The following is a 111349-nucleotide window of genomic DNA, read 5'->3' as shown; positions in this document are numbered from 1 at the left end:
ATTGCTTCCTCAAGTGTCCTGGTTTCCCCACGAGCTGGTGTCACAGATCAGCTCCTGCCAGCTGCTGTCACCAAAGGCCTCAAAACTAGTGAGTATCAGGTCAGGTCTGTGTTGCAGCAGAGCTCTTTCCTGGGGGAGCAGGGCTGAGCGTTGGGCCAGGTGACCTCGCGAGGCACAGAGGAAAGAGGCTTTGCAGAGGGAGGCAGAAGCGAGGCAGGAGGTCAGGAAGCACTGCCCCAGCCTGGCACTGCAAGCTGTGGTTGGCAGTGGGCCATTTGCAGAGGGTCTCTTAGAGCAGGGCTGCTCACCCTCCATGTCTAAGAAGCCCCATTTGTGCTACTGTAAGGCTACCTGGGCCTGCCTGAGGGGGAAGGTGCTGCTGTGGGACAGGGCTGGTGGAGAACATCCTCTGCTGCTCCCGTGGGTCCTGCTAGGAACCCCCTGTTGGCTGCATCAGGGGTCCTGTGGTGACAAGTAGCCTTACTCTGCAGCAGCAATGGTTATATCACAAAGCTGTACAAATTATTTTTTCTTATTGATCTCTCAATGTCCAATAAAAAAAACCTCAAAACAACAACTGATACCCTTGGAAGTGTTTGAGAGTTGGTTTGGTTCTTTCTGACCATCCTGGGCCCTGCTGCACTGGATCCCCAAGGCTGAGTATTTCAAAGTGACTGCCTTGATTGCAGCAGCTCTGTGGAAGCACTCACCTGGGCCTGGTGATCATTGCTATGAGGTAAGAGCAGTGAGGGGATCACAGAATCCCAGCTTGGTGGGGGTGGGAAAGGACCTCTAGAGGTCACCCACTCCAACCTCACCCTGCTAGAGCAGGGTCACCCACAGCAGGTTCCCCCAGGATCACAGTGTCCAGGTGGGTTTGGAATCTCTCCAGAGAAGGATGTCCCACAACCTCCCTGGGCAGCCTGCTCCAGGCCTCCAGCACCCTTCCAGCAAAGAAGTTTTTCCTCATGTTGAGGTGGAATTTCCTGTGTTCCAGCTTGTGGCTGTTGCCCCCTGTCTTGTCACAGGGCAGCAGAAAATAGCCTGGCCCCTTCTTCCTGACACCCACCCTTCAGGTAAACATGGACCAGATCCCCTCTCAGGCTGCTCTTCTCCAGGCTAATCAGCCCCAGGTCTCAGCCTTTCCTCATAAGGCAAATGTTCCAATCCCTTCATTATTCTCTCTCCAGTAGTTCCCTGTCTCTCTTGAACTAAGGGGGGCCAGAAGTGGACAAAACACTCAAGATCTGACCTCACCAGGGCAGAGAAGAGGAGGGAGAACCTGCCTTGACCTGCTGGCCACACTCTAGTTCTCCACAGAATACCCATGGCCACAAGGGCACTTTGCCATCCCATAAATTGCTGTCCACCAGCACTCCCAGGTCCTTCTCCACAGATCTGCTTCCCAGCAGGTCATTCCTCACCCTTATTGGTGCAAGTGGTGGTTCCTCCCCAGGTGCAGGACCCTACACTTGCCCTTGTTGGGCCTGATTAGGTTGCCTCTGCCCAGCTCTGCCGCCTGTGCAGAATTCAATTAGCACACCACAAGTAGTATAACTAAAACATCTAAGGGGGAGAAACCTTCCCAGCCTGAGGATGAGCCTTTGAGATTGGGAGCCAGCTGTGCCTGGCAGAGCTGACAGATGTTCAGCCCTCCATTTAAGCCACAGCAAAGGCTTTTCCACCAGCTGCTAATCCCCTGCTAACCCACGGCACAGGCTCCTGCCAGGCCTGGTATTGCAACGGCTGCTGCGGGGAGCAGCCTGCTGCTGGGGCTGCAGATAGTTAACATCTTGGACTTGGAGCAAGCTCACTTTTCACTGCTTTTCCACTGGGGGAGGTGGAAGAGTTAGCAAAGAACTAAAGGAGTTTGCTTAACCACAGCATCCATCACGATTGCACCAGAGCAGACTCACCCTTCGCCTCCTTGCTGCTGTGGTCTGCACTCAGCAGGAGCGTGGGCAAGCCCAAGAGCCAAGGGGGTTAGGGAAAGGGCACCTTCACCAGCTCAAGGGGGTTAAGGAAAGGGCACCTTCACCAGCTCCTGGTGCTCACCTTGCCAGGTGCAGTGCTGTGCAGATGAGCTTCCCTTCTTCACAGGCAAAACAAAAGTTGTGCCAAGAGCTCCTTGGATTAGCCCGAAGAGGAAGTCTCCAGTTTGTTGGCATCACACCTGCAATGGCTTTGGCTACAGGATGTGATGCTTCTGCCACATTAAATGCTGCAGGGGATTAAAGCCCAAACAATTTGCAGTTGTTGCTGGAGTACCAAGTTTCATCTGTGGTGATTTTGTTGGGGTTCCCTTCCTCAACAGCTCAGGGGGAGCTCGCTTGGAGTTCTGTGTCCGGTTCTGGGCACCCCAGCTCAGAAAGGACAAAGAACTACTGGAGAGTGTCCAGTGCAGGGCCACTGAGAGGCTGAGGGGACTGGAACAGCTCTCATCTGAGAGGCTGAGAGCTGGGGCTGATTAGCCTGGAGAAGAGGAGGCTGAGGGGGGGATCTTATCAATGCTTACAAATACCTAAGGAGTGGCTGTCAGGAGGATGGGGCCAGGCTCTGCTCAGTGGTTCCCAGTGACAGGACAAGAGGCAATGAGCATAAAGTGGAACATGGGAAGTTCCATCTAAACATAAGAAGGAACTTCTCTAGGTCAAGGGTGGCATAGCACAGGAGCAGGCTGCCCAGATTGGTGGTGGACTCTCCATCTCTGAAGACTTTCAAGGCTTGCCTGGACATGTTCCTGTGTGACCTACTTTAGATGATCCTGCTCTGGCAGTGGGGTTGGACTCAATCTTCAGAGGTCCCTTCTAACCTCCATCATTCTGTGAGTGAATTTTGTCTGTTTAAAGCTGAGGAGGGCAGGGGTCATTTAGACCCTCACCTGCTGAGGAGATGAGGACCACAGTTTGGGCAGGGGGTTCACCATCGCTGCCCTCTCCATACCAGGGGCTGGGGTGGAAATGCAGCTGGCAGAAATCTTTTCCTGGAGAGCTCAGTGAGGGCTGAAGTGTAGCCCTGCTTGTGAAAATCACTTCTGAGCACACACATCTAACATCTGCAGAGGAGCTCTGTGTCTTTGGGTGGTGGACTCACCATCCCTGGCGGGATTTAAAAGTCTGATGGATGTCGTGCTCAGGGATGTGGTTTAGTGGCAGTGGCAGCACTGTGAGCTCTAGGTGAGTGGCTGGACTTGATGACCTCAAAGGTCTCTTCCAACCTCAGCACTTCTATGATTCTGTGCTTCCCCTCCCAGAATCCAGAGATCCCAGAACCCAGAGATCCTGCTCTGTCAGCAGACAGAGCACGCTGGAGCCATCGCTGCAGTGCAGGACAGCAAAGTGCAGTTGTGAAACCCAGAAATGGGAAGGGTGAGGCCACTGTGCAGAGTGCTGCTCCAGCTGTCTTGGGAAAGCTTTCTTGGCCCCTTCCCAGTGCTCTGGAGCACCAAAGCAGCCCCTTGCCTGGAGAAAGCAGAGGATGGCCATTACCTGCTAACCTGAAAACGGTTTTTGGCTTCCTGGTCACTCCCCACACTGTGAGTTCCCTTGACCTTCACCACTCTGCAGCAGAACTGCCCTTCTCTGTCTCCACCACCTTCAGCCAGCTCATTAGCTATGGGGACATCCTCCAGCTGGACACATCCCCTGCAGCTCCCTGGGAGTGGCATCATTTCTGCTCCTTTTTGGAAGTCACCTGCACCAAAAGGCAGCAATTTTCCACCAGCCAATTTGGAAAGGCTGAGGCTCACCCTGCAGCACCAGGGGCCACAGCCCTCTCCCCTTCCCCCCCTCCCCATCCTGTCCTGTGGCCCCAAGGTTCAGCAGGGCAGGGAAGCTGCAGCTGGCTTTGCAGCTCCCTGCTGTCCCAGTCAGTGCCTTGTGCTGAGCTGGCAGGCTGCCCATGCAGAGGGGAAGGGCAAAGAAAGGCTATTTTGAATGTTAAACAAGCAGGGGGGAAAAAAAAACCAAACCTTTGGTACCAGCTCTCCACAGCCAGCACCAGCAGTGACTCCTCTGATTTGGCCTTGAGGTTCACCTTGAGCAGTAATCACCTGGGGGAGAAGCAGAGTGGAAATAAATCTGGTATTCCAGCAGGTAAAAGGCTTTTTAATCAGCCCCAGGTTGGTCTCAGTGCTACGATGGCATTTCAAAACACTGTGGGCTGCAAGGAAAGCTCCCTCCTTAAAATGGCAGCTAATTAATTTTCCCATCCTGCTAACTTAATCCTTTTTCCAGCCAAGAAAGGCAAATGGGAGTTCATGGAGCAGCGAGGCAGGCAGGAGCCTGGCAGCGTGAGCAGGAACAGAAGCCCCAGGGATCTCTGGCAGGGGCCCAGGCTGTGCAGTGTCAGGGCTCACCAGGCCATTTTAAATGGAAAGGAGTGGGTGGGAAGGGGAGTGGGTGGGAAGGGGCGTGGGTGGGAGGGAGGAACTATGAAAAGGTGACATTTGGATTATCAAACCACTGGGCTCATCCCCTGCTGGTGGTCCTGGGGAACCCACCGACCCCCACGCAGATAGACACAGCTGCTTACTCCAGGTTCCTATCCCTGGCTGCCAGGCTGAGCACCCAGGGCTGGCAGTGCCCTCCATGCCTGGACTGGTCCCGGCTGAACCAGAGGCGTGCTGGGCTGCAGGAGAAATTCACTCTGGGTTTGAAATAAAGGAGGGAAAGGGAAAAAAGAAGTGAAAAAAAAAATGAAGGGAAGAAGAGGGAGAGGGAAAAGGGAAGAAGGAGGAGAGGGAGAAGGGGGAAAAGGGGGAGAGAAAGAAGGGGGGAAAGGGGGAGAAGGGAAGAAGAGGGAGAAGGGAAGAAGAGGGAGAAGGGAAGAAGAGGGAGAAGGGAAGAAGAGGGAGAAGGGAAGAAGAGGGAGAAGGGAAGAAGAGGGAGAAGGGAAGAAGAGGGAGAAGGGAAGAAGAGGGAGAAGGGAAGAAGAGGGAGAAGGGAAGAAGAGGGAGAAGGGAAGAAGAGGGAGAAGGGAAGAAGAGGGAGAGGGAGAAGGGAAGAAGAGGGAGAGGGAGAAGGGAAGAAGAGGGAGAGGGAGAAGGGGAGAAGAGGAAGGAGAGGGAGAAGGGGAGAAGAGGAAGGAGAGGGAGAAGGGGAGAAGAGGAAGGAGAGGGAGAAGGGAAGAAGAGGGAGAAGGGAAGGAGAGGGAAAAGGGAAGAAGAGGAAGAAGGGAAGAAGAAGGAGAAGAGGAAGAGTGGGAAGAAGAGGGAAGAGTGGGAAAAAGGGAAAATAAAAAGAAAATGAGCAAAAGGAAAAGAAAGAAAGAAACCCAAACCAAACCAGAACCCTTCCTCTCCTCCCCAAGGTGTATTTTCGAGCAGTTCAGGGCCAGCCACGCAAGGCCAGTGCTGACGTCCTCCAAGGCCCTCGCTGCTCCAGCATCCATCCCCTGTCCCCAGGAGGTCTGCTGCAGACCCGAGGTGGGAGGAGCTCCTGGTGCACGCAGCAGATGCTGAAGCAGTGATTTGCTTCCTTGTCTGGGACACAGAAGTGCACAAAACAAGACACTTGCATCTAAAACAGCTTCAGAGGAGCCAGTTCAGCAGGTCCTCCTAAGGGCAGGCCCTCCTCAGACCACCATCTTGGTGCAGGTTTCCACCTTCCAAGGAGCTCCTCATCCACACATCTGCCTGAGGGTGACCAGGGCAAGGCTTTCACTGACGCTTTCAGGAGAGACTTTTGACAAGGGATTGTAGCAACAGGACCAGGGGCAATGGCTTTGAGCTGGGAGAGGGGAGATTGAGAATGGAGATTAGGAAGTGAGGGTGGTGAGACACTGGCACAGGTTGCCATGGGGGGTTGTGGATGTCCCCTCCCTGGAGATGTTCAAGGCCAGGCTGGATGAGACCTTGAGCAACCTGGGCTGGTGGGAGGTGTCCCTGCCATGGCAGAGAGGTTGGAAATCAATGATGTCTAAGGTCACTTCATGATTCTGGGGCTTTTTCAAGCTCTTGCAGGTTTTCTGTTGTGAGCAGAGCAGTCCCATTCCTTTCCTTGCTCTTACAGCCCCTCCTTGCCTCAACAGCACAAGTAGACAGGCTATGGGGAAAAGGGAGAGAGGAAGGGAGGCGAGGGAGAAGGGAGGAAGAAGGGAGGGAGGAAGGGAGGGAGGGAGAGAGGAAGGGAGGGAGAAGGGAGGGAGGGAGAGAGGAAGGGAGGGAGAAGGGAGGGAGGAAGGAAGGGAGGCGAGGGAGAAGGGAGGGAGAAGGGAGGGAGAAGGGAGGGAGAAGGGAGAGAGGCGAGGGAGAAAGGAAGCCAGCGCAGGGTGCAAGGCAGACGCTGTCCTTACAGCCTTCTCTGCTGACACCCGCAGGAAGGCAGGACTTGGCCACCTGGAATGCAGACAAAAAGAGAGCTTTCAGTTGCCCCACGAGGTCAGAGCCCCCCCGGGGCCCTGCCGTGTGCGCTTCTGGAAAGCGCCGCCGCTCATCCTTACTACCCAGCACCAGTTTCCCACCGCAGCTCGGGCCGTGACTCAGCAGCAGCCGCCTGTCCTCCGGGAACTCTCTGCCGGTTCCCAGGAGCCCATCTCACCTCGTTTCACCCCCCGAAGCCGCGGGGCTGGCCGCAGCGGCAGCTGTGAGCAGCCTCACCGGCACCTCCCGGCCGCCACGTCCAGCCCCGGCCTGCCCTACCCTGCCCTGCCTGCGGCCAGCCGCCGGCCAGCCCAGCCGGGGCCGCACAGCTGCGCTCCTGCCGGAGCATCTGCTGAGCACCACGCACTCACGCCGGCCTCTGCCAGAGAGCATCGCCCCCCACCCCCACCCCGCCTCCTCTCCCACGAATGAGCATTTCGGAGAGCGGCTTCTAGAGTCTGCTGCTTTGCGCAGAGCCCTGGGTGCAGGGGGTGCCGCTGGAGGCTGAAGCACACCCCCACAAGGCTGGGGAAGGCAGAGAGCTGGAGCAGCTCGGCTCGGAAGCCAGGACATCTGGCTCGGGCAATCCCAAGCACCGATAGAGGCTGGGCAGGGACTGGCTTGAGAGCAGCCCTGAAGAAAAGGCCTTGGGGGTGCTGGGGGAGGAGAAGCTCCACAGGAACCAGCAGTGAGCACTTGCAGCCCAGAGAGCCAACCACAGCCTGGGCTGCAGCAAGAGAAGCAGAGCCAGCAGGGCCAGGGAGGGGATTCTGCCCCTCTGATCCACTCTGCTGAGACCACAGCTGGAGCTCTGGGTCCAGTTCTGGAGCCTCTGTGCCAGGAAGGATCTGGAGGTGCTGGAAGGTGTCCAGAGAAGGGCCACGAGGATGAGCAGAGGGCTGGAGCTGCTCTGCTGTGAGGACAGACTGAGGGAGTTGGGGTTGTGCAGTCTGGAGAAGAGAAGGCTCCGAGGAGACCTGATTGTGGCCTTCCAGTATCTGAAGGGGGCTACTAGAAAGCTGGGGAGGGACTTTTGAGGGTGTCAGGGAGTGATAGGACTGGGGGGAATGGAGCAAAACTAGAAGTGGGTAGATTCAGATTGGATGTTAGGAAGAAGTTGTTCCCCAGGAGGGTGGTGAGAGCCTGGCATAGGTTGCCCAGGGAGGTGTTTGCAGCCAGGCTGGATGTGGCTGTGAGCAATCTGACCTAGTGTGAGGTGTCCCTGGCCATGGCAGTGGGATTAAAACAGGATGATCCTTGAGGTCCCTTCCAACTCTAACAATTCTATGATATTATGACTTGGGCTTTTCACAGGCCACCCAGAGAGGTGGTCAAGGCCCCATCCCTGGAGACATTCAAGGTCAAACTTGATGGGGCCCTGAGCAACCCCGATTTAGCTTTGGATCTCCCTGCTGCCTGCAGGGGGGTTGTACAAGATGACCTCTGAGGATCCCTTCCAAGCTGTGAGGCTGCAATTTGAAGAAGAGGCAGTGACACCACAAGCACCCATGGGATTTGACAACTTCTCTACAGCCTTCCCTCCTCCCTCTTTCCAAGCTCCTGCGTTTTCCCAACCCCAGAACCACCATTCCAGCAATAGGAACCCCACTTCAGCTACCTCTGCGTGGAAGCTGGCCCCAGGGAGTCCATCCCATGCCAGACCCAGGCTGGCAAGCCCGAGAGCACAGGGAGCAGCACACAGAGAGGCACAAGAGCTCAGCAGCCAGGGTGCTGTGCAGGGGTGGGATTTTCAGCAGCAGGAAAAGAATTCTGTGTACAAGGCCAAATGAGGGCATGGACTCTATAATCACCTCTGCTAGTGACACACTATCTGACCTTGGGTAAGTCCCTCCAGCCCTCTTTCAAGGCTCCCTCTGAGGAGCACCACAAGACTTTAATTAGCATCCCTAGAAAGGGCTGGAGATGGTTATTTTGGAAGAGAGACAAACCAAGTGCAGATGAAGTGGAACAACCTTTTTTGTGAGCTCTGCCAGCCAGTGGGATGCAGGCTGCTCCCCCCCCTCCCCCAAGTCAGTCACTTCAGCCACAGAACTGAAGTTCTGTGTGCCAGCTGTGCATCAAGGGGCTTGATATGGACTGGAAAACAGCTCCAAGAGCCAGTCCCAGCTTCCCATGGCTGGGATGGTGGTTGAGTAGCTGCATGATCCTCACCTGCAATCAACAAAATGCCTTCTTTCCCCCCCTCTTTTGTAATCACTCTTTAGTCTGGGGGGAGTGGGCTCAGTTTTATTTGCCCTGCTCATGAAAGCACCCTGGAATCCTGAGGTACCTGCTACCAAGAGATCAGGCAGCTACTGCAGCAGTGGAGACCATTTAAACCACCTTCAACTGTCTGTGGTCAACCCCCAACCACATTGCCAGCTTCTCAGGCTCCAAACGTTGTGCCCAGGCAGGCACTGGTCACAGTACTGCTGGAGTGGGTCCAGAGGAGGCCACAAAGATGAGCAGAGGGCTGGAGCTTCTTCCCTATGGGAACAGGGTGAAGGAGTTTGGGCTAGGAGAAGAAAAGGCTCTACAAGGGCTGGGAGTGACAGGATGAGGGACAAAGGCTTTGAGCTGGAAGAGAGGAGACTGAGACTGGAGATTAGGAAGAATAGAGTGAAGGTGGGGAGACACTGGAACAGGTTGCCCAGGGAGGTTGTGGATGTCCCCTCCATGGAGGTGCTCAAGGCCAGGTGGGATGAGGCCTTGAGCAACCTGGGCTGGTGGCAGGTGTCCCTGCCCATGGCAGAGGGTTGGAACTGGATGATATTTAAGGTCCCTTCCAAAGCAAACCATTCTATCAATCTATGACTACTACCACCCCAAGAAACAATACAGGCACAAGTCCAGCAAAACCCCAGCTCCAGCTGCCTATCACCACACCTCCAACACCTAGGATGGCTCCAGAGCAGAAACCTGGGCACACACCAGCATCCTTCTCTGCAAGGGCCACCTCTGCACAAGCAGCTGGGTCACAGCTGCAAAATCAATCACAGAATTGATTTGGTTGGAAAAGGCCTCTCAGGTCATCAGGCCCAAATGTCAACCCAACACCACCATGGCCACTAAACCATGTCCCAGAGTGCCAATGGCCACACTTCTACCAAACACCTCCAGGGACAGAGGCTCCACCACCTCCCTGGGCAGCCTGCAGTCTTTCAGCTCCATACCCTTGAGCTATTCAGCACACAAAATAGTTGCAAATTAAATGTACCATTGAAAGAGGCACCTACTTTGGAGAGGGTGAACTCAATGGCCTTGGAGCTCTTTTCCAACCCAAACACTTCTGGGATTCTAAAAGGATGAGCAGCAGCCTGACCATGCAGTCAGAGCTTTACCCTGCAGTCAGAGCTTTACCCTACTGACCACCAAAGTGCTTTATAAACCTCTCCTCCTGCTTCACCCTCTTGGGAGGCTGGGAGGGTTTGACAAGGGGCACACACCATGAGGATGCTTCCCAAACAGCCCTATGTCCTTAGCAGCTGCTCAGCAGGAGGGAGAGGAGCTCTGGGACACAGCAAAGTGCCAGAGGTGCCCAATATTTCAAGGGGCATTATGCAAGACTGCTTGCATTAGAGGAGTGACAGTGATGGAGATGACAGCAAGCATATAGGAAAGCCAAGGATCTGGCTACTTCCACTGCTGCTGGAGCTGATCCAGGACTGGAAAATAGCTGTGAAACTCCCATTGCAGCTGCAGATGTGAAGATGAAACTTCCCAAGCTCTCAAAAAAGCCCAAATACATCTCCAGGAAAAAGTCTTGACAGGAAGGTTTCCATTCCACTGCCTTTCACAGGCCAAACCAGTCTTTGGGACTGCACCATAAATTGTTTTAGGAGCTTCAGCCCAAGCTTAAGATACAGGCAGGTTCTTTGATAGCTTCCCAACTCTTGGTTAAAGGGTGGCTCTGGTTTGTGGGCTTTTTAACAGGGGACCAGCAGTCATCACTCCTGGCTGTCCCCTCAGGGAAGGCAGATGCAGCTGTGCTCTTCCACTGTGTGTGAAAATACCCTCTGGTGAGGTTAGCACAAGCCTGTACCAATAGCTCAGCTCCTTCCTTGGCACACTCCTCTGAACAACTCTGAGTAATCAGCTGCTGAAGTTACCAGATTGGCACTAGCAGCCCTCAGAAGCACCTCTCAGACTTCCAAAATGAAGGCTCTGCAGCAGAACAGACAAAGCTGGAGCAGCTTTCACAGCATGCAAATGCAGGCTGCTTTTCCTACCCAGGGTCCCTGCCTGTGCTCCCTGCTCCGTGGACAAGAGGGGTCCCCCTGAACTGCTCTAGCCATTACCAAGACACAAACACTGGCAGTGCAGAACAAGGGAACAAAAAGCAATGCTAAAGCCAAGCCAACAGTCTACTTGCAAAGATGAAACAAGATGCCAGGTTGCAGCTGACCTGGAATGGAGAAAATCAGGCAAGTCCAGTCTGTTTGGTTTAGGCTTCCCTCCCTGAAACAATCACAAGACTCAGATTTAGAAGTACAGCTTAACTATTCCTGCAGGCCACAAGCTTTGCTCAATCCCAAGGCATTCTTCTTCTCCAGTTTCTTCCTTTTCCACTGAAGGCAGAGTTCAGCTTGGTTTTGCAGACCTGAAAGCAGCAGCTCCTTTGAAATCCAGTGACTAACATCCTTCCTTGAGGTCTCTGCCAAACCTCCTTTCTGCCAGATTTGAAGTGTTTCTGGCCTTGCTTTCAACTTCACTAGGTTGCATACTCCTCCAGACAAGTGCTCTAGAGTCCATGTGCTCAAGGTGTGATGGCTGCCATGCTGCTGCTTTAGCTTCACAGGTGGCACTTCAATCACTTGTTTGTTAACCACCTCCTTTCCAGTCCTATTTTCCCCCCATCAGAAGTTTCTTAGTAGGCACTCAAGAACAGAACAAAAGGAAGCAAACTCAACCCCCTAGCCAGTTTACAGGCAGAACCTGGAGGACATAGCCAGAAGCAAAGCAGAAAAAGAAGAAAAGCCTGTGGTTGTTGAGGGTTTCCTTTACAGTTTCCTGTGAAGGGGGGCATGCAATTGCTTGACCACTGCAAAGTCAAGCAGACACTGTGCTAACAGCAGCGGCCCCTGTGGGTTTTGACCAGACCACTGCTTTCTGATGCTGGCTACACCTGGGTAAGAATACACTGGCCCACCTCAAATGCAGCACACACACACAGACTGGGAACAGCAGCACCCAGCAGCCATCAGTGGCTGGGAGCTGCATGGCTCTGGGCTCACTTTAGGAAGGAAGAAGGGTCCTTGGTGTTTACAAGGGGGGCAAAATGATGTAATGAACAACAGAGATGCCCAACTAAAAGAGGATCAGGAAATGGAAGCAGAATACACACAGGCATCCAACCCTTCTATCCCTGGCAGAAGATCAGCACTCAATGGATGAGCAAGCTGGTCCAGTGGAAGGTGTCCCTGCCCGTGGCAGGGGACTTGGAACTAGATGGTCTTGAAGGTCCCTCCCAACTCAAGCCATTCTAGGTGTGTGTGAGTTAGATGAAGCAGTGTTCCTACAGGAAACACAGCAAGCTGCACTTTCTTCTCCACTTTCTAACATTCCAACTTGAGCTTTGCTGCACTGCTTCAACCTTGAACAAGGGCTCAGAAGTCTGAGCAAAGCATGTACAGCTTTCCAGAGTCCATCCACACAGCCACATGTATGTGTGGAGCCACGCTGCCTCCTGAGCCCTTGGTGAGGAAGGCTGGATCCAGAGGCTCACCTCTGACACACACTAGCCATGCTCTCACTCACACAGCTGCTGCTTCTGGGGCTGTGGTCTCCGCCTAGAAAAGGCAAAGCTGGACACTAGCAGAACCACTCCTGACTGCCCCAGCTGCAGGCCAAGTGACTTGAGCCATTCAATGCTTGTAGCTGGACTTGTTCCATGCAGGCTCCACTCACACCCACCATGGCAGTTTGTCTTGCAGCAAGCTCTCTCTGGCAAGGTTCTCCACAGTCAAGGAGCATTCCTGGAGCTGTTCAAGAACCATGAGGACATGGTGGTGTTGGGTTGATGGCTGGACTTGATGATCTTGGAGGTCTTTTCCAACTGACTCTGTGATTTACTGTTTCCCAAGCAAGCAATAGTCATGTGGTGCTCCACTTGGGGCACAGGGGCTGTGCACACACTTGGATGGATGACTCTTACTCCCTGTTCTTCATCATCTCTTCACTGACACAGCCTGGTAGGATGGTACACATCTTCAATTCTTCTTAGGAAGATTAATTTCTAGTCCACTATAAGGCTTCTTCCCCTCTAATATTCTGATCCAAATTCAATTTATTCAGATAACAGATTGGTGAGGAAAGGGAAAATCCTCACTGCTTGAACTTGAAAGGACTATTTTGTCATTCCTGAGGTACAAGACTCCCAAAAAGTGAATGAAAGTCACCAGTGAATGAAAGCTAATTTGGCAGCCAGCTGCTTCACACCACAAGAGCAGGTCTCCATACTGACAAGGTCACTAGTTAAGAACTCAGCCCCTGCTCAGACACAGAAGTGAGTGTCTCTGGAGCCAGAGAAGAAAATTAAACAGCCATTAACCAGACAGAGAAGAGCTGACTCCTCTTAGCCACCTACTGTTTCAGAAACAATCCATTATGTGCAACTCAGTGCATGCAACCAGGCCCTTTCCAAACAAGGTCATGTACAATGGATCTGACCTCCTGCCAGTAAATTCCCATTTAGGAGTCCAATGTGGCAGGTCCCACAGCTTCCACAAGGGTTTGGAAGGAGTGACTGATTCTCCCCTTTGTGTCATTCCAAGGTGTTTCTGGGGAGGGTGGTTAAAAGATGCTCCACTGTAGAGATGAGTAAAGAAGTTACTTCTGGCAGAAGAACTGGGACACACTTATAGTAACATCTTGCCCTGTGTCACTTCATTTGTGTCATGCCGTCACAAGAGGTTTGCTGTTGATGGATTTCATTTCCTTCTGGAATGTCACTGGTGTAATTCCAATGGTCAAACCACATTTTCCACAGAGAGAAAGCCACTGCTTCAGACCAGATGGAAAAGATGCCTCACAAGCTGGCTACTACTAAAAGTCCCAGCAAAGCCAGAAGCACAGGCTTGCCACCCAAACTCTGCTTCCCTGCCTTGTGCTGGCTACTCCACCAGAATCCCTACGACACCAGAGGTAAAGAGCTAGTTGCCATGAGCACAACTTCAAGCTGTCTTTCAAAGCAAGCTGTGAAAGGACCAGAGGAGATTATGCATGAACACCTGAGAACACACCATTATCCCTAGAGCTGCTCACCCCTGCCACATGATGGGTGCACTGCTTTAACCTAACAAAGTAGGACATGCAGGTGCTTCAGTCTTCTTTGTAATGCTTTGTGATCTAGAACACCACTTTTGGACAACACAGGGTCAACAACACATAGATGGAGGTGTTCAGGAGGAGACTTGATGGGGTGCTTGGTGCCATGGGTTAGTTGTTTAGGTGGGTTGGATTGGTTGATGGGTTGGACACGATGATCTTGAAGGTCTCTTCCAACCTGGTTTATTCTATGTAGATATTCTATGTAGATATTCTAAGAGGAAGAAGAGGGCAGGATACCAGCTCAGGTAAAGTCTGGTAAGCTGGAACTTAGAGGCTGGAACTTAGTAGCTTTCATCGGGAGTAAAACCACCTGCCCGGGGCGCACAGAGCTGAGCGCCGGGGCAGGGTACAACCCCCCCATCCTGCAGCTCCCACCACAAGGAGCCTTCGAGGGTAATGCAGATCAGGTTCAGCTGCAGCAGAGCTCCACTAACTCCCCTGGTTTTAAAGAAGAAAACTAAGAAGCAACCTCATCAGGAACAGACGACCGGGGGGAGGAACTCAGCGCTGTCGGCTACAGACTCCTCGGATTGGCACTCCTTTAAAAATTAATAAAAGGGTTTATTTATTTCCTTTTTTTTTTTAATATATATATATATATATTTACACACATATGTTCCAAAAAAAAAAAAAAAGAATTCTTTTTTTTTTTTTTTTTGTCCTTTTTTATACAGTTTAAAATATCAAATTAGTGATCTGGTAACAATCCTGTCGAAAATAAGCTCTTTCGTATGAACATTTCGCTTTAAAATACAAGGGGGGGGGTGGGTGGTGGTGGTGGGGGTTGGGTTTTTGGGTGTGTTTTGTTGGTGGGGTTTTCTTTTTTTTTTGTGTGTGTGTGGTGGTTTGTCTGGTTTGGGGTGGGTTTTTTTTTTTGTTTTTGTTTGTTTTGTTTTTAAAAGCATTTTCCTTTTAGTGCTTCCAAAGCACAGCGTGTGCCAAGGCCACCTGAAGAGTCTCCGTCCTCCTCACAGGATGAAAGAGAACTGAAGTCGGGGACCTGGGAAGCCTCAGGTGCACTTTCATAATGTCTGCAGACAAAACAGAAGAGAGTCTGAGGTAGATTGTTTAGTGACCATCAGGTTGGGTAACAGTCACAGGGCTGCCTTTAGCTCTCATTAACACAATAGCAGTTTCTTTACTCTCAAGCTACCCTCAACCTCAAGTTTACAAAGGCATGGCTAGCAGTTCTCGGGAACAAGACACCCTTGTCTCTGTGGTGGCAACATGCAACTTTACCAAGTGCAGGTGTTTCTGGGAGGGTTTGGTTTGATTTTCTTTAATCATTTTATTGGTTTGGGGCGGGGGGGGGCTGTCTGTCTGTCTCTCTCTCTCTCTCTCTTTCCAGGATGCAGACAGTGTGTGCATTCGACAGTGCCCCCTTTTAGTGCAACCTGCTGCCTACAGCACGCAAACGTCTAAGGACAGCGTTCAAACGAGTAAAACTCTCATCACCTGCAGGAGGGGCAGCAATGCTTATTTCTCTTTTTTTTTTTTTTGCTTTCTCTCTCTCTCTCTCTCTCTTCAGCCTGTTGAGCAAATAGCACCCTCCACAGGAAAAGAGCCACACCTTTCAGAGCCAATCCTTTAGGTTATAGCCCAGCTGCTGCCGATAGAGGTTCTTTAAAGTTAAAGCTCCGTTGCTTCGTCTCAGACTGTGACAGTAAAATCACTTGGCTGCCAAGGTGGTGGGGGAGGCAGCCACATCCTCTTCCACTCTTCTGTGGCACAGCAAACTCATTCCTGGTCCATATTCGTCTGGCTGGTACATCATTATCTGCTGTTGACATGGTTAACTCTGTTGGGTAGGCTGCTGAACTCTAGCTCCTCTAGTATTCTCTCTAAGTGTTGTATTAAGACCCGTTTTTTAAACCTAAGGAGGAAAGAAAGGGAGAGCAGGGTTAGGTTGTTATTTCTCATAGACTCAAATAAGGTTGGAAAAGACCTCAGAGAGCATCAAGTCCCACCTGTCACCCAACACCTCATGACTAACTAAACCATGGCACCAAGTGCCACAGCCAATCCCCTCTTGAACACCTCCAGGGATGGTGGCTCCACCACCTCCCTGGGCAGCACATCCCAGTGGCCAAGCTCTCTCTCTATGGAGAACTTCTTCCTAACATCCAGCCTAAACCTCTCCTGGCACAGCTTGAGACTGTGTCCTCTTGTTCTGGTGCTGCTTGCCTGGGAGAAGAGACCAACCCCCACCTGGCTACAACCTCCCTTCAGGGAGTTGGAGAGAGCAAGAAGGTCTCCCCTGAGCCTCCTCTTCTCCAGGCTAAGCAACCCCAGCTCCCTCAGCCTCTCCTCACAGGGCTGTGCTCCAGACCCCTGCCCAGCCTCATTGCCCTTCTCTGGACACATTCAAGTGTCTCAATATCCTTCTTAATTCAATTTAACAACCCATGACTCTTTGGCCATGACAAGTCACATTACCAGAGGCTCTCTCTTTCCAGTATGGAAGAGCTCTGCTTTGTTTCTGGTACCAGAATGGCTAGAAAATTTGCTACAGCCACTCTCTTCCCATCGACCCAAAATGTGGGTTGGTTTTTAGTAACAATCCATTAAAGACCACCCCAAAATTTGAGTAGTTAGCAATCCACCTCCCCCAAACTTGGGGCTGGGTCTGCAACCAGCCACCCACCTTCCCCAAACTTGGGGCACCCATCTCTTTATTTCACCTTTAAGCTTTAAGCAAAGACCAATGACTCATAGTAGTAGTATCAGTCAGGGTTGGAAGGGACCACAAGGATCATCTAGTTCCAACCCCCCTGCCATGGGCAGGGACACCCCACACTAGATCAGCCTGGCCACAGCCTCAGCCAGCCTGGCCTTAAACACCTCCAGGGACAGGGCCTCAACCACCTCCCTGGACAACCCATTCCAGGGCTTCACCACTCTCATGGGGAAGAACTTCCTCCTCACCTCCAGCCTCAATCTCCCCACCTCCAGCTTCATTCCATTCCCCCTAGTCCTATCACTACCTGAGATCCTGAGCAGTCCCTCCCCAGCCTTCCTGTAGGCCCCTTTCAGATACTGGAAGGCCACAATTAGGGCACCTTGGAGCCCTCTCTTCTCCAGACTGAACAGCCCCAACTCCTTCAGTCTGTCCTCACAGCAGAGCAGCTCCAGCCCTCTGCTCATCCTCCTGGCCCTGCTCTGGACACCTTCCAGCACCTCCACATCCCTCTTCTAATAGGGGCTCCAGAACTGGAGGCAGTACTCCAGGTGGGGTCTCACCAGAGCTGAGCAGAGGGGGAGAATCACCTCCCTTGCCCTGCTGGCCACACTTCTCCTGCTGCAGCCCAGGAGCTGATTGGCTTTGTGGGCTGCAAGTGCACACTGAGAGCTCCTGGTGAGCTTCTCCTCCACCAGCACCCCCAAGTCTCTCTCCTCAGGGCTGCTTTCCAGCCAGTCACTGCCCAGTCTGGATTTGTGCCTGGGATTGCCTCGACCCAGCTGCAGGACCCTGCACTTGGTCTTGTTGAAGCTCATGAGGTTGGCTTGTGCCCACCTCTCCAGCCTGTCCAGGTCCCTCTGGATGGCCTCCCTTCCCTCCACTGTGTCTGCTGCACCACACAGCTTGGTGTCATCAGCAAACCTGCTGAGGGTGCCCTCACTAGAATAGAATAGAGTATCTCCATAAAGAGATAATGGTAGTTTGACCACTAAAGCAACTACACCAATGGAACTGTATCAAAAAGCACAGCAGAAAAATATCAGTACTGGGAAAATTTATGATTTGCTACCATGACCTACATTAAAAGCTAATTTCTGACTCCCAAGCCACTTCCATCTACACAAACCTTGCTGCTTCCTTGATAGCAAATTCAATGAAATACTTCTGAATTTCCATGGGTCCTTGCACCTCCTCAAGGAGAGAGAAAATTTTTTCATAATCTAAAAAAAATAAGGAAAGAAAATAGTGAGATAAGAATTCAGGCACTTCTGAATGAGTAAGTCTTGCAAATGGCATTGTCAGGCAATCTGAACAGCCAACACACCCAGCCCAGTTTCAACACCTGTGTGCAGAGAAAGCAGGTATCACCAGTAATTTCAAGTGGCAGACACTGATGATCTGGTGTTCACATGGCACCGAAGAACTAAGTTCTCTGCAAGACCAGCACAGCCAGAAACATCTCAGGAATTAAAGGCTAGGTGGAGAAGCCTCTTATCTCAGGCTCATAGGTCGTTAGGGGTTGGAAGGGACCTCTGTAGATCATCAAATCCAAGCCCCCTGTCAGAGCAGGGCCATAGAATCCAGCACAAGCCACACAGGAACACATCCAGACAGGGACTGAACATCTCCAGAGAAGGAGACTCCACAACCTCCCTGGGCAGCCTGCTCCAGGGCTCTGTGACCCTTATAGTAAAGAAGTTCTTCCTCATGTTGAGGTGGAACCTCCTGTGCTGGAGTTTCTATCCATTGCCCCTTGTCCTATCCCAGGGTGCAAGTGAGGAGCAGCTGTCCCTGTCCCTTCCTTCCTGACACCCAGCCCTCAGATATGGACAGACATTGATCAGATCCCCACTCTGTCTTCTCCTCTCCAGACTGAACAGCCCCAGGGCTCTCAGCCTCTCCCAGTCAGGCAGTGCTCCAAACCCTTCATCATCCTTGTAGCCCTCCCTTGGACTCTCTCCAGCAGATCCCTGTCCCTCTTGAACTGGGGAGCCCAGAACTGGAGGCAATATCCCAGGTGAGGTCTCACTAGGGCAGAGTAGAGGGGGAGGAGAACCTCCCTCAATCTGCTAGGCACACTCTTTTTAATGCACCCCAGGAGCCCATTGGCCTTCTTGGCCACAAGGGCACATTGCCTAAATGAACACAATGCCCTAACATTCTGTGATTAGCAGTTAATATGCACCCAGGACCAGCAAGCCCTGCTTTAACCCACAGCTGTCATTTCTCCTAGAAAGACAAATTATCAGCACTCAGTGTGAGCACAGTTAAATAGGACTGGCTTATAAAATGGCCTAGGCTGGAAGAGACCTTAGAGATCATCCAACTCAACCCCTCTGCCATGGGCAGGGACACCTCTCAACTGGCCCAGGTTACTCAAGGCCACATCCATCCTGGCCTTGAACATCTCCTGGGAGGGTGCATCCACAACCTCTCTGGACAATCCATTCCAGAGTCTTCCCACCCTGCTACTGAGGGGGATCTTCTTAAGATCCAACATATTCTCCTTCAATTGAAATCCATTTCCCCTTGTCCTATCCATGGACACTCTTGTAAGAAGTCTCACTCCAGCCTTCCTGTATCACAGTATCACCAAGGCTGGAAGAGACCTCGAGGATCATCGAGTCCAACCTGTCACCACAGACCTCATGACTAGACCATGGCTCCAAGTGCCACATCCAATCCCCTCTTGAACACCTCCAGGGATGGGGACTCCACCACCTCCCACACATTCCAATGACCAATGACTCTTTTGGTGAAGAACTTTCTCCTCACCTCCAGCCTAAACTTCCCCTGGCGCAGCTTGAGACTGTGTCCCCTTGTTCTCGTTGCCTGGGAGAAGAGACCAACCCCTTCCTGGCTGCAACCTCCCTTCAGGGAGTTGTAGAGAGCAATGAGGTCAACCTGAGCCTCCTCTTCTCCAGGCTAAGCAACCCCAGCTCCCTCAGCCTCTCCTCGCAGGGCTGTGCTCCAGACCCCTCCCCAGCCTTGTTGCCCTTCTCTGGACACCTTCAAGTCTCTCAATGTCCCTCTTAGACTGAGGACCCCAGAACTGGACACAGGACTCAAGGTGTGGCCTAACCAGTGCTGAGTACAGGGCAGAATGACTTCCCTGCTCCTGCTGGCCACACTATTCCTAATGCAGGCCAGGATGCCATTGGCCTTCTTGGCCACCTGGGCACACTGCTGGCTCATGTTCAGGCAGCTGTCAATCAGCACCCCCAGGTCCCTCTCTGTTTGGCAGCTCTCAGCCACTCTGACCCCAGCCTGTAGCTCTGCATGGGGTTGTTGTGGCCAAAGTGCAGCACCTGGCACTTGGACTTGTTGAATGCCATCCTGTTGGACTCTGTCCATCTGTCCAGTTGGTCGAGGTCCCTCTGCAGAGCCCTTCTACCCTCTAACTGACCAACATCTGCTCCTAACTTGGTGTCATCTGCAAATTTGCTGATGACTGACTCAACCCCCTCATCCAGATCATCAATGAAGATGTTAAAGAGGATGGGGCCCAGCACTGATCCCTGGGGGACGCCACTGGTGCCTGGCTGCCAGCTGGCTGTGGCACCATTCACCACCACTCTCTGGGCTCAGCCCTCCAGCCAATTCCTAGCCCAGCACAGCGTGTTGTGGTCCAAGCCACGAGCCACCTGTAGGTTCCCCTCAGGTGCTGGAAGGCAGCTTTAAGGTCCCCTTGGAGTCTTCTCTTCTCCAGTCTGCCTGAAGGAACTGTTAAGTTTCAGGACAGCAATACAGGACCAGAAGAGTTCAGCACACTCCATTATGCTCACTCCTGGCACTTGATAGTGTGTTAGAAAGACAGGCAGTAGTTTAATATGCAGAAATAATTCACTTGGACACAAACTACATTAGGGCCACTGTGACTTAGGGGGGAAACAATGAAAGATTATGCCCCTGGCAAGCCTTACAGCACAGACAGGAGCTGGAGTTTCTGGTTGGCATTTTGGGTTTGATCCTGTGTACAACAAGCACAGGCAAAACAACAAAAGCTGAGGAGACAAGCTGCTTTTGCTCACAACATCAAGTTTTGGGGGGTTATCAAACCCTACAGGAAAGGAGTTATTTTTCAGTCTTCAGTTCTTCAAGGGTTTCCTGACAGCAGCATTCCATCACTCACAGCAGTGCCTTGTGAAAGTTCAAATAAACAGTAATTCCTTCATAGTGATTATGTTAAGATTCCCTTTCAAACACGTTCCAGGCTGCATCCTTGTAGCTGCACACACCCTTGCCCTCCAAAGGAAGCTTCCATGCACACAGAGCACCCCATGCACATGCAAGGAGCAGTGCAGCACAAGGCAAGACCTGTCCAGTACCATTCAATCATCACACCTTCCTAGGGCTACAAAACCAAAGCCTCTGACAGGTGCTTTCAGAGGCTACCTCTTACAGCAGCTAACCTGTCTTCAAGGGCAAACAATGCCACTTGGCACTCAGCTGAGAGTCACAGAATCACAGAATTGTCAGGGTTGGAAGGGGCATCAAGGAACACCCAGCTCCAGCCCCCTGCCATGGCCAGGGACACCTCACACTACAGCAGGTTGCTCATAGCCACATCCAGCCTGGCCTTAACTTCCAGGGATGAGGCTTTCAACACCTCCCTGGGCAACCTCTTCCAGGGTCTCACCACTCTCATGGGAAAGAGCTTCTTCCTAACATCCAATCTGAATCTACCCATTTCTAGTTTTGTTCCATCCCCCCCAGTCCTATCACTCCCTGACACCCTCAAAAGTCCCTCCCCAGCTTTCTTGGAGCCTCCTTCAGATCCTGGAAGGCCACAATTAGGTCTCCTCAGAGCCTTCTCCTCTCCAGACTGAACAACCCCAACTCCCTCAGTCTGTCCTCATAGCAGAGCAGCTCCAGCACTCTGCTCATCCACATGGCCCTTCTCTGGACACCTTCTAGCACCTCCAGATCCTTCCTGCCCTAGGGGTTCCAGATCTGGATGCCGTACTCCAGGTGGGGTCTGAGCAGAGCGGAGTAGAGGGGCAGAATCACTTCCTAAACACTGTTTAAATTTCAACTCACCTGGCCTTTTTTCTGCCTTTTTTCTTTGTCCCTCCATTGCTCACACTCAAACTACCCCCCAAACCTGCAGGCCTGTTGAACACAGCTCATTTCAAGAAGCCTCCTCTCTAGCACCATCCCTAACACACCACTTCAACCCCCCCCCCAAGCCATGACTTACTTCTTCCAGGCTTGCGAACCTCTTTCATCACTTTAATCTTGATGTCAGCATTGTTCCCTTCCAACATCATGGGTGTGATTTTAAAGGAATTTGGCACAGGCTCCGGGGCTGCCTCCATCCCTCGCTTCGGGTCGTCTCCAGCCGCGCTGTAATTCAGGGCTCCTCGAGGCACCGCGTTGGCAGCAGCTTTGTGATCCAAGCCGTCCTCACTCAAGCAATTGAATTCAACAGGTAGAGAGTCCAAGTCGTTGGGTAAGGTTTCATCCTCTCCCACAGCAGCTGGAACTGAAGGAGCCATCTGCACAGGTAAGCCATCAATTTGTTTTTCCAGTGGCTGGCAGTTCTCTGCTTTCTTCTCCCCGTTGCCGTCTTGGACAATACTGTTGTTGGGATCTACAGATTAGAAGAGTCACAGAATCAACAAGGCTGGAAAAAGACCTCAGAGATCATCAGGTCCAACCTGTCACCCAACACCTCCTGACAACTAAACCATGGCTCCAAGTGCCACAGCCAAGCCCCTCTTGAACACCTCCAGGGATGGGGACTCCACCACCTCCCTGGGCAGCACATTCCAATAGGCAATCTCTCTTTCTGGGAAGAACTTTCTCCTCACCTCCAGCCTAAACCTCCCCTGCCACAGCTTGAGACTGTGTCCTCTTGTTCTGGTGCTGCTTGCCTGGCAGAAGAGACCAACCCCCACCTGGCTACAACCTCCCTTCAGGGAGTTGGAGAGAGCAAGAAGGTCTCCCCTGAGCCTCCTCTTCTCCAGGCTAAGCAACCCCAGCTCCCTCAGCCTCTCCTCACAGGGCTGTGCTCCAGACCCCTCCCCAGCTTTGTTGCCCTTCTCTGGACACCTTCCAGCATCTCAACATCTTTCCTAACCTGAGGAGCCCAGAACTGGACACAGGACTCAAGGTGTGGCCTCAGCAGTGCTGAGCACAGGGCACAATGACTTCCCTGCTCCTGCTGGTTACACTATTCTTGATGCAGGCCAGGATGCCATTGGCCTTCTTGGCCCCCTGGGCACACTGCTGGCTCATGTTCAACTGCTGTCAACCAGTACCCCCAGGTCCCTTTCTGCCTGGCTGCTTTCCAGGCACTCCAACCTCAGCCTGTAGAAGAGACCAACCCCCACCTGGCTACAACCTTCCTTCAGGCAGTTGTAGAGAGCAATAATGTCTCCCCTGAGCCTCCTCTTCTCCAGGCTCAAGTGTATCTTGCTAGTGCATGGCTGCAGCATGAAAACCCCAAAAGGCAACAGTTCTGTATCCTTCCATGTTCAAAGCATTGTGTAGTGACCTGACACTGCTGGACAACTCTCCAGGGCATTTCTTCAATCTCTGAGGAGACCAAGGAAAGACTTCCCCCTCTGGACTGTTCTCATTTCACAGCACTATCATGAGGCCACCATTTTCTACCTTCCTGTTGCACTGTTATGACCTCTAAAGTAAACTGACATTCCCCTTCCTTCCCCAAAGCCCAGCTAACAGAGTTTGCTTCTGACTCCATTGGCTGCAATAGGGCTACAAGGATGCTGAAAATACCCCAAGCAGGTTCACTTTCCCCTGTACTGTGTCACAGTATCACAGTGTAACTAAGGTTGGAAAAGACCTCGAGGATCATCGAGTCCAACCTGTCACCAGACACCTCATGACTAGACCATGGCACCAAGTGCCACATCCAATCCCCTCTTGAACACCTCCAGGGATGGGGACTCCAACACCTCCCTGGGCAGCACATTCCAATGACTAACAACTCTCTCTGGGAAGAACTTTCTCCTCACCTCAAGCCTAAACTTCCCCTGGCACAGCTTGAGACTGTGTCCTCTTGTTCTGGTGCTGCTTGCCTGGAAGAAGAGACCAACCCCCACTTGGCTACAACCACCTTTCAGGTAGTTGTAGAGGGCAATGAGGTCACCCCTGAGCCTCCTCTTCTCCAGGCTAATAATGTGCTATATCCTGAGCACATCTGGAGTACTGCCCCAGGTCAAGAGGGACAGGGATATACCAGAGAGTGTCCAACAGAGGCTACAAGGATGATGAAGGGACTGGAATATGTCTGATGAGGGAAAGCTGAGAGACTTGGGGCTGTTTAGCCTAGAGAAGACTGAGAGGGGATCTGATCCCCTTTATCTGAAGGGTGGGTGTCAGGAAGAAGGGTCCAGGCTCTTTTCAGTGCTGTCCCTGTGAGAGGACAAAGGGCAATGGATACAAACTCAAATCCAGGAGGTCCCATCTCAAAATGAGGAAAAACCTCTTTGCTGTGGGGATGCTAGAGCAGGCTGCCCAGAGAGGTTGTGGAGTCTCCTTCTGGGGAGACTTCCAAGACCCATCTGGATGTGTTCCTGTGTGCCCTGCCCTAGGGGATCCTGCTTTGACTGGGGGGTTTGACTTGATCTCCAGAGAGATCCAACCCCTACCACTCTGTGATTCTCTCCATAGGTGGGTAAGAAAATTGCTTTTTGTAGAAAATCCAAGTGAAAGCATACTTTAACTTTCCTTCCCCACCACAGATGACACAAGTGAGAACTAAAAGCTGATTTGAAGTCCTTGCTACCTCCAAACCATCAGGGTGAAAATTTTCAGTGTTTTTTTTCTTTAAAGTAGTTCAAACTTATTAATATTTTTTGTTCTAGACTTCATAACCTACAGCAGCAGCTTATTTATCTAGGCTGACACAGGAAACAGTCCTATGTGACACCAAACCATACATACATGCTCATAGCCCCTTTTGAATCAGCTTAGAAATCACAGAGAGCTGCTTCTTTAAGAAAAGGGACAGGGGGGGAACCAATTTTCCCCTAATATCCAATTTAAACCTCCCCTGGCACAATTTCATAGTATCATAGTATCAGTCAGGGCTGGAAGGGACCACAAGGATCATCTAGTTCCAACCTCCCTGCCATGGGCAGGGACACCCCACACTAGATCAGCCTGGCCACAGCCTCAGCCAGCCTGGGCTTAAACACCTCCAGGGACGGGGCCTCAACCACCTCCCTGGACAACCCATTCCAGGGCTTCACCACTCTCATGGGGAAGAACTTCCTCCTCACCTCCAGCCTCAATCTCCCCACCTCCAGCTTCATTCCATTCCCCCTAGTCCTATCACTACCTGAGAGCCTGAGCAGTCCCTCCCCAGCCTTCCTGTAGGCCCCCTTCAGATACTGGAAGGCCACAATGAGGTCACCTCAGAGCCTTCTTTTCTCCAGACTGAACAACCCCAACTCTTTCAGTCTGTCCTCATAGGAGAGGTGTTCCAGCCCTCTGATCATCCTCATGGGCCTTCTCTGGACACCTTCCAGCACCTCCAGATCCCTCTTGCAATAGGGGCTCCAGAACTGGAGGCAGTTACTCCAGGTGGGGTCTCACCAGAGCTGAGTAGAATCACAGAGTTGCTCTGCTTGGATGAGACCTCTAAGATCATCAAGTCCAGCTGTTAACCTAAGCCCACTATACCCACTAAACCATGTCTGACAGTGCCATTTCCACAGGTTTCTTGAACACCTCCAGGGCTGGTGACTCCACCACCTGCCTGGGCAGCCTGTTCCAGTGGCTGACTGCTCTTGCAGCAAAGTTTTCCTGAACACAGCTATTCCCACTTGTGGCTGCTGTACTGCTGTACCTTTGTTTGCTGGGCCACCTTTGAGGTTCAGATATGATGGGGATCCAGAAGCAGAGGGTGGCCCTTTCCCCCCAACATGATTGGTGACCACTGGTGACTGTGGCCTTCTCAGCAGGGGGGACATGCTACGCCTTCTCTTCAGAGACGCCGGAGTGTTGAGCTCTCCGGGGCGCTTGATCTTATTCTGAGGTCCAGCAACAAATTCATCTGCTTCATCTATCATCATACCCTGAAAAGCAAAGGAAAAAGAGCATTCATTTTATGAAATGCAAACTGCTTCATTGATGGGAGGCCCTGTGTCAAAATACAGGTGGCTTTCAGATCACTTGACAGCTCTGAGCAGAAACCTGATGTAGCTCCAGAGCCCTCAACACAGAAAGGACGTGGACCTGATGGAGCAGGTCCAGAGGACACAATGAAGATGACTGTGGGCCTGTGTGGTGGGTTGAAATTTCCCCCCCAGCATTAACTTTGCCAGACCAGCCCAGCTGGAAGCAAATGAAAGCTCTATTTACAAGCACAGCCTAAAACTACCACAGCCTGGAACACCTCTTGTGTTCAAACAGGCTGAGGGAGCTGGGGTTATTCAATGTGCAGAAGAGAGGGCTCCAGGGAGACCTAACATCAGCCTTCCAGCATCTGAAGGGGGCCTGCAAGAAGGCTGCAGAGGGACTGTTTGCAAAGGCCTGCAGTGATAGGATGAGGGACAATGGTTTGAAATGAAAGAAGAGTAGATTTAGATTGGATGATAGGAACAAGTTCTTTTCCAGGAGGGTGTCTGAACACTGGAACAGGTTGCCCAGGGAGGCTAGTTGAGGCCCTGTCCCTGAAGATACTTAAGATCAGGCTCAACAAGGCTCTGAGCAACCTGATTTAGTGGAGGATGTCCCTGCTGACAGCAGAGGGTTTGGACTAGATGACCTTTGGAGGTCCTTTCCAACCCAAACCACTCTGTGATTCTGCACTGCAAGCAAAGGCCAGTGCCACCCTGTGTAAAAGCACAATTCTTTACAGGTTTCTCTTGGACCACATGAAAGGAAGCCCTGCTCTGTACATGACAGTTAGCAACAGTGCAGTCATGGGAGAGACAATCTACTCAAACTATCTCAAAACAGGGTAAAGATAACTATAGAGCAGGCGGTGTGGCTCCTCCTACCTTCTTATCCTGTTTAAACGGATTGCCAAATGTATGAAGTCTTTTGGGTTGGTCTGGGTCAATCTCCCGAAGAGGTGAAGGCATCATTTTTAGGTATTCCTGGTAATTTCCCATTTGAGCAACAGGAACACTATGAAGGCAGTCTGCAACAGAACCAGAGAGCTTCATTTAGTCCACTTGAAAACTGAGGCAACACAAAGCTGACACACTTTGATGGTGAGCGTTAGCATTTGAGAACTAGACAGGACTCCTGCTCATTCTGAAAGGAGAGCTGAAGGCCACAATGTCAGACAAAGGGCTGGCAAGAGGTGAGTTTAATTGGCAGAAGAATGAAAACCAAGCAAGATTCATCTCTAGTAGCAATTGCATTTCACAGAATCACCAAGGTTGGAAGAGACCTCAAAGATCAAGTCCAACCTGGCACCACAGACCTCATGCCTAAACCAGGGCACCAAGTGCCACGTCCAGTCCCCTCTTGAACACCATCAGGGATGGGGACTCCAACACCTCCCTGGGCAGCACATTCCAATGGCCAATCTCTCTTGCTGGGAAGAACTTTCTCCTCACCTCCAGCCTAAACCTCCCCTGGCACAGCTTGAGACTGTGTCCTCTTGTTCTGGTGCTGGTTGCTTGAGGGAAGAGACCAACCCCCACCTGGCTACAACCTCCCTTCAGGCAGTTGCAGAGAGCAAGAAGATCTCCCCTGAGCCTCCTCTTCTCCAGGCTAAGCAACCCCAGCTCCCTCAGCCTCTCCTCACAGGGCTGTGCTCAAGGCCTCTCCCCAGCCTCGTTGCCCTTCTCTGGACACATTGAAGTGTCTCAATGTCCTTCTGAGGGGCCCAGAACTGGACACAGGACTCAAGGTGTGGCCTAACCAGTGCAGAGTACAGGGTAAACCAAAAGAAGCCTTTCCTACTCTAAGGCACCAGCACTATAGAAAAACTAAATCCACAACAACAATAATAATAAAAAAGCATTTCTACTGAACTTTAGTATGCAGGAAAGCTCTCCCATCAAACTTGCTTTTAAAATTCAAAGCAAGCACGACATTTTGCATGACAAAAAGCAAAAGTCTCCTTCTTTTCCCTTGAGGGTCAAGAAAAGAACACTGACTGACTCCAAGGATGCTACCGTCCGCTTCTGCTCCCACGCCCAGGACAGAAAACACTGCTTTAGGGAATAAGCTAGAGCTGTACTCTCTCCAAACTGCTGCTCAGCAGTGCCTACTTACCTTCATCCTGCCCCAAGATGAGCCTGTGTGTTTTCAGGAGGTTGGTTCTCATTCTAGTGAGCTGGTCCAGAAGACTGCGACGAGGAATATCGTATGCATTCCTGAATGCCTGTGGCTTCAGATCCTGGTGTGGTGGTAACAAAACAAAGAACCTTCAGTGGGCCCATCAGGTCTCTTCACACACAGAGAAATGCTTCTCTGCACTGAAATCATGTTCAATATAGCCAAAAATTATTCTGAGGTAACTTCAGAGCTTTGTAACTGAACACAGCAGCCTCAATGAGTCTGTCCAAGATCCTATTCAACCTTAGCTCTTTCAGCTCTATTAAGACTTAAGCATGTTAATTCCTGGAGGAACAACACTAGCTGCCACTTAAAACACAGCAATCTTCATTTCCCAGAATCACAGAATTATTAGGGTTGGAAGGGACCTCAAGGATCATCTAGTTCCAACCCCCCTGCCAACTAGATCAGGTTGCTCAGAGCCACATCCAGCCTGGCCTTAAAAACCTCCGGGGATGAGGCTTCCACCACCTCCCTGGGCAGCCTGTTCCTGATATTCTCAATGTCCCAAAAGCAAGTGTAAAAACATTGATTCTTTTCAGTATTTCTGTCTGTGCTGCACTGATAGAATCACAAAATGGTTCAGGGTGGAAGGGACCCTACAACATCATCTAGTTCCTACCCACCCGCCATGGGCAGGGACACCTCCCGCTAGACCAAGTTGCTCAAAGCCTCATCCAAGCCTTCAAAACTCAGTGAAACTCCTTCACTAGACCAAGTTGCTCAGAGCCTCATTCAGCCTTCAAAACTCAGTGGACCTACTTCCTCCTCCTCCACCAGGTCCCTAAAAGCTATGGCTGGCAAGAGAGGGGCTCAAGTGCTTGGTCACGGAGGATCACTGTGTGCCGCTTACCTTGTTTAGAAGTCCGATGTGGAAGCCGGCAAATTCTTTGACGTTCATTTCCGCCAGCCTCAGTGGAGATTCCCCAGTGATCCCTTGCAGCAGTTGCTTAAAATCCCTACTGTGTACCAAGGAGAGGCCACTGGAGTGATTTTTCACTTTTATTCCAATCTCTTGTGGAACTTTCTTACCCACTGAACCTATTATCCGCTCCGACTCTATTTTTGTCTAGAATGGAATCACACCACGAGTTAAAGAATCAGCAGGCACGGCAGGCTCCCAGCACAAAACACACAGCACAGGCACAGAATAAAACTGCTAATTTACTTCCCAACTACTCAACAAATGGGAGAACCACCTACCCAGGGATGGATTGGGTTACATGGATTAGATCTTGAGCAGAAAGCAATCCCTAATGTGCTCTGGCACGTGGAAAAACCCCCCAAAATATTTAGCCGGTGTGTGTAAATTTATGTGCCAGGAGGAGGTCTGTGAATACCCCTGATTGTGCTGCAAGTCTGTGATGCTTTTGTGTCCCTGAAGGATCATCTTAAAAGGGATTGGGGGGGTGGGAAGAGGAAAGCAGGATGCTTTAGGCTACTGTAAAGGTGCAGCTAAACCAACGCTATTACTTGGCTGCAGCATCCTAAAGTTTGGATTTTCTTTCTGAAACGACCTAGGAACTGAAGCTGGCACTCAGCTAAATGGGAACTCATAAAAAGAACAGAGATTTGCTCCATTGGCAGGTTTCTAAACACACAGCATTTCCTCAATGAGCCCAGATTGATTATAGCTACAGATCATTTTACTCTATTCAGCTTTAACTGCATTCAAAGTAAGATTTTGGTCTTCTTTTACCCACTTGCAGTACCTCCAAAAACCATCAAAACAACCCACCAACACAACCCAACCAACCAAAACCCCCAAGCCCCACAGTGATTGCAACCCACTCCCCACCTCCCACCCCCCCACACACCCTCCCAAGATTTGCTCCTCTGCAGAGTTTGCTTCATTATCTGTGGGGGAGCTCTGGAAACAAGGCCAGCAGGAGCACAGCAGAGCTCTGGAACTGCTTGTCCCTGACACAGAAGCTTCTAAAGTATCCAACCCACTTAAAGCTGCTTCCCGTGCTGAGGTGGGCTGTGAAAACCACAGCAGCCATCCCAAGCCATTCCAACTCCATACTGCAGATAATGATATGCAAATTTGGATTATTGAAGTGCCCCAAAACACCCCAGCCAGTTTCATGTCTAATAGATGCTCAGTCACACAGAGGCTTTGTCTTTGGGGGTTCTTTTTTGGTACAGGACTTTGTGCATTCTTTAAGGTGGAGGATTTGTTAAGGTTATTTCTTTTCCTGTGTGATTCTTTAAAGGCTGCACTGCTTCTCCCCACTGACTTCCAGACATTCAAGTGCTGTTGTAAGAACCACTCATGCAAGGAGGCAGGGCTTGCAGACAGTGACACCTGCAATGGCATTCCTGACAAGACAAAAAAGAGCTACAAGAAAGAGACTCTTTCCCAGCAGGTCATGCTTAACACATGGAATGATGTGACCTGAAGGAAGCAGGAAGCTGTGTTTTTGCACCCACACACTTTTGGGTGTTTGGTTTGGGGGTTTTCTTTTGGAACACAGACATTGCCAAGGCACACATGGAAATAAACAAGAGACTGAGAGCAAGCCTCTGACTTCAGCTGTGAAGAACAATGGCAGTCATAAATCCAATCAGTGATCGTCTTTGGAGTGTAAAGATCTAGCAGAGAGTCAAAGCTGAAGAAGTCTCCTGCACACTCCTCTCCACCACTTACAGAAGGCACAAACACTGGCTACAGAAGCCCTCTGGACTGATCCCTGCTGGCTGTGGGAATGCTCAACAGCCCTCAGTGAGCATCAGTGCTGCACACCCATAGCAACTCCCCCAGGGATTCACTGCTTCAGCATCAGAGTACCACAAACTAAAGCATCAACGCACTTCTAATTGCAAAGGTTTTATCAATACTACCTGTTGGCTGAGTTTTTTAAGGTAAGAGATAACACTGTAACTAAGTCCACAATCTAAATTATCTGATATCAGATTTGGAGCTCCCATCATCCTTAGGGCTTTCTTTAATGGCTATAAGGAAAACAAAATACACAATAGTAAGAGAATAAGTCTTTCAAACGAAGAATTTAATCAGCTCAAATTACAGGAAGCTAAGGCACGTGGAGCAGTGCTCTAGCTTTTTCCACTTTTGGCCACTAAAATTCCAGTCTATTCAGAGAACATGGGACATGAGTTTGGCAGGCTAGCTAGCTCACAGTGGACGTTATGCCACATTACCAAGACACCACACAGCGTGGTGCCGCTGGCAATTTCCACTCAAAGGCTTCGGTACCAGAATAGCCGGGATGATGCAAGTCCATATTGAGGTGCATTGTCCAAGCTACATGTAGAAGGTGACACAGTGCCTCCCCTACCCCCCCCCCCACCCTTTCTCTGGCCCAGCCAGCTCTCTTGGTATCAAGCTTCCCAAGTTCTAGCACTTCACCAAACAGTTCTGCCTCTTCCTTAACAAGTTACCAAAACGGTGCCAAATTTTGAGCTCTCTCTGAGCAATCCAAAGAGCTTTTAGATCAAAGCTTAGTTAAGCTTCAATGAACAGAAGCCACATAGAATTTCTAGTCATACTGAGTGCTAGTTACTAGGTTAACAGATTCTGTTTCTTTCAAGTGTCAGACCTGATCTACATACCTCTGCAAAGCAAAATGTTTACCACCTAAAAGGTCAACATTCGCTACATAAACAAAATTTACTAGGAAGAGGTATGATGCACAGGACTCTGGTCACACCAGCCTTTCATACCCAGGAGGATGAAATGAGGAAAGGAACATACCAGTAAGTAGTAAGGAGGCATGGTTTTTAAGTAGTTGTCAAAAGCCTGGCGCCACTTCAGATTGGGCTTAAGTTTGTGAACCTTAAACAAATCATCTGCAACAAGGAAAACAACAAAGAAGGTTTCATTGATACAATCCCAGACCAGCATCCACAAATCCCACCTGCCAGGTTTCCCCCCTCCCTGCTCTCCTCCCTCCACCCATCTCTCCCGTTGGGGCTGCCCCAGAAAAACTGGCCTTAGCCTTAGGTTTGAAGGATTGTGAAATCCCAATCCTAGCTGCAGTAGACAATCCAGAACAAGTCCTCATTATAGTCACACTTAAGAGCACACCAGACAAAATACTGCACACAACTACCAGCAGCATAGAAGGTGCAACAGATCCACCTGTTGAAGAGTTTCACCTCCCTTGCCTCTCTCTTGCATCAGCAGGGACTCCCTGTATCTGATTAAACCAAACAACAGTCATTGGATTCAATTTCCATCTTCAACCCAGCTTGCTTTTGTTCAACCTGTATGATGAATTCTGGTCTCCAGTAAAAACATTCTTGGGGAAAAGGGAAAAGGAGGAGAAAAAAAAAGGGGGGAGGGGGGGGGGAGCAAAAAAACATCAGAGCAAGGAATCCCTCTGGTCAACTTTGGTGGATTCTGCTGATACCAGCAGGAGCTGCCCTTGGCAGAGAAGGGGTGCACCTCCAGCCACATTGCCTGCCTCATGCCACAGCAGCACACTCTCCCACAGATAACAGATGAGAGACAATCATCAGCCACAAAACCTGCTGCCCTTTAAGAAGAGGGGCAAACAGCCAGATTACTTTCTCTGGCCAGGGCTTTAGAAATGCCTTGCTCACATGAGAGGCGTGCATGGTGCTGTTCAGGAAGCAGAGTTCAAGCATGTCCCTACTTGCTGCACACACTAGGAACAGGGATGGCTGAACATCAAAAATGAATGCAGTATCCTGCAACTGATCCTTTGAAATCATCCATTAGCAAACTCAAGTCTCTCCTTAGCAGGGCTGCAGCATGCTGGCAAAGTGAGGCCAATGAAAGGATGTGCAGGACTGAAGAAAGGGATGTCCCCAAAAACTGCTGGGGACAGCTGCAGGAGCCAGGGATGCACAAAAGAGGTGTGCAAAAGAGAGATGCAGCAAGGGAGTTGCTTTACCCTGATTGGGCTTTCAGGAAGATACCATTTGAAGAAGAACATTTGATTTGCATGGTGCTCTGCTCAAAATGATCAGATGCTCCCACAGTCACCCCACACTCAGTTACAGGCATTTTCCAATTCTGGATCACATACAAAAAACCACACTAGGGAAGCTCCTTCTTCCCTCCTGGCCTGAAGGAAGTAGGGTGCAGTTTGAGAGGACAAGCTGTAACTCCACTCAAACCCTCAATACATCACATGCACTATTATCCACAAGTACCTGTGATGATGTCATGACACAGGGGCAAAGACAGAATAGCATCCACTCTTATCTTGTCCACCTATTAGCTTTCTGCAGCAAAATGGAAGTTATACTTTATCCCTCTCAACAGTCAGAACTGAAGGAAAAGAAACCCAACACCCAAAATCAGGATGTGAAATGTCTGCTGTTCCAGTATGTCCCAATAGTTTGAAGTCCATGAGTTGGTTGTGAGTACAGCTTGAACCTTCAACCCCTTTATCAGCACTTTGTGACTGGGACTCCCTGCACTGCAGCAGCACAGCAGTTCTGCAGTTGGGGCTGCACAGCTGCTCACCAGCAGCATGGATGGTCAGAGTGCACCTTGGGGAGTCAGCTCTGACCCTTACCCCACAGCATGGCAGCAGTCTGTGACAGCAGGAGGAGAACTCCCTGATCTTGGCCATCTACTCAGCCCTGGTGAGGCCTCAGTTTGGAATAGTGTGTTTGGTTCTGGGGTCCCCAGTTTAAGAGGGACAAAGAACTCCTGGAGAGTCCAGCACAGAGTCACTAAGACACTGGAACATCTCTTATGAGAACAAGCTGAGATACCTGGGGCTGTTTAGCCTGGAGAAGAGGAGACTGAGTGAGAGGTCTCATCAGTGCTGATCAATCAGAGGTCAGGAGGATGGAGCCAGACTTTTTTGAGCACTGTCCAGCGACAGGATGAGAGGCAATGGACACAAACTCAACATGTAAACATAAGGAAAAATTCTTCAATCTGAGGGTGGCAGAGCACTGGACCAGGCTGCCCAGAGAGTTTGTGGAGTCTCCTTCCCTGGGAGCACTCCAAACCCACCTGTACATGTTCCTGTGTGATTTACTCTGGGTGATCCTACTCTAGCACTGGGGTTGGACTAGACGGGCTTCAGAGGTCTCTTCCAACCCCTGCCATGCTGTGATTCCATGAAATCTAAGCAGAGCTTCAGCAAAGACCTGCCTGTTTAAAATGACAGCTTCCCCACAACACAAACTCACTGCACCAACCCCTAACTTCTAAAAGGAAGGCAGTCATGGTGGTTAACACAGCCCCAAGTCCCCAAGGTAGCATCACAACATCACCGTCAGCATCTTACCTGCCTCTACCATGAGAGTTTGAGACACACTGTTGGCAGACCGCAACACAGGCACTGGGAATGTACTTTTTGTGCCCTGTGCTGCACATCATGACTTGTATCAATAAGCAAGCAAAGAGTAACCCAGTTAACTGTGTCTTTTTTATAGATCAAACCCCAAACTTTCACAGATAAAATCCATAAAGCACTGAAGAATTCCCTTCGTGAGTTCGTTTTCCTCCAACCCCTTCAATCCATTTTTAGCTACTGCTTTCTGGATGGTCCACTTGCTGCAGAGTTCCTTTTGCTGCTAAACTCAGAGGATGCTACAAGCACTGAGTAATTGGGAACATGGTATTAAAAACCACTAGGGAAGGGCTACAAGGCTGGGGCAACTCTAGGTAGGACTACAGACAGACCAGGGAATGTAAAGCTGCGTTGCAAAGTCTTCATCCACTTCAGATGGAGGTACAGAGCACCCCAATTGTGACAAGCAGGATACCAAGCCACACCTTCAACACTCAGTAACACATAAGGGTCTTGATGCACTTGCAAGCTCAGTGAAAACAAAAACACACAACCAACAAGAGCATAAGAGAGAGAATGGTCAGCAGGAAATTTTGGTGTTTCAGCTGGAGCCTGATCCCAAGAACAGTTCATGTGACAGCAGCCTGCTTGTGAGTGACAGCTTGCACCCTGTAACCTCAAGTAAAAACTTCACATTGTGGGTTTGCTCACGTTACCACTTGTGAATTCCACCTCAGCAAGTACACCACCAGCACCTCTTGCCTCCTGTAACTCTCTGAGCTGTTCAATGACTCTGCACTAACAGGCTTTGGTTTAAGCAGCAGAGACTCGTGATTCCACCTTCACAGAAAGCAGTATGCTGCCCTGCAGGCCATCTAGCCAAACCCAAGGCACCAGGATGTAAAATAGTATCCACCATTAAAAAAAACCCCAAAGTATTCCAGCCTTCTTTTTCCATTGGTATAAAAATGTTCTGGCTCTCCCTCCCAGAGCCCAAGCATGCTGTGTCCACACTGCTGAGAACGACAGCCCTTAGTTTCTAAAGGATCAAATCATTACTTGCAGGTTTTCTCAAGCAGCTGTAAAACCATCAAAGGAAACTGTCCATGTTGCAGCCCTCCATGGGCAGGCACTTGCTAAGTGTTCATCCTTCTGCACATTTAGACCCACAGAGTATTAATCACCTTGCCGTGGCATTTCCAGCAAGGCTGCTTGACTGCTGCTTCTGCTGACACTCCCACTGAATAATCCCTCCTATTGCCCAGCAGCACCTGTCCTCCCACTCAGACAGCTAAGACCAGCCAAGGAAAGCTCTTAGGCAAGGCAGCAGCATTTAGAAGCATACCTCATCTTTGCTAAGCTTGCTCTGGTTTGACTTCTACATGAGCCAGCAGTGTGCCCAAATGGCCAAGAAGGCCAAGGGCATCCTGGCCTGCATCAGGAAGAGTGTGGCCAGCAGGACCAGGGAAGCCAATGTGCCCTGTACTCAGCACTGGTTAGGCCACACCTTGAGTCCTGTGTCCAGTTCTGGGCTCCTCAGTTTAAGAAGGACATTGAGACTCTTGAAGGTGCCCAGAGAAGGGCAACAAAGCTGGGGAGGGGTCTGGAGCACAGCCCTGTGAGGAGAGGCTGAGGGAGCTGGGGTTGCTTAGCCTGGAGAAGAGAAGGCTCAGGGGAGACCTCATTGCCCTCTACAACTACCTGAAGGGAGGTTGTAGCCAGGTTGGGGTTGGTCTCTTCTCCCAGGCAACCAGCACCAGAACAAGAGGACACAGTCTCCAGCTGTGCCAGGGGAGGTTTAGGCTGAAGGTGAGGAAGAAATTCTTCCCAGCAAGAGAGACTGGCCATTGGGATGTGCTGCCCAGGGAGGTGGTGGAGTCCCCATCCCTGGAGGTGTTCAAGAGGGGATTTGATGTAGCACTTAGTGCCATGGTCTAGTAGGCATGAGGTCTTGAGTGACAGGTTGGACTTGGTGATCTTTGAGGTCTTTTCCAACCTTGTTGATTCTATGATTCTATACTTTAGGATCTTGGCTAGTCTCTGCAATGCAATAGCTTTGCTAGTATCAGCTACAGGCAACAAACCTTTGGGAGGAAATGTCTATGATCTGTGGGCAAAGCATGACAGCATCTGTCTGTGAAGTTGTCTTCACAAGTCTGCCTCATACTGAGCATGCAAAAAAAAGGCAAGAACTGCATCCCCACCTCCTCAGTTCTCAGAGCAAACCGTGACCCCAAGCTAGTCCTGGTGCCTCTCTAGAGCCTTTCCCATGAGAGCAAAAAGGATCTGCTTAGCTGCAATGGCACATCCCACATGGTTTGTCTTGCCTCTGTAGAAGATCTAGAGACCAGGGTTTTTGTCAGACAATCAATTTATCACAGTGCATGGGTTGGGTTAACATGGACTGCAGCTTGACTGCTCTATGAAGTCTCATTAATTGGCTCCTCTCCTTACAAAGCTTCAGGTACTGAAAGCAGAGCCATTAAATTACAAGCTAGGGCAGACTACAGCCTTCACAGATCCACTCCTGCAGAAAGTGAGATACAGAATCACCAAATCTCTAGGATGTGGTACAATTTACCTCCTTCAGTCATGGCCCACTACAACTTGTTTCAGTTTGCTCAGGTATCAGCTACAAGCTTGCTCAGGCAGACCTGTCCTGCTTGTCTTTTAGAGCTCCTACATTACCTTCCAAAAAGAGAATTGAACCTTCTCCTGCTCAAAAATGCAAGAAAGAATTCTTAATCACAGAATTGTCAGGGTTGGAAGGCACCTCAAAGACCATCCAGTTCCAACCCCCCTAGCATGGGCAGGGACACCTCACACTACAGCAGGTTGCTCACAGCCACATCCAGCCTGGCTGCAAAAACCTCCAGGCAGGAGGCTTCCACCACCTCCGTGGGCAACCTGTGCCAGTCTCTCACCACCCTCATGGGGAAGAGCTTCTTCCTAACATCCAATCTGAATCTATCCATTTCTAGTTTTCTTTCATCCCTCCCCAGTCCTATCACTCCCTGACACCCTCAAAGGTCCCTCCCCAGCTTTCTTGTAGCCCCCTTCAGATACTGGAAGGCCACAACTAGGCGTCCTCAGAGCATGTTGCTCTTTCTAAGGTTGAATACACATAAACCACCTGATAAAGACAGTGGGCTTGGCTTGGTCTGTAAGAGTCACCAAGAAGGAATGAAAAGAAGTTATCCACTGTACTGTCCCCAGGTAAGTCCTTGTCCTCCAGTACAACATTGTCCCCACAGCTCTGCTGAGCCACTAGGATTAAGTCACAGGGGGAATGCTTAAAACCAGAAACAGCACCTACCTACCAACAAGCACAGAGTCAGTGGGGTTGAAAACACCCACAAATAATTTAATAGGCATCCTGCTTATCATCTTAAAGTCATTTTCTGTACTGCTAAGTGGAAAAGGGGCCAGATTTGCTTCAGTGTTTGCTGTTTATTCCACACAACTTAATTCCACCATGCCTCAGAGACCAAAGGATAAACAAAGTCCTGGAACAAGATCTGAGCATCACACTTTGTACACAAAGTTTGGGTTAGCAATATGGAATGCACAGCATTTGTGTCCTAGAGAAAACTTCTGCTCTACTACTCAGGCAACACAGAAGGGCTGCATTTCCCTTTCAACCACCTTCAGAAATTCAAGATGTGGGATAGCAGGTGAGCAAAGTGCCTGCTGAAAAAGTGCTTAGAGAGTAGGAAGAGCTTTACATCCCTGCAAAAAAAACCAAACCAAACATCCAAGGCAGGGGTAAGGCAAGAGCTGCCAGCAGAACTGAAAACATCCAGCTCAAAATGAACAGGGACATTTCTGTAGGATCAGTGCTGGCTTTTCAGCTAGTGGGTCAGCTGCAGCAGTCCAGGAGCCACACACTTGCAGGAACTCTGATTCAGTCTCAAAGCATCCTGTGGGACATTTGGTTAGGGTTGCATGGATGACTAGGCAAGGCACATTCAAGTGATCAGAAAACACCCACTTTCTTTTCTTTGGTTATAACCAGCATTGTGAAAAAGCATTCCTGAAATCTATTGACATCTCTTTTGTTCTTGGTTTAGAGATGAATGGAAGAGTTCTGCATAAGACAGTAAGAGTCAATGTTAATTCTCTTGATCCCCACTGTTACTCTACACCAATAAAGACATCCAACAAAACAGCAGAACAAAAAAACCCCAACCACCTTACAGCATCAGCAACTAGAAGGGTTAGCAGCACCCAGAAAAAGTCTTCTCTCTGCCATTACCTTTATGCCACAACCCTACACAGCCACAATTATTATGGCAGTTACTCACACAGCACCTCCTTACACCACCTTTTCTGTAGAGAGTAATTCATTTCATTGTGGGATTGGAAAAAACAAAGAAGAAAAAAAGGGGGGGGAAAAAAAACCCAAACAACAACAAAAAAACCACTACTGCTCCTTTGGGGAGGGAAGAAATGCAGACTGCTTCACTGCTCAGCTCCTCCTTAGTGCTCTAAACTGCCATCAGGGAATTCCCTCTTCCCAACACCCATGGCACACACTGCATCTGATCTTCCAGTCAAAAATGAGCTGCTACAGGAGCAACTGCAAAACCTGGATACACCACACCCTAAATGAGGGAAAAGAATGGAGGTTGAAGCTTACTCCAGGTTAAGGAAGAGGCTACGTGTCTAGGAGGTGAACAGCATCAAACATGCACTGGAAGCAGGTAGCTCTCCTCCTCTGCTGGAGAGAAAAAAAGGGAGAGGGGGTATGAAAATCCTCTCCTCCCAAAGAGTTTGCAACATTCTCTACTCTCTGATCTCCATTACTTTACAACGTCTCAAACTACAGGCAGAACACCAACCATTACTGCTTCTCTTTTACTCTGAAGTGGCTGCATGGACAGTCCAATGGAAATGTATTACCTACCTAACAAGGGAAGTAACACAGGATAGTTGTAAGGCATCACAAAGAGGTTTACACAGGTTAAAGTAGTGCTTGCTTTTAAATACCCGAAGGGGTGGCCGAGCTCGCTGTATTTGCCACTGCTGCTCACAAATACCTGACAAAGAAGAAGAGAGATCACTCTGTTAGAAGGGAATCAAGCATGGGGCATTTCAAAAGTGGGGAAAAAAAAAATCAACCTGAATCCAGTTGCATTAAGGCAGAAAATTATGAAGGACAGGCAAAGTTTAAGGGTGCACAGGTCGAGACGAGCACACGCTCACACCAGGTCAGCCACAAAACTCAGATGTGTAACACTTAGCGGAGCCTCACTCAGTGTGGGAATGCTCTGCACACAGTAGGCTATAGTGAAACTACTTGGAGGTGATGCTCTGAAAAGCTTCTGAGATCACTTAAACAAAATCACAGAACCCCCCCTACCAGAGCAGGATCACCTACACCAGACCATACAGGAACACATCCAGGTGGGTCTTGAATCTCTCCAGAGAGGGAGACTCCACAACCCCCCTGGGCAGCCCGTGCCAGGGTTCTGTCACCCTCACAGGGCAAAAACCCTTCTTCCTCAGAAAAATAGGTCAGGGGACATCAGTTGAAGGTATGTTAAAGAGCAATCCATTTGAAATGAGCTTTCTGAGTCATGCAACAGCTAAAATTTAAAATGATGGCTGAACTTAAATGACTGAAATTTCAGATCACTAAATCTGAAGTACTGCTAGGAGGAAGCCAAAACTTTTAAAGCCTAGAAATTAAGCAAAGTAAATATTCAGAAAGTGTCTTTTAATTAAAAATGACAAGCACCAAGATTCTTAAACACTGACTTTTTGATTTAGCTTTTATTTAAGTGTGCCTGTCTGAGGGTATTAACCTTGCAAAGCAATACATGCAGACAACTATTTCAGCTGGATAAAGATGCTACATAGTCTTATTGCGACAGTCAAAATAACCCACATCTAACCAACACCCCCCCCCACCCCAGCAGCTCCCCTTCCTCCCCTAACCAACCCCCCCAGCAGCTCCTCTTCCCCCCCAACCAATCCCCCCCAGCAGCTCCTCTTCCCCCCCTAACCAACCCCCCGAGCTGCTCCTCTCCCCCCCCAAACCCCCCAAGCTGCTCCTCTCCCCCCCCAACCAACCCCCAAGCTCCTCTTCTCCTCCTAACCAACCCCCAAGCTGCTCTCCCCTCCCTAACCAACCCCAAGCTCCTCTCCTCCCAGTAACCAACCCCAAGCTCCTCTCCTCCCCCTAACCAACCCCCAAGCTCCTCTCCTCCCCATAACCAATCCCCTAGCTCCTCTTCTCCATTTAACCAAACCCCCAAGCTCCTCTTCCCCCCAACCAAGCCCCAAGCTGCTCTCCCCTCCAACCAACCCCCAAGCTCCTCTTCTCCCCCAACCAAACCCCCAAGCTCCTCTTCTCCCCCTAACCAAACTCCCAAGATCCTCTCCCCTCCCTAACCAACCCCCAAGCTCCTCTTCCCTCCCTAACCAACCCCCAAGCTCCTCTTCCCTCCCTAACCAACCCCCAAGCTGATCTTCTCCCCCTAACCAACCCCCCAAGCTCCTCTTCTCCCCCTAACCAACCCCCAAGCTCCTCTCCCCTCCCTAACCAACCCCCAAGCTCCTCTCCCCTCCCTAACCAACCCCCAAGCTCCTCTCCTCCCCGTAACCAACCCCCAAGCTCCTCTCCTCCCCGTAACCAACCCCCAAGCTCCTCTCCCCTCCCTAACCAATCCTCAAGCTCCTCTTCTCCCCCTAACCAACCCCCAAGCTCCTCTCCCCTCCCTAACCAACCCCCAAGCTCCTCTCCTCCCCCTAACCAACCCCCAAGCTCCTCTCCTCCCCCTAACCAACCCCCAAGCTCCTCTCCTCCCCCTAACCAACCCCCAAGCTCCTCTCCCCTCCCTAACCAACCCCCAAGCTCCTCTTCTCCCCCTAACCAACCCCCAAGCTCCTCTCCCCTCCCTAACCAACCCCCAAGCTCCTCTCCTCCCCCTAACCAACCCCCAAGCTCCTCTCCCCTCCCTAACCAACCCCCAAGCTCCTCTCCCCTCCCTAACCAATCCTCAAGCTCCTCTTCTCCCCCTAACCAACCCCAAGCTCCTCTCCTCCCCCTAACCAACCCCCAAGCTCCTCTCCTCCCCGTAACCAACCCCCAAGCTCCTCTCCCCTCCCTAACCAACCCCCAAGCTCCTCTTCCCTCCCTAACCGACCCCCAAGCTGATCTTCTCCCCCTAACCAACCCCCCAAGCTCCTCTTCTCCCCCTAACCAACCCCCAAGCTCCTCTCCCCTCCCTAACCAACCCCCAAGCTCCTCTCCTCCCCGTAACCAACCCCCAAGCTCCTCTCCTCCCCCTAACCAACCCCCAAGCTCCTCTCCCCTCCCTAACCAATCCTCAAGCTCCTCTTCTCCCCCTAACCAACCCCCAAGCTCCTCTCCCCTCCCTAACCAACCCCCAAGCTCCTCTCCTCCCCCTAACCAACCCCCAAGCTCCTCTCCCCTCCCTAACCAACCCCCAAGCTCCTCTTCTCCCCCTAACCAACCCCCAAGCTCCTCTCCCCTCCCTAACCAACCCCCAAGCTCCTCTCCCCTCCCTAACCAATCCTCAAGCTCCTCTTCTCCCCCTAACCAACCCCCAAGCTCCTCTCCCCTCCCTAACCAACCCCCAAGCTCCTCTCCTCCCCCTAACCAACCCCCAAGCTCCTCTCCCCTCCCTAACCAACCCCCAAGCTCCTCTTCTCCCCCTAACCAACCCCCAAGCTCCTCTCCCCTCCCTAACCAACCCCCAAGCTCCTCTCCTCCCCCTAACCAACCCCCAAGCTCCTCTCCTCCCCCTAACCAACCCCCAAGCTCCTCTCCCCTCCCTAACCAACCCCCAAGCTCCTCTCCCCTCCCTAACCAATCCTCAAGCTCCTCTTCTCCCCCTTACCAACCCCAAGCTCCTCTCCTCCCCCTAACCAACCCCCAAGCTCCTCTCCTCCCCGTAACCAATCCCCTAGCTCCTCTTCTCCATTTAACCAAACCCCCAAGCTCCTCTTCCCCCCAACCAACCCCCAAGCTCCTCTTCTCCCCCAACCAAACCCCCAAGCTCCTCTTCTCCCCCTAACCAAACTCCCAAGCTCCTCTTCTCCCCCTAACCAAACTCCCAAGCTCCTCTCCCCTCCCTAACCAACCCCCCAAGCTCCTCTTCTCCCCCTAACCAACCCCCAAGCTCCTCTCCCCTCCCTAACCAATCCTCAAGCTCCTCTTCTCCCCCTAACCAACCCCCAAGCTCCTCTCCCCTCCCTAACCAACCCCCAAGCTCCTCTTGCCCTCTAACCAACCCCTCAAGCCCTGTTTTTTTCCCCCCTTCTATTTTTTTCAGAGCACAAGGACCAGGGTTTGTTCCATGGGGGTGCCAAGGAGTTCATTCCTCCTAGTTTGCAAAGTGCTGATATGTGGCTGGGAGGAGAAAAGCAGCTTTTGAGAGACAGCTGAGTAGTTTTAACAACCTAAGTAAATAATGTGCCTCTGAATGCTTAAAGGACACTCCTGGAGTTAGTTTATTACAACTAACTTTTTGTTCCCCCCCCTTCTCATTATGCATTTTCAATGAAGCTGTAGGGACTTGTTAGGGCAACTGAAACCTGCAGGAGACACCTCCATCTTTCCAGCTAAAGTATCACATCTGGCAGGCTTCTGGGGCACACATTACTCTCTCCTGCACCAGAACCCCACTGAGAAGGGAATTCCACACTTTATTCTGCAGAGGATGCAGAAACAAGCCACTTATCCCAAAAAAAACCACATCACAATGAATTTCAGTACCAGAACTCTGACCTCTTCAAGGCCAAACTAGTCAACAAGATCAACAGCTTCCATTCAATTGCCATTAGCAGTCTCACCCATCTCAGTGGAAATTATTTGCAGCTGCTGATTAGGTAAGATGATGGAAACTAGTGCTAGGTCTTCCCTGTAAGCAAATGGAAGGCTAGAGAGAACTGCAATTTAGCTGAAAATGGAACCTGCAGGAGACATTTCTTATCAAAATGAGAGGGACCTAGAAAGGGAATGAAATGAGATTACAAAGCCTGTGGAAGGAACACTCACTCTGACTCCTGCTAATTCTATTAGAAAGGAGGTAACTGAAACCTTGACATGTTTCTTCTCATCAAATGCAGTCTGCAACCAGCCCTCAATTCTCCAGGCTGACAAAGACCTTAGGACATCCATTACCATTTCCAGATTCAAATAAAAAGGGCAAATACCTGCCAGCAGGTATGGGGAGACTTTCTTTCCAGGATGTACTGTGTCAAGGGTGAAGGCTCAAGCTCATATTTGTCAAAAGGAAGCTTGTCTATCACCATTGGCTCACAATCAACACAGGAGAACCTCACAACAGGGTGAGCTGTGCGTGGAGGCTGGAAGGAAGGAAGGAAGGAAAACAAATAAGCAACATTATCAACTGTCTGGTAGTTATGGTGACAAATAAATGCCCTTAACAAGGTTCACACAGCTGTATTCTACCATCCAACAGGCTTAAACTCTTGTGTTTCCAACAGTTGCCTGTAAGAGACAAAAAGGACACAAGCTCCCACAATATAGATGAAGTCATTCTCTGGTTTAAAAATGAAAGCTCATGCACACATACATACATTCTTCCCACCAAAGGATGGTTAATATCCTCTACTTTGGTCTTTCAAAACCTCCATGCCAAGCACAGACAGCTTGAAGGACACAAAAATATTTCAGCTCTGCTTCCCAGCTCGCTGTTTTAACAGAGGGACAGATGTGAAACTCTGCCCACTTTCACAGAGTGTATCTCCATATGCTCCCTGCCAAGCCTGGGGTGGGGTTCCCCCCCCCCCCCCATCTTGAATCTTTGGGAGGTGTGGGAAACTGAATGCTTGCAAGGCAGAGAAAGGGAACATGCTGAACAAAGAGACATCCTTGGAGCAAGCCATGCCAAGTGTATGACCATTTCAGTATGAGAAGGAGAAACAAGTGCTGCTTTTCCCTTCATTTTCTGAATGAGGTTAACTCTTCTGTTTCAGCTTTAATTCTTACTGCTGATGAAGGAAGAGTCCATAGATGAAGAATATTCAGCAGAAAAAAAATGTGGCTGATTTCTATCAAAACCAAGCTGTTTGGTTCCCCCCCCCCCCCCAAAAATGTATTTTGAAGAGCTTTGATTAAAATTGGTAAGGGTCACAGTGATTTGTGGTATGTGAAGTGATTTACAGTTCATTTTGTAACCTTTTAAAAGCCATTCACCACAGGAACTCACCATACAGCTGAAAGTAAACCTCCCAGATGCAAAACCCATCACAGCATACAGTATCTGCATTAGATTACACCCTTCCAACTAAAAATTGCTTTAAAAGGGGTACCTAAAAGCTAAGTCATAAATCAAGGAATGCATTGGGGGTTTGAATGGACCTTCAAAGATCCTCTAGTCCAAACCCCCTGCAGTAAGCAGGGGCATCCTCCAATAGTTCATGTCATCCAGAGCCCTCACCTTGAGTATCTTCAGGGATGGAGATAAGCATGGAACACACTGGGTTGGAAAGGACCTCTAAAGGCCAACTAGTCCAACCTCCCTCCAGTGAGCAAGGACATCCACAGCAGGTTGGTCAGAGTCCCATCAAGCCTAACTTTGAATATCTCTAGGGATGGGGATTCCACCACCTCCTGGGGCAACCTGTTCCAGTGTTTCACCACCCTCATGGTAAAGAGGTTCCTTCAAGTGTCTAACCTAAACCTCCTCTAGTTTCAAATCCTTTCTACAAGCTTTTGACTCTCCCCAGCTTTCTCAGATTGTATCAATAAACAGAGGAAGTTAAAGCTTTAACTGCTATAATATTCATTTTGAGTCTCTTTAATCAGGTGCAGAATGCCCTTTTCAGTTTGCTTTTACTTACCAGTGTTGGTGAATTCTGGTCAGGCCAAAAAGACTCTGGGATTGGCCAGTGCCCAACAGGAACCCCTGTTTTAGGGTTAGGCCGCACATAAATGAGTTTATGACAACTATGCCATGGCTGAGAAGCAAATGAGTTGATGGGCCTGGATGGGTCAACAAGTCCATCTAAAATGTAAAGAAAGCAAAATAAGAACAACAAAGGAAATCAAAGCAGCTACATTCATGTGTTTGTCCCCCAACAGAATTTCCACAGGGGATGTTTTCATTAGAATAGAATAAACCAGGTTGGAAGAGACCTTCGAGATCATAGAGTCCAACCTATCATCCAACACCACCTAATCAACTAAACCATGGCACCAAGCATCCCATTAAGTCTCCTCCTAAACACCTCCAGTGATGGCGACTCCACCACCTCCCCAGGCAGCCCATTCCAATGGGCAATCACTCTCTCTGTGTAGAACTTCCTCCCAACATCCAGGCTAAACCTCCCCTGGCACAGCTTGAGACTGTGTCCTCTTGTTCTGGTGCTGCTTGCCTCAGAGAAGAGACCAACCTCTGCCTGTCTACAACCTCCCTTCAGCGAGTTGTAAGAGAGCAAGAAGGTCTCCTCTGAGCCTCCTCTTCTCCAAGCTAAACAACTCCAGCTCCCTCAGCCTCTCCTTGTAGGGCTTGTGCTCCAAACCCCTCCCCAGCTTTGTTGCCCTTCTCTGGACTCATTCCAGCAACTCAACATCCTTCCTAAACTGAGGAGCCCAGAACTGGACACAGGACTCAAGGTGTGGCCTAACCAGTGCAGTGTACAGGGGCAGAATGACCTCCCTGCTCCTGCTGGCCACACTCTTCCTCATGCAGGCCAGGATGCCATTGGCCCTCTTGGCTGCCTGGGCACACTGCAGGCTCATGTTCAGCCTACCATCAACCAGTACCCCCAGGTCCCTCTCTTTCAAAGGCATACAGATCTTTACATCAGTGGCTGCAAACCCTCACACAAAATGCAAAACAGCAATCATCTGAGAAGCAATGCTCACAGCTGCCCACATCTGCCCCTCTGCTCCTGTGGCACAGCCATTAGATAATTAGTGCAGCAAGGCACACTCAGATATGATGGAAAACAGTATTTGCTTGAGCTTTGTACTTTGATTAGGATCTGAGAGGGGTGAGAGCAAGTCTACCACTTCTAGTTCTGCTGCACCTGTAAAGACTAACATTTACAGTCCTTCTACATGGCATCCAGAGCTCACTGATGCTACCATGAGTGAAAACTGAAACTGGAGAGAAGTGTCATGGAGAAGTCAGATTCCTCTTGCAGGAGCAGCTCTTGCCACATTTCTCATAAGAAATTCACAGATCACTTAAACCTCACTTGCTGCCTGGAAAGATCAATGTTCTCCAGCAGGCCACTGCAGTGTACAAGCACAGACTTGAGGACAAAGAATGGTAGGGATTGGAAGGGACCTCTGAAGATCATCAAGTCCAATTCCCCTGACAAAGCAGGATCACCTAGGGCAAGTCACACAGGAACACATCCAGATGGGTCTTGACATTCTCCAAAGGAGACTCCAGAGGAGACTCCACCTCTCTGGGCAGCCTGCTCCAGGGCTCCAGCACCCTCACAGCACAGATTTTTTTGCTAATGTAGGGGCAGAACTTCCTGTGTTCCAGTTTGTGTCTGTTGCCCCTGGTCCTATCTCACAGGACACCACTGAAAAAAACATGGCCCCTTTTTCTTGACACCAACCCTTCAACTATTTGTAAAGATCTTCTATGAATAATATCTCCTCTCAGGCTGCTCTTGTCCAGACTAAACAGCCCCAGGTGTTCTCAGCCTTTCCTCAGAAGATGTTTGCAGCAGGACAGAATCTCTGCATTAGTTTTCCAAGAGTGCTCTCTTCAAACCCAACAGCACAGCAGAGATCACCCATTTCAACAATCTTCTTCCTCTTAAAGCCATTTTACAGTACTAATTTTCCCCTTGCATTAGACCCCTGGCCAAGGATATTATGCAAAACACTTTTCAGGTGCTTCTCAGCTTGGTTCCCCTGCTTTCAGAGAGTGAGTGATTTCCATTTCTCTCCAGTTTAGGACTTCCTCCATTGGTGCAAAGATGCAAAGTCTCAGCATTTTTGTCCATTTGTCTCCACAGTGCATCACCCTTTAAGTGTGCTAAAAACTGAAAGGCTCAAGTTTCACCAGCTGTTTTGTCACACAGGACCACATTTAGGGCCAACACAAAGGCAGGAATTTGCTGAGGGGCTGTCCTGCACAGCATTACAGGAAAGCCTTCAAATCAAATGGTATTTTAAGTGAGCCAAAAAAAAAACCAGGAGGGCAAATATATATATACACAAAGCAGCAAGAGAGAAAAGTGGTTCCAAAATGAAAGCAGGACTCTGCTGGGATGCTAAGGGGATCCTAAAAGCTATTCAGTTTCTGACATTCCAGGAAGAGCCTCATTTCCTAACTATGAACTGCTCAGCTCTCTCTCCCCCCATTTCAGCCATGAATTTCTGCAAACCTGAACAACTGCTCCACAGCAGGAGTGCATTTTCCTCGTCCCTGTTATGCACTTCATTTGCAGCTAGAAAAATAACTCCTTGCTCTTTGCAGACAGCTTTTCTCTTGCAGCTATTAACACACACACACACACACACACACAACTGAGAACTTACTGGTGTGATCAACTCACAGAATGGAAATGGCCAGAAAATTAATCATAAAGATAGTTTTAAATGCTTAAAAAAACCCACCACTAGTCATGAATTTATTTTAAACCCAAGAATTGACAACACTAATTGCCTCCTGCAAACACTTTTCTCAGTTCCCCCCCCCCAAGAGGTGAGAAAATGACTGAAGAGATAGCAAGGAGGTTGATCATTCACAAAATCTGTGCAAAATATGGCACTGAACTCATCAAGGATCAAACCAACACTTGTAAAAACATAACAAAGGCAGGACTAAACATAAACAAACACACAACTGTTCAAAAGCAGATCCAAGATGATTTGGTGTGCTTAATGAGATGCCAGAATTCTGTCACTGAAGCATGTAAGATTCACCACTTTATTTTTTAGTACCTATGAGGCATTTCACAGAATCACAGAAGCATCCAGGCTGGAAGAGACCCTCAGGATCACCAACTCCAATCCAGAACCCTACTCTACAAGGTTCACCCCTAAACCATATGCCCAAGCACCACATCCAAACCACCTTTAAACACATCCAGCACTGGGGACTCCACCACCTCCCTGGGCAGCACATTCCAATCCCAGACCACTCCTGCTGGGCAAAAAGTTTGTCCTACTGTGCAGTCTAAACCTACCCAGTAGCAGCATGAGGCCATTTCCTCTTGACTCTCTTGTTCTATCACTAGTTACCTGTGAGAAGAGAGCAGCAGCAGCCTCTCCACCAGCAGCAGCCTCTCCACAATCTCCTTTCAGGCAGTTGTAGACAGCCATGAGGTCTGCCCTCAGCCTCCTCTGTTTCAAACTAACCATCCCCATCTCCTTCAGTCTCTCTTCATCTGACTTATTCTCCAGGCCCTTCACAGCTTCCTAGCCCTCCTCTGCCCTGGCTCCAGCACCTTCAGATCTCTCTTGGATTGAGGTGTCCAAAACTGGACACAACACTCAATCCTTTGATGCATCCTGGATACTACAGTGAAAAGCTGGCAGGAAGGACACCAAAGACAGCTGCATGCAAAACATTTCTAGTGGAACATTAGAAGAAAAGCAATCCAGGTACTTTACCTTCTCCAACAGGAGCTGGGTCTGGTCCTGACTTTTCAAAGTTAATAACAACTCCACTTTGGACTTTTTGAACGAGAGATTCTAAACACTGATTCAACATTCTCTGTGTCCGAACGCAGTAAGAACGACCTGTGCAAGAGACAAACGACACGGGGAGGGGGGAGGGAAACAGGAGAGCAAGTCTTGAGCAATCCTCATTAAGGAAAGGGGTTTATTCCACAAGCTACGCTGCCAAGGTTTATAGCCAAAACAACAGCAACAAACTTGGTACAAGTTCATGTCAAAGGCAAGTTACTTTTCCACTGCAATACAAGGAAAGGCAACCCCAAAACAAAAACAACCTAACCAAACCCCAAACCCAAACCCAACACAGCAACAACCCCACTGAGCTTTCACTCACTTAAAAGAGGCCTAGATCAGGCTGGTCCAGGGCCAAGTTGATAAACACCCTCAAGAACATCTGATTTCACCATGTGTATGCAATCTACTTGCTTTGTCTAGCCATACCTTACCAACTCCTATGCCCTCCCAAACTTCCCCCTCCCACACAGTGTTTGCTCCAAACACCCAATTCAAAGAAAATTCTGAGGAACATCTCAGGAAACAGGCTCCAGAATTAACTCTTCTACAGAGCAAATTCAGCCTCCTTGCCCTGCAACAGGATTAGCATCTCAGTAAGACCTGTCCCACTCAATCCAACCTTTAAACGACAAATCTCATGACTGAGCAAAGCCAACTTCTGGAAGGAAAATCTAAAGAGATTTTTTTCCAATCCCTCCTACTGCTGCACTAAGAAAAATTTTCCCACATCTGGAAGATCTGAAATAGGAATATGGTTTTATTTCAAAGGTCTCCCCTGTGCTAGTGGAAAACAAGCTCCAAAAGCTCTCCACTGATTCCTGCAGACACTGAGTAATTCAGATGGAGAAAACAGCACGAGGTGAGGGTGAATGAGAAGAAAAGATATACTATGAGGTAAATATCATAGTTTCATAGTTTCAGTCAGGGTTGGAAGGGACCACAAGGATCATCTAGTTCCAACCCCCCTGCCATGGGCAGGGACACCCCACACTAGAGCAGGCTGCCCAGAGCCTCATCCAGCCTGGGCTTAAACACCCCCAGGGACGGGGCCTCGACCACCTCCCTGGACAACACATTCCAGGGTTTCACCACTCTCATGGTGAAGAACCTCCTCCTCACATCTAGCCTGAATCTCCCCACCTCCAGATTCATTCCATTCCCCCTAGTCCTATCACTACCTGAGATCCTGAGAAGTCCTTCCCCAGCCTTCCTGTAGGCCCCCTTCAGATACTGGGAGGCCACAATTAGGTCACCTCGGAGCCTTCTCTTCTGCAGACTGAACAGCCCCAACTCCTTCAGTCTGTCCTCATAGGAGAGGTGCTCCAGCCCTCTGCTCATCCTCATGGCCCTTCTCTGGACACCTTCCAGCACCTCCACATCCCTCTTGTAATAGGGGCTCCAGAACTGGACACAGTACTCCAGTACAAGTGCGAGGCAAAGCAAAGCAGCACCCCCTTACCTCCTGTAACTTCACACATCTGTGTGATAGCAGATTCATCCGTAGGCACACTCCCAAGCTGCTCTGGTTCAGCAGATGCAGCTCCTGGCAAACGCAGCACTAGAGCAAACAGCCTTTGATCCCAACGAAACGGTTCTTTGGTTAGTTCACTTCCAGGCAAAGGAGAATTCAGAGGGAGATGGAGCTGGTGAAGAGAGATTTGCAGAATATTTTCAAGTCTTTGACAAACCAGTGCAACAGAATAGATTAAACCAGGTTGGAAGAGACCTTCAAGATCATTCTTCCAACCTATCAACCAATCCAACACCACCTAATCAACTAACCCATGGCACCAAGCACCCCATCAAGTCTCCTACTAAACACCTCCAATGATGGTGACTCCAGCACCCCCCCCAGGCAGCACATTCCAATGGGCAATCACTCTCTCTGTGTAGAACTTCCTCCTAACATCCAGCCTAAACCTCCCTGACGCAGCTTGAGACTGTGTCCTCTTGTTCTGGTGCTGGTTGTCTGGGAGAAGAGACCAACCCCCACCTGGCTACAACCTCCCTTCAGGGAGTTGTAGAGAGCAAGAAGGTCTCCCCTGAGTCTCCTCTTCTGCAGGCTAAACAACCCCAGCTCCCTCAGCCTCCCCTCACAGGGCTTGTGTTCCAAACCCCTCCCCAGCTTTGTTGCCCTTCTCTGGACACCTTCCAGCAACTCAACCTCCTTCCTAAACTGAGGAGCCCAGAACTGGACACAGGACTCAAGGTGTGGCCTAACCAGTGCAGAGTACAGGGGCAGAATGACCTCCCTGCTCCTGCTGGCCACACTCTTCCTGAAGTAGGCCAGGATGCCATTGGCCCTCTTGGCTGCCTGGGCACACTGCAGGCTCATGTTCAGCTTACTCTCAACCAGCACCCCCAGGTCCCTCTCTGCCTGGCTACTCTCCAGCCACTCTGCCCCCAGCCTGTAGCACTGCATGGGGTTGCTGTGGCCAATGTGCAGAACCTGGCACTTGGATGTGTTCAATCTCCTGCCCTTGGACTCTGCCCATCTGTCCAGCCTGTCGAGGTCCCTCTGCAGAGCCTCTCTACCCTCCAGCAGATCAACTCCTGCCCCCAGCTTGGTGTCATCTGCAAATTTACTGATGATGGACTCAATGTCCTCATCCAGATCATCAATAAAGATTAGGTTAAAGAGCAGAGGGCCCAGCACTGATCCCTGGGGCACACCACTGGTGCCTGGCTGCCAGCTGGCTGTGGCACCATTCACCACCACTCTCTGGGCTTGGCCCTCCAGCCAGTTCCTAACCCAACGCAGTGTGCTCCTCAACAATGTTTTCATTACTCTGTCATAGAGCCCATTCCTCTCCTATCCCCTAATTTATCTGACATTACAGCCTGGAAAGAAATGCAAACGACGAGTTTAGGAGCTAGGCAATAACTGCATAGCTACTTTTGTTCTCTAGACTAAAACAGGTTGATGAAGCACAAGTCCTATTAGCAGGAAAGGCACATGAATACAAATCTCAGCATTAGAGTCAGCTTGCAAGGCAGTAACTGGAAAGAATGTAATGCAAGCTTACCTCCTCTTGAACTCCAGCCGTATTTGTCAGCTTGTTTCCGTCTGTGATGGTAATCAAAATAGATGGTTCCAAAAAGAATGGATTCCTTCCCTAGAGATGAAAGCACAGCAACCTTAACTTAGAGGCTTAGATTTTGGTCATTAAACAGTAAAATAAGCAACCTTTCCAAATAGAATAGAATAGAATAGAATAGACCAGACCAGGTTGGAAGAGACCTTCAAGATCGTCGTGTCCAACCCATCAACCAATCCAACCCACCTAAAGAACTAACCCATGGCACCAAGAACCCCATCAAGTTTACTCCTGAACACCTCCAGTGATGGTGACTCCACCACCTCCCCAGGCAGCCCATTCCAATGGGCAATCACTCTCTCTGTGTAGAACTTCTTCCTAGCATCCAGCCTAAACCTCCCCTGGCGCAGCCTGAGACTGTGTCCTCTTGTTCTGGTGCTGGCTGCCTGGGAGAAGAGAGCAACATCCTGGGATTTTCTTTCAGTAGGGTGGAGCCATAAAGAAGAAGATAAAAAGCAACTGTATTTGTCACAAAAAGGGGTTTTAAAAATGAGACAAACCACAGAACCACAGAACAGTTTGGGCTGGAAGGGATCTCCACAGGAGGGCCACAAAAATGATCGGGGGCCGCAACACCTCTGCTATGAGGACAAGCTGAGGGAATCGGGTCTGTTGAAGATGGAGAAGGGAAGGCTCCAGGGAGACCCTTAGAGCAGCCTTCTAGTCCCTGAAGCAGGCTACAAGAGAGCTGGGAGAGACTTCTTACAAGGGCTTGTAGTGACAGGATGAGGAGCAGTGGTTTGAAATGAGAGAAGAGCAGGTTTAGATTGGATGTTAGGAACAAATTCTGCACCATGAGGGTGGTGGAACACTGGAGCAGGTTGCCCAGGGAGGTAATCAAGACACCATTCCTGGAGATATTGAAGGGCAAGCTTGACAAGGCTATGAGCAACCTGGCCTAGTGAAGGCTGTCCCTTCTCTTTGCAGGGGTGTTGGGACTAGTTGACCCTATCTTTGGAGGTCCTTTCCAATCCAAACCATTCTATGATTCTATGGCTTGCCATGGTCATGTTGGGTTGATAGCTGGACTTGATGACCTTAGAGGTCTTTTCCTACCTCAATGGTTCTATGTGCTGCTCTATGCACTCACACACACTCCCTGAAGAATTTTGACAATTACTCTTTTTTTTCTTCAGCAACACTGCAAAACCTCTTTTAGGCCCCCAAAGCAGTATTTCAATGCAACAGTGAGTTAAAACCAGAATCATTTTAACTGGACTTTTCAAAGGTGAGAGAGGGGAAGTCAGGACGTGAACTACAGACAACGTAGCTGCAGTGCGCTGCCATTCAATGTGCAGGCTCCCAGGCAGCCATCCTGTATCTGCAGCTGGGGTCATGTGCACTCCTTTCTCTGCAGTTCAGCACAGAAAGCACTGCTAGCATTACATCTACTGAATATGGAATACAAGAAAGGGAAAAATGAAAACAAAAGAGCACAGTTCAAGATAAAACACACAGCCATCCGACACCTAAACCAGAAAGTAAAACACAAGAACAAACTTGAACATACACACCCCCCACACAAAGTCCTCCCCAACTAGAACTTCAGAAAGCATATAAAGATAACAAAAAAGAGATGGCAAAGTTTATAAAGAAGTTTCTTACCTGTCCATAGTTGTCTATTCCAGACACTAATCTGTTGAGATTTAGCAAGTCAAACGATGACCTGAGTGCCTGACCAAGGGTCGTCAGTCCTGAAGCCTGAAGGTTTTTCAGTTCATTCATAAAGGTTGCATGGTTTTCCTTCCACCCAGCCTGGAACAGAAGACAAAGAAAAAGGCTTATTTGTTACAGAATCATAGAATCAATAAGGTTGGAAAAGACCTCAGAGATCATCAAGTCCACTTCCTGACAACTAGACCACAGCTTCAAGTGTCACGTCCAATCCCCTCTTGAACACCTCCAGGGATGGGGACTCCACCACCTCCCTGGGCAGCACATCCCAATGGTGAACAACTCTCTCTGGGAAGAACTTTCTCCTCACCTCCAGCCTAAACTTCCCCTGGCACAGCTTGAGACTGTGGCCCCTTGTTCTGGTGCTGGGTGCCTGGGAGAAGAGACCAACCCCCACCTGGCTACAACCTCCCTTCAGGCAGTTGCAGAGAGCAAGAAGGTCTCCCCTGAGCCTCCTCTTCTCCAGGCTAAGCAACCCCAGCTCCCTCAGCCTCTCCTCACAGGGCTGTGCTCCACACCCCTCCCCAGCCTCATTGCCCTTCTCTGGACAGGTTAAAGTGTCTCAATACCCTTCTTAAATTGAGGGGCCCAGAACTGGACACAGGACTCAAGGTGTGGCCTAACCAGTGCTGAGCACAGGAGTATTATTTTACCAACCAACTGCAGATCAACAGCAAGCTGTCCTTTAATCTCCCTTCCCACCAAAACTCAGGTTGTATTCCTAAGTAATGGATATGCTATGTCATTCACATGCTACACACACCTCAACCATGTTCTGGGGAGGAACGACACCATGCAACACCACCAGATTAGGGGTTGACCAGCTGAAAAACCAGTTCCACAGAGAAGGACCTGGTGGACAGCAAGTTGTCCATGGGACAGCAATGTGCCCTTGTGGCAAGAAACACCAATGATCTCCTGGAATGCAGAGTGCGACCAGCAGGTCAAGGGAAGCTCTCCTTGCCCTCTACTCTGGTAAGACCACACTTGGAGTATTGTGTCCAGTTCTGGGCTCCACAGTTCAAGAGGGACAGGAAACTGGAGGGTGTTCAATGGAGGCTATGAGGATGATGAAGGGACTAGGATCTTTCTCCTGTGAAGAAAGACTGAGAGGACTGGATCTGTTTAGTCTGGAGTAGAGAAGGCTGAGAGGGGATCCCATGGTAAGCAGTTGTGATTCACATACCATTCTCTCAAGGAATGGGATGCTGCAGGCTTCAGGAGCTGTTTCACGCCACAGAGCAGGAGTTAAACTGCCTTGACTAGAACAAGCAGAGCTTGAAAGCCCCAGACACTCACACAGTTATCAGCTTTGCTATCACGTCTTACTGTCTAAAACCACTCTTGCAGCAAGCGAGCAGCTCCTCACCCAGGCACACTATCATCTGGCACTGGAGGAGTTCCCATGCTCCACGAGGAATCTTAGTTACACAGACAAAGACAGAACCATTTCAGACAGCCTGACTTTTGCTGGGACAACTTCTGAGCAGGTTCTCTTCTCCTCAGTGCACTGGGCTCAGCAGCAATCACCTGCTGACTGTGCCACACTGTGCAAGAGCCTGAAAGGACAGGATTTTCTTGTACCTTAAAAGCCAATTTTTAACACATACTGTGGGCTGCAGACATGGTCATAGGAACCATAAATGAATACAAGAATGGGGTAAAAAGGAAGGAAATGAGATTATCTTTTCTTCACTGAAGGAATGGCCAGAACAGGATGCCCAGGGAGAGGGAGGAGCCACCATTGCTGGAGGTGTTCAAGGAATGTGTGGACATGGCACTTTGGAATGCGGTTTAATAGCCATGGTGGTCTTAGGTTGATGGATGGACTTTATGATCTTAAAGGTCTCTTCCAACTGGAACAACTCTGTGACTCCATGATCAGTGTCACTGCTGAGTTCTCAGGCCTAAACCAGGAAGGATTCTTTTCAGAATGAGGAATTATCCTAAGGAGATTCAACAAAAACAGTTTATGGTGAAGTTTAGCTGCCTGAACCAGTCCATCAAGCTTTAGATTACTGCAAGGGAGAGAAAGAGAGATAACTGCAATGAGGCAAAGAAAGAAAAGACTTTCAAGCAGGACTGGCCCATCTTTATCATCAAACAGCTCAAGCTCAAAAGAACAGCTTAGTTCTCAGTAAACCACCATCAACACCCCCTCACAACTGCAGCATCTCATCAGCTGAGCCATGGCAGCTCCCTGCATTTGCTCTTGGCTCAAGGCAAGTATCAAGTACAGGCTTTGGATTAAAAGTGACTTAGTTAACAACCTTTTTCTGCAGAGTGAAAGAATACCAAATCCCAACAAGATGATTTGTACTACCCTGAAAAAGTTCACCTCAAAGCAATTTGAAGTGGACAACTACAAAAAAAGTAATCTTTTTCTATGCATTCTACCAACTCTTAGATGCAGGTGAAACCACTTCACTTTTTCTGGGGCAAACACCCAACAGACAACCCAGCTTCTTGGGAACAGCCAGGCTGGAGTTCAGAAGTGCTTTTGCAGAATGGTTTGGGTTGGAAGGGACCTTGAAGACCATCGAGTTCCAACTCCCCTGCCATGGGCAGGGACACTTCCCACTAGAATAGGCTGCTCAGAGTTTCATCCAACCTGGCCCTGAACACTTCCAGGGAGGTGGTATCCACAATCTCCCTGGGCAATCTGTTCCAGTGTCTCACCACCTTCACTGTAAATATTTTCTTCCTCATATCTAATCTAAATGTACTGTCCTTCAGTTCAAAGCCATTGCCACTACACTCCCTGATAAAGAGCTTTCTTATAGGCCTCCTTTAAGTACTGGCAGGCTGCTGGAGCCTTCCCTTCTCCAAGCTGAACAACTCCAACTCTCTCAGCAGGTCCTCAAAAGGGAAGGTGTTGCAACCATCTGAGCATCTTCACAGCCCTGCTCCGGAGGTGCTCCAGCAGCTCCATGTCTGTCTTATGCTGGGCAGCCCAGAGCTGGACACAGCACTGCAGATGGGGTCTCATGAGAGCAGAGGTGGAGAATCACCTCCCTTGACTGACTGCCCACACTTCTCTTGATAGAGCCTAGGACATTGGTTTGCTTCCTCAGCTGCGAGCACCCAGAAGCATTTTGCAGCAAAGACTGAGTTAATTTGTTGCAAGAGCACAAATAAAACGTTTACAAGGCAACAGAATTCCTATCCTGAAACTCTTATTTTGAGCTCTAACGAATTTAAGGGTGTCTCTTTGTAAAATACACAGTTACAAGCTGCACTGATTCTTGCAGATTCTGCTGTTCTCCCTTTCTGAAGGCACTTCCTCAGCTTCCAGCTCCTTCTGTAGCATGGCCAGGTGTTCAAACAGGAATTGGAAGTGGCACTTGAAGCCATGGTTTAATAGCCATGATATCTTGGGTGACAGGTTGGACTTGATGATCTCTGAGGTCTTTTCCAACCTGATTGATTCTCTGATTCTATGGTCAACTGCCTGCAAAGTGTCTTGCCATCTCTCCCACGCAGAATCAAGAGAGCTGAAGGCACAAGGAGCAGCTGATCACCACTGGTTCTTGAAGAACAATATTTTTCTTACAGGCTCTCATGAGATCTTAGAATATAAACCTGAGGAGAGCTGCACCTTTCAAATAATACTACTGAAGAATTCCTCATTAAGTCCAGCCTGATCTAGTGTGGGGTGTCCCTGCCCATGGCAGGGGGGTTGGAACTAGATGATCCTTGTGGTCCCTTCCAACCCTGAATGAAACTATGAAACTATAACAAACTATAAGTGAAGGAGGGCAACAAATACAAGATTTCTTCATTCCATACTCCAAAGTCTGATCAGTTAAGTGTACTACATTCTCTGCCTTATCCTCACACAAGCTTTTTAAATCAAATACACCAAAACCTGACAACAAGAAGGTCTACTTCAATGAAAGCTGGTCTTCTTCCAGAAAAATGGAACAGGAATAGAATAGACCAGGTTGGAAGAGACCTTCAAGATCATCACGTCCAACCTACCACCCAACACCAACTAACCAACTAAACCATGCAACCAAGCACCCCATCCAGTGTCCTCCTAAACATCTCCAGTGAGGGTGACTCCACCACCTCCCTGGGCAGACCAGTCCAATGGGCAATCACTCTGCGTAGAATTTCCTTGTAACATCCAGTCTGAACCTCCCCTGGCACAGCTTGAGACTGTGTCCTCTTGTTCTGCTGCTGGCTGCCTGGGAGAAGAGACCAACCCCCACCTGGCTACAACCTCCCTTCAGGGAGTTGTAGACAGCAAGGAGATCTCCCCTGAGTCTCCTCCTCTCCAGGCTAAGCAACCCCAGCTCCCTCAGCCTCTCCTCACAGGGCTGTGCTCCAGACCCCTCCCCAGCTTTGTTGCCCTTCTCTGGACACCTTCCAGCAACTCAACATCTTTCCTAAACTGAGGAGCCCAGAACTGGACACAGGACTCAAGGTGTGGCCTAACCAGTGCAGTGTACAGGGGCAGAATGACCTCCCTGCTCTTGCTGGCCACACTGTTCCTGATACAGGCCAGGATGCCATTGGCCATCTTGGCTGCCTGGGCACACTGCAGGCTCATGTTCAGCCTACCATCGACCAGGTCCCTCTCTGCCTGGCCGCTGAAGACCGGGAAAGACCCTAACCAATTTCTGTAATTAAATATTTATTTCAGGGGCAGAAACTGAAGTCCTAAAGAACTTGAGTGTATCCTCCTCTCCATATGTACAGTAGGATGACAAAATAACAGCAGTACAGAGTATATGCATAATGAGCTCAAGGAAGCACTTTAAAGTGATTAAATAATAATCCTTCCTAATTTCACAATGCTGCCACTAATGCTGCTTAAGAAACAGCATTACTTTCATGTAGCACTATGCCCATTTGCCAGCAGAAACATGAAAGATAACAACAAAATCATCCCCAAACCCCTACCAATCAAAAAACCCAACCATAACCTTCCCACCTTAGAGGACTAAGCACAAACCTCCTCTACAAAAGCTGTCTCTCCTCTACAAGAGGACACAGTCTCAGGCTGCGCCAGGGGAGGTTTAGGCTGGAGGTTAGGAAGAAGTTCTACACAGAGAGAGTGATTGCCCATTGGAATGGGCTGCCTGGGGAGGTGGTGGAGTCACCATCACTGGAGGTGCTCAGGAGGAGACTTGATGGAGTGCTTGGTTGCATGGTTTAGTTGATTAGGTGGTGTTGGATGATGGGTTGGACACAACGATCTTGAAGGTCTCTTCCAACCTGGTCTGGTCTGGTCTATTCTATTTGTGAAGTCAGAACCAAGCATCAATTATTTGAGTTGTTTATGAACACTGATTTCTCATCAACTTCAACATTACATTCCTACTTAGTCACTTTTAATGACCAGAATATATTAATAGCAATCTGTGCTGTCTTGCCACTGTGTTACTAGACTCCCCTTCGATAATTTATGTGAAGCAAACCATTTCAGAGCCTGCCTGCATATACCCAGAGACTTTGGAAGATAGCTGGGAAGAAAACAGCTAAGCAGAAATCTCACCCCCTTTGCTCATGCCAAGAGCAGGCAAAAATGCAGTGTCATTTTAGCCTTCTGTGTTGACAACTGCAAGCTTTGGACACCATCCTACAGCCCCCTGAAATCTGGAAGCAGCTTGCTACCTTCCAGTTGCCAGCTTCAACCTCTGCAAGCAAATCCCCCTGAAAAAATAACACACTGCATCAAATAGAAACATTTTTTTTCTGCTGCTCACATTTCTTTTGATGCAGCCAGGACCCTGCTGGCTATTTGGGCTGCCAGTGCACGTTGCCAGCTCAAGTGAGGTGCCCCATCCACCAGCACCCCAAGTCCTTCCCTGCAGGGCTGCTCCCAATGCACTCATCACCCGGCCTGTAGTCACGTGTAGGGCTACCCCAGGCCAGGTGCAGGACCTTGCACAGGGCCTTGCTGAACTTCATCAGGTTGGCTTGGGCCAATCTGGCCAGATCCCTGGGGCTGACATCCCTTCCCTCCAGCATGCTGACCACACCACAGAGCTTGGTGCCACTGGCCAAGCTGCTGAGGGTGCTTTGATCCCACTGTCCACGTCACCAACAAGGTTGGACTCGATGATCTTTGAGGTCTCTTCCAACCTTGGTGATACTGTGATGCTGAATAACACTGTATGTGTTATCATCTCAGATACACCACAGCTTAACTGTCAGATCTACTGGGTTTTAGTTTGCCCTTAACTGTCAAATTTACAGGGTTAATTGGGTTGGATTTTTTTTTCCCCAAGCACTACCAGCTTTTTTTAGGCAGCATGGTCAGTTCCAACCATTCTTAGCACACTTTGATCAGCCTAAAAGGCAAGACCCAGGACAAGAACGACAGGTCCAGAGCAGCCTCTCCTGATTTAGAATCATAGAATCAGTAAGGCTGGAAAAGACCTCAGAGATCATCAGCTCCAACCTGTCACCCAACACCTCATGACTATGAACCCATGGCACCAAGTGCCACAACCAATCCCCTCTTGAACACCTCCAGAGATGAGGACTCCACCACCTCCCTGGGCAGCACATCCCAATGGCTAACAACTCTCTCTAAGAAGGACTTTCTCCTAACATCCAGCCTAAATTTCCCCTGGCACAGCTTGAGACTGTGTCCTCTTGTTCTGGTGCTGCTTGCCTGGCAGAAGAGACCAACCCCCACCTGGCTACAACCTCCCTTCAGGTAGTTGCAGACAGCAAGAAGGTCTCCCCTGAGACTCTTCTTCTCCAGGCTAAGCAACCCCAGCTCCCTCAGCCTCTCCTCACAGGGCTGTGCTCCAGACCCCTCCCCAGCTTTGTTGCCCTTCTCTGGACACCTTCAAGTCTCTCAATGTCCTTCTTAAACTGAGTGGCCCAGAACTGGACACAGGACTCAAGGTGTGGCCTAACCAGTGCTGAGCACAGGGCACAATGACCTCCCTGCTCCTGCTGGCCACACTGTTCCTGATGCAGGCCAGGATGCCATTGGCCTTCTTGGCCACCTGAGCACACTGCTGGCTCATGCTTAGGCAGCTGTCAGTCAGCACCCCCAGGTCCCTTTCTGTTTGGCAGCTCTCCAGCCACTCCCACCCCAGCCTGTAGCACTGCATGGGGTTGTTGTGGCCACACCAGCTGCATGAAATCCAGGGAGCTGCTCCTTCTGAGGCTGCAAGTCTCCATCTTTAGTGTTTCTCCAGACCATGCCAAAACCCAGAACTGTAGAGTTTTATTGTTCACTGGATTGCTTTCAGATCTGATTCACAAATTACTACTAAAAATAATCTTCCAAGTAAGAAAATAATTTGCAACCTAGCATGCCAATCACAAGTCTGTCACAGTAAGCACTCAGTACTGCTTGAAACAGATTTTTAGTGTTCTGCCAATGCTTCCCTAGAAAGAAGAATTGGATTTTTAGCTATTACAACTTGAATTATTGAGAAACTCCCAACTTTTAAACAAGCTGTTATTTAAATGCACCCATCTTAGGAAAATCCAGAGTAATTCAGGATAACCTGGAGCTCTGTGTCCAGTTCTGGAGCCCCTAGGACAGGAAGGATCTGGAGGTGCTGGAAGGTGTCCAGAGAAGGGCCAAGAGGATGAGCAGAGGGCTGGAGCTGCTCTGCTATGAGGACAGACTGAGGGAGTTGGGGTTGTGCAGTCTGGAGAAGAGAAGGCTCTGAGGAAACCTTCTTGTGGCCTTCCAGTATCTGCAGGAGGCTCCAAGAAAGCTGGGGAGGGACTTTTGAGGGTGTCAGGGAGTGATAGGACTGGGGGGATGGAACAAAACTAGAAATGGGGAGATTGAGATTGGATGTTAGGAAGAAGTTGTTCCCCATGAGGGTGGTGAGAGACTGGCACAGGTTGCCCAGGGAGGTGGTGGAAGCCTCATCCCTGGAGGTTAAGGCCAGGCTGTGTGGCAGTACAGGAAGCATTGATCAGACAATCAATATGATTGGTAATTAAGCTTCAACTTTATTGTTCAAAAGCACGGCTTATAAAGCATCTTCAGCTAAATATGCACAAGTGTCATTATTCTATTGGCCATTAGTCCAGGGTTACATCATAACATCCAGCCTACTTGTGGTTAGACCTACGTGCAACCTCACAACCTCCTTTCTCAGTAGTTCTTTGTTTCACACATATACTTTGTTTCACATACTGCTATCTTATAAGTAACTACTTCACATGGTGCTATCTTATGAGAAACTGCAAGCACAGTCACAAAGCTGTGGTGGCCTTGCTGCATCAGCACACCAGCTAAGCTGTGAGCAGTAAACAACAAGATGGAGTCTGGCCTACACACTCTGTTCAAACAGCTGTTCCATAGAACCATGTCCCTGCAATTCAAGCCATTCCTCAACAAGGCTGGATGGGGCTGTGAGCAACCTGCTGTAGTGTGAGATGTCCCTGGGCATGGCAGGGGGGTTGGGACTGATCCTGGGCTGCATCAGGAGAAGTGTGGCTAGCAGGTCAAGGGAGGTGATCCTCCCCCTCTACTCAGCCCTGGGGAGACCCCACCTGGAGTATTGCCTCCAGTTCTGGAGCCCCTATTGCAAGAGGGATCTGGAGGTGCTGGAAGATGTCCAGAGAAGGGCCAGGAGGATGAGCAGAGGGCTGGAGCACCTCTCCTGTGAGGACAGACTGAAGGAGTTGGGGCTGTTCAGTCTGCAGAAGAGAAGGCTCTGAGGTGACCTAATTGTGGCCTTTCACTATCTGAAGGGGGCCTACAGGAAGGCTGGGGAAGGACTTCTCAGGATCTCAGGGATTGATAGGACTAGGGGGAATGGAATGAAGCTGGAGGTGGGGAGATTCAGGCTGGAGGTGAGAAGGAAGTTCTTCCCCATGAGAGTGGTGAAGCCCTGGAATGGGTTGTCCAGGGAGGTGGTTGAGGCCCTGTCCCTGGAGGTGTTTAAGCCCAGGCTGGATGAGGCTCTGTCCAGGCTGATCTAGTGTGGGGTGTCCCTGCCCATGGCAGAGGGGTTGGAACTAGATGATCCTTGTGGTCCCTTCCAACCCTGAATGATACTATGATACTATGACTGGCTGAGCCTTGAGGTCCCTTCCAACCCTGACAATTGTATGATTCTACAGCACACTTGTGGTATGTTAGGTTGTCAGTGACATCCATTTGGAAAAAAAAAATAAGGTAGGACCAATCCCCCCCCAAAAAAAGATATCCAGCTGTTGAAATGTGAAACTGCTCCTGCTATGGAATTTCCAAGTCCTGTTTGAAGGCAGTGGAACCAGCAGAGCATTTTGCCTTCCAGGTCATTAGAGCAGTTAATGTTTAAGTTCCCTTTCTGTTCACTGGCACCTGCACACCTCAGGACTGCCACTCAAACCTCTCCATGGCTGTGTGAGAATCAAGCAGATGCTTCTTTTCTCAGGAAATCAAATACTCGTTTGGACTCCTCCAGTGTCAGAGGCTGCTTCTCAAATGCCAGCATAGCTTCACCTCTTTGTGATCTCCTGAACATAGCCCCAGCAGCGTTCAGCAGGATCTGCAGCAGGGCATGTCCTCCTCTAACCTAGAGCTTACCTGCCCCAGCTTCTGGCAAGGAATTCTGGCAAACACAAAGACCATCCTGCTCAGTCCAGTTTTGCTGTGACACAGCTGAGCAAAGGGGGAGGGGAGGTGCCAGGTGTCTCCCTTGCCCATGAAGGGCAGGGTTATGCTGCTTGTTGGTACAAAGCAAATCAATGCTGTGGCTAGCCTGGTGGTTTTTATTTGATGTTCAGATCTTTACTGATTAGAAACCCTGCAGAACAGAACAGAGGCACTGACCATGCCACAAACATTTTGTGTACTTTTACTTAACTTTGAAAAGTCCTAAAACAAGTCAACATCACACAACCTACACCACCTACTCATTTCCCCCCTCACAAATGCTTCTGCACTGTGCAAGTGGGCAGGAGTAACTCCATGAGACAGACATTGACTCCTCTCCAAATCCTTATGAATGCCCATTTTTGAGGCAACAGAACCCTCAGCTTCTCTCTCTGTCTTGCCTGCAGGCCAACCTTTCTCTCATTTCAGTATCTCTGCTCTCTAGTTACTTCTCTGCAACCCACCAGTCCCATCACTGCACAGTATCAAACAGCCCTTAGCAAAGAAACTCACAAGACCAATTCTTTTGTATTCTTGCCACAGGACAGGCTCACAACACCCACCTCTCATATCTGAGATTACCTCCAGTACAGAGTGATACTGGCACACAGGCCTGCAATCAGCTTATCATCAGGGCAGTGCTGTGCTGAACACACTGAGCTAGCCTGGATCCAAGCTGTACTGTCCTGGATTTGGAAGACTAGTGAGTGCTGGTGGAGGTACATCAGCAGATTTCACTGCTCTTATGCAAACCTTGTGGGGAAAAAGAGAGGGAGTTTGGTTGGACCAAGCCAGTTGTGTGCAATTGCTAGTGCTAGGCTGCCTATCACACAGCAAATCATTCATATTACTAGTTTCATTCCCCTCTCTTTCAGTCTCCCCTTGCTTTATCTAAAGGTTTGAAACACGACAGCTGCTACCCCTGACCTTTGCTGTATCGAAGATTCTAAGGCAAGGATGGATGAAAAGGCAAAAATACATCTTGGGTAGCAAGCCAGGGGAGCCTATCTTTAGCTTTTCACAAGGAAATCTGGTTCTGCAAAGCAGAAGAGGGCAGAGAGTTCCAGAGCAAAACTCAGCCATGACCCCACTGCAGGCACAGGAGAAAGAAGCCCTGGTTGCTCAGCTGCTGTTTGCTATGAGATCAGCCTAACCAAAAGCCATCTTTTCACTTTTCATTGCAGGAGCATTTTCACAGACAGTTAATTCTTAGGTTTGAACTGCTTCCTCAATGAGCCCCCAGAGTATTCAAATACAGTGAGGAGTCTACAACAGCATCCATCACTTGGTCCCTCCTCACTTTTGAACTAGTAACAGGTTAGCATTTTGAGGCTGAAGCATTGTGAATAGTAAGAGCATTGTTCCTCCCTCAACTTCTTTCTGCTGGTTTTGGAGGGCACTCAAGCTGAAACCCAGTGGGGTCAAGTGCCGCTTTAAATCCTGAGGAGAGGGGGGTTTAAAAAATAATTCATATAAAAAAGCCAAATATTTATTCCAGTCTCAAATGAAGCAGTCACAGAAGTTTAATATGGATGTCTCCAAGAGACCAGAGAAGCAGAAACTGCTTCCAGACATCTTTAGAATGCCTCTTGTTAATGCACCTCCAGAACAGATCTTTATTACACCTCTAGAAAGGCAGTGAAGTAGCTGATTCCTTTAATCCCACACAGCTGAGACATTCTGACACCAGATTTTTTTAATCAGGATGCTGTCACTTCGCTTGTCCTCCACCTCCATCCATTTGCAGGCATCACAATTCCTTCTCCTCCAGCTCTGGGACAGACTCTGCACCTTGATCACAAGCACAGAGTCTTTCCTCACTCCAGTGGTTTTGTTCCTACACAACTGGAGACAACTTTAGTAGAAGGGAGAATGTGTCATGCACTGGTTACCTATAGGCCAGTGAGCAGTGCAGCACAACCAAGGCAATAGGTTCTAAGGAGGTGACAGCCACACTACTTCAGAATAGCTGTCCTGGGGCATACACTCAGGGGCTCCCCAGTCAGTGCCTGGGGAGCATCTTCTAGCTTGCTTTCATCCAAAAGCAACCCAGTTCTTACCTTCCAAGGCAGGTCTGCAATGTGAACTGAGGTGCACAGGGGATCCCCTTAACTGCCCATGATCTAAGCTGAGCTCTCCTGAGGGTGCACCAAAGACTAATTCACTTACAACACACACTGGACCAGCTTGTTTTCTGAATCAATGTGACCAAGATCAGAAATGCATTCTAGAATCATAGAATCAATAAGGTTGGAAAAGACCTCAGAGATCACCAAGTCCAACCCATCACTCAAGACCTCATGACTAACTAAACCATGGCTTCAAGTGCCTCGTCCAATCCCCTCTTGAACACCTCCAGGGATGGGGACTCCACCACCTCCCTGGGCAGCACATTCCCATGGCCAATTAATCTTTCTGGGAAGAACTTTCTCCTCACCTCCGGCCTTAATTTCCCCTGGCACAGCTTGAGACTGTGTCCTCTTGTTCTGGTGCTGGGTGCCTGGGAGAAGAGACCAACTCCCTCCTGGCTACAACCTCCCTTCAGGTAGTTGGAGAGAGCAAGAAGGTCTCCCCTGAGCCTTCTCTTCTCCAGGCTAAGCAACCCCAGCTCCCTCAGCTTCTCCACACAGAGCTGTGCTCCAAACCCCTCCCCCAGCTTTGTTGCCCTTCTCTGAACACATTCAAGTGTCTCAATGTCCTTCTTAAATTGAGGGGCCCAGAACTGGACACAGGACTCAAGGTGTGGCCAAACCAGTGCTGAGTACAGAGGCAGAATGAGCTCCCTGTTCCTGCTTGGCCACACTATTTCTGCTGCTTGTCAATAACTGCTATTGACTTGACAAGCAGCCAATTGCATGGAAAAAAGGTTTTTCTCCAAGATACCTCAAAAAATAAAGATAACCACACCTTAGGAAACAAACTCAGCCAAGCCACACCAGTGTGGCTCATTGTCCTGTGAAGATGACTCTGACATTAAACAAGATATAGAAATGCTTTTCCATCAAGAAGAATTCAATGTGTTTGTGTAAGAGCAACTCTTATTAATCTTTAACCATAGTATCCATGGAAAAAATAGTAGAGAGGCTCTTAAGCTCCAGTTACAAAATGAGTGCTGTGGCCTTCTGGTTGTGTTGGCATTTTTAGAGAAGCAATACCTTCACTCTGTTAGAGATGTCAAACAGAGATGCTCAAAGCTGAAACTGTGCTTGGAATCAAGTGATAATAACCAATGCCAACCAAAACAACTCCCACAAAACCCCAAACATTTTTATTTATTACCTGCTGCTCCCAGTGCTACAGGCTGGGGTCAGAGTGGCTGGAGAGCTGCCAAGAGAAAGGGACCTGGGGGTGCTGATTGACAGCTGCCTGAACATGAGGCACCAGTGTGCCCAGGTGGCTAAGTAGGCCAGTGGCATCCTGGCCTGCATCAGGAATGGTGTGGCCAGCAGGAGCAGGGAAGTCATTGTGCCCCTGTACTCTGCATTGGTCAGGCCACACCTTGAGTCCTGTGTCCAGTTCTGGGCCCCTCCGTTTAAGAAGGACATCAAAACACTTGAAGGTGTCCAGAGAAGGGCAGCGAGGCTGGGGAGAGGCCTTGAGCACAGCCCTATGAGGAGAGGCTGAGGGAGCTGGGGTTGCTTAGCCTGCAGAAGAGGAGGCTCAGGGGAGACCTCATTGCTCTCTACAACTCCCTGAAGGGAGGTTGTAGCCAGGTGGGGGTTGGTCTCTTCTCCCAGGCAAGCAGCACCAGAACAAGAGGACACAGTCTCAAGCTGCACCAGGAGGTTCAGGCTAGAGGTGAAGAGAAAGCTCTTCACAGAGAGAGTAGTTTGCCATTGGAATGTGCTGCCCAGGGAAGAGGTGGAATTACCATCCCTGGAGGTGTTCACGAGGGGACTGGACATGGCACTTGGAGCCATGGTTTAGCAGTCATGGAGTCTTGGGTGACAGGTTGGACTTGGCGATCTTTGAGGTCTTTTCCAACCTTATTGATTCTATGATTCCATGCCTTAACCCATTTCTGCATTGATCTTTTTTGCTCAACAACATTTGGTGGGTTTTGACAGCTACACTCAAATCACTTTTTGCTGCCCAAGGATGAAAGGATTTACACCTGAAGAAAGGCAAATGTAAACACCAACAGGATTGTGGCAACACTCAGTTTCAAAAAGCATTCTTAATTCCATAAGGACAACACACTATCAAAAGCAGATTCTGAGAAACACTCAACAAGCTTTCAGGAGAGAGCTGAACCAGAACAAGTTATGTTTCACAGAATAGCTAATGGAGAGGGAGCACAGATCTCATGATAGAACCTGCCTCTCTAGGACAGTAAGCAAAGTGAGAGGCTGTGTGCTTCTGTTCAGCAGCATAACAGTCATTTTAGAAATACCATTAGAGGTGTATCTAAAACATTGTCAAGAGGGCAAAGAGGTGAAATGCAGAGGTATCAGAAACCTGCATTTACCCATGGTGCCTCCTGCTCCTCCAAACCATCTAACGTACTTTTCAACTGGCCTCCTGGCCCCCTCCCTACTCCCAGCATGGTTGGAAAAGTCACAAGGAATGAAGGCAATAGCTAAGAGGTTATGGAGTTTGTGCTATCAGCACAAGGGACTCTTCATGGCACACCTTGGGGAATCAAATGGAAGAGAATTAGTGATGAACCTCCAGCTGCAGGGAGCCCAGAGCTCAGACAACACAGCCAGATCCATGCTCATCTTGAAAGTTGTCATATTCCTCCCCCCCTCCTCCCAAAAGCACAGCATAGGACCAGGGCAGCACACCGAAGTGCTACATGCATTGCAAGTTTACTTTCAATCTCAACAAGGGAGTCACCTAAGCAGACTTCCTCACTTCCTGTCCGAAATGGCACTGCTGAGCTGGAAGTGTGTGTGGGCAGGGGGCAAAGGTAGACTTTGAATCACAAACTGATACACTCCCTGAAGGAGCTCAAACCCAGAAACCTCAACTAGCAAAGCCTGCTAGTAACAGCAAGTACTGACAAAGAGAAGAACCACCAAAGCAAAACAAAATATACAAAACCCCAAACACACATAAAGCAAACAAAATAGCCCAAACAAGCAAAACAAAACACAGTTGGAGGCATTGTTACAGTTAAGGAGGTTTTTCGTTTAGCTTTTTTAGTGTAGCTTCCCTACAGAGCCCCACCATTCAAATGTTAACGGTCTCAGCTTCAGCTCTTTTGATTAACTGGGGACATTCCCTGCCTTGCTGTACGGCCGGGAGGAGGTTGGTCTCTTCTCCCAGGCAACCAGCACCAGAACAAGAGGACACAGTCTCAAGCTGTGCCAGGGGAAGCTTGGGCTGGAGGTGAGGAGAAAGTTCTTCCCAGAAAGATTAATTGGCCCTTGGAATGTGCCGCCCAGGGAGGTGCCATGTAATTGTAATTGGCTGCTTGTCAATAAGTTATTGACAAGCAGCAGAAATAGTGAGGCCAAGCAGGAACAGGGAGGTCATTCTGCCTCTGTACTTGGCACTGGTTAGGCCACTTGACTTGAGTCCTGCGTCCAGTTCTGGGCCCCCCAGTTTAAGAAGGACATTGAGACACTTCAATGTGTCCAGAGAAGGGCAACAAAGCTGGAGAGGGGTCTGGAGCACAGCCCTGTGAGGAGAGGCTGAGGGAGCTGGGGTTGCTCAGCCTGGAGAAGAGGAGGCTCAAGGGAGACCTTCTTGCTCTCTCCCACTACCTGAAGGGAGGTTGTAGCCAGGTAGGGGTTGGTCTCTTCTCCCAGACACCCAGCACCAGAACAAGAGGACACAGTCTCAAGCTGTGCCAGGGGAGGTCTAGGCTGGAGGTGAGGAGAAAGTTCTTCCCAGAAAGATTAATTGGCCCTTGGAATGTGCTGCCCAGGGAGGTGGTGGAGTCCCTGTCTCTGGAGGTGTTCAAGAAGGGATTGGATGTGGCACTTGAAGCCATGGTTTAGTTAGTCATGAGGTGTTGGGTGACAGGTTGGACTTGATGATCTCTGAGGTCTTTTCCAACCTTATTGATTCTACGATTCTATGAGTTCTGACCTTGCAGCTCCCTGAACATTTCATACTGAGCCCTGGCTGGCTTCAGACTATACCAAGTCAACAGGGCGTGCAGGCTGCCAGGCCCTGCTCCAGCCCACCACATCCCCAGGCGGCAGGCAAGGGCACCACCAAGACAGGATGCCTGGCAGCAGCTACAGGCACTGAGTGTTCTGACTCAAGAGATTCAGATTTTCCCACAAAGCAGAGTTTAACTCCACCTCCCCCCAGTAAAACCCTCCTAGCTCTACTGCTAACATGCTATGAAGACCAATACAAATGCATTATACTCACTTCTAAGCAGAGCAGAGCAACACCAGCTTAACCACACTGCAGATCTCTGTTTTCAGTCAAATCAGTGATTCAACAACATTCATCTCATGAGGATTTGTGGGGGTTTTAACTATCATTTTACACTTGAGACTTTAAAACACATCTCTGCCTGAAAGCACAGCCTAACCAGGAATCATCTTGGCCTTTAAAAAGCAAAAGGAAGGAGATTTGAAGGGTTGGTTTTGTAGCCTAGCATAACATTTACCACACCTAGTGCCCAAAGTAAGAATCATGGTAACTGGGTAAAAATCACAGAATCACCAAGGTTGGAAGAGACCTCAAAGATCATCAAGTCCAACCTGTCATCACAGACCTCATGACTAAACCATGGCACCAAGTGCCACGTCCAATCCCCTCTTGAACACCTCCAGGGGTGGTGACTCCACCACCCCCCTGGGCTGTTTATCTGAAGGGTGGGTGTCAAGAAGGGGCCAGGCTCTTTTCAGTGGTGTCCTGTGATAGGACAAGGGCCAATGGATACCAAATGGAACAAAGCACATTCCAGCTCAACATGAGGAAAAACTTCTTTGCTGTAAGGGTGACGGAGTCCTGGAACAGGCTGCCCAGAGAGTTCATGGAGTTTCCTTCTCCGGACACTTTCAAGGCCCATCTGGACACATTCCTGCATGACCTGCCCTAGGTGATCCTACTTTGGTGGATGGAGGGGGCAGGGGGTGTGTGTTGGACTCAGTGATCTCTGGAAGCCCCTTCCAACCCCTACCATTCTATGATTCTATAAAAGCCACAGCAACTGCCTGCCCTACCTCTCATCTACCCCAGGACACTGCTGTTACTCTTGGTTTGTCCTGGCTTCAGCCCCAGTCCTCAGCCTTCTTCACATGGGACTGCTCCTTTAGTTACTACAGGCCTTTACTACCTGATCTGGTAGCAAGCAGCTCAGGTTTCAGAGATACTGTAAATGCCAGATCTTACACCAAAAGAAACTTTCTTTCAAGCACTCTGCAAAGGGAACATATGGATCAATAAAAAAAAGTCTACAGGCAAGCACAGATTCTGATCTGCACAATACCCAAGGCTCATTACAAGACTCATTACTCTTTCCTTGGCACCTCACTAAACCTTTAACCCTAGAACATGCTGCTTATAGCTGAAACTGCTTAGTACATACTACACTATTGTTCTGACTATTGTCTAATCAGTTAAGAAAAATGCAAAGCAACAGATTCCTGCTCTATTCAGTTAGGAGAATAGAATAAACCAGGTTGGAAGAGACCTTCAAGATCATCAAGTCCAACCCATCAACCAATCCAACACCACCTAATCAACTAACCCATGGCACCAAGCACCCCATCAAGTCTCCTCCTGAACACCTCCAATGATGGTGACTCCACCACCTCCCTGGGCAGCAAATTCCAATGGGCAATCACTCTCTCTGTGTAGAACTTCTTCCTAACATCCAGCCTAAACCTCCCCTGGTGCAGCCTGAGACTGTGTCCTCTTGTTCTGGTGCTGGCTGCCTGGGAGAAGAGACCAACATCCTCCTAGCTACAACCTCCCTTCAGGTAGTTGCAGAGAGCAAGAAGGTCACCCCTGAGTCTCCTCTTCTCCAGGCTAAGCAACCCCAGCTCCCTCAGCCTCTCCTCACAGGGCTGTGTTCCAAGCCCCTCCCCAGCTTTGTTGCCCTTCTCTGGACACCTTCCAGCAAGTCAATCTCCTTCCTAAACTGAGGAGCCCAGAACTGGACACAGGACTCAAGGTGTGGCCTAACCACTGCAGTGTACAGGGGCAGAATGACCTCCCTGCTCCTGCTGGCCACACTCTTCCTCATGGAGGCCAGGATGCCATTGGCCTTCTTGGCTGCCTGGGCACACTGCAGGCTCATGTTCAGCTTACTCTCAACCAGTACTCCCAGGTCCCTCTCTGCCTGGCTGCTCTCAGCCACTCTGACCCCAGCCTGTAGCACTGCATGGGGTTGCTGTGGCCAATGTGCAGAACCTGGCTCTTGGATGTGTTCAATCTCCTGCCCTTGGACTCTGCCCATCTGTCCAGCCTGTCGAGGTCCCTCTGCAGAGCCTCTCTACCCTCCAGCAGATCAACTCCTGCCCCTAGCTTGGTGTCATCCGTTGCCAAGCAGCCCAAGACTTAAGTGGCACACAGTAAGAGTAGAATTTAAGAAGACTAAATCTACAGGAGTGAATTGCTTAAATATAGTCTGCTTGTAAAAGTCAGAAGAGCAGCAGCTGCTCTTTCCACTGATGTTTTTCTTTTTTAGCCTGTTATTAAATAAAATCAGACACATAGGCATTGAGAATAAAGAACATGAAGAAGACAATTGCTTAAGACTGGAGACATCCAGAGTCTCCTCACTGGGTCCTGGAGTCACACTGCTACCCCCTCCAGAAGGACTCATCTTCAAAAGTCAAGTCACTTTTTCCCCCTATTTGATTCCAATTGTCTGAGGTATGGAAACACTGTAGGAGACAGCACTCTGTGTTGTTTTTCCTCGCTCAGAACAAGCTCAGATGATCATTCTTGCACCACTGCTGCCAATCACAGCTCTTTCTGGCAAGCTGTTTGGAGAACCATGCAAGGCTGAACACCACAGCAGTGTCCAATTACCTTTCTCCATTGTTACAAGGGGAGACAACCAGCATTCAACACCCTATTAGGTTTTTCATGGGGTTTAAAGAGAGTAAATACCCATTTTCAAGGCATCACAGAAGCATTTAGTGCATGTTTTCAGCTACACTACAAAGCCAGGTTACAAGGCCTAGGCCTTCCTCAGTGCATAGCAACAACAACAACAGAAATCCTGTGAGAAACCCTCCTGTGGGCAACTCAAATGCTAACAGCACTGAAGGGGAGGAAACAGCCAATAACGATTACATGTGAACCACAACCCTCACAAAGTCCCTTCCTTCCTTCCTACAGGACAGCTCCCTACAAAACTACAACTGGGGAGATCCAACTCAGCTGCATGACTTCACATTTTGAGCTTCTATTTTTGAAATGAAAGTGACCTTTGCACTCAGGCTGTTAAAGTTAAGCCTCTTAGTGCAAATATATCTACTTTTGCCTAGTTTATCCTGCAGTCTTAAGGGCTTACACATCTTTGAATGTGTCCAAGATCAAACAAAGAACTAAATTAAAATAAAAACCCAACCAAACAATAAATTAAATTGCTGCAGGGGCCCAGAACAACAGATGGGGGTTTCCATTCAAGGCCTCTGTCATCTCATCAATGGTATAATAATAATAAACCAGGTTGGAAGGGACCTTCAAGATCATCGTGTCCAACCCATCAACCAATCCAACCCACCTAAACAACAAACCCATGGCACCAAGCACCCCATCAAGTCTCCTCCTGAACACCTCCAGTGATGGTGACTCCACCACCTCCCTGAGCAGCCCATTCCAATGGACAATCACTCTCTTTGTATAGAGCTTCTTCCTAACATCCAACCTAAACCTCCCCTGGTGCAGCCTGAGACTGTGTCCTCTTGTTCTGGTACTGGCTGCCTGGGAGAAGAGACCAACATCTGCCTGTCTACAACTACCTGAAGGGAGGTTGTAGAGAGTGATAAGGTCACCCCTGAGTCTCCTCTTCTCCAGGCCTTTGACACCATCCCCCATAGCAAACTCCTGTATGAGGCAGCAACACCCTTCAGGTGAGAAAAGCAACCTTGCAGCTGGCAGATTCCTGCAGGGACGGAACCTTGGTTAAAATAGTCTCATCAGGAATTAACTTAGCAACATAGCCTCTCCCTTCCCTTGAAGTCAGGTAGCAGGTGGAATTCCCATATTAAACCACCTTCAGAAGCTAATGATAAAAGTGACAGGCAAGCAGAGCCTGGGCCATCTTATCTACCAGGAAGTTAATTTCTAAGCTGCCCTTCCATTTAAAAAAAGAAATCAATCCCTTTCCAGAAACTTCATTATTTCCTTCTTGCATGAAGGGCCCTCAATTTCAGAATGCAAACCTCTTTCTGCTAGAAGAGTGAGTCCATCTGATTGCTCCTGGTTTGGTCTTTTGAAAGGGAAAGGTACATTATCATGCACCAAATTCCTTAGTGCCTTCTCCTTGACACAGCAGTGCCTGCTCGAGGATGTTCGCTCCGACTCACAAGCAAAAGGCAGACAGCAAGCAGTCACTCAGGACAGGGAGAAAGATGCAAGACCAGCATGCTTATGCATGTTTAAAAGCATTTTAACATGCTTTACACCACCCCAATGCCTCATCTCTCAAGAAAGGGGAATGTGCTTTCTCCAAGAACGCTTTCCAGTGGAACATATTTAGTACTGTTAGAAGCTAAAAGGAGCTACAATACTTCACTGCATGCTTGCTAACAGGGATGGCAACTGGCAATTCCAGCTTTCAGGAAAACATTTTTGGGTGTTATTTTTTTAGACTGACATATGCACTGCAGCATATAAAATACAAACCTACTATTTCCACCAAGAAGAATCTTTTCTCTCTCCAATTTAACTAGCCAATTCAACCCCTACCAAAAATTGACCTTTTTTGGCAGACACACACACAGAGCACACATCCTTCCTTCTATGACTGGAGTGCTAAGGCTGTTAGATAGAAAGGAGCAGGTAAAAATGGTGGGGAGGGGGTTCTACAAAGGTTTTGTCCTTAGAAAGAGCTAAAAGATCAGGGTTTGCCTGGGTGCTCCCTAAACAATTAAGTGACTTCTGTTTCTTTCCTTGAATTCACTGTGTTTAACACAGGAAGAACAATTGTTGGCCTTGCACACATCAGTCACCTATGCTGAAAATGCACCAATTCCATGACAAAACCCAAGCCAATCACAGCAAGAGTGGAGAAGAGGAGTCCTTAGCCTTCACAGGCAATGAAAGATGTTCAGAAATAAAACCATGATGACTGACTTTAAACCTGTAGAAGCAGAAGAGGAATGGCTCTCTCCTCACTGAACAAACACAGACCATAGTCTCCTGAATCAGCTACCAAGAACAAACACTGCACAGACTACCTACATTATATTCAGCCCTTCAGGACTATATACTGCATTGGGGGTGGGGCGCTATCCCTCCAACAATGCCTGGCTAATAGGCTTGCTAAGTTCATACATTATTTACAGCATATCTGGAGAGAAAGATAGGCCTCTCCCATTTACTTCAGTTTTCTTTCCCCTTTGCATGGCTCCACTATCAGCTTCCCTCCTGCCCCTGCAGCTGCTATCTGCCTGTGGTGGGCATCTGCCTAAAACCACCACACTGCCTTGCACAAAACAATTCTGCCTGCATACCTCACCACCAGCTAGTAAACCTCCAACCCCATTTCCAGCTGTTCAGACATCCTTTGCCACAGCGCAGGTCAGACCGCCAAGTGCTTGCATTTGCCAGAAGCCAGATGCTTTACATGCAAAACTGATGAGGTTTTGGTGTCCCAAGGTTCCTGTAAAAGCCTAATCAGTGTAAGATTATTCTGTGGATTTGCTACAGGTTAGCTCACTAGGTATTACTCCAGTGGTGTTCCTTGACAAAAGTTAAAACACAAACAAATGCATTTCTTATCACCTCAGGCAGCTTTCCTGAAGATCTCTCCTTCAAACCCCAAAGGTTCCACAGCTGGGTTTCTTTTTCTCCCTGCAGCTTAGGGTCAGGAGCTCCAATTTCTTCCAGAAACAGACAAACAGATTCAGCACCTGTTTTGCAGCACAGCCCAGCCAATTGCCACCTCCCTTTGCAGAGTCAGTGGCAATCGGTTGCATTCTACACCAGCACAGACTCTGAGCAAAAGGAGAAGCCAAAAAAAAGCAGGCAAAAAGCTTTTGTATCACTAAAAAAAGAGACACCAAAGTCATCCTCCTTGAGTCTAACCTTATGAACCCCCAGTTCTAAAGCACTGCTTTAGCATGATAGATGAAACAGATTATTTACATATAAGCAAGTACTCCAACAGATGCATAAAAGAGCCTTCCACATGTTTTTCCTCCAGCCTCTAAGGTATTCCAATCCAACAGCAAAATCAAAGGTCAGCAAGCTCAACCCCTTCTGAGAATTTGAGGGAAACAGAAGAGGTTGCTAAGAGTGCCTCACGAAGGGCTGTTTCCACAAGAGAGCTCTTCAGCGCTGAAGCATATGTTCAGACCAGCGGAGAACAGCAACAGAATCGGAGGCATCCTCCCTGTCAATTCTAGTTTGCATTTCTCAAGCAGCAAAGAGTGACACATTCACTGTGTGAATTTTGAGCAACTTCTCAGACTCAGGTAGCCCATTTATAGTGCAGTCACTACTGACTCTTGCATTCAGTATAATACAAACCAGAAAGATGCAAAGGTGTAACACCACCAACCTCAGAGTAAGCAGCTCGAGTTCTCTGACTTGTGGCCAGATCACCTATGAAGGTCAAACTACAGTCTCACAAGAACATAAAACAAAAGGCCTATTTCTTTGACCCTGCCATAAATAACATTCCTCAAGCACTGAGGAAAGATCCTGTCACTGCCAGCAGCCAGCTATCAGTCACAAGGAAACAGGGCAATCCAGCTAATCAATAACTTCACAGAAGACCACCCACTGGGTTTTTTTCCTCTGGGCCTGAACTTGCCATTTGCAGCACAAATCCATAAGCAGACCACAAACTGCAGGATGTGAGGTCTAACAAAGATCAGGAAAACGACAAGAGCTAAACCTTGCTTTCCTTTCCAAAACCTCTTTTTAGGCCAAGATTTTAGTGTGTGCTGCCTTTACAGAGAAATCCAGGTAGGTCTTGCTGGAACCTCCCTCCCTCTTTTCTTTGTCCCTGGGTAAAGGGGGTAGGTGAGAACACTTCTCCCTTCCTCCCTTAGTTTCACCCTAGCACCACTACTTCAGAGGGGGAAAAAAACCAACACAAAACCAACAAGTAAAATGCCTTAAGACTGAGTCCATTTATATCATGTGCTTAGATGTAAAGAAACATTTGGTAAAGATTAAAAAAAGGAAAAGAAACAGCCAGGGATGCTAAGCGTGTGTTAGATTTCAAACAAAGCAAGTGGGCAACACATAGAACAAGGCCACGACTGCCATACCAAGCCCCAGCACGGCTCTGAGAGCCACAGGCTGTGGGAGCTTGGGAAAGTGCTCTGCAGAGCTGTCAGCAACACGCTTGGCCTGTTTTCACCCCCCCTCCAAAGGCATTCGCCATCAGCCACGGCCTGCAGAGCCATGGGGAGGGTGGGGCTGGCACACAGGGCCGGAGGCACTGCACCACCAAAACAGGGATGGCAGGGAGGGAGCTCTGAAGTCCTCAAAACAAGGACATATCAGGAACCATATTCATTGAATCAGAAAATGCATTTATCTCAGCTAGAAGGCCAAGAACATAAAATGCTGTGCCAGACAGTGAGGCTGCTCTTAAGCCAGTTTTTCGTTACACAAGAGCACTGGATACACATGGGACAAAAACTCCTTCAATACATCCACTGAGGCACTGGTGGTGTTAACTGTAATAGACACCTGCCACAGGCTGCTGGGTACAAAAAAACTTTACCATAGGTATCAATAGTTTCCCAAGCCTGCCAAATAGCCCAAATCAGAATGGACTGGCTCAGTTCAGTGTTGGTGATGCACCACTAACCTGATGGGCACTCACTGGACAGCATCCTACTACAACTTTAAACTGGAAACAGTGAAGGAAAAAGGTATTATAAACATTAGGTTGCCCATTCTCACCCCATGAAATAACACACTGTTTTCCCCTCCTAGCTTATAAAACAAAAAGTTTGAGCCCCCACTCAACAGAGCTCACAGGTATCTTTCCACTGACCTACACAGGATCACCTTGTTTGACAAATGCAGGTTCATGCCTTGCCATAACATGCTTTTAAAATACTGGAACATTGGTCTTGTCTGGGAGAGCATTTTGGAAGCAAAGCAGGAGTTGTAAATGGCTGCATAATTCCTGCCACAAATCACCATCTATACATTATGTAACAGACAGGAGCAAAGCAGCTGATGAGGTTCCAGTGGCCTTCAGCTGCCAGAGTGGAATTGAGATTCCTCCTGTCCCTAGCTCACTGCCCCCTCCTCCTCAGGACATTGCCCTGCCTCCTCTTTAAGATCTGTGATGCCACCAGACTCCTTTGCAGAGCCACACTGCAAACCCAGAGACTAAATAATCCCCTTCTTAAAAAGTGGCACAAGCAGAGAGCTGCAAGCAGCCAGTTAAAAACCAGCAGCAACTGGGAGAGGGGCCACAGGTCTGGTAAATAATTTCAACCCCTCTATACCCAAGACTGTTCCAAAAACAGCTTCAAAAGCATCCACTTAGTTGCACAGGTTTTAGTAAATCATTTGTGCCATAGCAGGATCCTTTTACTTAGCATAATACCAGCAGATATGTGATTTTCTTTTGTGCCCTTGTCCATCACAACAGAGCCAGCACTGCTGATTTAAAACACTTTAAGGCTACAAGTAAACAAATTGTGAAACAAGACCACCACCACCACCCCCCCATCACACACACACCCCCCACTTCAGGCTGAACTTCCCATTCCTCTATTTCCAAGGGGATTTCAACTCCCTAAGATTATTACCCTCAACAGCTCCAATGGTAACCTTGAGACCCTTCTGTGAGGTTATAAGCTTAGTGGAAATCATAAAGGAAACAAAGAGGATGAAGCAGCCACTGACCAAAACCTGGTGCTACTGCACATACTTGGGAAGCAGAACTGCAAAATGCATTCACTGCTCAGGTTTGCCTTCTGTAAATCAGGAAAGTATCAAACTACAGCAGCACTAGCAAAGAAGCTAAGTTTTAGTTCTTTTACAAGCAAGGGGCTGTTCAGTCTGCAGAAGAGAAGGCTCTGAGGTGACCTAATTGTGGCCCTCCTGTATCTGAAGGGGGCCTACAGGAAGGCTGGGGAAGGACTTCTCAGGATCTCAGGTAGTGATAGGACTAGGGGGAATGGAATGAAGCTGGAGGTGGGGAGATTCAGGCTGGAGGTGAGGAGGAAGTTCTTCACCATGAGAGTGGTGAAGCCCTGGAATGGGTTGTCCAGGGAGGTGGTTGAGGCCCTGTCCCTGGGGGTGTTTAAGCCCAGGCCAGATGAGGCTCTGGCCAGGCTGATCTAGTGTGGGGTGTCCCTGCCCATGGCAGGGGGGTTGGAACTAGATGATCCTGGTGGTCCCTTCCAACCCTGAATGATACTATGATACTATGTTTAAGGCATACTGCATCTGGCCCAGACCAGAAAGTTCTCCTAGCACAACTATGGTTGCCAGAAAACACAACAGAGGGACATCATAAACAGCAGTAGAAGGTATTTGGAACACATCTTCAACCAGGGGAAGAATCATGTGGTTGCTCTGAGGCCTTCTCTGCTCGTGTAAGAGGCAGGATGACAGCCTAATCACCTTAATTTATGCCATCAAGTCTTTATCTAATAGCTGAACTCGAATTGTGATCGTAATGATTATAAACATCTCTTTATTGGATCTGCAGCCTGTTCCTATACAAGCTGCTTAGGTTTGAAAACAGTGTTTGAAGATGAAGGCCCAATTTACAAATCAGCATTGGCAAGTTACAAGAACCCAAAAGCTTTGTTTTGTTGGGGTTTTTTTTCCCCCTTTTGGCCTGTATGTCAAACTTGACTGAACACTATGATGAGTATCACAGGATGTTAGGGGCTGGAAGTGACCTCTGGAGATCATTGAGACCAGCCCCCCTGCCAGAGCAGGAGCAAAGAATCCAGCACAGCTCACACAGGAAAATATCCAGACAGGGCTTGAAAGCCTCCAGAGAAGGAGGCTCCACAACATCTCTGGGCAGCCTGTTCCAGGGCTCCATGATCCTTACAATAAAATTCTTCCTCATGTTGAGGTGAAACCTCCTGCTCTGTAGTTTACATCCACTGCCCTGCGTCCTCTCACAGGGCATGAGTGAGCAGAGGCTGCCCCTTCCTGACACCCATCCCCTCATGTATCTGTCAACATTTATTAGGTCCTCTCTCAGTCTTCTCCTCTCCAGACTAAGAACACCCAGGTCTCTCAGCCTTTCTTCATAGGGCAGTGCTGCAGTCCCTTCAGCATCCTTTTAGCCCTCCCTTAGACTCTCTCCAGCAGATCCCTGTCCCTCTTGAACTGGGGAACACCAGAACTGGATGCAATATTCCAGGTGTGGCCTCACCAGGGCAGAGTAGAAGGGGAGGAGAACCTCCCTGGCTCTGCTGGCCACACTCCTCTGAATGCACCCCAGGACCCCGTTGCCCTTCTTGGTCACCAGGGCACATTGCTGTCCCATGTAGAACTCGCTCCCAGGTCCTTCTCCACAGGGCTGCTCTCTAGCAGGTCACTTCCTAACCTGTACTGCTGCAGTTTATTCTTCCTTCCCAGCTGCAGGACTCTGCACTTCGTTGAACCTCATTAGGTTCCTCTCTGCCCAGCTCTCCAGTCCCATTTATTTCAATTACTAAGAACACAGTCAGATGCTCCTTAGTGCATCAGAATCTACATAAATGCTCATTAAACACAAGGATCATGCTCAGCAAAACTAAGTATCCATGTGATAATAAATAACCTGTTGCATTTCCACGCAGACCTCAATCACCAGTATGGGATCTCACTGCAGTGGAAAGGTTTCTTCCTCAAACATAAGGTCCACTTGTAAAATATTTGACACAAAATTAGAAGGGGGTTAAAAACCCTTCACATCAGGAACCTACAGTTCACGCTGGCATAACAAAGATTTGAGGCTTGCCTCCAGCCACTAACATGGATGGGGGAAAAGGGTGTGTGCATTAATGCCCAAGAAAACCCCTCCTAGACAGACCTAGGGTTTTTTGACAGATAGGAGGTTTCTTTAACTTAAGGAGGATGCTTTCAACTCACAGAAACCTCCTGAAGAAAGCTAAAGGTGCAGTAACAAACAAATGTTGTCTCACTAAATCACCTCTGTCACTTCAGAAGCAGGCTGTACTTTTTAGCTGTGTAAATACACAGCTGGTGAAAGGAACCAAGATTCATAGCTCTTTGATAATTAAGTTTCCTCGTTATCAAAGATATAAACAAGACAGCATCAGGGAGCACAGCTATTTTTACAACTTCTCTTCAAGAAGTTTTAGCTAGGGGATCTAGAAGGTTCCCTTTTTCTCTCTGGGATGATCAGGAAGAAATTTTACGTTAATCTCTTCAGCTTTCAGAGCAGGAGTCAAAGGTCCAACAATTATGGTCACTATTGTGCTAGTCATACAGTCCTAACCCAGGACTATTCAGGAGGATTCTATAGCTCCAATCACCATGATGTCTTCTATGGTGTGCTTTATTTAAGTATTTCAATTCAATTTGGCATTTCCATCAATAAGTCGAAGGCTACAGGTTCAGGGACACAGAGCCCAGATGATTTCTTTTCCCTTGTCCCACGACTTCGTGGCACAGTCGGTGTGATGCACGGCACAGCCCTACTTGCCTCACCCTCCAGGAACGAGGGAAGAGGGGCAGAAGAATCCAGGCTGGCAGATTCCACGTCCAGCTCACCACAACCCTGCGTGGAGATGCCCGCCCGAGGGGCGATGGCGAGAGCCTTTCGCCTCAGTGCGGGCTGCACGGCACCGAGGGAAGGAGGGGACCGATCCCCAAGGCAAACCCTCGCACCGACACTTCTTGCCTCGCAAAGGCGGAAATCGGTCCCGGGCGCCTCCGTCCCGAGCAGCAGAGCCATGCCGGAGGCGGCAGCGGCGAGAAGAGTGGCAGGGGGCTCCGTGGCTGTCCCCTGCCCCTCCGCTGCCAGGCGGAGCTCCCGCAGCCGACAGCAAGGCGACGCCTTCTGCCCTTACCCCGCAGCCCGGCCGGGACAAGACCTCCGCTGGCGGGGGAGGGAGCACAGCAACGCGAGGGGCCGCGGCCAGCGGCGGAGGCCCGAGGCGAGGCGAGGCCCCTGCCGGAGCCACCGCCTCACGGGAGGCGGGCGGGCAGCGGCCCGGGAGGCGGAGCGCAGCCGGCCGCCCGCCTCCCTCAGCACGCCGGGGCGGTGAATCACGCTCCCGTCCGTCTCCTCCCTCCCCCCCTCCTCCATCTCAGCAGCGCCCTCAGCCTCTCTCCTCCATACAAAAGCAAAATGTCCGCCATCTTCACAGGCTGCTGCTGCCGCCGCCGGGCCGGACGGGGCTGCGCCGCGCCGCCGCCACGCGAAGGGCGGCCCCGCGGCGGGGCCAGGACGGCCGCTGGGGGGCCGGGGCGGCCGCGGGGGGGATTATTACCTTGATGCAGTAAGGCGGCTCGTCGAAGGTAACCAGCATGTACCTGTCGCCGCGGCTGGCCGGGTCCCGGGCCCGCAGCTGCCGAGAGAGCGGAGAGAAGCGGCGTGAGCGAGCGAAGGGGACGACCGGGGGCGGCGGCAGCAGTGGCCTCTCCCGGCCCCGCACTCACCTTCATGAAGATCTCCACGGCGCCCTTGGCGATGTCCAGGTAGCTGGTGCCTAGATACGCCCGCTGGTTCATGGAGGCGGACGTGTCTATGAGGAAGAGGAGGATCGGCATGGTCCAGGCAGAGCCCCGGCCCGCCGGGCACCCTGCGGGGAGGAGTGAGGGGGGGTGGGGGGGAACAGCTCGTTCGTTCGCTCACTCACTCCCCCTGGCCGGCCGCCTGCCTGCTTATCCGCCCAGGCTCGGCTCGGCTCGCTCCGGCTGCGGCCCTTGCGGCTCGCTACTGAGCTGCTGTGTTCGCTGAGACTCAACTTCTCTTCCCCGAGCTTCCACCAGCACCATGTGACCAGCGCGCACGCCATTGGCTGCCAATTATACCCATATTTGCATATTCATGGCGGAGGGGGGAGCGCGGGGAGGTGCCGCCAGAGGACCCCTCCGCGCGCGCGCCGCACCTGTCACCCCGCCCCGCCCCTCTGCGGGGTTCCCCGCCCCTCGCTCCAGGGGCCGCCCCGCCCCGCTCCGGGGGCTGCTGGGGCCGGGAGTGCGCTTGCCGATGGCCCTGTTTTCAGGCGTGCTTCCCCCGGTGCTACCGGTAACCGGCCCCGTCCTGTGGCTGAGTTACCGCGCAGACGCCCTTAGGCCGAGCTGCTGTCTCACACTTGCCCGCCTCGCGGCCTGTCCTCGCTGCGGCCCAGCCTCGGCGCCCCACATGGCCCTGAACGGCCCGGGAGCCCCAGCGGTGCCGAGGAGAGTGGGCAGGAGCTGCAGGCGGGCCCTGGGAAGCCGAGCGAAGCAGCTCTGCTAATCACCTTGGTGACATAACCGCTCTGTTTCTGGCCTGCAGAGGTTTCGCATAAGCACTAAATCCTCAGCCCTCCACACAGGATTGTTTCCCAGCCAGGTAATGCCCTCCCCGGCTTCGGGTGTTAACGCCGCCCTGAAGTGCTCTCGGGGCACACACTGCCTGCACGAAGGCAGGGTGACAATAAAGTGTAAGCGTGGCAAAACGGAAAATACATAAACCCCTGCGTTATTTCCTACCGCTCAGGTGAAACAGAGGGCAGAGGGGAAAAAAAAAACCGTCTCGGGCTGAAAGAAGATGCAAAGGCTCCCTGCTCCGATTCAACCCCCTGAGGCCTCAGCCCTTCAGCAGGCCGGGCTGGGCCCCTGCGTGCGCACAGGCCCCAGCAGCTACTACTGATTGGGTAGGTGGAAGGAGACTGGAGGAAGTATTTAGCCCTATGTCTGCTGGTGAATGCTTGTTGGCTTCCAGAATTGCATCCAAAAAAACACCCCACAAAAGCAGCTGCTGTCAACGGGAATCCTCCTTTAAAAGGATAATTAAGAAACTGATAGTATGTTCCAACTCTTTTTGCATTCACAAAGCTTTTTAAAGGTGGTTGTTGTCGACCAGCAGGCAGAGAGTCGGTTTTCATTCTGGTTTGTTTTTGTTTTGTAAAGCATTTGGACAATGCTGTTGTTTCATAGTATCATAGTATCATTCAGGGTTGGAAGGGACCACAAGGAGCATCTAGTTCCAACCCCCCTGCCATGGGCAGGGACACCCCACACTAGATCAGCCTGGCCACAGCCTCAGCCAGCCTGGGCTTAAACACCTCCAGGGATGGGGCCCCAACCACCTCCCTGGACAACCCATTCCAGGGCTTCACCACTCTCATGGGGAAGAACTTCCTCCTCACCTCCAGCCTGAATCTCCCCACCTCCAGCTTCATTCCATTCCCCCTAGTCCTATCACTACCTGATATCCTGAGCAGTCCCTCCCCAGCCTTCCTGTAGCCCCCTTCAGATACTGGAAGGCCACAATGAGGTCACCTGGGAGCCTTCTCTTCTCCAGACTGAACAGCCCCAACTCCTTCAGTCTGTCCTCACAGGAGAGGTGCTCCAGCCCTCTGCTCATCCTCCTGGCCCTTCTCTGGACACCTTCCAGCACCTCCAGATCCCTCTTGTCATAGGGGCTCCAGAACTGGAGGCAGTACTCCAGGTGGGGTCTCCCCAGAGCTGAGCAGAGGGGAAGAATAGTTTCATAGTTTCATTCAGGGTTGGAAGGGACCACAAGGATCATCTAGTTCCAACCCCCCTGCCATGGGCAAGGACACCCCACACTAGGTCAGGCTGTTTCTCACAGCACAACAGCTGAATTCTAAAATCCCCATTAAGGAAGCTTTATGAATGTAAAAATACCATTACCTAGCTTGATTAGCATAATCAGAGATGTAAATTCACATCATTCAGGGGTGCACTTGTCTCTATTGTCACCAAAACTCATCATCTGAGTACAGGGCAGTGGCGAGCCTCTGTTTTGCTTTTAGAAAGAATCACAGAATCAACCAGCCTGGAAAAGACCTCAGAGATCATCAAGTCCAACCTATGACCTAATAGCTCACACCTCATGACAACTAAACAGTATCACAGTATAACCTAGGTTGGAAAGGACCTCGAGGATCATTGAGGCTCCAAGTGCCACATCCAATCTTTTCAATAATTTTTTTCAGCTTTGCAAGTATTTTTCTTACAGCATTATAAAATAATTTCATCTTAATGACTCAAAAGTGGATAAATCAAGAGTTGAAAAGCAGCTCATTTTGAAAGAATAAAACCAAACACTCACACTGGGAGACTTCACTCTGTGTCTCCAGGCCCACTCCCATTTGTTGCATCTCTGCAAGTGCAACTGCTATCAAGGCTTTTGAGTTTCAACAGTCATGGCAGAGATGCCAGGTGAGGTAAACATTTTTACCCAAGTGATTAGTGCACATGAATGGAGCTGCACTGGATGAAGTGGGACTTGAGGAAGACCACCACTTGCATGTTAGTCTGGGAAAGCAACTCCTGGATGGAAACAGACTTGCTAAGGACTGAGTGGAAACTGAACTGTTGGTAGAGGATGCCAGCTAAGACTGCTAGGTCCCAGTGCTGAGAGCTTGATGAGGCCACCTATGCATTTCTCTCACATCAACCAGATGAGGTCAGACACTAACTTGTGCCTCCAGCTGACCTCAGCCAAACTGAACTGGCAGCTGTGCCTCACAGCTTCCTCAAGTCAGGCTGCAGGAAATGCTAAGCCATTAGAAGTTCATATCTTCATAAAGGTTTCATTATTTGGGGGGGGGTTGTTTGGTATTATTATTATTATTTAATTCCAGACTACCAGATACCTAAAAGCCACTTCTCTCCCATCCAAACATAGTATTTAAAGGTCAAGATGAAACTCTCTTGTTTCCCCTTTCAGAGACTGACCTTTCCAAGGGCAGCAGCAGGCAAGGTTCTCCCTCTTTCTCTGTTGAAAGCTTTGGCTTTTGAAGCCTGCTCCTGCTGAACACCACAAGAGCTGAGGTCCAGCAATTTTCTGGCCACAATGCAAGACATTTATTTAGTTTAATGAGACTTTTTATTATTATTACTCCTGAAAATAACAGACATGAAAGACAGACTACTGTGCATGAGTGTAGCTAGAGCCAGTGGTTCTTCACTGCTCCTCCACACAACTTGTGTGTGCAGTGCTGACTACCTGGCAGCTGTGGCAGGCAGCAGGCATTTGTTACATCTGTAAAGCTCAAACTTTTCTTGGGTTTTAATTGAAACTACCACTCATCTGCATTTCTTCAGCTGCAATAGGTAAAGGACTTGTCTCTGTGGGGAAATTAATCAGAACAGCTCCTGCAGATTAAGCTCTCCTCTCATGGCATATTTTGAAATGGCTCCTGTGTAGATATTCTGTCCCACAGTAAAAAGAAACAGTGTTCTGGAAGAAAAATTCCAGTCAGTTTCTGACCAAACAGATCAGTGGTATTCTCCCCTGTTGTGCTGATAAGTTATGATGTTCCTGTTCCTCATCCCAACACAACTTAGGATCTAAATTGTTGCCTCTGATGGGATTTTAGCCCTAATAATCTTCCTTTCTTCTTAACAATTCTTTTATATTGCTTCATCTGTTACTTTCCTCCCCCCACCCCCAGCTGCTTTCTGACATGAAGAAGTAATATAATTTACCTGTAAGACACTAGCCATGCTCTTCTAGGTGCTGAAGGAGGTCAGCTTTGACACCAAATTTGGGCCTCACTTGATACCTTAGTCAGAAGTTATCTGCTTAAAATCTGGATGAACAGCTAAACCCTTCAAACCTCCCCCCTGCTTCTGTGGCTCCCTATCTTGATCTTGTGCTATAGCTGCCCTGATGGCTTTCCTGCTTGATTTAAAAGGCTTCAAGCCAGAGCAAAAAATGGTCACTGCTAAATCACTGTACAAACACTCATTAATCCTCCCATCCTGTATTGGGAGGTATTATCCCTATCACACAGAAGAAGGGGCTGCCACCAGAGCTAAGGGACTTGCCTTGCAATGTGCAGTACCACAGTGAGAATTTAGGAGCGTTCAGCTCTCAGCCAGCCACAGATCTCTGCTGTCCCTTTCAGAAAGATGAAATCTCCTGTTTACATAATGAATTTGTGTACAGCTGAACTCCAGTATGAAAGGTAAGAAGAAACTCTGCTAAATAATAACTTCTCCACAGCTCCAGGAACTGTATGGCAGGGGAGGGATACAGAGATTTATACCAAGATGGCAGGAGCTGAGCAAACTCAAATCCTTTGATGTTGTGTGGTGCATCAGGGCTAAATATTCTCACTCAGCAGCAGTTAGCTGCTCTTAAGACAGACACTAGGAGAAGGCCAGGCTGCTTCTGCCAGTGTGACATAGCCCCTTCTGAAAACAAATAAATAAACACAGCAAAGCCGTGTTCTTCAGGGTATTGCTCAGCAGCGCTTTCTGGTTGCTTGGTTGGTTGGTTTGGTTTGGTTTCTTTGTTTGTTTTGCTAGTTTGTAACTGCAATACAAACTGCCCCAACGTTGTAGCTCACCTCCTCAGGATTTCAGCCCCTTCCACTTGCTCCACCTCCTTTCTGCAAGCATGCCATTAAAGACAAGCCAGAGTTTGGGAGCCTAATCCAAAACTTGCTTTTCCACTGCCTTTTAGGAGTCTGAGTTTGCAGTCTAGAGAAGAGTAACACAAGCTGAGGTGCAAATCCCCCATGACTGACCTAATTGTGGCCTTCCAATATCTGAAGGGGGCCTACAGGAAGGCTGGGGAAGGACTTCTCAGGATCTCAGGTAGTGATAGGACTAGGGGGAATGGAATGAAGCTAGAGGTGGGGAGATTCAGGCTGGATGTGAGGAGGAAGTTCTTCCCCATGAGAGTGGTGAGACCCTGGAATGGGTTGTCCAGGGAGGTGGTCGAGGCCCCGTCCCTGGGTGTGTTTAAGCCCAGGCTGGATGAGGCTGTGGCCAGGCTGATCTAGTGTGGGGTGTCCCTGCCCATGGCAGGGGGGTTGGAACTAGATGATCCTTGTGGTCCCTTCCAACCCTGAATGAAACTATGAAACTATGACTGTGGACTGGGTTGTAAGTCTCCCACGGAGAGATGTGCCCCTGAAGTCCTTTTCTCAGGCTTCAGGCAATTCAAGAATCTCATTTTCAGCTACAGTGTAAGGAAGAGACTACAGACACATGCCCTGACTGCAGCAGGTTTTCTGCTGATTTATTGACTGTGCATAAATACTCCACTCTAACTGTCACATTTAGCCACAAAAAAAGAGAAAGCTGTATGCTCAGGAATATAAGTCAAGGCAACTCCTGAGATTTTTCATCTGTCTTCCCATGCACTTCAGAAAGGAGGCCTATTAGCAAAGGGGCAGAGTCCAGCCAGCCTGATTTTCTTCCCTTCTCCCCAGCACAGGAGTTAACCCTTTGCTGTGCGTGGTACAGAAGTACCTTTTTCAACGTGAGCACAGCTAATACTGCCCACGGTCCAAAGGTGAGAGCCAGATCGCCGCCGCCTGCCTGCGCAACAGCCCGCAGCTGAATTTCCAGTTTGCTTTGAAGTCTCCTGAAAGGGGGCTGAGGAGGTGATTGGCTGCCTAAGATGGTGGAGCATTTGGCAGTAATAGCAGATAAGCAAAAATCTGACAAAATGTCTCCGAGGAGGCATAAAAATGACTCCATAAAGCAGCACTTTGAACTGCAAAACAAGCTGGAACAAATTTCCAGGCAGGCAGGCAGGCAGGCAGGCAAGGCTTTCCACGCGAGAGCTGGTTTCAAAGTCCAGGAGAAACAGCAGTCGGTACCAACACTCAAAAAAAAACCCCCACCCCATTCTGACTGCTGAAAAAGAAACTGAAACTTTCCCTGGTAAATTTAGCAGACTGGAGAAATGAGTTACTCTAAGCATGAAGAGGAGAAAAAGACATTAAAGTGATGCAGGGAGATGCAAAAGCGAAAGTGTGTGCTTGGGATTACGGCGACTTTCTGACCAAACAGCAAAAAACAGAGTAATGCAGTGGCTCCTCCAGCCCCAAGACACTGTATGTCCCAGCCACATAAAGATTTATTATCTCTCTCATGGAAGAGCTGGGAGACAACAGAGCTTGTTCTGAGGGAGGGAAGAAAGGAAAGGGAGAGGGATTTCTGGCCGAAACAGGAGGGACTTGCCCCAGGCAGTCACAGCCACGGGAAGCAGGGGGCTCAAGAGCTGGGGATGCTCCGACCTGTAGGTGCATTTGAATTGAGAGCCAGCCAAGAACTGCATGAAATTCCCTGCTACTTCCTCTTACTGGTCTTATGCTAAGTGTTGCTAAGCTGTAGCTGGGAACTGGGCCAAATCAGCTTGGGATCTTCGGAGGAAAGGCATTATGGAAAAAAATACATATACATTAAAAACATCCAGAGTGTTACCTGGGTGGAAAGCAACAATATGAATTAAATCAACATACAAAGTAGCAAGATTTGGATTTCATGACATTCTACAAGGTAAAATATAAAGACACACTAAAAAATTGCCTCTTCTGCAGTGACCTACATCCTTCTGCCCGGGTGTCTGCAAGGAAGAGTCCTGAACACAGTGTATTGTCACCAGCAGTGACACCCAAACCCACACCTTTTTGAATAGACAGCAGGGATAGCTCAGGAAGGTAATTTTCCTAGGCTGGGGCACACAGATCTGTGCCACAGACTGAGAAGTCCACACCTTGAGTCCTGTGTCCAGTTCTGGGCCCTTCAATTTAAGAAGGACATTGAGACTCTTGAACGTGTCCAGAGAAGGGCAACAAAGCTGGGGAGGGGTCTGGAGCACAGCCCTGTGAGGAGAGGCTGAGGGAGCTGGGGTTGTTTAGCCTGGAGGAGGCTCAGGGGAGACCTTATTGTTCTCTACAACTGCCTGAAGGGTGGTTGTGGCCTGGTGAGGGGTTGTCTCTTCTCCCAGGCAGCCAGCACCAGAACAAAAGGACACAGTCTCAAGCTGTGCCACGGGAAGTTTAGGCTGGAGATGAGGAGAAAGTTCTTCCCAGAGAGAGTTGTTTGCCATTGGAATGTGCTGCCCAGGGAGGTGGTGGAGTCACCATCCTTGGAGGTGTTCAAGAGGGGATTGGATGTGGCACTTGGTGCCATGGTTTAGTTAGTCATGAGGTGTTGGGTGACAGGTTGGACTTGATGATCTTTGAGGTCTTTTCCAACCTTATTGATTCTGATTCTAAGTCACCACTGCTTCATCTATTACCTCTCAGCATTTATTTCATGACAAAGAGCACTCCTGTGGGCTGGGGACCTGCTCTGAACACAGGATTCATCATAAAATCCTGCTTGGCTTTCATTTCAGGACTAAATTTTGGGGGTTTTTGGTTTGCTTTATTTTTTGCTTTTTACTACATACGTGGCTTGCCTACAAGAGAAATTCTCTCTTACAGAGTTCAAAGTATCTCCCACAGAGAGTTTATCTAACCTGACTGTGCACTCCACATCCTGCTTGTGCCTGATCCAAAGCAGAGCAGGCTTTGCTATGAGTCTCAGGGAGCCTCAGCCCTATGATTTCAGTCAGTTCTTTAGCCCTCAGCATGGTTTAACTCCACCAGAAACATCGTCTTTGCCCTGATGGTATCTCCTGTCTCAAAAAAGATCAGGGACAGTGTCCAAAATATTGAGTCACACCACTCTATATGACACTAAGTGTGTGCTGAGAGCACCTAAAATTGAGATCATAGGATCACAGAAGGGGGTGGAAGGGACCTCTGGAGATCACAGAGTCCAATGCCTCTGCCAGAGCAGGATCACCTAAGGCAGGTCACACAAGAACACATCCCTATGGGTCTTGAGAGTCTCCAGAGAAGGAGGCTCCAGAGCCTCCCTGGGCAGCCTGCTCCAGTGCCCCAGCACCCTCACACCAAAATTTCTCCTCATTTTGAGTGGAACTTTCTGGGTTGCAGTTTGTGTCCATTGCCCCTTGTCCTATTCACAGGACACCACTGAAAAGAGCCTGGCCCCTTCTTCCTGACACTCACCCTTCAGGTATTTGCACACATTCATAAGATCCCCTCACAGCCTTCTCCTTTCCAGACTAAACAGCCCCAGGAACGGTCCCAAACTGGAAACTGGATTTATTATTCAGGGATGAGTCCTAACATTCCTGACATCATCTTAACAGTTCATCATCATCACCTCACTGAAGCTGAACACTTTCGTGGCATCAGTTGTTTATTTCACTATCATTTAGTTGCCAACCCCACCTCTAAGCCACTATTCATAGCAAAGCACTGTGCAATGAAAGTGTTGCATTTTACCCCAGGCATTTTTCACCAGATATTTTTTACCCCCAGAAGGAATCCAAAATTCCATCCTCATGTCTATTTACCATTGCAGAAAGTGACAAAAGTGGACAAAATGATCTACTTGGAGCAGAATCTCTGGTGCCTCGTGAGCTGTCCCCTGCCTCTGCTAAAGGCTTTCACCAGCCCCTTCCTTGGCCTTCCTGCCATGGATTCCCTAGCTGCACAAGGGGCCCTTTTCTTGTTGTTTTTACCCATTTTCCCCCCACAACTATGAAAAACTGTGCCAAGCCCTCACTAAGGAGGCAAGAAAAATCAACCCTGCCCTGTAGTTCTTGCAAGCTAATTTCAGACATGATCTAATGAGTGGGTGGTAACAAGACAGCAAGGCGGGACAGGAGAGAAAGGCCCAAGCAGCGCTGCTGAGGTTAGAAGGAAACTCAGCAAAAATCAAGTGCCCAAGAGAACAAAACAAAGATCCTTTCATTCTTAGATATTTATTTTATTTTGTGAAGATAAATAATGGTGAACAGGAAGTGAGGGCTCATCTCCTGAGGTGTCTGCTAGGTGTTTGGAAGGGGGAAAAAACCAACCAACCAACAAGTTTGCAGGAAGAGCTTAGGCAAGGACACAACCTTGTCTTGCAAGACCAGCTTGCTTTGTAGTGGCTTGGAAAAGGGTGATGGCAGGAGCACAGACCAGATGGGAAATGCAAAGAGCTGAGGCACAGCAGCAAGCAAGAAGTAGGTGTGCAGAGTCTTGAGGAGTCAGCTCGAACATGACAGGGTAGGAGAGAAGGGCACAGGGTGGAAGAGCTGCATAACTTTGTCAGGCTGGAAAAAAACAAACAGACAGCAAGGTGCTCCCTGCAGATGATTGTGCCTGGATCTGAAGACATTTGCCTCTCTCAGATGAGGTATTTATACCAGGGAGGAACACAGAAAACATAAAAATGTCCTCTCTCTTTTACCCTTCTGTCTCTTAAGGTTTACATGAGGAGAGGCTATTGTGCTTATTCTGGACTAAGAAAAGAAAACATTTCACTCTCTCTGGACTTGCTATCTTTGTTCCTGTTTAGCACTGCTGGCCTTGCTCAGTACAGACTGAATTACTGAACTTCCTGATCTCTCTCAGGTCCCAGTTTTGTCACTTCCTTGCACTCAGCTCAGGTTTTGTGTATTAAGTTTGAAGGTTTGTTATTAGCAGCAAAGGAGAACCTCAAATCCAGATGCTTCTCCTGTTTACTTGCTGTGTGCTCTCACCCAGTTTGGGATATGAAAGCAACCCCAAACTGGACAGGGCTGCGAGGACAAAATCTTCTCTTCCTGTCAGAAGCTTTTGGCAAAGTCCAAGCCTCCAAAGCTAATCATTTTGGCACAAAGAAGCACCAAAGAATCTTTCAACTCTGACATTCCTGTGTAACATTTCCCTTGACACTTTTGTCTGAGAGGAAAGAGAGGGGTATAAAAAAAAAAGGCCCACATTTATCTTACTTTTTTTTTTTTTTTTGAGCTACAGAACAGCTTTGCCATGAGAAGAAATTAGATAGACAAAAGCTGTTCAGGTTGGCAAACAAACAAACACAACAAAAAAAAGAGACATCTGCAGAGGAAAATGGTAGCAGCCTAAAATGCTGAGCGGAGAAGGTGCACACAGAGTAATTGTTCACTTTCTCTTGCAGTACAAAAGCTGAGGGGGCATCCAACTAAGTCATTAAGCAGCAGGTTTAAAACAAACACACCCAAAAGGAAGTACACTTTCATACTGTCCCTAATTGCCTTGTGGCTGTCAGTGCCTCAGGAGGCTGTGGAGACTGAAAATGGATTTTGAAAAGCATTAAGACACATTCGTGGGGGACAGTGTGAGCAAGAGCAAATAAACACGGTGGCTTAGGTGAAACTTCTGGGTTTCAAACCCTTACCCAGCTGCTTTCCCGAAGCTAGGAGGAGACACCCAGTCAGGATGATTGAGTGTGTGGCCCATTTTCTTCATCACTAAGGGTGTGCCACTGGCTGTTCCCGGGAGCGGCGTGGCAGTCCCTGGTGTTCAGCGCTGAGCAGCGAGCCTGAGCGTTGCACGTCGGTAACGAGCAGCACACTGTCCTCTTGCATTCTTCTGCTCAGCTCTTCTCCATCTTCTAGCAGGCTTCCTCCGAGGCAGGAGATGCTTCTGGCAGAGCTCTGCAATCCAACCCTCCCCCTCATTTTTCCCTAGAGCAACCACACTTATAATTGTGCAGAGAGAGAATATTGCATTAGCTGGTGAAGTGCAAAGCTCAGGTTAAACCAAGGAAAATTGTAATCCTGTGGTCTGGTATTTTATTGTGAGCCTCTGCAGCTCATACTCAAAGGGTTGAAGATGCAGCTGCCTTCCACTCCAGGTCAAAAAGCTCCTCAATAATAATTTGGTTCTATCTAGAAAAGAAAAACAAACCCAAACCCCAACCAACCCACAAACAAGGCAAGAGAAGGCAACCAAGTGTGGGCTCCCCAGAGCCAAGTGCAAGCAACACTTTACCTCAAACAGCAAGGAAAAACAAATAAACCAAAGGAAAAACCAGAAACTCCACCCTGAAGTCACTCAGCTTCATGTTAAAAAAGAAAGAAGATCAGTAAATAATAGGGCCTGCAAGAAAAGATTTTATGTGCAACATTTCTACAAGACAAGAATGTACAATTATGCCCAGCCTATGATTATTATTTGTTATAATAATGTAAATCCTCTCCCAAACAGTTTGAGAGCAGAGTTAGGAGCATTTTCAAACTTCAATAATTGCCTATTCAGCTAAACTCATTGTGTTTGCAAGGAAAATCCAACTGAACTGGGAGCGTGTGCCAGCGTTTCCCCATGTCACAACATGCTCATTTGTCACCCCAACACTTCTCCAGCCTTGCACAACGCACACTTCACGGCATCCCCAACCCAAGGACAGACAGCTTGTCCCCTAACCCCTCAGCAGCCCTACCTTCTGCTGCTGCAATCTCCCCTTTCCTCCTCCTCCCTCATTTTAGCATCCAGCAGCAAGGCAGAAAAGACAAGAAAGAGGAAGAGAAATGGGAAGGGAAAAGGACATGGGGGGGTGTGGGGTGGGTGATTAATGTGGACTACAGGCTTCACTTAAATGTAAGAAATGAAGCAGGATTAAAGACTCCAGGGGGAAGAGCACAAAAGCCTAGCAATGGTCTAGCACAGTGAAAATCTGTGAGGAGCTACTGATGACTCAAGGTTTCCACAGCACTTGTACTCTCAGCTTTGGAGCACATCAAGCAAAGAAAAAAACCTAAAGGAAGAGGTATGCTTACACCCAGGCAAGGGGGGGATCCTAAATTGTTTGGCACCCCTACTAACCTGGTGTTGAGAGTAATGGATACTGGGCTGTGCCCAGTTGTTATCTCAGTGTCAATGCTTTGCCGCTTCCTACTCAGCTCACAGCTCTGTTGCCCCCTCCCTGGAAGCATTTGAGGTGGACTTAAGCAACCTGCTCTAGTGGGAGGTGTCCCTGCCCATGGCAGGGTGGTTGGAACTAGATGATCTTTAAGGTCTCTTCCAACCCAAACCATTCTATGATTCTGTGCTCAGTGCTCACACATTAAGGAACACAGCCAGGAGAGAAATGACAATGGTAGGAGAATGGATGTATGAGAGCCAGATAAAGAGAAAGCACTTTGAGAAGCAGTTGTGTGTGGGGAAAAAAGATGTAGATCAGAAGGGAAACAAGCACAAGGAGAAGCACAGTTCCAACAGGTTTCGGATGCTTTTTAGGATGAATTACACAAAATGCAAAACACAATAAACTGAAACCACAAACTACCCTTTGATAGAGCTCACCTGGCAACCACAGTCACCTGATACAACTAAAATGACCATAAGCATGCAACTTAACTTATTATTATTATTTAGAAATTAGTATCAAGGAGAATAAAGAAGAAATCATAACAGGATATCACACCTCAGTGCATCAAGGGACAACACTTCAGGATGGTGGCAAAAAAAAACCCCAACCAGAAACATTAGCCTCAGCCTTGCAAGGAGAATTTCAGGGGAACACAGACATTGCAGTTAATAGGCTCTGACTGGGGGTATTTTAGCTCTAGGCAGTGCAGCCTGGTGCACTTGGAGTTTAATTCTCTGAGGTATCAATCACTGGAAACTCCAGCTGAACTCAGTCAGATGAGCAGCTGATGCTAGTGGGAGTCAGGCACAGCTGTCCTGAAATGGTTAATCAAAGGCATTCCAAAACGTGTATCCAATAAGGTTTTGACAACCAGGGATTAATCTGTAATAAGACTGAGAGGGCAGCAGGACCCTAAATCCAAGGATCCTGCTTGCATCCCTGGCAGAGCAATAAACAGAAAATGGGAAGACTTTTGTTCTGACAGCGATATCCAAACGAGTTCTTTTCCATATGCAGCACAAGCTGCAACGTGCGGCAGCCCTGCATGAAGCAGGGCAGTCCCTGGGCCTGGAGAGAGCAGGACAGCACCTGCAGCTCTGTGGGCTGTGGCTCCTGCAGGGAATGCTGCTAGGGCCCTGCATTCCTTGCTAATTAAATACAGTCCCCAGGCTGCCAGCCAACAACCCCTGCAACCCTCCCCTGGCCACATTTGCAAACCCCTGGTCAAATGAGGGCTGTATGGAGAGCTTTGAAGGTAAATAATCTCCAGTTTAAAGCCCTGCTGCATACCAGATGCAACCATCCTATTCTTCATATTTGTTTGCTAATTTCAAACAAAAGCAGCAAAAGATATCTGTCACCAAACTATACTCTTACATTCCATCTTGTGGAGCTGCAGCCCAATTGCAGAAACTCAGCAAGCTGCCCTGTGGGCCTTTCATCGAATCAGAGAATGGGAGGGGTTGGAAGGGACCTCCAGAGATCATTGAGCCCAAACCCCCCTGCCAAAGCAGCATCGCCTAGGGCAGGCCACACAGGAATGCATCCAGATGGATCTTGAAAGTCTCCAGAGAAGGAGACACCTTCACCTCTGGGTTGCAGGACCTATACATGCACAGCATGCCAGCTACCAGGAGCTGGTGATGTGGCAAACAAGAGGACAATAAAAGAAGGCAGGGCAGTGCTGCAGCAACGCCACGGCAAACTGCTGTGCTGCCTGCCAGGGTGACATGGAGACTGTGCAGTCAGTGGAGCTCTTTGTCAAAGTACAAAATGAGAGTCTTATCTTTTCCAAAGGTTTTCTGGAAACACCATACAAGAGCTGCCTGTGTGCAAGCATTATGCTCAGCTGCTGCTTTTCCCAGTAGATAGGCAAAGGAGTGCTATCTAATTGCACAGCCCGGGTCCACACTCCACCTTCTTGCCTCAAAACAGAGCTCTTCCCTGACGTCACTGAGTGAGGCAAAGCCCATCTGTAAGAAATGGGACTCTGTGGACAAGGGACTTTAGGGGGCTGCTAACTCTTCTTTCCTACTGAGGTTTATTTTCCCATCACAGCCTGATCATGAGTTTTATGGGGGTACAGAGCATACACATAACTCAGCAAGGCAGCTGGCGTTGGCCACGTCCTGCCTCCTGCCAAAATCCACTTCTGAGGATCGAAAGAAGTTTGGTATAAATTCTCAGTTTTGTGATTGCTCTCCAACCATGAAATGATTCTGTCACAACCAGGCCTTCCCACACACCCTTCTTTCATCTTAATTTTTTATTCATAGGAACATGCAAATTTCCTGCAACACGGGCTGGAAATTGCTTCTGTTCCATTTCCAAAAGACACTGGAGGAGTTCAGCATCAGTCTCTGTCTTACACAGGCCATAAGCCAAATGTTAACAGACAAGAGTGGAAAAAAAAGTAAACCCTGAACCAAGAGCTAGTATGACAAAGGTACAATCTCAGTCCTCCCTCTGAATTCACTTTTGTTTACTGCTGCCAAGGCCAATGAAACTCTAAGCAAACTGCCCGAGCAAACCCTACAGATTTACACATGCTGAAGCTTTGCATCAATAGGTGTGGAGGTATTTGAAGAATGGTAAAAAGCAGAAGGAGGGAGGCCTCAAATACAGCAGCTGAAAAAAACCCAGCTCAGCGGGCTTGAGAGGCATCAAGGCCAAGCTAGTGATTCTCCAACAGTTTCCCTTTCCTTCTGAATCGGGGGTGGGAGGAGCAAACACACCAATTTTCAGAGAACTCAGTGAATTTCTGGCACCAAAGGCTAGGGACAGCTTGGAAATACCCCAGGGGGACCCAAACTTCATCCAGGTGTCTATTCCAAAATCCTACAAAGCAAGGAGAGAAGATCCAGATCCAAGTATAACCAGACTGGGAGAAGTTCTCCAGATGAGCCCAGATCTGGGTTAGGATCAGAACAAAGTGAAACCCTTCCACCCAGCCATAGTTCTGGGCAGCTCTAGTAATAAATTCTTAGTTTGTGAGTAAGCAAAGTCTTTTGTACCCCAGCAAAAACTAGAGAGGAGAGCAAAAACAACCAACAAGACTGGGAAACAGTGACACTATCCTACTGCTGGCATAACTGCCAACGTTTTGGTGAGTGACAAATATTAACCCCAACTGTTAACAGTCATTCAAACTCCCTCACATCCAACATGCTTCACATGGTGTCTTTCATTTTCATTCACTGGGGTGGGGGTAGAATCAAAGTCCAATCAGTAGGAGCCAAAGGCATTGTGGCACTGAGAATCACCTTAGCTGCTGTGTGCCTCCTTTTCTTCACCACGGTGTTGACTGTTGCAATGGTACAAGTCTGATGTGTTTTTGAATTAATGTTTTTAATGTCACACTTTCTGCCCTTTTAACTTAAATTAGGTGACATTTGCAGTCTAGTCTGAAATGCAGGACAACACAGGCAATGTAAGGCCCATCCCTGGAGGTGTTTCAAAGAGGCAGAGATGTGGTGCTGAGGGACGTGGTTTAGCCTTGGTAGAGTTAGAGAATCAGGCTCTCAGGTAGTGATAGGACTAGGGGGAATGGAATGAAGCTGGAGGTGGGGAGATTCAGGCTAGATGTGAGGAGGAGGTTCTTCACCATGAGAGTGGTGAAACCCTGGAATGTGTTGTCCAGGGAGGTGGTCGAGGCCCCGTCCCTGGGGGTATTTAAGAGCAGGCTGGATGAGGCTCTGTCCAGCCTGATCTAGTGTGGGGTGTCCCTGCCCATGGCAGGGGGGTTGGAACTAGATGATCCTTGTGGTCCCTTCCAACCCTGAATGAAACTATGAAACTATGAAACTGTAAGAATGGTTGGACTGGATGATCTTAAAGGTCTTTTCCAACCAAACCAATTCTGTGCTTCTAAATAAGATCAGACCCTGTATTTCCTTACTTCCAGAGCTTTAACTCCTCTTCAGTGCTGCTTCCCTTACTGCAGTAGCAAAGTATAAATGCAGGCAGCTCCAGTTTTCAGGTTATGTGATCCCAGCCTCCCTCTTTTGTTGTTGCTCATTCATCCCTTTTATGTAACTGTTGCCTTAGCTGTGAAAACCATAAAGGTCAGCTTGACACTAAACTGCATCACTGGGGAAGAGTGATCAAAATCATGGACAAAGCATAAAAGCTTGCCACCCATTTTCTTGGTTCTGGGGAGAAAGGACGTGGGTAACATTACTCCAAACACAAACTGCACTCAAAAATCCTCCTGCAATTGAATTTACTGCCCAAGATTGCGTGTGCAGGAGGGGGAAGCTGTAAATAAATGGCCCAGACTTGCTAATGGCTGTATCTAGGGCAGAAGTAAGGGCAGATGGCAGTGCTGTTGTTTTCAATAAACTCCGTGGATCTGATTTTTATCTTGTCCTGCTACGATTTCAGTGGTATTAGTTTATCAGCTTTTATCCTAATATAATGTAACACATCCCAACTGTACTGTGTTGCTCTTGGAACTTTGTTATGAGTGTAATAAGGCTCTGGTGAAGTTATCAGTTTGGCTACAGTAAGTATGAAGAAACTGAAAAATAAGACTAGACCAAGGGCAGTATCTGTGTTGTCTACACCAAACTCTGCTGGGGAAAGGAGCGACCCAAAGGCTGCTCCAAGCCAGAAGTTTGGTGAGGATCTGTGCTTCGCTTGTGCTGGCAACCCCTTTCCCAGTCCAAGCCCACTTTTACTGTAATTAAACACTTCAAGCAATCAACACTTTGCTCATAATCTCATTTCAGGGGAAGAGCAAAAATTCTGAGAGCATTTGGTGTCTTGCTTTGATATTTCCCCTTCGGAATGATTTTGCTGTGACGTGTAGCAGAGTGGCTGTACACACACAGGGTACACCACGCTGTGGTGCCAGAGACTCTACATCAAAACAGACATTTCATACAACCACAGAATGAACAAGGTTGGAAAAGACCTCAGAGATAAGTCCAACCTGTCACCCAACACCTCATGACTAACTAAACCATAGCTTCAAGCGCCATGTCCAATCTCTTTTTGAACACCTCCAGGGACGGTGACTCCACCACCTCCCTGGGCAGCACATTCCAATTTTCAGCTACCAGTCATGCCTCTGTGTTCTGAACGCTGCAAATAGCAACCTAAACTTCACCAAAACAATGAAGAGGATCTTTCCCTCCAACATTGCTTGTGGAATTACCTGGTATCTTCTATTTCCCCTGGAGTGAGGTGGGTGCTGTCCTGCAAGGAGAACATGGCACAGAATCCCAGAATGGTAGGGATTGAATGGGACCTCTGGCTAACACAATGCCACCCAGAGCAGGTTGCACAGGAACGTGTCCCTCTGTCTGGATGTGTTCCACTGTGGTCTGCTCTAGGTGATCCTGCTCTGGCAGGGGAGTTAGACTGGATGATATTTCAAGGTCTCTTCCAGCCTCTGACATTCTGTGATTCTATGATGTCCAGGTAGGTTTTGAAAATCTCCAGGGAAGGAGACTCCACAACCTCTCTGGGCAGCAAGGTCCAAGCCTCCAGCACCCTCACAGCAAAGAGGTTTCTCCTTAGTTCAAGGGAACACTTCTGTGTTCCTGTTTGTGCCTGTTGCCCCTTGTCCTATCACAGGACACCACTGAAATGAGACTGGCCCCATTTTCTTGCCTCCCACCCTTTAGCTATTGATTAGCACTAAGGAAATCCCCTCTCAGGCTGATCTTCTCCCTGCTAAACAGCCCCAGGTGTCCCAGCCTCTCCTCATCACAGAGATGCTCCAGTCCCCTCAGTATCTTTGTAGCCTCCCTTGGACTGTCTTCAGTAGTTCCCTGTCCCCCTTGAACTGGGGAGCACAGAACTGGATGCAATACTCCAGGTGTGGCCTCACCAGGGCAGAGAAGAGGGGGAGAAAAACCTCCCTCGACCTGCTGGCCATGCTCTCTCTCTTCTTTTATCAGGAAGGCTGCATTTGAGCCTCCCTCCACATGAAGAGCTTTGCAGCTCAGGCTGCTTTTCCCACGCTCACTCCTGAGCTGGCAGGCTGGTGTCTTGCTGGGCAGTGCTCACCGGGCAAAGCTGAGGAGGAGGTGACAAGCAGCATGTGGAAATGCAGCAGGAGGCTGAAGCAGGGCCTGCTGAGGTGGCAGCATAGCGGTGGCACGGCAGGCACTTCCCACAGCAACCCACAGCTGCCAGAGCTGCTGCACAGGCGGCACTGAGCTGGCACAGCTGTGCTCTGAGCATCGGGGAATCTGGAAAGGAAGGTTACAGACTTCAGACAGGCAGAGATTAAGCTCCAGCAGGGTTGCAGCTAGGCATCATTTAGGCAGCCTCCACCCCCCAAAAAACCGCCCCCACCAGCAAGCTGAGCAATCCTTTTGCTGCACTCAGACTGCGTAGGGCTGCAATTAACCCCAGGTTAGGCTGCAATTCTGCCAGTCCCAGTGGACATGTGGGAGTTTTATTGCTACCCTTGTTCCCAATGATAGAATCATGGAATTGTTTCAGCAGGAAAAGCCCTCTAAGATCAGCAACCATCAGACTAAGACCACCATAGCCACTAAACCGTGTCCCAAAGTGCCTTGGTCACAGGTTTCTTGAACACCTCCAGGAGTGGGGACTCCACCACCTCCCTGGGCAGCCTGTTCCAATCCCTGACCAATCTGGCAGCAAAGACATTTTTCCTAAGAGCCAACCTAAACCTCTCCTGGTGCAACTTGAGGCCATTTCCTCTCCTATCACCTGATCCTAGGGAGCAGAGACCAACCCCACCTCACTCCAACCTCCTTTCAGGGAGTTGTAGAAAGCAATAAGGTCTCCCCTCAGCCTCCTCTTCTCCAGCCTGAACAACCCCAGGTCCCTCAGCTGCTCCTCCCTAGCCCTGTTCTCCAGAAACCTTCTCCAGCTTTGTTGCCCTTCTCTGGACATGTGCCAGCACCTCAATGTCCTTCTTGGAGCGAGGGGCCCCAAAGTGGACACAGAATTCCTGAGTTTTAAAAGGGAGGTTACACCTGAAAGTTGGTCATCACCCCCCACCCCCCAAAATAATTACACAAAAAAAGGGAATTAATTTAAAATACACTTTGTTATGTTTCCATTTCAGATTAATTGCTAATTTGCAAGAGAACAAGGAGCTAGGTGAAAGGAGACTTAGAAATGTGCTTGCACACGAGGCAGTCAGAGATGATTGATACGGTGACTGATACTATAATTCAGCTTTTTATGCAGTTTAAATGAGCACTCAATCCTCTACCCTTTAATCAAAAGTGGCATTTCACCTCATGAGTCGTCAGCTGCAGTTCCACCGAAGAAAGACTGCCCAAGGAGAACAGGCAAAGGAGGCTGAGGCCTCCAAAACCAAAGCAAAAACAACAGATCAAAAACATGACTTGAAAAATGAAATATTAATATGGGCAAGGCTTCCAACTAAATGTTTCCTCTGGTATTTGCTCAAGTGAATGTTATACCTCTAGTGGCAGTAGAAGTGAATTACTTAGCATAATGACTGGAAAATTCAGACTGGATGGAGTTCAGCAGTTTCTACATCTTGGGCATAGGTTTGTAGACACAAAGGTCTGCATCGGTTTGGGAAAGCAGGGTGAGGAGAAGTGGCTTCCAGTTGCACCAGAGGGGGGGTTAGGTTGGAGATTAGGAATAATGTCTTTGCTGCAAGAGTGGTCAGGGATTAGAACAGGCTGCCCAGGGAGGTGGTGGAGTCCCCATCCCTGGAGGTGTTCAAGAACCGTGTGGCCGTGGCACTTAGGGGCCTGGTTTGGTGGTGTTGGGTCGTTGGTTGGATCAGTGACCCTAGAGGTCTTTTCCAGTCTTAATGATTCTATGATTCTAAAGCCCCATGCCAGTAATTCACACTGCTCAGAGCCTGAAAGTCAATCAGGAGATGTGAGCAGGTCCTTCCAAGTTAATGCTGTCATTTGTCCAGACAAGATGACAGAATGCAGGCTCACATCCAGTGCTTGGATGTGCCCATGGCTTCTGCTGAAGTTACCAGATCACAGGATCACGGGATATTAGGGGTTGGAAGGGTTCTCCAGCAATCAAGTCCAACCCCCCTGCCAGAGCAGGACCACATAACCACAGAATCTAGTGCAGATCCCACAGGAACACCTCTGACCAGGAGAGTGAGGCACTGGGCACGACTGGTTTGGGCTGATGACAGTGCTGGGAGCCTGGCTGTGGACACGTGTGCCCTCCCAAAGCCAGCTGTGTTGACAGCAGAGTCCTCCCCCGGGCTGCCTGGAGGCTGCTGAGCACTGCCCTGCAATAGGTTGCCACCCCTCTGATCTGGATATACTTGTTTGAACACTCCCTAACCTATTTCAGTGAAGAACAGCTGGGCCAGCAAACACTTACTGCTTAAAATGCCAGGCCAGAGTTGTGTAGACATTTTTTCTGGCCTGCAAAGCCAGCTCCAGATATTTCTATTCTCCTAATCTTTGGCTCTGCACCCCCCACCCCATTGGTCTATGCACTATTTCATCTATTTTGCCTAACCTAAGTTGTTGTGAGTTGAGGGTTTTTTTTACACTGCATTCCCCACACACAACCTGATCAACTTAAATAAATGCCTTGCTCCGTGTCAGTACAAGAGGAGATGGCATGGGGCTGGGAAAAATGGCCAGGAGGTCCCTACACCAAATTTATCTGCAGAATAAATGCCTTCAGGAAAACATGCTCTGGTACTCCCCTGGCCTTTGGTAGACTTCATGACTCAAGTTACATTACAGTCACAGGATCACAGGATCACAGGATGTTAGGGGTTGGAAGGGACCTCAGGAGATGCCATCCAGAGGGACCTTGACAGGCTGGAGAGGTGGGCACAAGCCAACCTCATGAGCTTCAACAAAACCAAATGCAGGGATGGGCAGTGACTGGCTGGAAAGCAGCCCTGAGGAGAGAGACTTGGGGGTGCTGGGGGAGGAGAAGCTCAACAGGAGCTCTCAGTGTGCACTTGCAGCCCAGAAAGCCAATCAGATCCTGGGCTGCAGCAGGAGAAGTGTGGCCAGCAGGGCAAGGGAGGTGATTCTCCCCCTCTGCTCAGCTCTGCTGAGACCCCACCTGGAGTACTGCCTCCAGTTCTGGAGCCCCTATTACAAGAGGGATGTGGAGGTGCTGGAAGGTGTCCAGAGCAGGGCCAGGAGGATGAGCAGAGGGCTGGAGCACCTCTCCTGTGAGGACAGACTGAAGGAGTTGGGGCTGTTCAGTCTGCAGAAGAGAAGGCTCCCAGGTGACCTTATTGTGGCCTTCCAGTATCTGAAGGGGGCTACAGGAAGGCTGGGGAGGGACTGCTCAGGATCTCAGGTAGTGAGAGGAGTAGGGGGAATGGAATGAAGCTGGAGGTGGGGAGATTGAGGCTGGAGGTGAGGAGGAAGTTCTTCCCCATGAGAGTGGTGAAGCCCTGGAATGGGTTGTCCAGGGAGGTGGTTGAGGCCCTGTGCCTGGAGGTGTTTAAGCCCAGGCTGGATGAGGCTGTGGCCAGGCTGATCTAGTGTGGGGTGTCCCTGCCCATGGCAGGGGGCTTGGAACTAGATGATCCTTGTGGTCCCTTCCAGCCCTGACTGATACTATGATACTAGATCAAGTCCAACCCCCCCTGTCAGAGCAGGACCATAGAATCTAGCACAGGTCACACATGAATGCATCCAGCTGGGTCTTGAAAGTCTCCAGAGAAGGAGGCTCTCATCAATGATCTCAGTCTCTCGTTAGCATCCCATTCTCTGGATCCACCAAACTCCACAGGATCTCCACAATCAATTATTTATTATTTATTTTTTAGCCTGGGCCTTCATGTAAGTCAATCAGGACATGGCTGTTGCTGAGTTGTACCCTCCCTTACACAGTTCAGAATATGCCCAGGGCAGGTTCCTTCTAATGCCTTGAGCCAGCGGGGTCACCACAATACCAGATGTGGAGAAAGGAAATCTAACCACCGCGTGTACTAACCAGCTACGGGGTGGATCTGTGCTGCTGCTGCTCTCTTCAAGTTAGTGTACACAGACAGTCTACACTGTACACTTCTCAGTCATTGGTGGCATCAAAGCAGAGATCCAGAAACCTCTTGAATTTCCAGGTCAGAGCTCAACAAACCCAGGCTGCTTGCTTTCAGATGTCTCTTCTCTGCGGCATGCTTGCGACACACCAAAGACCGCATGAAGTAAGCGCAAGACCATCTGCTTAGCTGCAACAACAGTTTCTTGTTCTCACCTTCTAGCCTGTTTAAATCCCCTTGTCTTTGTCCTGCTGACCACAGTAGGGAACGTGTTCAGCAGGAAGGACAAGTGGTTTCTAGAGTAATTCCCAGCAGAACTCCAAGAGGGAGCTTGGAGCGCGCCTTGGCGCCGCTGCTCAAGAAACAGAGCCTGCCGCATGGAGAGCCCTTCAGAGAGCGGCCAGGATCAGAAAGAGAAGGGCAAACAGTACTTGTGGTCAACTTTGAAAGACAAATCTAACTATCAGGGTAGGCATTTGCTAACTGGATAGGCTGCCCTGCCTCCCCTCTGCACTGCACAAAGCCTTAACAAGTCGCACATGTAGAAGGCTTCAGAGGCGGAGGTGCAAAAGGGAACGCATTGAAGTGCAGCTCTTAATAAGATTTTGATAACAGTGATTTTTATGTTAATCTCCAAAGAGTTTGCTTTTGTAACATTTAACTGATGAGCATATAATCTAGTTTTAATTTAAGCTCTGCAGGTGCTTCCCAGTGGTAAATGTTAAATTCCTATTGCTTCCTCAGGCAGTTCTAGGAGGGGAAATGTCTGGAAGGGCTCCGACTGTCCATTTGTATGCAGATAGCACCATGGTTTATAATGGCTGTAAATCTGACAGCACAGCCTCTTACTTTGGAGATGACATCATAAATAATGTGTCAACACTGAAACAAACATCTTTGGCAGGAAAATGAAATAGAGATGTTATTAGAGGTCTAATGAAACAGCCATAACTGCTTAGTTATAAGAGATGAATGCACATCTCCTTGAAAGAAGCCGAGCCCACGCTGGGTTTGCAGCTTTCTGATGAGCAGGACAATGGAGATTCTCAGCAGGGTCCTATAGACGACACAGAAATAGATCTCACACTTCATAAAGATGATGACTGTCTGTAAAACTTTAAATGTTTGCTCCCTCTGAGGTTTCTAAATGATTATAGATACCATGGTGTCTAAGACTCAGTTTAGAATCATGGAATGACATTGCATTAGAAGGGACCTTTAAAGGTCGCCCAGTCCAATCGCTCTGCAGAGAGCAGGGACATCCCCAACTAGATCAAATTGTCCAGAGCCCCTTCCAGCCTGATGCTGAATGTCTCTAGGGATGGGGCCTCCACCATCTCCCTGAGCAACCTGTTACAGTGTTCTACCACCCTCCTGGTAAAGAACTTCTTCCTACTGTCCAATCTAAATCTACCCTGCTCTAGTTTCAAATGGTTGCCCCTCATCCTACTGCTCCAAGCCTCTGCAAATCGTCCCTCCCCTGCTTTCTGTAGCCCTGCTTCAGGTACAGGGACTCTTTCACAGAGCTTCATGCAGCAAAGCAGATGTCAGGAGTTGCCACATGTAGAGCTATAAGGCACCAAGCACAAGGAAGTGAACCCTGCTACCTGTCTGAAGTGTAATGCAGGTATACTTTGGGCAGAATTCACTCAGTACAGGATCTGAGAGGGACACCTCTGGTTGTTTGTATCTTACACCAGTTGCCTTCTCAAGAAACAGCATGCATGAATCATAGAATTGTTAGGGTTGGAGGGGTCCTCAAGGATCAGCCAGTTCCAACCCCCTGCCATGGGCAGGGACACCTCACACTAGATCAGGTTGCTCAGTGCCACATCCAGCTTGGCCTTAAAAACCTCCAGGGCTGGGGCTTCTACCCCTTCCCTGGGCAACCTGTTCCAGTGTCTCACCACCCTCATGGTGAAACCTGCCCTTATTTACATTTAGTATAAAATATAGCTTTAGGCTGTATTTCCCCCAAATCATGTTATCTGCTCTGCAGCAAACATGTCTCTCTAGCGTGCTGTGCTCACCATGTCCATTGGCACAACTTGGAGACCCATTAGCATGGCAGAGGGCTGAGCTAAAGGACTTCTAAGGTGAAACTGGCTTGCCTCCAGCCACTATGGATCATGGGCAGAGACAGCCTCAAGCTGCCTTCACTCTCCTGTATAGGCATGCCCTGGAAGGGATTACACTTTAACAGAGGTCTAGATATTTCCTCAACGGTGCTTTGATATGTGGCTCCCAAGGTCCACATTATTAGTCAGAAAAACAAACAATCCAACCTCTGACACACACACAGAGGAAAAAAAAATCCATGCTAGTCCCCAGTGATAGGCAATGGGAATACAGCATGCTGCCACTGGAGGGGGGAAGCTGAAAAGCTGCCACATAAGCAAGTCAGCAAAAGCCTTTCACTGGTGAAATAAACTTGCAAGAACAGCTTGGACAGCCGAGGTTGAGAACTTCTTGTTTCTGTTGTAAGTCAGAACGTGCATGCTGCTGCAAGAGGGGTGGCTGGAATGCAGCATTTTGGTTCTTTTGATAGGCATTTAAAAGAAATTTTTAAAAAATGGAGCCCCTATTGCAAGAGGTGCTGGAGGTGCTGGAAGGTGTCCAGAGAAGGGCCACGAGGAGGATCAGAGGGCTGGAGCACCTCTCCTCTGAGGACAGACTGAAGGAGTTGGGGCTATTCAGTCTGGAGAAGAGAAGGCTCTGAGGAGACCTAATTGTGGCCTTCCAGTATCTGAAGGGGGCTACAGGAAGGCTGGGGAGGGACTGCTCAGGATCTCAGGTAGTGATAGGACTAGGGGGAATGGAATGAAGCTGGAGGTGGGGAGATTCAGGCTGGAGGTGAGGAGGAAGTTCTTCCCCATGAGAGTGGTGAAGCCCTGGAATGGGTTGTGCAGGGAGGTGGTTGAGGCCCTGTCCCTGGAGGTGTTTAAGCCCAGGCTGGCTGAGGCTGTGGCCAGGCTGATCTAGTGTGGGGTGTCCCTGCCCACGGCAGGGGGGTTGGAACTAGATGATCCTTGTGGTCCCTTCCAACCCTGACTGATACTATGATAGTAAATTCAACATATGCTTTTTAATAAATTAATTAGAAAGAAAACTCTGTTTTTCCACACAAAGACAGGACAAACCCAACACAACATGGGCACAAAGGGAAATGCAGCCACATCATTTCCTGACTGACTTCAAAGTCAAAAAGGATTCACGTTGCTTTGCCAGCTGTCACTGGAATCATAGAATCACAGAAGGGCTTGAGCTGGGTGGGACCTTAAAGATCCTCTAGACCCAACCCCACTGCCGTGGGCACCTCCCACTAGAGCAGGTTGCTCAAGGCCTCATCCAAGCTGGTTGCCCAGGGAGGTGGTGGAGTCACCATCCCTGGAGGTGGTCCAAGAAACAAGTGGACATGACAGTCTGGGACATGGTTTAATGGCCATGATGGTGTTGGGCTGGGGATTAGACTTGATGATCTCAGAGGTATTTTCTATCCAAAACAATTCTATGATTCTCAAAAAACCCCAAAGCATCTCATTCACTGTTAAGAATTAAATGCACCAAGGGCTAGAGGTAGGACTCAGATACACAAAACCTTCAGGTCTCTGCTGTCTGCATGCAGTCCTTTTCCTCTCAGACTTTGCCAAAATACAACTTATTTTGTGTTCCTGCCTCAGAATGGGGATTCATGAAAGGATCCTCCCTCACAAAGTGCTTGCAGTCAGCCTCTCCAGCTGTACCAGTGTCACACACGTGCCAATGGGACAGGCATCCTGGGCTAGCAGCGAACACAGAACCCCAGAGCCATGCCCTCTGTATCTAGATGCTACACAGTGTCCTTATGCCATGGCAGAGGAAGTGGAACTTTTTGCCCACTGGGAGTGAAAATGACAGGGAGCAGGCATGGTGCTGTGTATCTCACAACTTCAGAAAATCTTCTCCATGATAGACAGGAGTTGAGAGTCTCCCATATGAAGTATTTAAACAGATGGATAATCACCACAGCAACCAAAACCACCACAGAGTCATTCAGGAGCAGTCTCTATCTGCAGGCTCCAGTCTCAGGTTTCGTGCTGCAAGGAGGCAATATTTATGTAACAGAAGCCTAGCCAATGCTGGTAGGGAACCCTCAGTGGTTTCTATGGTAGGTAACAAAAAAATCAGAGGACCAAACATTAGCTACAGGAACCAGTTTTTTTTTCACACCTCAGATCACACCATGCGAGCTGACAAACTTGCTGCAGATTACCTACTGCATCCTGTGTCTCTGCACCCTTGCATCTGTATTTCTGACTAGTTCTTCACCCACAATTTTTTTCTTCCCAGCTTTATCAGCATCCCAGCCAGGGATGCAACCTCAGTCTGCCTCTGCCCCCACAAATAATTAATTATTTGGACAAAACAGAGCAGCCCAAAAGGCGAGAAAGTGAAAGAAATCATTATTATGACCTAGAAAGTTTTGACCAGAAGATCCTTGAGGTCCCTTCCAACCTGGCATTTCGGTCTGTGAAAGAATGGAATGGAATGGAATGGAATGGAATGGAATGGAATGGAATGGAATGGAATGGAATGGAATGGAATGGAATGGAATAGAATAGAATAGAATAGAATAGAATAGAATAGAATAGAATAGAATAGAATAGAATAGAATAGAATAGAATAGAATTAACCAGGTTGAAAGAGACCTTCAAGATCCTCGTGTCCAACCCATCATCCAACACCATCTGATCAACTAAACCATGGACTAAGGAAAACAGAGAAAACTGAGAATCATAGAATCATAGAATCATAGAATCAACCAGGTTGGAAGAGACCTCCAAGATCATCCAGTCCAACCTATCCCCCAGCCCTATCCAATCAACTAGGCCATGGCACTAGGTGCCTCATCCAGGCTTTTCTTGAAGATCTCCAGGAACACCGACTCCACCACCTCCCTGGGCAGCCCATTCCAATGGCCAATCACTCTCTCTGCGAAGAACTTCTTGCTAACATCCAGCCTGAACCTCCCCTGGCACAATTTGAGACTGTGTCCCCTTGTTCTGTCACATGGCAGTGGTCTCCATCTCCCACATCACAGAAGAGCAGTCTAATCACAGTACATGACATGTGGGCACACTCACAGACATCCTGGTGGTGATTTTTTTCACCCCCCCTAAAGCACTGAGCCCTGCTGGCAAGGCAGGGAGAGGAGCAGTAGGGCTGTGCCAAGGCAGGCTTAGTGCATGCCCCAAACCAAATTGCTCAGCACCAGTGAGTTTACCAATCTCAGAATGACAGAATCATAGACTGGTTTGGTTGGAAAAGACCTCTAAGATCATTGATCCAACCATCAACCAAACATCATCATGGCCATTAGACCATGTCCTCAAGTGCCATGTCCACACACTTTTTGAACACCTCCCGGGATGGGGGCTCCACCACCGCCCTGGGCAGCCTGTGCCAATCCCTGTCCACTCTTGCAGCAATGACATTTTTTCATGATATCCAAACTAAACCTCTCCTGGTGCAACTTGAAGCCATTTCCTCTTGTCCTATCACCTGACACTACAGAGAACAGACCAACCCCTACCTCACTCCAACCTCCTTTCAGGGAGCTGTACAGAGCAATGAGGTCTCCCCTCAGCATCCTCTACTCCAGCCTGAACAACCTCAGTTCCCTCAGCTGTTCTGAACCAGCCCTGTTCTCCAGACCCTTCCCCAGGTTCTGTCAACCTGCTGCAGCCCCTCAATGTCCTTCTGGGAGTGAGTGGCCCCAAAAGCAGGTCTGTAAATTTTTTTGCATATATCAGTGCTGGTTCAATACTGCTGGCACAGGAATACCTTTAATAATGTCTGGAGTAAGGCTGCAATGTTGCAGAATTACTGTCAGAGATGCGGGGTTTGTGCTTTCTGAAGCATCAGGCACTAACAACAAGGACAACAGAGCACTGACTCCTGCTGGTATCCATACAGGTTTTCACATTAATTGGAGTTAACACCAGGCTTTTAAACTAACAAAATAACTGAGAAGCAAGCTGCAGCAAGATATGGGTGGCAGAAGGAGGAGGCCAGCACCACTGCTGGTTTTCAGCAGGTGGGCTGTGGATGTACACAACAAATGTGTGAGAGACAAACCGAAGCTGAATTCTGAGTAACTCCTGAAGGGAGACCTAAAACCTGCTTTTAGAGATCCTGAAAGTCTTTGTAAATCAGCTGGATGAAAATACCAACGTGGCTCATTAATGTCCTTTTTCAGACATGTGGGACAGGCTGCCCAAGGAAGTGGTGGAGTCACCATCCCTGGAGATGGTTCAAGAATAGTGTGGCCAGCAGGAGCAGGGAAGTCATTGTGCCCCTGTACTCAACACTGGTTAGGCCACACCTTGAGTGCTGTGTCCAGTTCTGAGCCCCTCAATTTAAGAAGGACATTGAGACACTTGAACGTGTCCAGAGAAGGGCAACACAGCTGGGGAGAGGCCTCGAGCACAAGCCCTACGAGGAGAGGCTGAAGGAGCTGGGGTTGCTTAGCCTGGAGAAGAGGAGGCTCAGGGGAGACCTTCTTGCTCTCTACAACTACCTGAAGGGTGGTTGTAACCAGGTAGAGGTTGGTCTCTTCTCCCAGGCAACCACAGAATCACTGAACCATAGAATCAACAAGGTTGGAAGAGACCTCAAAGATCATCGAGTCCAACCTCTCACCACAGACCTCATGACTACTAAACCATGGCAACAAGTGCCAAGTCCAATCCCCTCTTGAGCACCTTCAGGGATGGGGACTCCACCACCTCCCTGGGCAGCACATTCCAATGGTGAACAACTCTTCGGTGAAGAACTTTCTCCTCACCTCCAGCCTAATCCTCCCCTGGCGCAGCTTGAGACTGTGTCCTCTTGTTCTGGTGCTGGTTGCCTGGGAGAAGAGACCAATCCCCTCCTAGCTACAACCTCCCTTCAGGGAGTTGTAGACAGCAAGAAGGTCTCCTCTGAGCCTCCTCTTCTGCAGGCTAAGCAACCCCAGCTCCCTCAGCCTCTCCTCACAGGGCTGTGCTCCAGACCCCTCCCCAGCCTCATTGCCCTTCCCTGGACACCTTCAAGTCTCTCAATGTCCTTCTTAAACTAAGGGTCCCAGAACTGAACACAGTATTCAAGGTGTAGCATTGCAAAAAGATGGGTGCTAAAAGACACATCTTGGTCAAGATGCTAAATGGAAAATTAAAAAAAAAAAAAAAAATTAATAAACCTAGTATCTTCCACGATTTTAAGTTAAGAAAACCACTGTATTCCTTCCTGTCCTGGGGTGTTTCATGACACTATTGTGAAATGCTAATGGCTGCTGTGCTTATCTCACCATCCACGTGTGTTCTTTTTACCGGTGGGTCAAGTCTGGTAATGGGTAAAAGGATTTTCCAAGCCTGCTGACTGGCTGGCTTAATAGAAACCTTAAATTATTCACCCAGCTGAACACCACAAATCTTTTTCCTGCACCAGCAACCTTAAAAAGTTGGGGATGCTCTTAGGTGGCAACTACACTTGCTGCCTTTTTAATCATGCAAGGCTTAAAAACCCAAGGAAACAAAAACAGACAAGAAAACACCAAAGCATAAAATGAGCTAAAGTCGAGCAATAGTTTGATTTAATAAATACACGGTAAGTAAACAAGAGGAATATGGAACAAAGGTAACAGGAACCGAGTTTGCAGAGCCGACGTGCCCCATCGAAGCCCTGCTGCTATACGATGAGAGGCTCATCGATGTCTGTTCCCTGTTCTGTGCTCAGACAGGTGAGCCAGGCTGAGCCAGGCTGACCCTTC

At 49.1% G+C, this 111349-nt stretch overlaps 1 protein-coding gene across 6 annotated transcripts; it reads right to left on the bottom strand.

The window, feature by feature from the left end:
• Positions 1-14454: 14454 nt before the first annotated feature.
• On the bottom strand, positions 14455-81872 carry LOC137447857 (integrator complex subunit 6-like). 6 transcript variants are annotated; one of them, XR_010988940.1, is made up of 19 exons: positions 81603-81713; positions 81434-81511; positions 53252-53401; positions 51575-51664; positions 50008-50191; positions 48468-48596; positions 44723-44886; positions 43070-43222; positions 38790-38922; positions 31357-31451; positions 30486-30596; positions 28495-28710; positions 27579-27702; positions 26348-26490; positions 25192-25420; positions 21571-21963; positions 17497-17590; positions 15261-15563; positions 14455-14721 (listed from the first exon to the last, which is right to left on the bottom strand). XR_010988940.1 is itself a non-coding variant. In XM_068151760.1 (19 exons), the coding sequence occupies exons 2-19, from the start codon at positions 81672-81674 to the stop codon at positions 15464-15466; spliced, it is 2658 nt and encodes an 885-aa protein (XP_068007861.1). In that variant the 5' UTR covers positions 81675-81688; positions 81803-81872; the 3' UTR covers positions 14455-15463. The 6 variants fall into 6 exon arrangements, 5 of the variants coding, with proteins under 5 accessions (XP_068007861.1, XP_068007860.1, XP_068007863.1 ...); XM_068151760.1 differs by adding an exon at positions 81803-81872 and having other exon boundaries at positions 14455-15563; positions 81603-81688; XM_068151759.1 differs by having other exon boundaries at positions 14455-15563.
• Between the last annotated feature and the right edge of the window lie 29477 nt (positions 81873-111349).

This window comes from Melanerpes formicivorus, unplaced genomic scaffold (assembly GCF_026170545.1).
Source record: "Melanerpes formicivorus ecotype bairdi unplaced genomic scaffold, bMelFor1.0.p_v2 SCAF_22, whole genome shotgun sequence".
NCBI classification, from domain to species: Eukaryota; Metazoa; Chordata; class Aves; order Piciformes; family Picidae; genus Melanerpes; species Melanerpes formicivorus.
Note: the sequence above shows the minus strand (reverse complement) of the source record. Positions and strands in the feature narration are given on the sequence as shown.

Bases quoted from the DNA above. Each gene is read 5' to 3' on its own strand.
- LOC137447857 (XM_068151759.1), bottom strand. From the start codon at position 81,713: ATGCCGATCCTCCTCTTCCTCATAGACACGTCCGCCTCCATGAACCAG. The intron at 44,887-48,467 runs GTAAAGTACCTG...TTTACATTTTAG, and splicing joins CCCAGCTCCTGTTGGAGAAG to ATGGACTTGTTGACCCATCC. The intron at 15,564-17,496 runs GTTTGTGTAGAT...TTTCCTCCTTAG, and splicing joins GCTATCAAGGAAGCAGCAAG to GTTTAAAAAACGGGTCTTAA.